Here is a 144,179-nt window from a genome sequence, read left to right as displayed (position 1 = left end):
CGATGGCCATAGTAAATAGATTTGCCGATAGTAGAAAACCTTGTTTTACTCCTCTTGACAGTTTAATATTTTCTGAGAAGTAGCCATTATTTACTATTTTACACCTAGGGTTACTATACATAACTTTAACCCATTGTATAAGAGATTCTCCAAAATTGAAATATTCCATGCATTTATATATAAATTCCAGTCGTACTTCATCAAAATCCTTTTCAAAGTAATCTATGAATACCAGGCCTGGTTTCCCAGATTGTTCTTAGTGTTCTATTGTTTACAGTACTTGTCTTATATTATCTCAAATCTATCATCCATGTAAAAAACCTGTCTGATTAGGATGAATAATATCCGACAATACCTTTTTAATTCTATGCACTATGCATTTTGCTCGAATTTTTGCATCACAACACTGAAGTGTAAGGGGCCTCCAATTTTTTTTTAAAGGACTGGATCTTTACATTTACCACTTAGGTCCTGTTTCAGTAATAATACAATGTCCTTGTTGAGTATCTGATAATCTACCATTTTTTTAGGATTGGTTCAAACATGCTAAAACAGTCCTCTGAGTACATCAAAAAAGTTGAGTGTCTGATTATCTACCATTTTTATAGGATTGGTTCAAACATGCTAAAACGGTCCTCTGAGTACATCAAAAAAGGTTTGGTATACCTCCACTGGTATCCAGCCTCAGAGTTTTCATGGACATAAAGACTTTAACCTCTATGGGATCGGTGTCCGGTATATGGGACGGTTGAGCTAACGTGCGCTAATGTGATTAGCATGACTGTTGTAAGTAACAGCAAACTTTCCAGGACATAGACATGTCTTATATGGGCAGAGAGCTTAAATTCTTGTTAATCTAACTGCACTGTCCAATTTACAGTAGCTATTACAGTGAAGAAATAACATGATATTGTTTGAGGAGAGTACACAACAACAAAAAACGTATCAGCGTTGTTGTTCACTAGTTTACTCCAATTGGGGAAGGGGTGGTGGGGTTGGAAAATAATGAAGGGAAATATAATTTTAAAAAGGATATGTGTGTGTGCATAGATGTACAGTGGGGAAAAAAAGTATTTAGTCAGCCACCAATTGTGCATGTTCTCCCACTTAAAAAGATGAGAGAGGCCTGTAATTTTCATCATAGGTAGACGTCAACTATGACAGACAAAATGAGAAAATAAATTCCAGAAAATCACATTGTAGGATTTTTAATGAATTTATTTGCAAATTATGGTGGAAAATAAGTATTTGGTCACCTACAAACAAGCAAGATTTCTGGCTCTCACAGACCTGTAAGTTCTTCTTTAAGAGGCTCCTCTGTCCTCCACTCGTTACCTGTATTAATGGCACCTGTTTGAACTTGTTATCAGTATAAAAGACAACTGTCCACAACCTCAAACAGTCACACTCCAAACTCCACTATGGCCAAGACCAAAGAGCTGTCAAAGGACACCAGAAACAAAATTGTAGACCTGCACCAGGCTGGGAAAACTGAATCTGCAATAGGTAAGCAGCTTGGTTTGAAGAAATCAACTGTGGGAACAATTATTAGGAAATGGAAGACATACAAGACCACTGATAATCTCCCTCGATCTGGGGCTCCACGCAAGATCTCACCCCGTGGGGTCAAAATGATCACAAGAACGGTGAGCAAAAATCCCAGAACCACACGGGGGGACCTAGTGAATGACCTGCAGAGAGCTGGGACCAAAGTAACAAAGCCTACCATCAGTAACACACTACGCCGCCAGGGACTCAAATCCTGCAGTGCAAGACGTGTCCCCCTGCTTAAGCCAGTACATGTCCAGGCCCGTCTGAAGTTTGCTAGAGTGCATTTGGATGATCCAGAAGAGGATTGGGAGAATGTCATATGGTCAAATGAAACCAAAATATAACTTTTTGGTAAAAACTCAACTCGTCGTGTTTGGAGGACAAAGAATGCTGAGTTGCATCCAAAGAACACCATACCTACTGTGAAGCATGGGGGTGGAAACATCATGCTTTGGGGCTGTTTTTCTGCAAAGGGACCAGGACGACTGATCCGTGTAAAGGAAAGAATGAATGGGGCCATGTATCGTGAGATTTTGAGTGAAAACCTCCTTCCATCAGCAAGGGCATTGAAGATGAAACGTGGCTGGGTCTTTCAGCATGACAATGATCCCAAACACACCGCCCGGGCAACGAAGGAGTGGCTTCGTAAGAGGCATTTCAAGGTCCTGGAGTGGCCTAGCCAGTCTCCAGATCTCAACCCCATAGAAAATCTTTGGAGGGAGTTGAAAGTCCGTGTTGCCCAGCGACAGCCCCAAAACATCACTGCTCTAGAGGAGATCTGCATGGAGGAATGGGCCAAAATACCAGCAACAGTGTGTGAAAACCTTGTGAAGAGTTACAGAAAACGTTTGACCTGTGTCATTGCCAACAAAGGGTATATAACAAAGTATTGAGAAACTTTTGTTATTGACCAAATACTTATTTTCCACCATAATCTGCAAATAAATTCATTAAAAATCCTACAATGTGATTTTCAGGATTTTTTTTTCTCATTTTGTCTGTCATAGTTGACGTGTACCTATGATGAAAATTACAGGCCTCTCTCATCTTTTTAAGTGGGAGAACTTGCACAATTGGTGGCTGACTAAATACTTTTTTTCCCCACTGTATGTATATATGTATGTATGTATATATGTGTGTGTGTGTGTAGGTATATATATAATTTTTTTTTTTTTTTTTTTTGCGAAAAACAATTACATTGATGGAAGTTACAATCTATCTGAAATATTAAAGCTGATCTACCCCCAAAAAAAAAATATATATATATATGTATCACAGCAACTGGTTTGATACATACACCTCTGAAGGTAAATAATGTACTTACATTCAGTAATCTTGCTCTGATTTGTCATCCTAAGGGTCCCAGAGATAAAATGTAGCATCATTTTTATATTCAGATGTAGGAACTGGGTTCTACAGTTTGAAACCCTCCTGTCTCTGGCTCCACACCCACCCCGCCCGGCCATCTAGATGTGTGAAAGTTAGTGTATAAGCTAATGATCCATCATGTATGACATTCCTGGGAGTGTGTAAACTTACATTTTGTATTACCATATCATGTTTGTATGTTCTCTATAGTTATGCACTTGAAAATGTATCAATTGACCAATTCGGCACATTTGGGCAGACTTGATACAAAATAGTCAAGTATTGCAATGCTTCACTGGATCAATCTGAAACTTTTCACACACACTGCTGCCATCTAGTGGCCACAATCTAAATTGCGCCTAAACTGCAATATTATATTGTGGCCTTTCTCTTGTATTTCAAAGATGATGGAACAAAAAAATGAAAACGCATGTTTTTTGTTTGTATTATCTTTTACCAGATCTAATGTACATATATATTCTCCTACATTAGTTTCACAAATTTCAAAGTGTTATCAAATGGTATCAATAGCATATCCTTACTTCAGATCCTGATCTACAGGCAGCTAGATTTGGGTATGTCATTTTAGGCCAAAATTGAAAAAAAGGGTCAGATCCTTAAGAGGTTAATTGCATCAAGAAGTTCCTCCTCTGTAATTTGGCCTTCACGTGAGTCTTTCTGTACAGCTGTTTATTTTACATTATTAATAGAAAAAAAATAATGACAATTAACTTTGGTTAGTGGAGAAGGAGGGACTGAAAAGAAAACATGTACTTAAAGTACTTTGCTTCCTCTTTCAAAATATCATTTGGTGAGTCATGGGTGACTCATCAGTGCATTTTTCCCCATATTCCATCCAGTTCGCTTTATTTTTTATAATACACTGCTCAAAAAAATAAAGGGAACACTAAAATAACACATCCTAGATCTGAATGAATGAAATAATCTAATTAAATACTTTTTTCTTTACTTAGTTGAATGTGCTGACAACAAAATCACACAAAAAGTATCAATGGAAATCAAATGTATCAACCCATGGAGGTCTGGATTTGGAGTCACCCTCAAAATTAAAGTGGAAAACCACACTACAGGCTGATCCAACTTTGATGTAATGTCCTTAAAACAAGTCAAAATGAGGCTCAGTAGTGTGTGTGGCCTCCACGTGCCTGTATGACCTCCCTACAATGACTGGGCATGCTCCTGATGAGGTGGCGGATAGTCTCCTGAGGGATCTCCTCCCAGACCTGGACTAAAGCATCCGCCAACTCCTGGACAGTCTGTGGTGCAACGTAGCATTGGTGGATGGAGCGAGACATGATGTCCCAGATGTGCTCAATTGGATTCAGGTCTGGGGAACGGGCGGGCCAGTCCATAGCATCAATGCCTTCCTCTTTCATGAACTGCTGACACACTCCAGCCACATGAGGTCTAGCATTGTCTTGCATTAGGAGGAACCCAGGGCCAACCGCACCAGCATATGGTCTCACAAGGGGTCTGAGGATCTCATCTCGGTACCTAATGGCAGTCAGGCTACCTCTGGCGAGCACATGGAGGGCTGTGCGGCTCCCCAAAGAAATGCCACCCCACACCATGACTGACCCACCGCCAAACCGGTCATGCTGGAGGATGTTGCAGGCAGCAGAATGTTCTCCACGGCGTCTCCAGACTCTGTCACGTCTGTCACGTGCTCAGTGTGAACCTGCTTTCATCTGTGAAGAGCACAGTGCGCCAGTTGTGAATTTGCCAATCTTGGTGTTCTCTGGCAAATGCCAAACGTCCTGCACGGTGTTGGGCTGTAAGCACAACCCCCACCTGTGGACGTCGGGCCCTCATACCACCCTCATGGAGTCTGTTTCTGACCGTTTGAGCAGACACATGCACATTTGTGGCCTGCTGGAGGTCATTTTGCAGGGCTCTGGCAGTGCTCCTCCTGCTCCTCCTTGCACAAAGGCGTAGGTAGCAGTCCTGCTGCTGGGTTGTTGCCCTCCTACGGCCTCCTCCACGTCTCCTGATGTACTGGCCTGTCTCCTGGTAGCGCCTCCATGCTCTGGACACTACGCTGACAGACACAGCAAACCTTCTTGCCACAGCTCGCATTGATGTGCCATCCTGGATGAGCTGCACTACCTGAGCCACTTGTGTGGGTTGTCGACTCCGTCTCATGCTAGCACTAGAGTGAAAGCACCGCCAGCATTCAAAAGTGACCAAAACATCAGCCAGGAAGCATAGGAACTGAGAAGTGGTCTGTGGTCACCACCTGCAAAACCAGTCTTTTATTGGGGGTGTCTTGCTAATTGCCTATAATTTCCACCTGTTGTCCATTCCATTTGCACAACAGCATGTGACATTTATTGTCAATCAGTGTTGCTTCCTAAGTGGACAGTTTGATTTCACAGAAGTGTGATTGACTTGGAGTTACATTGTGTTGTTTAAGTGTTCCCTTAATTTTTTTGAGCAGTGTATATTACACTTGATCTTTCTTGAATATGTTCCTCCATTTCTTTTAGTTTTTCCTCTAACTTATTCTGTGCCTCTATGGTACCGTTTTTATTGCTATCTATCTGTTATCTATCTGTAAATACCGATCTTCTTTTCTTATTATCTGCTAGCCATTACAATAATAACTGGCTATACTTATTTCACCATTTACCATAATGAGATACAAGTCTCAATTATATTTATCATAATATATGTTTGTAAACTTACCATTAAAAATGACCATAATGATTCAGTATCCATATAGCTGTACCATGATGTTTGCACTGCTGCTAAGTAAACCTTGTTGTTCTCCACTATTCCACCCGCTAAGACCTCCCCCCATCCCAAGTTGGGTTGTCCAATGACTATCAGACCACCCATGTCCACCTGGATCCTAGGGCCTTTGAGAGATTGGGACCCATCCTTTAAAAAGAGCACACAGTGCCACCCACAGAACAGAAGCAGATTAACTGCCAAAAGCATTTCCAACACCCTCACCTCGATTTTAATGGATACAGTTATTTAAAACAAATATACAAAAATTGTGCATATCTTAATTTATTTCCACAATTAACAAATCACATGCGTAATAATGTAGGCAGTTCATACGAAGGATTGTTACCTATAACCAGGATTGCCATTACAAAAATTACATTTTGGCAAGCAATTATTATTTTGGCATACAATTATTGTGATTCATCCTATATTGTCTCTAACATCTCTGACCGCGTTTATCTTTCTGTCTTGGCTGCTTATAGCCTTCTTGCAGTAGGCCTATAAAACAGATAAGGACTTCTTAGTGTATGGGTCGCTCAGGTGGGTGTGTAGGGTATAGGGTTGGGGACCGTTCCATCATGATAAGACAATAAATAAATAATATATTTATAATTTAGTTGAGAATGTATATCCCATATCTGCACAAAATTGAAAGCTCTCTCTGTCACAACTCCTGCTCGCAGACACACATGGGCTCTGGCATTTGCAACCATTTTCACTCACTTAACTCCACACTTTTCCAAACACACACCCCACCTTCCATCACAATACACAATACACCCGCACATTTTTATCCCCACCATGTTGATTCCTACCTCATTTTGGGCTTTTGAGTACTTTTGTTTTCCAGTTCCTTATATTTGAAGAAATATTATTTCAATAATAATCCTTTCTTCTATTGCTGTCTTTTATCTATTTATAAATACTATAATTAGAAAGTCTAATACAAATTATTTTACAACATTCCCTATCTTGAATTGTATAGTGTATTTGTAATTTATTTCTTTATCACATTTTTATTTGTTCCTGTTTTTTTTATTACAATCCCTACCATGGATAGTATTGGGTATTCCATTATTCGACTTCTCTATGGGAACTTTGTATTATTTAGAATAGCCATGGAGAACTCTTGGTGTCTCAGAACAGTTGGTTATCAATGTACAGTTTATCGACTATGAGAGTTACACGTTTCCCTTTCAGTCTATTCACCTTGAAGAGTGGGTACAGAACTTCGCGCCGTTCTGCAATTTCCTTCGGGAACTGATCATTCATGCCTATTTTGCCCAGGCTTTTAACCATTATTTTATCTTTAAAGAATGCAAATTTGGCAACGATTGGGCGCTCGTATCTCTGTCCTCTCTTCGAAACGGTGTACACGTTAGAGTTTGATTTTGTCGACAGCATCGCCTGGGATCTGTAGCGCTTTAAGAAATATTTATTTCAAGTTCCTTGGCGTACACATCACCGACAAACTGAAATGGTCCACCCACGCAGACAGTGCGGTGAAGAAGGCGCAACAGAGCCTCTTCAACCTCAGGAGGCTGAAGAAATTTGGCTTATCACCTAAATCCCTCACAAACTTTTACAGATGCACAATTGAGAGCATCCTGTCGGGCTGTATCACCGCCTGGTACGGCAACTGCACCGCCCACAACCGCAAGGCTCTCCAGAGGGTGGTGCGGTCTGCCGAACGCATTACCGGGGGCAAACTACCCGTCCTCCAAGACACATACAGCACCCAATGTCACAGGAAGGCCAAAAAGATCATCAAGGACATCAACCACCCGAGCCACTGCCTGTTCACCACGCTATCATCCAGAAGGTGAGGTCAGTACAGGTGCATCAAAGCTGGGACCGAGAGAATGAAAAACAGCTTCTATCTCAAGGCCATCAGACTGTTAAATAGCCATCACTAGCACATTAGAGGCTGCTGCTGCCTATTGAAATTATTGGCCACTTTAAGAAATGGAACACTAGTCACTTTAATAATGTTTACATATCTTGCACTACTCATCTCATATGTATATACTGCATTCTATTCTATAATATTCTACTGTATTTTAGTCCATGCCGCTCTGTCATTGCTTGTCCATATATGTATATATTCTTAAATCCCATTCCTTACTTTTTTGTTGTATTGGGTATATGTTGTGTAATTGTTAGATATTACTGCACTGTCGGAGCTAGAAGCACAAGCATTTCGCTACACCCGCTATAACATCTGCTAAACACGGGTATGTGACAAATAACATTTGATTTGATTTGACAGTATCAGGATCTTCACCCTCATTTTCTTTGATACCGGTAAGTACCAGATTTTCTCGCATAGATCTAGTCTGTATTTCAAGTGGGGCTTCTCTCAGAAACATGTTCTCCTTTTTAAGTTCTTTAACGTCTGTTTCAATAGTATTGACTGTTCCTTTTAGCTTGTTTGTTTCTTCATTGTCGCAGCTTTTTCATCACTGATCTCGAGACTCGCCTTCAACTCCTTTATGTCTTTACTGACTAGTTCAAGTATGCCCAATTTATAATTTAGCGACTTTAGCAAGTCGATTTCTACACATACCATTCCCGGTGGTGAAAAGCATAAATTGTCTGTATCCGTCAAGGAGTCTCGTTTTCTTTTGGGGATTGGTTCTCCATGCTTACTCTCCGACATGTTTGGGTGTTGATTGTATTGGTGATATTGGTCTATACCAGGGTTCTTCAATTCCGGTCCTGGAGGGCCGAAACACCTCTGTTTTTCATCCTCTCCTTCTAATCAGGGGCTAATTCAGACCTAGGACACCAGGTGAGTGCAATTAACTACCAGGTAGAAATAAAAAACAGAAGTGTTTCGGCCCTCCAGGACCAGAATTGAAGAACCCTGGTCTATACATTTCTCTAGTCTTATAATTTGTTTTGTGTTGTTATCCAGATTGAAGGTTATTGCCCATGAGAATGTGGAGTGAAGTGCTAATATTTAGTAAAATGTACAGACATTGAATCTTCTTGGGGCATTCTTGAGGCATTCTGGACCGCTGTCTTCAGTCCTCCATTTCCTTGCTGCTGTGCTGGGGAAGGCCCTTTCCTGTTTCAGCATGACAATACCCCCGTGCACCAAACTTTCAACACTTTGTATAGTCCATGCCCTGACGAATTGAGGCTGTTCTGAGGGCAAAAGGTGGTGCAACTCAATAATATTTTGGACACTCAGTGTACAGTGCTATGAATATGTATTTGCCCCTTTTCTAATTTTCTCTACTTTTGCATATTTGTGATACTGAATGTTATCAGATCTTCAACCAAAAGCTAATATTAGATAAAGGGAACATAAGTGAACAAATAACACAACAATTACATATTTATTTCATTTATGTCGTAAACAAAGTTATGCAACACCCAATTCCCCTGTGTGAAAAAGTAATTGCCCCCTTATACTCAATAACTGGTTGTGCCACCTTTAGCTGCAATGACTCCAACCAAATGCTTCCTGTAGTTGTTGTAGTTGTCAACATGAAGTTCATTACTGTTGTATCTTCATGTCTAAGAAATACTCAAGAAAACAACTGTTCTTTGAAACATAAATCCTTTATTCAAGTTAACCGGAGCTGTACAAGTATCGTGCATTGAGCTGAGATCTCCCGCTCTCCTACTCCTCTGCGCGGGCTGCGTGTCCCCTAAGTGATCACGTGGCCGCCGATACAATATACCACATCCCCCTTATCAAGATATGCCTTTTCCCTTATAAGATATAACAATTACAATAACAATTCTCTATAAATCCTGATGACTTATTTGCATAGTGAACACTGCATTTCCTCAATCAGCCTCTGAGGTGCTTTTGCTTCTCTACCTGACCGTCTCATTTCAACAGACTGCCCTGGTGGGTCTGACACAGGAGTGTCTGGGCTTGAAGTTGTCTGACCTGTAATGTCACTGTCGTATCGGATGAGTGGTGGCCAGTTATTGCTGTCAACAAAGAGTCCGTTTATGCTGCATCGTGTTAGAGGCTTTTATTAAAATCACGAGGTTACAGCATAAGTTACAGGTGACATGACACCCGGAGAGTGACGCCTCAGAATGGCTGCTCGTTCTGACTTTCTTCTTCGTTTTCCCCCCTATTTATAACAATGATGCTCCCTCTTCTGGCCAATCCCCAGTCTCCCCTGTCTACAACACACTTCCGGTCTGTGGTATGTGACGTTACACTAAAACATATACTAACATAAACAACATTCCATTTCTTCATGAAAAACATTTAACAAAGACATAATCTTCATATACGATATTCCCCTCTTCGAGACGAACAGTCTCGAAAACAAACAGAATAGGATTATGACTAGTAACAATTTATCTTATTGAGTAGGTTTAACATTAAACCAAAAACATTCTCCTCTAGAGTGTAAATACCTTTCTATGAAATATGAATAACTGTTTATGAAGTGTGAATACATCACTATCTTTATGAAGTGTGAATACATTACTATGAAACATGAACAAATCTCTATGGAGTGTAAGAGCGAAAAACTGTCCGGCAACCTTCCATCCATCAATCAAGACAGTAAAATTCTCTCACGGTCCCTCTGCCCCAGGCAACCACCTTCGGTACTCCAGATAAACTCATAAACCCTGTAAATGCATTTGAAACTATGATGCAATTAAATACACATGTAAGCCCCTGCAAACAAAATCCTATCCAAAAACATCCACTTGTAAGGCTGGTCAACCCATTGGACCGTACAGTGAAACTCTCCCTGCCTAAATTTCCTCTGTCCCTAAACATTCACGAAATAAACAAAAACATCTAAGATCCTCACATGTATTCAATAACATCAAACATCATTCTACAAAAATTAATCCCTAAGAATATGACACAGTTATGTATTACACATGTCTATATTTCATTGCAGACACTGGAATGTAGTCCACTACACTTCATCTCCCCGTAGTCTCCTCTTCCAATGGACTGTTGATGATGGAATCGGCCACACCCTCCTTGTTTCATCTCCTCCAGTCATATTGTCCCTTCATATTGTCTTTGTTTGAGTCACATGTTCCCCCAAATGCTTCTGGAAGAAAAGAAAAGAAACGACCAAACAGTATCTTTTGCAAAACAACCCTTTCAAATTAAACATCAATATCCACTAAGAATATAGAAATGATATATAAATGATGCATGAATCACATAAACCCATTCCCCCCTTTGATTCATAAATCATACCAACATCACCCCAATATTGAATTTTTTTTTGAAAAATGATCAAATAATCAAAAATGATATTTATCCATCAGTTCCACTTGTCCATCTTTATCCAGATCAGGAACAGTCAACACCGACATCTGAGTGTTGTCTCCAGGCCTCACTCTCCAACCTATCTCAATATCATAGCTTTCTCAAAGATCAGTAACAAATTACAAACATCACACAGTGTTATCAAAGTTGCCATTAAATGTAACCCATCACTGCCCCTACTGGCCTACCTGATCTTGCAACCAAATCTTCTCAGATCTCCCAAACACATCCCTTATATTCTTAAATGCATATATAACACTCGTGACATTATCGAACTATCTGGACTCAAAGTATACCTAATATTATCAATAGGATCTTTCCAAATGTTACACCATACCATGGAAAAAGTCCCCCCTTCTCCCTTAGATTTATCCTTCAATGATAGGCTTGAAGACTATGACATGTAGCCATGTCACCCTTTTAACCCTAGATTTAGCTGTGTCCGGTGTTATCCCTCTTATAATGGTAGAAACCTCATATGGAAGCTTCAACGTTGACATGTAACAACATCATGTCTATCCATAGTGTAAGAATATATATGCTTTATCACCACAAACCCTCTAAATATCTCTAAAATTCCCCATAGTCACATTGTCAGGCAAAAGCTAATCTTTTAACCATCAAAGTCCTGCTGTTCCTACTAACTGGTACATAAAAATTACATTATATTTGTCATCTCTAACCTTATGTTCATGCTTATCCAAAGTCATCATATAATCATCACACTCTGATATTCCCATAAACATACCCCTTACCTCATATGTTTTATTAGAACAAAAACAACTTTTAGCCCTCAATGGTTACACCTCAAATGCTTCAGTTACGCTGTTACCTGATTTTTCTTTACATCTAACAAATTCACACAAGTTAATTCACTTAATCCAATAACACCTAACCCTAGGCTTAAACAAATGTTTTGACAACGACATTATTTTATCTGTTACTAATTGTTGTTGATACCACAGTCATGACAACGCATAAGATTGACACACCCTTGATAAAGGTCGAACGACCGTCTCTAACATGTTTGTTGCTGGAATTCTCAACAGACATGGACCCTCAAGATTCCTCACTGATCTTAAAGAATGAGCTGCTGGAACCTGCCCATCTATCTCTAATTTTCACAACAGAAGAATCAAACCACTCCCTTTAGTTTCTCTCTCCCCTAACGAGCGGTACTGATCAGATACCTCTCTGTCACACCCTGGTTCTGGGACTCATTATTGTTGAGCCAGGGTGTGTGCAGTCTATGTGTTTTGGTTCTATGTTGGGTGTAGAGTGTTGTATTTCTATGTTTGGGCAATGACTCCCAATCGGAGGTAACGAGTGTCAGCTGTCGGCTCGTTATCTCTGATTGGGAGCCATATTTATCTGTATGTTTTCCTGTGGGGTTTGTGGGTTTTTGTTTCCTTGTTGCTGTCTGTATCAGTAGTGGAACTTCACGTATCGTATTTTGTTGTTTTCTTCGTGGTTGCTTTTATTAATAAAGTCATCATGTTTCTCGGAACACGCGCTGCGCGTTGGTCTCATCCTTCACACGATCGTGACAGAAAAACCCACCACAACAAGACCAAGCAGCGTGTGAAGCGGCAACAGGACCCAGCCATAAAGGATTCATGGACATGGGAGGAGATTCTGGATGGTAAGGGGCCTTGGGCACAACCGGGAGAGTATCGCCGTCCTCGTGAAGAGCTGGAGGCAGCTAAAGCCGAGAGGCGGCGATATGAGGAGGCAGCACGGAGGCAAGACTGGAAGCCTGTGGGTACTACCCAAGAATTTCTTGGGGGGGGGCTAAGAGGGAGTGTGGCGAAGTCAGGTAGGAGACCTGCGCCTACTCCCTGGACTGACCGTGGAGAGCGAGAGTACGGGCAGACACCGTGTTACGCAGTTGAGCGCATGGTGTCTCCTGTACGCAGGCATAGCCCGGTTCGGTACAGTCCAGCTCCACGTATCGGCCGGGCCAGATTGAGTGTTGAGCCGGATGTCATGAAGCCGGTCCCACGCATCAGACCACCAGTGCGTCTTCTCGGGCCGGCGTACATGGCACCAGCCTTACGCATGGTGTTCCCGGTTCGCCCACATAGGCCGGTGCGGGTTAGTCCACCTCCCCGTACTGGTCGGGCGACGGGGAGCATCAAGCCGGGTAAGGTTGGGCAGGCTCAGTGCTCAAGGGGGCCAGTACGCCTGCACGGTCCGGTGTTTCCGGCGCCACCTCCCCGCTCCAGCCCAGTACCACCAGTACCTACACCACGCACCAGGTTTCCAGTGCGTCTTCAGAGCCCTGTGTCTCCTCCACGCACTGGCTCTATGGTGCGTGTCTCCAGCCCTTTACCACCAGTGCAGACACCACGCACCAAGCCTCCTGTGTGTCCCCCGAGTCCTGTGCGTCCTGTTGTTGCTCTCCGCACTAGCCCTGAGATGCGTGTCCTCAGCCCGGTACCTCCAGTTCCGGCACCACGCATCAGGCCTACGGTGCGTCCCCAGGGCCAAGCATGCCCTGTTGCTTCTCCCCGCACTAGCCCTGTGATGCGTGTCCTCAGCCCGGTACCTCCAGTTCCGGCACCACGCAACAGGCCTACGGTGCGCCTCAGACGGCCAGAGTCTGCCGTCTGCCCAACGGGGCCTGAACTGTCCGTCTGCCCAACGGGGCCTGAACTGTCCGTCTGCCCAACGCCGTCTGAACTGTCCGTCTGCCCAACGCCGTCTGAACTGCCCGTCTGCCCAACGCCGTCTGAACTGCCCGTCTGCCCAACGCCGTCTGAACTGCCCGTCTGCCCAACGGCGCCTGAACTGCCTGTCGGCCCAACGCCGTCTGAACTGTCCGTCTGCCCAACGCCGTCTGAACTACCCGTCTGTACAGAGCCTACAAAGCCGCCCGTCTGCCATGAGCCTTCAGAGCCGTCCGCCAGATCGGAGCCGCTAGAGCTCTCCGCCAGACAGGATCAGCCAGAGCCTTCCGCCAGACAGGATCAGCCAGAGCCTTCCGCCAGACAGGATCAGCCAGAGCCTTCCGCCAGACAGGATCAGCCAGAGCCTTCCGCCAGACAGGATCAGCCAGAGCCTTCCGCCAGACAGGATCAGCCAGAGCCTTCCGCCAGACAGGAGCAGCCAGAGCCTTCCGTCAGACCGGATCAGCCAGAGCCTTCCGTCAGACCGGAGCAGCCAGAGCCTTCCGTCAGACCGGATCAGCCAGAGCCTTCCGCCAGACCGGATCAGCCAGAGCCTTCCGCCAGACAGGATCAGCCAGAGCCTTCGGCCAGACAGGATCAGCCAGATCCGTCGGCCAGCCATGAGCAGCCAGATCCGTCGGCCAGCCATGAGCAGCCAGATCCGTCGGCCAGCCATGAGCAGCCAGATCCGTCAGCCAGCCATGAGCAGCCAGATCCGCCAGCCAGCCATGAGCAGCCAGATCCTTCAGCCAGCCATGAGCCGTTCAGCCAGGATCCGCCAGAGCCAGCCGGCCAGGATCCGCCATTGAGTCAGGTACTGCCCCTTAGTCCGGTGCTGCCCCTTAGTCTGGTGCTGCCCCTTAGGCCGGTACTGCCCCTTAGTCCGGTACTGCCCCTTAGTCCGGTGCTGCCCCTTAGTCAGGTGCTGCCCCTTAGTCCGGTGCTGCCCCTTAGTCCGGTGCTGCCCCTTAGTCCGGTGCTGCCCCTTAGTCCGGTGCTGCCCCTTAGTCCGGTGCTGCCTCTTAGTCCGGTGCTGCCCCTTAAACCGGTGGGGGTCATGTGGAGGAGGCTAGGTAAGCGGGTAGGGACTATGGTGGGGTGGTGGTCTAGGCCGGAGCCAGAACCGCCACCGAGGAGGTATGCCCGCCCAGCCCTCCCCTGTTTGGGGGTTTTGAGGCGCGGTCGCAGTCCGCGCCTTTAGGGGGGGGTACTGTCACACCCTGGTTCTGGGACTCATTATTGTTGAGCCAGGGTGTGTGCAGTCTATGTGTTTTGGTTCTATGTTGGGTGTAGAGTGTTGTATTTCTATGTTTGGGCAATGACTCCCAATCGGAGGTAACGAGTGTCAGCTGTCGGCTCGTTATCTCTGATTGGGAGCCATATTTATCTGTATGTTTTCCTGTGGGGTTTGTGGGTTTTTGTTTCCTTGTTGCTGTCTGTATCAGTAGTGGAACTTCACGTATCGTATTTTGTTGTTTTCTTCGTGGTTGCTTTTATTAATAAAGTCATCATGTTTCTCGGAACACGCGCTGCGCGTTGGTCTCATCCTTCACACGATCGTGACACTCTCCTTGTCTGTCATTAAAATCAAAGACCTCATTCTGTCCTCCATGATAGTATCACTATTCTCTCTACTACTATCTGTTCTCCTATTTTAACCCTATTCGTCTTGCTACCCCCTTTAATTTCAGAAAAGTTGTTGTCAGTGTCATACTTCCTACGTTTGCTATTGCCATCGTATCATTAATCCCTTCCAAAGTTACCATTAAAGTAGTTGATGTATTAACCTTAATTACTTCTAGTGCGAAAGTTCCCGTTATCCTCTGTGTATTATCTACTGTTGGAGTGGCTACTGTAACCTACTCCTCCTGAACTCCCTCAATGACTGTGGAACTTCAACAGATTTCAAATCTTCCACCATAAGCGTTACTTTATGAATTACATAGCCTTTTAACCAATAATTCTTAACCAGAACAAATTCTAATGCTTGCACTAGATAAGTATACTTCTTCTCCATAATTATCTCTCCATGTGGGAGAAACGTCCCCATCCTAACCCTAAAAACAGCGTTCCCCTAAAATGGGTGCTGGAGCTATTGGTTCTCTTATAATCAAATGCGATATATTTATGGCTTTAATAACTATCAATGTTGAAAGAGTTAAATTGCTTCTCACTGTTGTTTTAATAGACTGAAGTGTCAATGTCCTTAGTTACTTCTAGTTTTCCCCAAAGAAAAGTTGTCTTTGCTTGTACTTCCATCTATCACCACTAGTGTCACTTTTTCCCCAAATCTCAGTCCTTTCTCTAATCCCTGACTTTCAAACTTTTGATTATAAAAAATACACCTATAATTACCTTGATCTTCCTACTCTAAAGTGTCATTCACCATTGTTCTCTCTCTTACTACTAACTTTGAAACTTAGCTTACTGTCTTAGAGTTCCTTCAACCTAGTTCTCCTAACTTATTTTAATCTAATGTTTTCCTCCTAACCTTTAAACTTTTTCCACTGATTTATTCACAACATCCCTTTACCACCAAATTTTTAGAATATGTGATTGGGAAAGTTCCCAACTGCCTTTGACTTCTTTACACACAGACTTGGCAAACTAAACACCTTTTAGCCTAGCCTGAAATCCCTTAGTGTAAGAATGTAACCCAGAATAAACAATGCATCTCTTTCCAATACTGCAATAACAGTATCTTCTAATATTAGTACCTTAAGAGTAATTAACTGTTTTACTACCTCAAATCCCTATCCTAATTAGTTATCAATTAGTGAGATGTTTAACCTCTTTAGGCTGAACCCAGATAAGTTTTTCCACTATTCACCATCACTTCTAATGGTCGGTTGTTTTTACTTCAATTGTTAGCTATTTTCTCTTCTTCTCTAATCGATGCTCTCAGCTGATACCCCCCTTCCGGATCTTCTAGGCACTAACAGGTGATCTTCACTTGCTCCTTTATCTTCCTCTGTTGTTTCCTCCTGACGCATTTTCATCACAGGTAAAGTACCCAATCTGTCCACAATTATAACAGTCTTCTGAAAGTTGCTGAAAGTGTAGCTGAAATCTTCCTCCTCCTTCTATTTCTTCTCATCCTCTTCCTCTCCAATTCTGTGTCTGTCCAGAAACTGGCTGTGGATATGGAACATTTGGTACCCCCCTTGGCTGGTACAATTGCATTTGATATTGTTCAGTTGAAGCTGTAGCAGTGATTGTTGATTTGGTTCACTCTGATTCTTCATAACCAAAGCTTCTCCTCTCCTTCTTCTTCTCCAATTCTTGGGAACCTTTTCTCAGCAGTTTCTCCTCTTCTGTATCTTCAGCGTCTCGAGCTGTTCCTCTAGCTCTCTTACCTCTCCCAAAGTCGTCGCTTCCTCCAGGCCTGATAAGCCTCGGTCTATATCTCCTTCTATTTCTTCTTTGCCAGTCATTGTAGGATAAAATCCTCTTGAACATAAAGCACCTTTACTCTCCAAATCTTCATCGCTTTCTTCATCTGAACTCGAATCTCTTGTATCCTTCTTCCTTCAACTTTCATCAGAGATCAAATCTCTAGTATCATTCTTCTTTCCTCTCTTGCCAACTTCCTTCTGATCACAGAGTCATCTCCACCCATGACCTCTTCATCATCACTCATCTTCATCATCCTCATCTTCTTTAAGTTCCATCCTCCTTAACCTCCCTCTTTTCTTCCCGACATCTCATTTTCTTCCTTCTGGAGTTTTGATTCATCTTCATCGTCGTTTCTGCTTGTCCTCTATCTATTATTCGTCTTCATCTCTGATGCAACAATCACCCTCCTGGATGATCACCGGAAAGCTGAGAATAAACATCCCTAAGCTCTACTCCTTGCTGAATCCGTATGTGAGAAAGGTGTACTAACTTCTGCCATTAGTTTTCCTAACACTACTTTAGTTAAAGAATTACTATTTTTCCCCTATATCAACCCTTTTATATTCCTTTATCGTGAATTATTTTATTTTAGCCTGTATAGCCTATGGCTTCCCCCCCTGTAATAATTAATATAAACCCAACAACTCCAAAAAAAAAAAAAAAAAAAAAAAAAAAAATCTTTTTCTTTTTTTAAATAAATCAATCAAAATATGAATATTAAAAAATTCAATTAAATGCCTTATTCAAAAACCATTTAATTAAAAATAAAAAACCAATTAAAAACTCAATTAAAAATTATGAATAATTTAAAACCAATTTTTTATTTCTATATTCTATGTCACCAATTTATCAATTAGTGTTGGCTATCTTACCACAACCCATCAAATGCAAGTAAGTTAGTCAACTTCAAAGCAATCCCCAAAAACAAAGCCTCTAACCCTTCAATACTACAATTCCCATAAACCCCCTTGCTCTATAGGCACCTAATTATCTTAAATTTACAGAATAATGTCAGTCCTTGATTCCCAACACAACTCCCATCAAACCCCAGTGATACAGAGCCTCCAAAATGCAATTTTTAATGAATCATTTGCCAAGCCTATGTAAAATTGTCATAACATCACATATTTTGTTAGGATGATTTTGTGAACTAGCCTGATATCTGATCCTCTGCCTCGTCACACCTTGTCACGTGACGCACGTCAGTCACACGTTAGCCCCTCCTCTCTCCTGTCGTATCGTATTGCTCCTCTCATATGACAGAAAAACAGAGACACAGAATCACATTTTAGTAGTTAATGCAATCACTGAGTTATTTCAACCATATTCAATATTCCTTCGTTCACCCATTATTCACTCTAAGACTAACCTCAGAACTAAATAGATCGCTCAAAAACATTTTTATTTTATTTTAATCTGTCATTTAATTTAATTCATTATACTCCGTCAACATATATTTAATTTATAAATTCAATAGGTCACAAAACAAGTTTCATCTTTAACCAACCGCAGTTTAAACTAGAATACTCGTGTTAAAATCTCTCCTCTTTGTCTGTGTCCATTTCTCTGTCTCCCCCTGCAGCACCCAGATGGGACCTATGACCTTTACCCATAATGCAGTGTTTTGTAGGCTTAGCACAACCGCATGTCGTAGTTTTAGCTCCGTAAAATCATGCACATGCGCACCTCCATTTAACCCCTTAGCCTTTAGCTAACTGCGGCCTACTACACAAAGACATATCCTGCACTGCCCTTATTCCCTTTAAACATATTTATCCTACCGTTTTTTGCTACCGTGACTTAATGACCATTACACCGAGAAATCAGACCCAATCAGACATCCCGTCGGACGAAAGTCGAATCATAATCACAATCAGATAAACCTCATTAATCAGAGTTTTCCTTTTAAAAAACCCACCGTCTGCCCATTCTATCGTTCAAACGGATTTGCCGGCCCAACATCTAAAATGGCCCCCCCTGGAGGTCTTAAAGCGGTACAGTGCCCTAAAGATGAATGCGCATATCTGCCTTAATTGTACCCTTTCAATACTTAAATCCTACCGTTTAATGCTCTAAATTTCCCCATTGCCTGCCGTTACCAATGGAATATATTTTAACAGACTCTAGTCAACAGCAATAACGCCACCCGAGGCAAGGTCGTAATGGTACATCTCTCCAGTGTACACAAGTCGTATCCAATCTAACAAACTCCGAAGCGGTAAGAAAAACTCACCCTTGTTTGGCCATGCTTCAAAGCGAGTTAGCTTGGCGGTTGACTGAAACAAAGAAGAGGCGCAGACCGGTCCCATCTGGGGTGCCATTATGTCGTATCGGATGAGTGGTGGCCAGTTATTGCTGTCAACAAAGAGTCCGTTTATGCTGCATCGTGTTAGAGGCTTTTATTAAAATCACGAGGTTACAGCATAAGTTACAGGTGACATGACACCCGGAGAGTGACGCCTCAGAATGGCTGCTCGTTCTGACTTTCTTCTTCGTTTTCCCCCCTATTTATAACAATGATGCTCCCTCTTCTGGCCAATCCCCAGTCTCCCCTGTCTACAACACACTTCCGGTCTGTGGTATGTGACGTTACACTAAAACATATACTAACATAAACAACATTCCATTTCTTCATGAAAAACATTTAACAAAGACATAATCTTCATATACGATATCACTCTCTTGCCTGTCTGTTTGCTCACACTCAGGTACATGTAGCAAGTGTCTCCTATTTCTCCTGTATGTAACTCCCTCAGGTGTCATATGACCTGGTTGCCACTGTTTTCACCACATGGGCCTCAACGCTCCATGTTTTACCATCATGCATTTTCACCCTATCATTTGGACTGAGTGCACTGAGCACCTTGGACCCTTTGTCACAGTACCCTTTCTGTTCACTCTTTTCTCTCCATTTGTTAAGAATGACCTTGTCATCCTTCTCTGTTTCTACGAGTACTGGCAACCTAGTTTTGAGTTTCCTGTTGAACAACAGCTCTGCAGGAGACAGACCATGTTTTAGTGGAGTAGCCCTGTAGCTTAACAAAACTAGATATGGATCTGTCTTTGAGTCAAGAGCTTTCTTAAGCAGTAGTTTCACTGTTTTGACACTGTTCTCGACTAACTCATTAGACTGTGGGTACAGTGAGCTGGATGTGACATACTTGAACCCGTATGTACGGTTTAGCAAAATCACTGAAAGCTGAACAGCTGAACTACCTCTGCGACCCCATGATGCGCAAATAATGACTTAATGTGAGATATCACCTGACTAGCAGTAGTGTCCTTCAGTAAAGATACAGTTATGTTGTTCCACCATCTTTAATGACTTCACAACATAGTAACGAATTTGACATGATTGTTCTTTAAGTCCCCACCAACCATTTCCCACATACTTTTATGAGGGAATGTTGTTTCATTATCCACTTTGGATGTTGGAGTTTTGGCGGGAATACTTAATAAATAAATAAATAAATTGGTCATTTAGCAGACGCTCTTATCCAGAGCGACTTACAGGAGCAATTAGGGTTAAGTGCTCCTTTGATAACAAAGGGATCCTTTCTCCCAATACTTCATGGCAAGGAAGAGAAAGTCTCTACAAGGAATTTACAACCGGTCATAAAACTGGCCCCCAGGAAAGGGGGTGTTCAAACTTTTGCCTAGCAGGAATCTTTGATCCTCAGCCAATGAGGGCAAGTCGTGACATGTGTATGTTAGACCCTTCTTTGCAATAGTAACCAAAGGTTTATGATCTGTTTCGGCCCACACTGTTTTACCATAGATAAACACATGGAATTTCTCACATGCATATGAGAGTGCCAATGCCTCTTTCTCAATCTGAGCATAGTTACACTCAGAAGTTGTCAGTGCCCTGGAGGCATATGTGACTGGGCGCCATCTAGTGCCATATTGCTGTAACAACACTGCACCTAAAGCTGCTTTAGCGGCATCTGCTGAGATTTTGGTTTTGCGCTTTTTGTCATAGAACCTCCCTACTGGAGCATGCATGATTAATGCCTTGAGCTCCTCAAACTCTTTCTGGTGATTACTGTTCCAACACCACTCTGTAGTTTTACACAGTAGATTTCTCATCTGACTCGTGTGAGTTGCCAGATTAGGTACAAATTTGTCGACATAATTAACCATACCTAAGAACCTTTGTACACCCTCTTGATCAGTAGGCAGTGGCATGTTCTTGATGGCTGTCACTTTGCTCTGGTCTATCTGAACACCTTCACATGTTAGTTTTTCACCAAAGAAGGTTATTTCTGTCTTTCTTAATTTACATTTGTCTGAGTTTAGCTTTAGCCCATTAGCTCTGGCTAGATCAAGTGCTGCTTTCAACCTTGTGTCGTGCTAATCAAGAGTCTGACCCCATATTAGCACATCATCAATGGACACTTTTGTGCCTTGCACACTCTCAAATATCTGTTGGACTGTCCTATGAAAGACTTCTGGTGCTGAAGTGAGACCAAACGGGAGCCTTTTAAATGAGTACCTACCAAAAGGAGTATTTAAAGTACAAAGCCTTGTACTCTCCTTGTCTAGACTGATCTGCCAAAACCTTGAGGAGGCGTCTAGCTTTGAGAAGTATTTAGCCCCTGCTATGTCCCCGAATATCTACCCTCTAGTAGGCAGCTGAGTGTTCCCTTTTTACATACTTTAGCTCTTTTGGATCAATACACAGTCTGAGCGAGCCGTCTTTCTTCTCAACTATTACTAGTGAGTGGACCTATTCAGTAGGCTCTTCTACTTTGTCTAGGATATCTAAGGACTCTAGCCTCCGTAACTCTGCTTTTAGCTTGTGTCTTAGTGATAATGGTACCTTTCTAGGTGCATGGATCACTGGTCTATTTGGCTGCTCTAACTCGATTTTGTGCTGCACCTTGAGTTTTCCTATTCCCTGAAAAACATCAGCATATGCATCCTCAACATTTAGTCATTTCACCATTCCCTGTATGAACCCGTTTCACTAGACCCAGTAAGTTACATAACTTGAACCTCTTAAGGACCTGACCCTTTATTTCAATTTTCGCCTAAAATGACATACCCAAATCCAACTGCGTGTAGCTCAGGACCTGAAGCAAGGATATGTATATTCTTGAAACCATTTGAAAGGAAACACTTTGAAGTTTGTGGAAATGTGAAATTAATTTAGGAGAATATAACACATTAGATCTGGTAAAAGATAATACAAACAAGAAAACATGCATTTTCAACAAAAAAAATGGTTCCATCATCTTTGAAATGCAAGAGAAAGGCCACAATATAATATTGCAGTTTAGGGGCAATTTAGATTTTGGCCACGAGATGGCAGCAGTATGTGTGCAAAGTTTCAGATTGATCCAGTGAAGCATTGCAATACTGGACTACTTTGTATCAAGTCTGCCCAAATGTGCCGAATTGGTCAATTGATACATTTTCAAGTACATAACTATAGAGAACATACAAAAATGATATGGTAATACAAAATGTAAGTTTACACACTCCCAGGAATGTCATACATGATGGATCATTAGCTTATACACTAACTTTTCACACATCTAGATGGCCGGGCGGGGTGGGTGTGGAGCCAGAGACAGCAAGGGTTTGAATATTTGAATATAAGAATGGATTTATCAAACAAAACTATGCTACATTTTATCTCTGGGACCCCCAGGATGACAAATCAGAGCAAGATTACTGAATGTAAGTACATTATTTACCTTCAGCGGTGAATGTATCAAACCAGTTGCCGTGATAGGTTTTTTATTGTTGTGCACTCTCCTCAAACAATAGCATGGTATTTTGTCACTGTAATAGCTACTGTAAATTGGACAGTGCAGTTAGATTAACAAGTATTTCAGCTTTCTGCCCATATAAGACATGTCTATGTCCTGGAAAGTTTGCTGTTACTTACAACAGAACCTTGTGAGATTTATCATCTACCTCCAGCACCAATGTGCATGTCCCTGAAGTGACGATTGCTTCACCACTGTAAGCTTTCAGTCTTATCCTTTGTTTTGTGTTCACCACTGGTTTTACCTGTAACCGTAACAATTCAGTCTCTGGAAGGATGTTGACCTGTGCTCCAGTGTCAAGTTTGAACACAATGTCAGTTCCATGAGTCTTGTAGGTAGCAGTCCAGTCCTCGTCTGGTCCTGCAAATGCGACTGTTCCCACAAAGAGGTCACCCAAAGACACCTCACTGTACTCGTTGTCACTGCTGTTGTCCTGGTCCTCGTTGACACAGTGTACTGTATTTTGTTGTGAAGTGGTTCTTTGTTGCGAAGTGGTTCTTCATGCCACAGTTGTAACACTCTTTTCTTTATGCTGGGCACCGGTGAGGTCTGTGCTCTCCTCCGCAGTGGCCGCACGAGCGCTGGTTCATTCTGACATCTACTGTTGAAAACATACCTCTCACATATCTAATTTCTTCTGGGGGTACAAAAATACTGACATTTGGCTAATACCAGTTCATAATCTGCTTGCTCTTCATCCGTTAGCTGACAGCTGTTGTAGACATCAATGGCGCCCGAGCCAGCTACTGTGAGAAACAGTGCGACCTTTTGTGCGTTGTCTTTTTCAGCCTCTCCTATCGCCTTCAGCTAGAGGGTGAGACGCTGCTTGAACCGCTTCCATTGCTCTTCAATGTTGCCGTTAAGTTTCAGTTCTTTTGGAGGCTTTAGCTGCTTCATGTCGTTAGCCAGCTTGCACTGCAAAATGACTAGCCACATGCACTGCACGCTCTGTTAGCTCCTGCGTGGTTATTTTCACCTCAGTATCGTTAGCCCAGTGGTTACTTAGCTAACGTTAGCTAGTTGACATGAAGCCTCTTGGCGCCGTTCAGCATTTTCGACCAAAGCCTGATGATGGATGAGTCAAAGGCGAGTTCTGTCACTCATGGTACCTTGTTGTATCTTCTGGTCTAAGAAATACTAAAGAAAACAACTGTTCTTTGAAACATAAGTCCTTCTTTATTCAAGTTAACCAGAGCTGTACAAGTATCGTGCATTGAGCTGAGATCTCCCGCTCTCCACTCCTCTGTGTGGGCTGCACGTCCCCTAAGTGGTCACGTGGCCTCCGATACACTATCCCACAATTACTGACTTCTCACCAGTGATGTAACATCATGACTAGTCAACTTTTCCACTCTTCCACTCTTGTGAAACCAGTCATGGAAGCAAACTGAAAAGCATATCAATATGACAAGCATTTCCTCTCCTTTCTCACAGTGAAGTATACAACGCTGTGACCTTATTCAACATTTTAATTTTATGGCCTTTTAACTTGCAATGATGAAACTTGGAGACGCAAGCACAATGGGTAGGCTACTGCAGCCTGTGATGACAATGCAAAGCATTGGGCAATGACAGTCCTACCAAATTTTACCTTTTGGCACTCTCTAATGTTTTAATTATATGCCCAACTTTCTCTGTTTCTTACTAAGTTCAATATTAGCCAATATCAACTGTCAGTAATAACCGCACATATTTTTTAATTAACCCTTATTTTACCAGGTAAGTTGACTGAGAACACATTCTTATTTCCAGCAACACCTTGGGGAATAGTTACAGGGGAAGAGGAGGGGGGATAAATGAGCCAATTGGAAGCTGGGGATGATTAGGTGACCATGATGGTATGAGGGCCAGATTGGGAATTTAGCCAGGACACCAGGGTTAACACCCCTACTCTTACGATAAGTGCCATGGGATTTTTTGTGACCACAGAGAGTCAGGACACTTGTTTAACGTCCCATCCAAAAGACAGCACCCTACACAGGGCAATGTTCCCAATCACTGCCCTGGGGCATTGGGATATTTTTCTTTAGACAAGAGGAAAGAGTACCTCTTACTGGACCTCCAACACCATCTGGTCTCCCATCCAGGGACCGACCAGGACCAATGCTGCTTAGCTTCAGAGGCAAGCCAGCAGTGAGATTTACATTTACATTGTTAGTCATTTAGCAGACATTTTCATACTGGCCCCCCGTGGGAAATGAACCCACAACCCTGGCATTGCAAGCACCATGCTCTACCAACTGAGCTACAGGGGACTATGCAGGGTGGTATGCTGCTTGCATATTTAACTGCCAATTTACTTTTTTTTTATATATATATATTTTTTTTTATTAATCCTCTTCGGAGGACACATATCTTTTTTGTTTTTACAGCTTTTTTGCTACATATACATACATTTCCCATTTACATTTTCCATATACATATTCCATACATGGTACTTTTATATACAGCAATCACATAACAATTATACATTACTGAACATAAACTCTTAATCCCACCCCTCAGCCACTCTCAGCCCATCCCACCTATCACCATAGACCACCCTCGTTTGGTTTCCATGTGCCATATATTTTTCAATTCTGCTGTGATGTTTTACATGAATTTGGAACCTTTCTAAATGCATAGTATCCACAGATTGTGAGCTAAAGATGAAAACCTTTCCTTCGAGTTTTATTATATTATTGCCTGATTGACTATGGCATTCCAAATTGCCCAACACTGCTATTTGTAAGGTTCATTTTAAGTGAATGTTGTGATTTGTTTACCATTCCTGAACCTGTGACCAGAAACAAGCTACATAGGGGCAATACCAGAATCAATTATCTAGTGATTCTGTCTCTTCGCAGCAAAATCTACAGAGCTGAGATTGTGGTATGCCCGATATAGCATTCTGTTGGAGGTAAGAATTTTGTATAATAATTTACATTGAAAAACTCAGTGTTGAATCAATTGTTGTTTTTTGTATCAGTTCATATACCATGTGCTATGGAATCAGTACATCAAAAATTTCTTCACATTTATTTTGCAACCTGTATGGAGCAGCTGTCAACATTTTTGTCATGAAATGAAACTGGTATATTTTTATATTTATACCGATCCTTGTATCTTTAATATATGGCAGACAAACAAGTTCCCTACTTTCTCCCTCTTCCACTTGCCTCCTCCATATTTGTGGTAATGCAGCAATCAGTTGGTTGTAAGTTTGGATTGAGCAGACATTCCCATACAGTGCATTCAGGAAGTATTCAGACCACTTCCCTTTTTCCACATTTTGTTACGTTACAGCCTTATTCTAAAATTGATTAAATAATTGTTTTCCCTCATCAATCTACACACAATACCCCATAATGACAGTGAAAACAGGTTTGTAGAAATGTTTGCACATTTATTAAATATAAAAAACAGAAATACCTTCTTTACATAAGTATTAAGACCCTTTGCTCGAAATTGAACTCAGGTGGACCCTGTTTCCATTGATCATCCATGAGATGTTTCTACAACTTGATTGGAGTCCACCTGTGGTAAATTCAATTGATTATTGTCTCATAGCAAAGAGTCTGAATACTTATGTCACGACTTCCGCGGAGGCTGCCCGCCCCCCCTCCTGGTTCGGGCAGGCTTCGGCGTTCTCATCACCGGAGTACTAGCTACTGCCGATCCCATTCTCATCACTCCACTTGTCATGTCTTGTCAATCACACACACCTGGTGCTCATTCCCTTAATTAGTACGTGTATAAGTGCTCCCTCTGTTCCCCTTGTCTTTGTGAGTGATTGTTTGTTGTGAGAGTGTGTAGCTCGGTTGAGCTACTATTCGCAGTGTTTATGCAAAGGTGGATGTTTTCCCCTGTTAGTTTCGTTTTGACGCTTGGAGTGTTTGATTTATGTAAACGGAATAAACTCTGGACTTCGGTATTTAACCTCATGCGCCTAACTCCTTCCTTCACAACTTATGTAAATAAGGTATTTCTGATGATTAAGTGTCCATATAGCTGTACCATAATATTTGCAATGTTAAGCATACTGTAGCTGCAACTGTGTAAACCTACAATTGTCCTAATATTCCACCCACTCAAAGCTCCCCCTACATCTAGGTCTGTTGTCACTAAGACCATCTCCCTGACTCATGACGCACCTGTGCGTCCTAAGGCAAACCCTTGGCCGCCATAGGCGTGGGTCAGCGGGAAATATGGGCAGTCCCATGATAACATAATTAAATATTGCCACCCTTCACTCACACATTCAAACCCCCATAGGTCTATTGCATATCTATGAGGGTGCTTTTTAAGAGAACTAACCAAATAACATGGAAAACAATAAAAATAATAACAATAATATTAATAGAAATAATAACAGCACAATATTATAGATTCATTAAGAAAGCAAAGGCTATAAGCATCTCAGCCCAGCCTGCTCAGTTCATTGGATCTAATTGTTCGAAAAAATGATAAAACATTAAGAGAAAAATACCTATAAATATCGGAAGACCAGTTCTTTATGTCCATTTCATGCACGCTGCATATCGGCAGAGAGACATATTTCATATCCTGTTATATTCCTGTTATATTCCGACAATAAGGAAGAAAGAAAAAGGATTTTAATAGCTGCTAAAAACTACTTCTAAAGCTATTTACAATCGACAGCCATGGCACAATAGGGATACCTAGTCAGTCTTCCGCATTTAATCCAAGAGGTGCGGGGGGATGCCTTTATCGACATACACGTCATTCGCGCCCAGGGAACAGTGGGTTATCTGCTTTGCTAAGGGTTGAACGACAGATTTTCTGGCCCAACGCTCCTACCCGCCAGGTTACCTGCGGCCATCAAAGAAGACATGCAATACTGACAATCTATAGCGAGTAAACCTGTAAAACCAACCCTCTCTCCACCCACTGTCGTAGTAAATATTAAAATGTTATAGCTTGGTCTGACTAAAATCATGTGCATGACCCATTTTAATGTTAGGAGCTTGTTTTCAATCAATGCTGTTCCTATGCAAGAACAATGGACAGAGCCAATATCTTCTCAAGGACAACACCCACGCCACAGGCCACAATCTGGTTGCTCCCCACGAGTCTTTCCTTTGAGAACATACACACATTCACACACACATCTCCATGCATACGCACACTCATCCTCATGCCTCACGAGTTACGCACACACACAAACTGCACTTCTTTCTACTGGTCGGGTGCCTAGGGCAGAGGACTCTGCCGTGCACAAAATGGGGCTTCTACTCTGGACAGAGCAGACCCGCCTCCTACGCCTCGGGAACCAATCAAGGGACTAGAAGAAGGACCCCTTCCTTTGTGTTGCATTGTATAAAGTAATGCTGAAAACTCTGTTTTTGATCCCTTTTCAACTGTCTCCATAAGAGGCAACTGAATGGGTCCATGCATGTAGCTTGAGCAGTACCAGCTATCTCTGTTGTTTAATAAACTGCCTTTTGCTTAAGCATATTCCTCTCTGTCTAGCGTCGTTGGTTTGTACTTCCTCTCCTTATGGTTCCACCAACACCACCCACATTTTGTTTTTATTCCAGGGTCGTTGCGCTATCACCTCGGCGGTTTTACACAGGCCTATATCATTAGGATCAAGAATACAAGGGTAGCGTATGTAGTTCATGTAAAAATACAATATACTTCTCGCTAAGAGAAGTGCTGCCATAGGCCAGTTATTGTGTTGGCTCTGCCAAATTTTAATCGGTTTAACCCAGTGTTTACCAGCCAGCCGCACACTAATAGAGACAACAACCCTGTTGACAATACCCAATCAATTTGAGATTTATTTTAAATGTAAAATGATAATGACACGAATTATTTTAGGATCGTATAGGCCTACTCCAGTAGAGAACCTAGACAGGTTTTTAATTATGTAATCCTTTATCCTAGCCCTACATTAGATCTATTCATATTTATTTCGTTTTCTCTTAAATTCTATTAGTTCAGATTCACATCCGCCATATTAACTGGGTGGTTTGAGCCCTGAATGCTGATAGGCTGACAGCCGTATATCAGACCATATACCATGGATATGACAAAACATTTATTTTTACTGCTCTAATTATACTGAATAAAAATATAAATGCAACATGCAACAATTTGAAAGATTTTACTGAGTTACAGTTTATATAAGGAAATCAGTCAATTTAAATAAATACATTTGGCCCTAATCTATGGATTTCACATGACTGTGCACGGGTGCAGCCATGGATGGGCCTGGGAGGGCACAGACCCACCCACCATATGTGGGCAGCATGTCAACACAATACTACAAAGCATTCAACTCCACATTAAAATCCTGGGCTCTGATTTAAAGTTGCATTGTTGACAATGGCTGACATCCGCAGCGTTTACCGTGTGTGATCTCTGCGAATGTCAGGGAAATTGCCATTGAAAGTCACATTTTCAACAGTGCAGTGCACTTGTCCTTTAATTGAATCCCAGCCATGGCACTAAAAGTAAGACGCAAACTGAGATATTTCTTTAAAATCATATTTATTTCAAATTTGTTCTCATACCTTAAAGCATCTGTACAAAGTACAGTTCCCATAGGGGTGTAAAAATCTCTTCCCTTAGATGTTGGACAGGTAGGGTGAATTATAAGCAGATATATTTTTGTGCATTTTTCATCCTTAATGTATTCTCTTAAACAATAATCTTAAATGACAGCTATTCATTATTTCTTAGTTTGATTTCTTACAGCATTCAGACATAGTGAGCTAAAGACAGAAACAGTGTTTATAGCCATCAAGTATGTACATACAGAAACAACACATCACACACAGCAGACTGCACAGCACTACGGGAGACCACATCAACTCAATGCTCCAAATACAGCTATATACAAGTCCCTACTATGGCACGATGTCAATACATCACCACTGACTATAATGGAGGGGGGGGGGGGGGGGGGGCAGGGAGGTGGAGGAGTCAGTGACATATGATATGGGATGGGGATTTAAAAACGAATATAAGGAGCACACCACCATGTTACCATAGCTTCCCCTGATCCACCCTTTCCAGTAGCCAAGGGGGAAGGGCCTGGTCCTGGCCGGATGGAAGGGGGAAGTGGATTGAGGAGGACGGTTCATTGGAGTTGGGTGAGGGCATTGATTACACACAAAGACGGCATTGTGCAGCTCTGGTGGTTTTCCTGAACCACTACTCGACCACTTTGACCCTGAATGTGACGCGCCCCAGGAACTTGTCGCGGTCGTCACTGTTCCGCAGGTCCGAGCCCTCAATCTTACACTCAATGGTCAGCTCGTTGTTGTAGTCCTCCTTGGTCAGCAGAAGCTTGACCGCGACCAGGGGCTGAACGTAGGTTGACTGATAAACACACAGGGAGAGATGGAGGGAGACCACTGTTAATTCACATATGCACAGACGTGCGCACATCCACACACATAACAGTGGTTGTCATGACAATACACTGGCATTCATTTTGCACTCAATGCCTCAGGTGAATATAGTCCACCCCCATACTGTACATTTCCCAGCATTCTCATCTCCCTAGACTGCCTTGACAATAGTAACATTTTCTATCTGTAATTACAATTAAATTATTCTGCATTCTATCTCATGAACAGTTTCCTTCTCAATATAAATATGTAGCGTAATGTACTTACATGCAAATTCTTCCCATAATAAGGGAAGTACATCTTATCGAACCGCCCCTCAGATGGGAAGTACTGCATCTGCAGGTGGCTTTCTCTCTGTAGGTGGATGAGGAGGAAGAGGTGGAGGAAGAGGAAGGAGTGGGGTGAGGTGAGGAAGAAGAGGAGGAGGAGGTGTGAGATCACAGAACTAAACATATGAATGCACTGGGAACGTACGAAGCTGCCGCCACCGACTCTCAGAACAACAATCTGACTAACTCTGTACACAATGACATACAACAACCCTGGAGTCTACAAACACACACACTGTAGCTTTACACATGTGCACACGGCACAGACCACACGACAGGTGTAAACCACCACACACTCTCACAGTACACCACATAGTTACCACGCATGCACAAACAATATAGTTACCATCCACTCACACATACCCGTATACACACGCGCGCACACACACAATCCGCCACCAGATGGTTCTCTATGGTTATCAGAATGGTTTACGGTGGAGAGGAGAAATTCAAATGAATTCAGAGAGAAAGAGAGGAGGACAGATGGAGGGGAGTTAAAAGAGCCAGTCTATCTTTTGCTGAACGGCAGAATACAGCATCAGTGTTTCTCTGTAAACCTTCAAACATTTACAAACAGGTCACAAAGGTCAGAGTTGACAGTCTCGGTGAGGGAGGGATGGAACCCAGAGCGCGTGCGCTCGAGAGAGAGTGACATTGTTAGAATGTCAGAGCCAGAGGAAAACCATGGAAACACAGTTAGTGGGAGCCATGGCGCAGCGGAGCAGGGTTCTAAAATCAACGGAAGGAACCTTTTCAGGTTCCAATACCTTACCATACAGATACATACACCAACTGCAGTTATATACAGTCAGTGACAGTAATTACCAAAAAGATCAACACTTTTGACATATTGACTACTCCTCGGTCTATATTGTCTCTGAGGTGATTAGTTATAGGGGTTAGATTAGAAAGCTCTAAAACATGAACACCATGAATGCTGTTTAAAGCAGCAGAGGACAAAGCGCCACATCACAGAGGTGGACAGAAGCAGCGCCGAAAGTTAATGGAGAAAGGCTAGGGCTAGGACCATGGGGAAACATAGGGGGGCTAGGACCCCATTTCTTACCCACCAGTGAACTGCTGGCCCTACAGGCAGCATGGAGAGAAATCAAATACAGACACGTGTGAAAACACAGACAGAAACATACATGTGCATACCTACATAATGCACGCACACACACAAACATAGACATGATAGGGAGTACAAAACCTGTCTCTAAAAGTCCTAGCACACAAAAACATAACCCGGAGCATACAAACACACACACAATTCATTGTTACACCCAAAATAAAAACAGTTTCTTTGCTTTACCTTAGCAGTGCAGTTAATGTAGGGGTCCCCACGCGGTTTCAGTCCAATGATCTACAGGAGTGAGAAGAATATCATAAAGACTATTATAGCAACCTTTTGTGAGTTCAACAGTTCTTTCTGGTGTTTCTTACCCATTCCTCAAGCTTGTTTATATGTAAAAATGATCAAGACACAGCAGCTTTCAGAATGGTCCAAAAAATGGAAGCACTGATTTGAGTTAAAAGATGTTGAGAAGTAGCTCAGTTAGTGACACAAGGAGGTGATTTGGTTTGAGCTGGCCGTATAGGGACCAGTCAGTAGATCGGGCACATGTGTGCTGCCTGCTTATTGAAGGGCCAGGGACTTGTACTGTCACAAACATAGCTGTCTCAGAGATGCCTAAGAATCTTCTTAATTGCCCCTGATAGGATAGTTAAGTTGGATTGAATTGAATTGAATACCAATCAGGCTACACAGAGGCCAATCAATGCACTCTGACCTCTATCCCTGCAAACAGAGATGCTGACACAGAATGCCCTGTCAGCACAGAGGATATTCCAAATAGTGATTAAGAAACAAGTACAGTGGAAAGGACACAGAATAAGCATTTTTCAATATGAATGCTTCTGCATGAAGACAGAGAGGATACACTGAAAATCTGTAGTGCAAAGGCAATGGATCTAAGATAAGGAGGTACTCGTGTAGGGGAGGTAGTTCAATGAACCACGCTTGTGTGATGAGTGACCTTGCCTGAGACCTGAAGACTTGTGATAGCTCCCAGAGATAATGGCTTACTTAGGCTTTAAGGTTTTAAGCTCCAGTCTTTAGGCTTTAGTTCAATGGGCTAACGCTGTCTTATTAGTTCTAAGAAGAGCAGAACCGACGATCCCTAGTCGGGGCACTCACCCTGTTCATCTTGACGAGGACGCAGGGTTCGCCCTCGGCGTAGCCAAAGGTGGTGTCAGACAGGCCGGAGCACTGCCGGAGCAGACTGCGCTTGAACTGACACACCTTCTTCTCCTCCTGATCATCCTGCTCATAGTACTCTCCCACCATACACAGTTCGTTCTTCTCCTGCACAATGTCGTTGTATTCTGAGGGGACCCAACATAGGGCACAGACTCAAGTTCCACTGTATTTGACAGCCTGCTATTTACCTGGTACAGACAGTATTCACCTAAATATTACATGTCAAAATTGTAGCTAATAATTATGTCACAGTAACGTATTCATTACTTGTTTGTTTCTTTGGAATACATATTACATAATCAGTTAGCCAGTTTTGTGTTGAATATAAAACGTAGATAGTATGCATACGCATATTCCAGCGCCACTGCCAAGGATTACAGTGCCCTTTCAAGCCAGGTAGAATACTCTCCTTAGTCATGTACTGTATACAAAGTGTAATCAACTGCAACTACTTAAACTCTAATTTCCTTTACCATGGTGACCCAACACTAAAACTGTATTTCGCCATAGAAGTCATATGTACACATTTTTTAGAAAAAACTAAATGGGACTGAAAGAGGGGTTCTATCACTCACTCTGAAGGAAGTTCTCCAGATGCTGGACATACTGGCCGTACTTGTTTGGGTCGGTGCGGTTGAAGACGATGTCCAAGGACCGGGGCCTGATCACCAAACCTGAGGACAGGTAGGGGGAAACATGTCACGTCAACTGTCTGCACCTACTTATGTTATGGAGATGGTCCAGTGAACCGTGCTCACGTGACGAGTATCCTTGCCTGAGGGCTGTTACGGTGACCGTTTTACTGCCACACAGGTGGTCACGAGTCATGTCGGTAGTCAAATTCCATGTGACCGTTTAGTCATGGTAATTAGGCTTCTCCAATCTGATGCTGCTGATGGTCATTAGTAGTCTACCAAACTTGCTAACTGCCTTGTACTTAGCACTCTGACATCAATGCAAATCTAATCGAAAATCTAATCAAACACTTCATGAGAGCCCATGAGCTCATGTTGCACACCATATCCATAGGCTATGCAATTGCGTGAGAAAACAGAGTGATGGCCTCAATTAAAAAGAGGAAGATCCCATCAGATTTCTATAGGCTAGGCCTACTATATTTATTTCTCAACTTTCCTAATATTAAGCAAATTGCTTCTCTTTACAACAGGAGTGTCACGACTTCCTCCGAAGCTGCCACCTCTCCTGGTTCAGGCAAGCTTCGGCGTTCGTCACCGGCCTTCTAGCCACTGCCACTCCTCATCTCATCGTTCCATTTGTTTTGTCTTGTCTATTACACACACCTGGTTCATATCCCCTCATTAGTACGTGTATAAGTGTTCCCTCTGCCCCCTTGTCCTCGTGGGTGATTTTTTATTGTGAGGAGAGTGTAGCTCGGTTGAGCTCTGTGTATTTTGTATTGCCGGGGTATATTTTTCCCCGTGTGCCTGTTTGGTTCCAGGGCGCCTGTTTTGCACACTGGACTGTTTGATGCATTTCTGCGTAACTCTGTATTCTGGAATAAACTCTGTATTCTGTGATTTACCCTCCTGCGCCTGACTCCTTCAAAATCACCCATCACAAGGAGTATAGCCTACCTGTCTGGCATGAAATTGAACCACGGGAAAAGCGTCCTCCATTCGCTATTTAAGTGCATAGATGACCAGTTGAGACAGGTGCATGAGAATGGTCCATTCTAAATCCAAACTAATTTCACACATATATTATTTGTATTTATTTATTTATTTCACCTTTATTTAACCAGGTAAGCCAGTTGAGAACAAGTTCTCATTTACAACTGCGACCTGGCCAAGATAAAGCAAAGCAGTGCGATAAAAACAACAACAACACAGAGTTACACATGGGATAAACAAAACGTACAGTCAATAACACAATAGAAAATCTATATACAGTGTGTGTAAATGTAGTAAGTTATGGAGGTAAGGCAATAAATAGGCCATAGTGCAAAATAATTACAATTTAGTATTAACACTGGAGTGATAGATGTGCAGAAGATGATGTGCAATTAGAGATACTGGGGTGCAAATGAGCAAAATAAATAACAATATGGGGATGAGGTAGTTGGGTGGGCTAATTACAGATGGGCTGTGTACAGGTGCAGTGATCGGTAAGCTGCTCTGACAACTGATGCTTAAAGTTAGTAAGGGAGATAAGAGTCTCCAGCTTCAGAGATTTTTGCAGTTCGTTCCAGTCATTGGCAGCAGAGAACTGGAAGGAATGGCGGCCAAAGGAGGTCTTGGCTTTGGGGATGACCAGTGAGAAATACCTGCTGGAGCGCATACTATGGGTGGGTGTTGCTATGGTGACCAATGAGCTAAGATAAGGCGGGGATTTGACTAGCAGTGATTTATAGATGACCTGGAGCCAGTGGGTTTGGCGACGAATATGTAGTGAGGGCCAGCCACCGAGAGCGTACAGGTCACAATGGTGGGTAGTATATGGGGCTTTGGTGACAAAACGGATGGCACTGTGATAGACTACATCCAATTTGCTGAGAAGAGTGTTGGAGGCTATTTTGTAAATTACATTGCCGAAGTCAAGGATCAGTAGGATAGTCCGTTTTACGAGGGCATGTTTGGCAGCATGAGTGAAGGAGGCTTTGTTGCGAAATTGGAAGCCGATTCTAGATTTAACTTTGGATTGGAGATGCTTAATGTGAGTCTGGAAGGAGAGTTTACGGTCTAACCAGACACCTAGGTATTTGTAGTTGTCCACATATTCTAAGTCAGACCGGCCAAGAGTAGTGATTCTAGTCGGGCAGGCGGGTGCAAGCAGCGTTCGATTGAAGAGCATGCATTTAGTTTTACTAGCGTTTAAGAGCAGTTGGAGGCTACGGAAGGAGTGTTGTATGGCATTGAAGCTCGTTTGGAGGTTTGTTAACACAGTGTCCAATGAAGGGCCAGATGTATACAAAATGGTGTCGTCTGCGTAGAGCTGGATCTGAGAGTCACCAGCAGCAAGAGCGACATCATTGATATACACAGAGAATAGAGTCAGCCCGAGAATTGAACCCTGTGGCACCCCCATAGAGACTGCCAGAGGTCCAGACAACAGGCCCTCCGATTTGACACATTGAACTCTATCTGAGAAGTAGTTGGTGAACCAGGCCAAGCAGTCATTTGAAAAACCAAGGCTATTTAGTCTGCCAATATGAATGCGGTGATTGACAGAGTCGAAAGCCTTGGCCAGGTCGATGAAGACGGCTGCACAGTACTGTCTATTATCGATCGCGGTTATAATATCGTTTAGGACCTTGAGCGTGGCTGAGGTGCACCCATGACCAGCTCGGTAACCAGATTGCATAGCGGAGAAGGTACGGTGGGATTAGAAATGGTCGGTGATCTGTTTGTTAACTTGGCTTTCAAATACTTTCGAAAGGCAGGGAGCATACACTACCGTTCAAAAGTTTTAGAACACCTACTCATTCAAGGGTTTTTCTTTATTTTTACTATTTTCTACATTGTAGAATAATAGTGAAGACATCAAAACTATGAAATAACACATATGGAATCATGTAGTAACCAAAAAAGTGTTTAACAAATCAAAATATATTTTATATTTGAGATTCTTCAAATAGCCACCCTTTGCCTTGATGAAAGCTTTGCACACTCTTGAATGAGTAGGTGTTCTAAAACATTTGTAAAGACAAGATTAGATCAAGAATAGTCTGATGGGTCACAATATTAGCCTATCACTTGTGAATGATATATTATCACTTGTGAATAATGCCCAGCTTGTGTGCAGTAAGGCCAGAAACAGAGCATGCCTTTTTTTGCAACTTTTTCAAATCGTAGTCACACACCTCATGTAGCCTAGCCCATAGGCCTATATGTTTTGATACGGTTTGTATCACAACTAAAGTGGCCAAATAACTTCTTAAAATTAAGCACATTAATCCGCTTTACAATGGGTGTAGAGCCTAACTGGCATACATTCTATAATAAAACCATAGATGCATAATTGCATTTGCGGTCACTTTTGAGAATGGTGTTTTCCCACTAATTGATTGCATTTTGGAATATTTGCACTCATAGCCTACTGACGTGTGCGCATTGCTGTACTTATAATGTGAAGAAATAGCCTAATAGTTTAACAACCTTTTAAGCGAAGCGTTCTGATATGTTGCGTCAGCCTCATTGTTTCAAAAAGTTGTTTTTTTTAATGCTAGTGGTTGTATTAATTTGGGATCTATCGCATCCCACAACTATCCCAGACTATGTTTGGAATATTTATTTCTCGCACAGAATAGAATAGTTCAACTTTCGTACTATGGGGGATAGTACATTGACATAGGCTAGTGCTTTTGGTGTTCGTTAGGCATACTCATCTTGTTGGCTGACAAAAATTAAATGTGAACAGTTCTTCAAATAACTTCAACATGCGCAGTTGCGTCCCCGATGTGTCTGTCTTCACTTGTAGACTGTGAGAAAGACCCATTCATGTGACGGCATTGGATAATAAGAATTTAGCTATCTGAGAGAGCCATGTGAGTGAGAGGTGCTTTGGAGCATGCAGCTGGGAGAAGGAAATTATTATTAGTATATTCAGCCGAAGGGCACAATGGCCACTGGCTGCTAAAGGCATGGATTTTTTTAGGGGGCATTAAGGCCACACAAAGGGGATGCTGCCTGGAAATTCGAGGCATTATCAAGTGCTTGTCAAATTGTGAATGAGAGACTGATGAAGTGTGTGGAGCCTGTGCAAAAAAACAAAGCAGAGCTCATGCCTTTCATGCAACTTTTTTCAAATCATCATTAGAGTCACATCATGCAGCCTTGAATTGAAACATTTTGCCCAACGTTTGTATCACAACTAAAGTTACATAAATAAGGAGGAACTGTTTCTTTGTTAACCGCTCAACATAGAATAGCTGCATGTGCGCACTCCCTCAAATCGTTTGGTGAAAATATCCTTTCTATTTTATTAATGTTCAATTGTATTCTTCATACTATAAAATAATATAAAATAATGTCACGGAATTCTAAGCAAATCTTGTCTGCTAAATTAACTAGTGTAGCCCACAGCCATATGGCATAGCCAGTTCAGGGCCTAACATAAATACAACTCATTGTAAGCTATTCTGATGTTCTGAAATAGACTTCATTTTCTTCATATCATGTTTCTTTAGACATGTCTAAAATAAATAGATTTATTGTGATGGTGTAGGCTATATTACATGGATTTATTAGACTTTTTAAAATGTAGATGTTCTGAAAGGTCTGCATCAGTGTCTTGTAGGCTATGTGTGGAAGCTAGGAGATGCTAAATGTGTTTATGTTAATTAACGGTCAATTACCGTGAGACAGGCAGTTATTTGCTTGACAATCACCAGCTGACAAAATATCATGAACCGCCACAGCCCTACCTGAGACCTGAAGATTTGTATTAGCTCCCCAATCTGATGCCTGGACTTTAGCTCAGCAGACTAACTCAATTATGGTGGCACGCAGATCACCCCAGTTCAAATCCAGTCGGTCACACTAATAATCATATTATTGTTATCAAAATCTTATACTACAATCAACCACATGTATTGCCTGACAGCCATATATTGTAATACTGTATCTGTTGTTCAAATGGGTTGCGGAGAGACTTTAATAGCTAAGACAAGTTTTCACAACAGCCAATGTTATTAACACTCGCCAGATGAAACCCTGCTGGCAAAGAGGGTCAGCTGTGACCGACCGTCAAAATGGGCTGCATCCCAAATGGCACCCTATTCCCTATATAGTGCACTACTCATGACCAGAGCCCTATGGGCCTTGGTCAAAAGTACTCCATTATGTAGGAAAAGGGTGCCATTTGGGACTCAGCCAAGCCGTCTGCAAACTGCGAGGTCGAGGAAGCCTTATTATCAGGACGCTACGATGGAATTTGACTAGTGGCTGATTCAGATGAGTACGTCTTAGTTGTGACCTCAAGGCGTCAACACCCAGGACTCCATTAGAAAGTGCGTGGGGTGGCAGACGACACAATGGAAGGACTCCAAAAGAGGGGCCAATGGGAGAGGACACAGAGTGAGAGAAGAGGAGAGAGGATGACAGGAGACTGTGGGTGGAATAAATTGTCATGAGAGTGTGTGTGTGTGTGTGTGAAAGAGCGAGAGAAAGAGAGAAGCTTGCTATACTATACCTGCATTCTACACATTTTTTGCCGAACCCCAAAAAGCAGCTAGTCAGAAGGTTTGCATTTTAGCGGCAACTCTGCAGGTTCTGCTACACCGCCTTAGAAACTTGGCATACAGCACATTTTACAAGAGCAGGAAGAGTCAAAAGATAGAATCCCATTCGAGAAGGTTGGCTGCAGATGGCGGAGGTCATAAATGTGCAGTATGGCTCAATTGGTAGAGCATGGTGCCTGCAACGTCAATACCGAGGGTTCGATTCCTGCTAAATGGCATATGTTATTATTATTATTATTATTATTATTATTATTATTATATACAGTATTAGGATTTGTAGGCGTAAAGGAGGGGAGTTAGTTTTCATGATGGCCTCTGTCAGGGCCATGGAGATGGCGATAGGCTGTGGGGACAGAACAGATGGGTGCTGTACTGGTGGACCAGCAGGAGGATGCCTGCACAGCCTGGGAGACAGACTCTCTCACTCCTACACACACACACACAACTCTGCTCCATAATTCACAGGATCACATTTCTAACGCTTCTCTTTTTTTTTTACACTGACACAGTATTAATTAACGGGTTCTGAGACTCGGTAGGTAGTTTTTCATTTGTAAAATGACAATATCGGTCAGTCAGTGTTTGACTGATCTGTTAATTCCCTGAGTGCTTGCGTGTTTTGGCAGTGGCAGCCAGCTCCTCTGTCACGCCAGTAAGGGCTTCAGTGGGACATGGCAGCAGAGTCCGAGACACTGTGCAGGCCAGGCCAGGCACTAGCAGAGACAGCTCTGGCGTTAGTGAGTGAGCTCACCAGCCAACCAGCAGGCTCCCATTCTGCAGCAGTGTCAAGAAAATAAACGACAATGTCCGTTAGAAATAATGACATGTTTGAGAGAGGGTGGACATATTCGTATTGTATGTGTGTGTGTGTGTGTGTTCGTGAGTGTGAGAGAGAGAGAGAGGGAGAGAGCAACAGAAAGGAAGACAGCGAGAGAGAGAGAGAGAGAGAGAGAGAGAGAGAGAGAGAGAGAGAGAGAGAGAGAGAGGGCAACAGAAAGGAAGACAGCGAGAGAGAGAGAGAGAGAGAGAGAGAGAGAGAGAGAGAGAGCAAGAGAGTGAGTGAAAGAGCGAGAGAGAAAGAAAGAGTAAGTGAATGGGTGAAGTTCAATTTGAGCACTGTTCTGTTTAGGTTGAGTGTCTGTTTCGCTGCAGCGTAATAAGTCACCTGGACTGGCCACTCGGTCGCGGTACGTAGGAATGTTGTCGTCCAGGGTCTGCAGCATGACCCACATAGTGAGCGTGAACATCCCCGCCAGGAAGCCATAGAAGACCAGGTAGAAAAGCAATATCAGGGCTGAGGAGAGAGAGAGAGAGAGAGAGAGAGAGAGAGAGAGAGAGAGAGAGAGAGAGAGAGAGAGAGAGAGAGAGAGAGAGAGAGAGAGAGAGAGAGAGAGAGAGAGAGAGAGAGAGAGAGAGAGAGAGAGAGAGAGAGAGAGAGAGAGAGAAATTATTCTCAGGTTAATCACACAATCTTGGCTCAACAGATCAAAAGCATTCTTCCCATCAGTGTAAGTCACATTACTTGATTCTTTGTCCCCATAATTATTTTGGCAGTTTGACAGTGTGTGTGCGCATGTTTTACTATACTTGTGAGGACACTTTGCCGGTCCTCACTTGTAAAAAGGGTATTTTAGGGTTAAGGTTAGGGTTATGGTTAGAATTAGGGTTAGGTTGAACCTTTTACTGCAGTGGGCTAAATCAGGGTCACAGGGTGTTTCTTGGTAGTCTTTAACAAATCTACTTTGAAACAAAAGTATACACCTCACAGAAGACACCTGTACCATGTAAGATATAGAGTTGAAATGTATTACATTTTGAGTTTGCGTCACAATATTACCTTTACATACATCACAGAAGACTGAAATATAACAAAACCGTTTGACATAAAATCACCGGATTTTCGGCAGGTTTTTATAAATAATATTTATTAATGATAAAATTAGGAAAAATATTAATAACATTCCACCCATGAGGGTGATTTGGTCATTTGACTGCAGGAAAGGGTTGTAACTACGGTAGGGGCTAAGGGTTAGGATTAGGGTAAAATCGGATTTTGAATGGGAATCTCCAGCACACAGGTATTCTTACATGCGCCACAATACAAACCAAATGTATATTTTAATTTAAACCAGTCGACAAAGTTGTTTTAAGATCCATTACATTTATTCTCGAGCATACAGTCGTGGTCCAACGTTGAGAATGACACAAATTGTGACACTCTGGCTCCGGGACTTTTGTATTTGAGCCAGGGTGTATTTTGTTATGTTTGGTTGGGTGTTTCTAAGTGTTGTATTTCTAGGTTTGGTCAATGACTCCCAATCGGAGGTAACGAGTGTCAGCTGTCGGCTCGTTATCTCTGATTGGGAGCCATATTTATTTCTGTATGTTTTCCTGTGGGGTTTGTGGGTTTTTGTTCCTGTTTAGTCAGAGTCACTATTGGACTTCACTGTCGTCTTTTGTTTTGTATTGACGTGCTTTACAAATTAAAGTCATCATGTTCACTCAACGCGCTGCGCCTTGGTCTCCTGTTTTAGACGATCGTGACAGAAAAACCCACCGTAAAAGGACCAAGCAGCGTGTCAAGCGGCAACAGGACCTACCTACACAGGATTTATGGACGCCTCCAAAGGATTCTTGGACATGGGAGGAGATACGGGCTGGAAAGGGTCCTTGGGCACAACCGGGAGAATATCGCCGCCCTCGTGAAGAGCTGGAGGCAGCTAAAGCCGAGAGGAGGTGGTATGAGGAGGCAGCACGGAGTCGAGGCTGGAAGCCCGTGGGTACTACCCAAAAATTTCTTGGGGGGGGGCTAAAAGGGAGTGTGGCGAAGTCAGGTAGGAGACCTGCGCCTACTCCCTGGACTGACCGTGGAGAGCGAGAGTACGGGCAGACACCGTGTTACGCAGTAGAGCGCATGGTGTCTCCTGTACGCAGGCATAGCCCGGTTCGGTACATTCCAGCTCCACGTATCGGCCGGGCTAGATTGAGCATTGAGCCGGATGTCATGAAGCCGGCCCAACGCATCAGGCCACCAGTGCGTCTCCTCGGGCCGGCTTACATGGCACCAGCCTTACGCATGGTGTCCCCGGTTCGCCTACATAGCCCGGTGCGGGTTATTCCTCCTTCCCGTACTGGTCGGGCGATGGGGAGTATACAACCAGGTAAGGTTGGGCAGGCTCAGTGCTCAAGGGAGCCAGTACGCCTGCACGGTCCGGTATTTCCGGCGCCACCTCCCCGCTCCAGTCCAGTACCACCAGTGCCTACACCACGCACCAGGCCTCCTGTGTGTCCCCAGAGTCCTGTGCGTCCTGTTGCTGCTCCCCGCACTAGCCCTGAGATGCGTGTCCTCAGCCCGGGACCACCAGTTCCGGCACCACGCACTAGGCCTTATGTGCGTCCCCAGGGTCCAGCATGCCCTGTTGCTACTCCCCGCACTAGCCCTGAGATGCGTGTCCTCAGCCCGGGACCACCAGTTCCGGCACCACGCACTAGGCCTTATGTGCGTCTCGGCCGGCCAGAGTCTGCCGTCTGCCCAACGGCGCCTGAACTGCCCGTCTGCCCAACGGCGCCTGAACTGCCCGTCTGCCCAACGGCGCCTGAACTGCCCGTCTGCCCAACGGCGCTTGAACTGCCCGTCTGCCCAACGGCGCCTGAACTGCCTGTCTGCCCAACGCCGTCTGAACTGTCCGTCTGCCAAGCGCTGCATAAGCCGCCCGTCTGCCATGAGCCTTCAGAGCCGTCCGCCAGACCGGAGCCGCTAGAGCCTTCCGCCAGACAGGATCAGCCAGAGCCTTCCGCCAGACAGGATCAGCCAGAGCCTTCCGCCAGACAGGAGCCGCTAGAGCCTTCCGCCAGACAGGATCAGCCAGAGCCTTCCGCCAGACAGGAGCAGCCAGATCCGTCGGCCAGCCATGAGCAGCCAGATCCGTCGGCCAGCCATGAGCAGCCAGATCCGTCGGCCAGCCATGAGCAGCCAGATCCGTCAGCCAGCCATGAGCAGCCAGATCCGTCGGCCAGCCATGAGCAGCCAGATCCGTCGGCCAGCCATGAGCAGCCAGATCCGTCAGCCAGCCATGAGCAGCCAGATCCGTCGGCCAGCCATGAGCAGCCAGATCCGTCGGCCAGCCATGAGCAGCCAGATCCGTCGGCCAGCCATGAGCAGCCAGATCCGTCGGCCAGCCATGAGCAGCCAGATCCGTCAGCCAGCCATGAGCAGCCAGATCCTTCAGCCAGCCATGAGCCGTTCAGCCAGGATCCGCCAGAGCCGTCCAGCCAGGATCCGCCAGAGCCAGCCAGCCAGGATCCGCCATTGAGTCCGGTGCTGTCCCTTAGCCCGGTGCTGCCCCTTATCCTGGTGCTGCCCCTTAGTCCGGTACTGCCCCTTAGTCCGGTGCTGCCCCTTAGTCCGGTGCTGCCCTTTAGTCCGGTGCCGCCCCTTAATCCAGTGGGGTTTAGTTGGGGGGTGGTCATGTGGAGGAGGCTACGGAAGCGGATAGTGACTAAGGTGGGGTGGGGACCACGACCAGGGCCAGAACCGCCACCGTGGACAGACGCCCACCCAGACCCTCCCCTAGACTGGATGCTGGTGCGCCCGGAGTTCGCACCTTTAGGGGGGGGTACTGTGACACTCTGGCTCCGGGACTTTTGTATTTGAGCCAGGGTGTATTTTGTTATGTTTGGTTGGGTGTTTCTAAGTGTTGTATTTCTAGGTTTGGTCAATGACTCCCAATCGGAGGTAACGAGTGTCAGCTGTCGGCTCGTTATCTCTGATTGGGAGCCATATTTATTTCTGTATGTTTTCCTGTGGGGTTTGTGGGTTTTTGTTCCTGTTTAGTCAGAGTCACTATTGGACTTCACTGTCGTCTTTTGTTTTGTATTGACGTGCTTTACAAATTAAAGTCATCATGTTCACTCAACGCGCTGCGCCTTGGTCTCCTGTTTTAGACGATCGTGACACAAATACACATTTTCACAAAGTCTGCTGCCTCAGTTTTGATGATGGCAATTTGCATATACTCCAGAATGTCATGAAGAGTGATCAGATTAATTGCAAAGTCCCTCTTTGCCATGAAAATGAACTTAATCCCCAAAAAACATTTCCACTGCATTTCAGCCCTGCCACAAAAGGACCAGCTGCCATCATGTCAGTGATTTTCTCGTTAACACAGGTGAGAGTGTTGACGAGGACAAGGCTGGAGATCACTCTGTCATGCTGATTGAGTTAGAATAACAGACTGGAAGCTTTAAAAGGAGGGTGGTGCTTGAAATCATTGTTCTTCCTCTGTTAACCATGGTTAACTGCAAGGAAACACGTGCCGTCATCATTGCTTTGCACAAAAAGGGCTTCACAGGCAAGGATATTGCTGCTAGTAAGATTGCACCTAAATCAACCATTTATCAGATCATCAAGAACTTCAAGGAGAGAGGTTCAATTCTTGTGAAGAAGGCATCAGGGCACCCAAGAAAGTCCAGCAAGCACCAGGACCATCTCCTAAAGTTGATTCAGCTGCGGAATCGTGGCACCACCAGTGCAGAGCTTGCTCAGGAATGGCATTAGGCAGGTGTGAGTGCATCTGCACGCACAGTGAGGCGAAGACTTTTGGAGGATGGCCTGGTGTCAAGAAGGGCAGCAAAGAAGTTACTTCTCTCCAGGAAAAAACATCAGGGATAGACTGATATTCTGCAAAAGGTACAGGGATTGGACTGCTGAGGACTGGGGTAAAGTCATTTTCTCTGATGAATCCCCTTTCCGATTGTTTGGGGCATCCGGAAAACACCTTGTCCGGAGAAGACAAGGTAAGCGCTACCATCAGTCCTGTGTCATGCCAAAAGTAAAGCATCCTGAGACCATTCATGTGTGGGGTTGCTTCTCAGCCAAGGGAGTGGGCTCACTCACATTTTTGCCTAAGAACACAGCAATGAATAATGAATGGTACCAACACATCCTTCGAGAGCAACTTCTCCCAACCATCCAAGAACAGTTTGGTGACGACCAATGCCTTTTCCAGCATGATGGAGCACCTTGCCATAAGGCAAAAGTGATAACTAAGTGGCTCGGGGAACAAAACATCGACATTTTGGGTCCATGGCCAGGAAACTCCACAGACCTTAATCCCATTTTGAACTTGAGGTCGATCCTCAAGAGGCGGGTGGACAAACAAAAACCCACAAACTCCAAGGATTGATTATGCAAGAATGGGCTGCCATCAGTCAGGATGTGGGACAGAAGTTAATTGACAGTATGCCAGGGCAGATTGCAAAGGTCTTGAAAAATGGATATCCCTGGTGTCTAATGGATGAAGAATAGAGAGCTTAGAGATACAGTACATATATAAACTGTATACAGTGCATTTGGAAAGTATTCAGACCCCTTGACTTTTTCCACATTTTGTTACGTTACAGCCTTATTCTAAAATGTATTAAATAAAATGTTTTCCTCATCAATCTACACACAATACCCCATAATGACAAACCAAAAACAGAAATACCTTATTTACATGAGTATTCAGACCCTTTGCTATGAGACTCGAAATTGAGCTCAGGTGCATCCTGTTTCCATTGATCATCCTTGAGATGTTTCTACAACTTGATTGAAGTCAACCTGTGGTAAATTCAATTAATTGAACATGATTTGGAAAGGCACACACCTGTCTATATAAGGTCCCACAGTTGACAGTGCATGTCAGAGAAAAAGCAAGCCATGAGGTGGAACGAATTGTCCGTAGAGCTCAGAGACAGGATTGTGTCGAGGCACAAAACATTTCTGCAGCATTGAAGATCACCAAGAACACACTGGCCTCCATCATTCTTAAATGGAAGAAGTTTGGAACAACCAAGACTCTTCCTATAGCTGTCCACCCGGCCAAACTGAGCAATCGGGGGAGAAGGGCCTTGGTCAGGGAGGTGACCAAGAACCCGATGGTCACTCTGACAGAGCTCCAGAGTTCCTCTGTAGAGATGGGAGAACCTTCCAGAAGGACAACCATCTCTGCAGCACTCCACCAATCTGGCCTTTATGGTAGAGTGGCCAGACGGAAGCCACTCAGTAAAAAGGCACATGACAGCCCGTTTGGAGTTTGCCAAAAGGCACCTAAAGGACTCTCAGACCATGAGAAACAAGATTCTCTGGTCTGATGAAACCAAGATTGAACTCTTTGGCCTGAATGCCAAGCGTCACATCTGGAGGAAACCTGGCACCTTCCCGACAGTGCATCATGCTGTGGAGATTCTATCAGGGGCAGGGACTGGGAGACTAGTCAGGATCGAAGGAAAGATGAATGGAGCAAAGTACAGAGAGATCCTTGATGAAAACCTGCTCCAGAGCGCTCAGGACCTCAGACTGGGGTGAAGGTTCACCTTCCAACAGGACAACGACCCTAAGCACACAGCCAAGACAATGCAGGAGTGGCTTCGGGACAAGTCTCTGAATGTCCTTGAGTGGCCCAGCCAGAGCCCGGACTTCAACCCGATCGAACATCTCTGGAGAGACCTGAAAATAGCTGTGCAGCAACGATCCCCATCCAACCTGACAGAGCTTGAGAGGATCTGCAGAGAAGAATGGGAGAAACTCCCCAAATACAGGTGTGCCAAGCTTGTAGCGTCATACCCAAGAAGACTCGAGGCTGTAATCGCTGCCTAAGGTGCTTCAACAAAGTACTGAGTAAAGGGTCTGAATACTTATGTAAATGTGATATTTCAGTTATTTATTTATACATTTGCAAAAAATTGTTTTTGCTTAATCATTATGGGGTATTGTGTGTAGATTGATGAGTGGGGAAAAAAACTATTTAATCCATTTTAGAATAAGGCTGTAACGTAACAAAATGTGGAAAAAGTAAAGGGGTCTGAATACTTTCCAATTGCACTGTATACCAGATCTCTATGGTAGGGAGTGACTATTACACAACCATGCATGGTACCGCTACAGAAACACTGAGGCTCAGGGAAGAGCCCACTCACAGCAATAGAGTTACACATAGAGAAAGAGAGGGGAATACAAAGAAAGGGGAGCGAGAGAGAGATACAAAATTAAAGAGAAAAAGGTTAAAATAGGGGGGTGAGAAAGGCACAAAATGGTTGAATGAGCTACAGAGAGATCTTCAGAAGGATGTGAAAGGATACAGTGCTACACAGCACAGAGAGAGAGATGTATCCTAGATAGACAAAAAACACATGTAAATACATATGAAGAGATATTGTATAAAGAGAAGACAGGATGATCGAGATGGTGTGTGAGAGAAAAAGATAGAGAGAGCTTCAGTTTAATTATAGATGCATTGCTTCTTTCCTGAAGTCTCTGAGGTAAGCTGTGCGTTTATAAATAGAATGTGGGGGAGGACAGATAAGTGATGGCACATCACTGGCCTGAGGAAGAGAAGAGCTGGGTAGGGAGCGTCAGATGGATCAGAGCTACACACAAACACACACACGGATATGGACACACACACGCACACACACATACATAATCAAATCCTCATCTATCACAGCGTTAGTGCAAGACTGACAAACGCACGCATACATGAACGCACGCACGCACACACAGCTTTAGATGGCAGGCTCATGTAAAATCAATGTAGAATCCACCCTGATTAAATCAGATAGACCTCTCTTTTTTAATGTCTTAACAAAACGCCGGAAATCCATTCGACCACTTTTGATGCTATACAGTGGCTTGTGAAAGTATTCACCCCCCTTGGCATTTTTCCAATTTTGTTGCTTTACAACCTGGAATTAAAATGGATTCTTTGGGGGGTTTGTATCATTTGATTTACACAACATAACTACCACTTTGAAGATGCAAAATATTTTTTCTTGTGAAACAAACAAGAAATAAGACAATAAAACAGAAAACTTGAGCGTGCATACCCATTCACCCCCCCAAAGTCAATACTTTGTAGAGCCACCTTTTGCTGCAATTACAGTTGCAAGTCTCTTGGGGGTATGTCTCTATAAGCTTGGCACATCTAGCCACTGGGATTTCTGCCCATTCTTCAAGGCAAAACTGCTCCAGTTCCTTCAAGTTGGATGGGTTCCGCTGGTGTACAGCAATCTTTAAGTCATACCACAGATTCTCAATTGGATTGAGGTCTGGGCTTTGACTAGGCCATTCCAAGACATTTAAATGTTGCCCCTTAAACATTTACATTTTTACATTTACATTTACGTCATTTAGCAGACGCTCTTATCCAGAGTGACTTACAAATTGGTGCATTCACCTTATAGCCAGTGGGATAACCACTTTACAATGTTTTTATTTATTTATTTATTTATTTTTTTGGGGGGTGGGGTAAGGGGGGGGTAGAAGGATTACTTTATCCTATCCCAAGTATTCCTTAAAGAGGTGGGGTTTCAAGTGTCTCCGGAAGGTGGTGAGTGACTCCGCTGTCCTGGCGTCGGTTCCACCATTGGGGTGCCAGAGCAGCGAACAGTTTTGACTGGGTAAACCACTCGAGTGTTGCTTTAGCAGTGGGCTTAGGGTCATTGTCCTTCTGGAAGGTGAACCTCCGTCCCAGTCTCAAATCTCTGGAAGACTGAAACAGGTTTCCCTCAAGAATTTCCCTGTATTTAGCGCCATCCATCATTCCTTCACTTCTGACCAGTTTCCCGGTCCCTGCCGATGAAAAACATCCACACAGCATGATGCTGCCACCACCATGCTTCACTGTGGGGATGGTGTTCTCGGGGTGATGTGAGATGTTGGGTTTGCACCAGACATAGCGTTTTCCTTGATGGCCAAAAAGCTCAATTTTAGTCTCATCTGACCAGAGTACCTTCTTCCATTTGTTTGGGGAGTCTCCCACATGGGATTAGCAAACATCAAACGTGTTTGCTTATTTTTTTCTTTAAGCAATGGCTTTTTTCTGGCCACTCTTCCGTAAAGCCCAGCTCTGTGGAGTGTATGGCTTAAAGTGGTCCTATGGACAGATACTCCAATCTACGCTGTGGAGCTTTGCAGCTCCTTCAGGGTTATCTTTGGTCTCTTTGTTGCCTCTGAATAATGCCTTTCTTGCCTGGTCCGTGAGTTTTGGTGGGCAGCCTTCTATTGGCAGGTTTGTTGTGGTGTCATGTTCTTTCCATTTTTTTAATAATGGATTTAATGGTGCTCCGTGGGATGTTCAAAGTTTCTGATATTATTTTATAACCCAACCCTGATCTGTGCTTGTCCACAACTTTGTCCCTGACCTGTTTGGAGAGCTCCTAGGTCTTCATGGTGCCGCTTGCTTGGTGGTGCCCCTTGCTTAGTGGTGTTGCAGACTCTGGGGCGTTTCAGAACAGGTGCATATATACTGAGATCATGTGACAGATCATGTGACACTTAGATTGCACACAAGTAGACTTTATATAACTAATTATGTGACTTCTGAAGGTAATTGGTTGCACCAGATCTTATTTAGGAGCTTCCTAGCAAAGGGGGTGAATACATCCGCACGCACCACTTTTCCGATATTTATTTTGTATAATTTTTTGAAACAAGTATTTTTTTTTATTTCACTTCACCAATTTGGACTATTTTGTGCATGTCCATAACATGAAATCTAAATAAAATCCATTTAAATTACAGGTTGTAATGCAACAAAATAGGAAGAACGCCAAGGGGGATGAATACTTTTGCAAGACACTGTAACTGGAATTGGGATTGACACTCCAACACATCCTCTTGGAGTATCCAGTCACACCACTCCCCCAAAAAAACAGCCAGCATTAGAAAGCCATATCCATCGGAAAGCCATTGGTAATTAGGACTGAGAAGCAGTACTGGGATGCCAAGTGCTTTTATCTCCTCAGAATAGCAGAGTGTGACCTTTCAGGAAGCCTCCGTCCCAAATGGCACCCAATTCCCTATATAGTGCACTATTTTTCGACCAGAGCCTGAACCCTGGTGAAAAGTAGTGCACTATATATACACAGTGCATTCGGAAAGTATTCAGACCCCTTGACTTTTTCCACATTTTGTTACATTACAGCCTTATTCTAAAATTGATTAAATAGATTTCCCCACTCATCAATGTACACACAATACCCCACAATGACAAAACAAAAACAGTTTTTTTTTATGTTTGCAAAAAAACGAATACTTTACTGAAATATCACATTTACATAAGTATTCAGACCCTTTACTCAGTACTTTGTTGAAGCACCTTTGGCAGTGATTACTGCCTCTAGTATTTTGGGTATGACGCTACAAGCTTGGCACACCTGTATTTGGGGAGTTTCTTCCATTCTTCTCTGCAGATCCTCTCAAGCTCTGTCAGGTTGGATGGGGAGCATTGCTGCACAGCTATTTCCAGGTCCCTCCAGAGATGTTAGATTGGGTTCAAGTCCGGGCTCTGGCTGGGCCACTCCAGGACTTTCAGAGACTTGTCCCGAAGCCATTCCTGCGTTGTCTTGGCTGTGTGCTTAGAGTCGTTGTCCTGTTGGAAGGTGAACTTTGCCCCAGTCTGAGGTCCTGAGCGCGCTGGAGCAGGTTTTCATCAAGGATCTCTCTGTACTTTGCTCTGTTCATCTTTCCCTCAATCCTGACTAGTCTCCCAGTCCCTGCCGCTGAAAATCAAGTTGTAGGAACATCTCAAGGATGATCAATGGAAACAGGATGCACCTGAGCTCAATTTCAAATCTCATAGCAAAGTGTCTGAATACTTATGTAAATAAGGTATTTCTGTTTTTATTTTTTTAATCAATTTGCACAATTTTCTAAAAACCAGTTTTCGCTTTGTCATTTTGGGTTATTGTGTGTAGATTGATGAGGACTTTAAAAAATGTAATCTATTTTAGAATAAGGCTGTAACATAAAACAAAATGTGGAAAAAGTCAAGGGGTCTGTATACTTTCCGAATTTTTCTGAATATTCCCTCTGTCCCTGTCTCAAAGTTATCCCACTCCTCCTCACTACACTCACACTTATTCACCTTGCAGCAAACTGCACCACTATCAATTAACTTCCTCCGCTCCCAGTCTCTCCTCCTCACCCCCCTACTCTCTCACACATAATCCTGCTCCCCTCACCCTGACAGCCTCTCCTCACCCCCCAACTCTCTTACACAGTCTCCTTTGTCCCGACTCCCCATTAACACCATCTGACATTGGGAGCACAACTGCACTCATTCATGAATCACTGCCTTCTAGGGTTGAATGGCGGGGACCCGATTACCGTTATTTACCGCCCAAAACCACTCCCTTTTCCCGGGATAAATAACTGAGAGAAACCGTTAAATTATAATAAATTATTTAAATGAACAGCATTGCGTGAAATCAAACTGTTAAATTATATGCTATGTCTAAATCAGGCTCCTCTACTGCATGATGAATCATCGCTTAGGGTGGAGACAGACAGCCCATTTCCATCTGGCTTTCGGAGTCACCTTGTTTTTAATTGTAAAGATTTTTATTTTTAATTTTTTACAGCCTATCACTCGAATATCGTTGCATTAAATCAGTGCACGTGCGAGAACTCTCTCGCAGTCTTTTCTCTCTCTCCATCAACTCCATTCAAATTGCATCCAAAATAGATAATCCTGTTCTAGATTGATATATAACCCTATACAGTGGGGGAAAAAAGTATTTAGTCAGCCACCAATTGTGCATGTTCTCCCACTTAAAAAGATGAGAGAGGCCTGTAATTTTCATCATAGGTACACGTCAACTATGACAGACAAATTGAGGAAAAAAAATCCAGAAAATCACATTGTAGGATTTTTTATGAATTTATTTGCAAATTATGGTGGAAAATAAGTATTTGGTCACCTACAAACAAGCAAGATTTCTGGCTCTCACAGACCTGTAACTTCTTCTTTAAGAGGCTCCTCTGTCCTCCACTCGTTACCTGTATTAATGGCACCTGTTTGAACTTGTTATCAGTATAAAAGACACCTGTCCACAACCTCAAACAGTCACACTCCAAACTCCACTATGGCCAAGACCAAAGAGCTGTCAAAGGACACCAGAAACAAAATTGTAGACCTGCACCAGGCTGGGAAGACTGAATCTGCAATAGGTAAGCAGCTTGGTTTGAAGAAATCAACTGTGGGAGCAATTATTAGGAAATGGAAGACATACAAGACCACTGATAATCTCCCTCGATCTGGGGCTCCACGCAAGATCTCACCCCGTGGGGTCAAAATGATCCCAGAACCACACGGGGGGACCTAGTGAATGACCTGCAGAGAGCTGGGACCAAAGTAACAAAGCCTACCATCAGTAACACACTACGCCGCCAGGGACTCAAATCCTGCAGTGCCAGACGTGTCCCCCTGCTTAAGCCAGTACATGTCCAGGCCCGTCTGAAGTTTGCTAGAGTGCATTTGGATGATCCAGAAGAGGATTGGAAGAATGTCATATGGTCAGATGAAACCAAAATATAACTTTTTGGTAAAAACTAAACTCGTCGTGTTTGGAGGACAAAGAATGCTGAGTTGCATCCAAAGAACGCCATACCTACTGTGAAGCATGGGGGTGGAAACATCATGCTTTGGGGCTGTTTTTCTGCAAAGGGACCAGGACGACTGATCCGTGTAAAGGAAAGAATGAATAGGGCCACGTATCGTGAGATTTTGAGTGAAAACCTCCTTCTATCAGCAAGGGCATTGAAGATGAAACGTGGCTGGGTCTTTCAGCATGACAATGATTCCAAACACACCGCCCGGGCAACGAAGGAGTGGCTTCGTAAGAAGCATTTCAAGGTCCTGGAGTGGCCTAGCCAGTCTCCAGATCTCAACCCCATAGAAAATCTTTGGAGGGAGTTGAAAATCCGTGTTGCCCAGCGACAGCCCCAAAACATCACTGCTCTAGAGGAGATCTGCATGGAGGAATGGGCCAAAATACCAGCAACAGTGTGTGAAAACCTTGTGAAGACTTACAGAAAACGTTTGACCTGTGTCATTGCCAACAAAGGGTATATAACAAAGTATTGAGAAACGTTTGTTATTGACCAAATACTTATTTTCCACCATAATTTGCAAATAAATTCATAAAAAATCCTACAATGTGATTTTCTGGATTTTTTCTCCTCATTTTGTCTGTCATAGTTGACGTGTACCTATGATGAAAATGACAGGTCTCTCTCATCTTTTTAAGTGGGAGAACTTGCACAATTGGTGGCTGACTTAAATACTTTTTTCCCCCACTGTATATAGATGTCCTAGCCTACTTCTTTCAGATAATACATTAAATGCAGTATTAGCCTTATATTTAGCTAATTAATGATGGGTTATGCATAATAAGTTTCTAACTTATAGCCTCTGTCTCTTGTGCAATACGCAAACACCTGCACTCCACTGGCCTTTCCTTCAAAAACGCTCCTTAGCTCTTGGAGTCTCATGCAGGAAAAGCTAGACTAGAATAGCTTGATGGACATAATTCTTTTTGAAAGATGAGCGAACGCGCGATGGCGGTAGGCTATAACAGTTATTTATTCAGAACCATAACCATTCAATCTTCATGAAGAGAAGTGAAAGCCTATATTATTCAAGGATGTCATTACAATGATGAAGATAAGGACAATGAAACGTATTTCATTTAACTGTTGAAAGCGAGAAAGGAATGAAACAACAATAGCGAGAGAAAGAGGAGGTAGGCTAATAACAATAGGGAAAATATTATTAAAGGTGCTGTATATACAGTATGTGTCAGCCTACTAATTATACAAATATATTATATTTCAAAATTAAAATCGCTAGCCTATACTTGCATGTTCTCTTCTGCTTTATCATGGCTTGAAAGATGTGCATAATTCCAGTCCATATAATACAATACAGTAATACAGTTCACACTCAAAACAATTAACATACTGGAGCTAGTTTAATATATTTATCCAAGAGAGCATATACAGTCGTGGCCAAAAGTTGTGAGAATGACAATAGTATTGGTATTGGTCTTCACAAGGTTTGCTGCTTCAGTGTTTTTAGATATTTTTGTCAGATGTTAGTATGGTATGCTGAGGTATAATTACAAGCATTCCATATGTGTCAAAGGCTTTTATTGACAATTACATTAAGTTTATGCAAAGAGTCAATATTTGCAGTGTTGACCCTTCTTTTTCAAGACCACTGCAATCTGCCCTGGCATGCTATCAATTAACTTCTGGCCCACATCCTGACTGATGGCAGCCCATTCTTGCATAATCAATGCTTGGAGTTTGTCAGAATTTGTGGGGTTTTGTTTGTCCATCCGCCTCTTGAGGATCGACCACAAGTTCTCAATGGGATTAAGGTCTGGGGAGTTTCCTGGCCATGGACCCAAAATGTCCATGTTTTGTTCCCCGAGCCACTTAGTTATCACTTTTGCCTTATAGCAAGGTGCTCCATCATGCTGGAAAAGGCATTGGTTGTCACCAAACTGTTCTTGGATGGTTGGGAGAAATTGCTCTCGGAAGATGTGTTGGTACCATTCTTTATTCATGGCTGCGTTCTTGTGAGTGAGCCCACTCCCTTGGCTGAGAAGCAACCCCACACATGAATGGTCTCAGGATGCTTTACTGTTGGCATGACACAGGACTGATGGTAGCGATCACCTTGTCTTCTCCGGACAAGGTGTTTTCCGGATGCCCCAAACAATCGGAAAGGGGATTCATCAGAGAAAATGACTTTACCCCAGTCCTCAGCAGTCCAATCCCTGTACCTTTTGCAGAATATCAGTCTGTCCCTGATGATTTTCCTGGAGAGAAGTGGCTTCCTCACTGCCCTTCTTGACACCAGGCCATCCTCCAAAAGTCTTCGCCTCACTGTGCGTGCAGATGCAATCACACCTGCCTGCTGCCATTCCTGAGCAAGCTCTGCACTGGTGGTGCCCCAATCCCGCAGCCGAATCAACTTTAGGAGACGGTCCTGGTGATTGCTGGACTTTCTTGGGCGCCCTGAAGCCTTCTTCACAACAATTGAACCTCTCTCCTTGAAGTTCTTGATGATCCGATAAATGGTTCATTTAGGTGCAACCTTACTAGCAGCAATATCCTTGCCTGTGAAGCCCTTTTTGTGCAAAGTAATGATGACGGCACGTGTTTCCTTGCAGGTAACCATGGTTAACAGAGGAAGAACAATGATTTCAAGCACCACCCTCCTTTTAAAGCTTCCAGTCTGTTATTCTAACTCAATCAGCATGATTGAGTGATCTCCAGCCTTGTCCTCGTCAACACTCTCACCTGTGTTAACGATAGAATCACTGACATGATGTCAGCTGGTCCTTTTGTGGCAGGGCTGAAATGCAGTGGAAATTTTTTGGGGGGATTAAGTTAATTTTCATAGGAAAGAGGGACTTTGCAATTAATTGCAATTCATCTGATCACTCTTCATAACATTCTGGAGTACATGCACATTTCCATCATAAAAACTGAGGCAGCAGAATTTGTGAAAATTTATATTTGTGTCATTCTCAAAAAACTTTTGGACCATGACTGTACAGTTGAAGTTGGAAGTTTACGTACACTTAGGTTGGAGTCATTATAACTAGTTTTTCAACCACTCCACAAATGTCTTGTTAACAAACTATCGTTTTGGCAAGTCGGTTAGGCCATCTACTTTGTGCATGATACAAGTAATTTTTCCAACAATTGTTTACAGACAGTTTATTTCACTTATAATTCACTGTATCACAATTCCAGTGGGTCAGAAGTTTACATACGCTAAATTGACTGTGCCTTTAAACAGCTTGGAAAATTCCAGAAAATGATGTCATGGCTATAGAAGCTTCTGATAGGCTAATTGACATAATTTGAGTCAAGTGGAGGTGTACCTGTGGATATATTTCAAGGCCTACCTTCAAACTCAGTGCCTCTTTGCTTGACATCAGGGGAAAAATCAAAAGAAATCTGCCAAGACCTCCACAAGTTTGTAGACCTCCACAAGTCTGGTTCATCCTTGAGAGCAATTTCCAAACGCCTGAAGGTACCACGTTCATCTGTACAAACAATAGTACGCAAGTATAAACACCATGGGACCACGCAGCCGTCATACCGCTCAGGAAGGAGACGCGTTCTGTCTCCTAGAGATGAACGTACTTTGGTGCGAAAAGTGCAAATCAATCCCAGAACAAAAGCAAAGGACCTTGTGAAGATGCTGGAGGAAACAGGTACAAAATTATCTATATCCACAGTAAAACAAGTAATATATCGACATAACCTGAAAGGCCGCTCAACAAGGAAGAAGCCACTGCTCCAAAACCACCATAAAAAAGCCAGACTACGGTTTGCAACTGCACATGGGGACAAAGATCTTACTTTTTGGAGAAATGTCCTCTGGTCTGATGAAACAAAAATAGAACTGTTTGTCCATAATGATCATCGTTATGTTTGGAGGAAAAAGGGGGTTGCTTGCAAGCCGAAGAACACCATTCCAACCATGAAGCACAGGGGTGGCAGCATCATGCTGTGGGGGTGCTTTGCTGCAGGAGGGACTGGTGCACTTCACAAAATAGATGGCATCATGAGGAAGGAATATTATGTGGATATATTGAAGCAACATCTCAAGACATCAGTCAGGAAGTTAAAGCTTGGTCGCAAATGGGTCTTCCAAATGGACAATGACCCCAAGCATACTTCCAAAGTTGTGGCAAAATGGCTTAAGGACAACAAAGTCAAGGTATTGGAGTGGCCATCACAAAGCCCTGACCTCAATCCTATAGAAAATGTTTGGGCAGAACTGAAAAAGCATGTGCGAGCAAGGAGGCCTACAAACCTGACTCAGTTACACCAGCTCTGTCAGGAGGAATGGGCCAAAATTCACCAAACTTATTGTGGGAAGCTTGTGGAAGGCTACCCGAAACGTTTGACCCAAGTTAAACAATTTAAAGGCAATGCTACCAAATACTAATTGAGTGTATGTAAACTTCTGACCAATTGGGAATGTGATTAAATAAATAAAAGCTGAAATAAATCATTCTCTCTACTATTATTCTGACATTTCACATTCTTAAAATAAAGTGGTGATCCTAACTGACCTAAGACAGGGAATTTTTTACTAGGATTACATTTCAGACGGAGTTTAAATGTATTTGGCTAAGGTGTATGTACATTTCCTACTTCAACTGTAGCTAGCTACATCTATGGGCTTTTACGTTTTTTCTTTCGTGCATAATGTGCAGTATCCTATATCATATATGTATTAGAAATGGCACAATCATTTGGGATTTTTTGGGCTTGTGCTCATTAAATGTCATTAATGTAGGGCTCATAACATGTATTTAACGTAAGGCTCATCAGGCTCAGGTAGCATCAGGTTTGAATTTTCATGCTGATCAAAGCTCTAAGACATATTTATATGCTTTATAATGCTTTTGAATGACACCGGTTTTGGCAGGAAATACCGGGTTACCCGGGAGAAAAGTGATTTATTCTCGGGATGGAACATTTGTAAAATACCGGGAAAATATTCAACCCTACTGCCATCCTTAGGCCACATTACTTCAGACAGACTTTTTGTATTTCGTAAAAAAACGGATAGAGCCTTTTGCTTTTCTATATTGATGGATGATGGGCTATCTGTAATTTGTCTGACATTTCATACATGTCAAAAGTTGAAATTAGTGTATTTTTTATGTTTAATTCATCTTTGTCCGGGCCAGTGGGTCCAGACCCTTCCACTCATCTTTTCCACTGCTCACGTTCTTTACTTGGTCGCCAGTAACTGAACCTTGTCAACCACATACTTCAATGATGGGCCGTGGGGGTTATTAATACCCAAAGGAGGACTAGGGGTGTGGGTGTCCCAGGGAATGGTGGATGTCCAAGAAAAAGTGAAGACTAAGGGTGGGGTGTGTGTGTGTGTGTGTGTGTCAGGAGGAGTGAGGATCAGGTGTGTGTGTGTGTGCGGGTGTGGTCTAGGGGTGCGTTGTGTGAATGTGTCCCTGGGGTAGTGTGGACCAGCGGTGTGGAGGTGTACATTACAGAGCCCAAGGAATGCCAAGAACATGTGGTGGGCAATCAGATAGCTCTTTGGGAAAGTTTTTAAACTTCTGTACAGTGACATGCATGAGTGCATGGTCTCTCCACAGGCCTTGGTGCTATCCTTACTTTTTCCACGCACCCATGTCAACATAAACACGCACATAGAGGAACACAAATATGCAATTACACACACACCACGTCTCTCACACACCAGCCCGGTTCGTGCAACATAGGTAATTTATTTCCATGTTCATACCAGGCCCGTGACTCAAACCAACCCTTACCCTTTAACCTTAAACCTAATCCCAGTCCAAGACAGAGTCACACTCGCCGACCACCACGGACAAGCTCACTCTCCCTGCTTGTCTCATTACACTATGATCAGAGCCGGCTGCAGACAATGATCAGCTAGGGGGAAATCAGATTTTCATTTTTATTCTATTTTCATAATTATATAAAATATATGCAACAAATGTTCCACCAACAGCTTTCTGTGCCAATGCACATCACTAAACCAATAACAACGTATAAGTGCATACCGATTGCTGACTTCGAGTGCTTATCATTATGGTTTGCGTTTTCAACACCACAATCAAGTATGTAAATCTCGACAAACAGAAAATACACCCCTCCCTACTTAGTATGAAAGGCTTGGCTCCGAATGTCATTATACCTTCTGGTGTTTCGTAACAGATGTCTATTTCCATTAATCGAATGGCTGTTGCACAGTTTGGATGCTGGAATTATATTGGAGTGGATGAACATGCACAGGTAGCCTACAGGAGACTTTTGAATTAGCCTAATCAGATTACAACATTGTGACTAGTTGTGTTTATGCCACACAATAGAAGGTAATACATTTTAAAAGTTAAATGACAAATATTTAGGAACATAGGCATATGTGGCCACATAGGACGACTTGGGAGAATGATGATTGGCAACAGACAGTGCATCAGTATTAGAAGTAAAAATACAACCAGACTATCATGCTACTGTGCCTTTCTATAATCCTTCGAGAGTAGACCTACAACTGATCCAAATGGAATGAAACGTTCAAATAATAGGTTTTTTGCGCCATTATTCAAATGTCATTTTCACTGCAGTTTACAGCCTAGAGTAGAATTGTACTCAATTGCATTCACTTGAAAACAATAATACAATTATTAACTGGATTGTGGTGTTATAGGCTAGTCTACGTAGAATAATTGTATTGTCCCTAAACAAGATCAATACGGGAGCTTTTTGAGCTGTGTGTCTTCACTGTTCTTTCATGCGTAATGACGCACCTGGCCTCTCCGCTGCCTATCAGCTATTCCTCTATATTGTGGATTTATATTGAAAATTTGAGCATTTGAAGAAGTTTGAATAACTGTCCACATGTAGTTTCTCAGCCAACAAGCAAAATCACTAGTCTATGTCACGTGTCAAACTGATTCCACGGAGGGGCCGAGTGTCTGTGGGTTTTCGCTCCACCCTTGTACTTGATTGATGAAGTAAGGCCACTAATTAGTAAGGACATCCCCTCACCTGGTTGTATAAGTCTTAATTGAAAGTAGAAACCAAAAACCCGCAGACACTTGGCCCTCAGTGGAAGGAGTTTGACACCCCTGGTCTATATCAATCTACTATTCCCCATGGTAGAAAGGTTTTCCTATTCTATAGGTCAGCTTGTCGTTCTGTGCGAGAAAGAAATAGCCTGTTCCAAACTGACTCTGGGACAGTTGTGGGACGATAGATCCCAAATTCATACAACCAGTAGGCCTAGGCTACATAAAAAAATAAATAATAATAAGCAATGAGGCTTATGAAAAAGATCAGAACGTTTCGCTTAAAATGTTGATAAACTATTATTTCTGCACATTGCGCACAAGGCATTAGGCTACGAGCAAATGTTTGTTCCATAAAGCAATTAGTGGCAAAACACCATTGTCAAAAGCACGCTGCACATGCAAGCGGTTTCATGAGACAGATGAAAATATCCATTAGAAATGTAAAAAGAGGGGGAGATCTAAAAATGCAACAACTAACATGGGTTGCTAATATGACTAGGATTGTGCCTTTTGGCTACTGGACAATGAAAGAAAGTTGATTTGAAAACCAATACAACATGAAAGAAATAGGCTACTGGTTTCAATGGCATATGGAAGTCTTTATAAAATAATTGCCTCCACGTTTGGTCGTATTTTGCCTGGGCTACTTTGAAGCAAGCCTCATAATGCCTCATAATATGTAGTAAAAATGTTCAGGTTTCAAACAATTAAGTTTATGTTTTCAAAATGCATACTGCCTGCAGCTCATGTGCTGAAGCCTGCCCACTGTTATATGCACTTGAATGGCAAATGGGAAGTGCACTTCAATTACCAGTTGAGAAATAAAATAGCTATTTTTAATTGTGGCTATCAAAACAGTTAACACGTGATTTCATTTAGAATTGTTGCGCAATGATTGGGCTTATAAAAGCACGTTTCACTCCAACAGCAAGCTGTAGCAGCAGCTCTTGCGCTGTCTGACAGCTTTTCTGCTTAAACTAGGCTCATTTCTGTATGCTGTACATGTGTGATAAAATAAGAATCATAACAACTAACGAAAATACTAGGAGTGTGCCGACATGGCCATAGGTATTCGTAATCGTATCCGTACATTGACAGTTGACAGTCGGATCGGATGATACTCGTGATCTGAAAAAACTGAAGTGTTTTAATATGCTTAAGTAGATGTGTGGAAAATACCTCCCTGCACGTTCTCACTGCAAAAAAGCTGCAGATTAGGAGCAACACGCAGAGGGTGTGTGAGTGTCTCTGTGTGTCCTCAACTTGCAGCGGGCAGCCATGTTTGCTGTCACTCAGTCAGAATGCGCATCAGCGTTTCATCTTTTTTCCCTACTCTTGTGCCGCTTGTTAGATATTATGCACATTGACAGGTTGATAGCAAACGCCCTTGCCATGTGATTTATCATAGTAGCAGGCAGCAGCAATCTAAATGATCCTACTATAAACATGCAAGGAAATTATGAAGCGAGTGGATGGAGAAATACAGCTTCACTCTATCCAATCAAAGCAGAAGGATCAACGTGCAGCCCGCCCTTCTCTTTAAAGACAGCCAGTTGAGTTATTTAGACCACGTAGAACCTTGCACATGACTAACTAACATGCGAAAGATGCGTGCTGGCACCCCAAAAAAATGATAATTCCGATCAAGGATAACTACAAAAAATTTCTGGATCCAGAAAATTGCCCATATCCGCTACGATACCCCTAGAAAATACACAAGCGCCAATTTAATTCCACTAAATTATGCAAATTACTCATATACCGATAAGCATGACCTGTCAAATGTATTTACATCAACTGATATTTTCATCAATGAATAGGCTAAAAAGCTTTATTTTGCAATGGAATTGTTTTATTCTCCCGGACAATTGGCCTGCAACAATTGTATTGATGCTTTTAATTTTTTTTTGGGGGGGGGGGGGGGGGGGGGGGGGGGGGGCAAAAGCCGGCTATTACCGGCAAACAGAAACCCTGCACTATTTTCACTATAGATAGAGGGCAAGATAGAAAGTTGACCGGTAGACTATATTGACCTGTGTTATAGTAAGTGAGCGGAGAAGCGTAGTGCATAAGGGAAGTACACCTTGATAGGGGAGGTAATCCTTCTAACAGTAATCCTTCTAACCACCCTAACCACCTAGCATCTGCTAAATTGCTTAAATGTTAAATGGGAGGTGAATGCAAGTAGATGAGGACATTAGGCCTATATAGTAAAACCTGCAAATGTATGAGGGGAAAAAACGCACTACCCTCCCCTGTGCCCAATAAAAAACACACTACCCTCCCCTGTGCCCAATAAAATAACACACTACCCTCCCCTGTGCCCAATAAAAAAACACACTACCCTCCCCAAAGCAAAAAAAAGTTACACAACCCTCCCCTATTTGGGACCAGACCCCCTACCCCAGTAAATTTCAAACTGTCCCTTAGACAAAATAAATGAAACAAAGTTGGGCAAATAAATTAAAACATGCAATCCATAAGCCTACTAATATATGAATGAATAAATTAAAAACGTGCACATATAAATAAATGTTATTTCAACCTCATAATTAGTTTTCTTTCAATTTTCTGTATAGAATCTAATTATCAATATAATAAAACTAGGCCTATGATATTTCCTTAAATAGGCCTAGCCTACTCAAACATCATAATTGGTTTAGCGAGGGCTGTGCTGATTCATTCATTCAAGGAGTTGTTTTGGATTCATTTTCAGCACATTATGATTTTTTTGTTTTTAGAATAGACTAATTAATAGAGATTCGGCACCACTGTTTGTTGGCAGCACAAAAAATATTTCCATCGATTGGAGGATTATTAGGCTATAGTGATTGGCACCAATAGCCTATGTAAAGTTTGTATCAATAAGCTACCAGTTGAATTTTTTCGATATGAAAAGGAGGGAAATATGACTGAGATGCACTGCACATAGGAAAGTGTCCAGACGACTGTGAGCTGATTGACCAGTAGGCTAGGTGTGAATGTTCTGAAAGCTTAATCATCTGAATACGAAACCCAACAACCCCTTATGGGCCATCAATGGGAAGTGCCTTCACAACTTGACGTATTCCACATCTTATTTACATACAGTACCAGTCAAAAGTTTGGACACACCTACTCATTCAAGGGTTTTTCTTTATTTTTTACATTGTAGAATAATAGTGAAGACATCAAAACTATGAAATAACACATATGGAATCATCTAGTAACCAAAAAAGTGTTAATCAAATCAAAATATATTTTATATTTGAGATTCTTCAAATAGCCACCCTTTGCCTTGATGACAGCTTTGCACACTCTTGGCATTCTCTCAACCAGCTTCACCTGGAATGCTTTTCCAACAGTCTTGAAGGAGTTCCCAAATATGCTGAGCACTTGTTGGCTGATTTTCCTTCACTCTGCGGTCCAACTAATCCCAAACCATCTCAATTGGGTTGAGGTCAGGTGATTGTGGAGGCCAGGTCATCTGATGCAGCACTCCATCACTTTGCTTCTTGGTTTAACACTTTTTTGGTTACTACATGATTCCATATGTGTTATTTCATAGTTTTGATGTCTTCACTATTATTCTACAATGTAAAAAAATAGTAAAAGTAAAGAAAAAACCCTTGAATGAGTAGGTGTGTCTACACTATTGACTGGTACTGTAAGTATTCACACCCCTGAGTCCATACATGTTAGAATCACCTTTGGCAGCGATTACAGCTGTGAGTCTTTCTGAGTAAGTCTCTAAGAGCTTTGCACACCTGGATTGTACAATATTTGATTTTATTAATTCTTCAAGCTCTGTCAAGTTGGTTGTTAGTCATTGCTAGACAGCCATTTTCAAGTTTTGCCATAGCTTTTCAAGCTGATTTAAGTGAAAACTTTAACTATGCCACTAAGGACATTTAATGTCGTCTTCGTAAGCAACTCCAGTGTGTATTTGACCTTGTGTTTTAGGTTATTGTTCTGCTGAAAGGTGAATTTGTCTCCCAGTGTCTGTTGGAAAGCAGACTGAACACCGGGTTCTCCTCTAGGATTTTGCATGCGCTTAACTCTATTCTGTTTCTTTTTAAAGAAAACAACGAGTCCTTGCCGATGACAAGCATACCCATAAAATGATGCAGCCACAACCATGCTTGAAAATCTATAGAGTGGTACTCAGCGATGTGTTGTGTTTGCTCCAAAAATAATGTTTTGTATTCAGGACATTCAGTTCTTTGCCACGTTTTTTTTTAAAGTTTTTTTTTGTGCCTTATTGCAAACAGGATGCATGTTTTGGAATATTTGTATTCTGTGCAGGCTTCCTTCTTTTCACTCTTTCATTTAGGTTAGTATTCTGGAGTAACTACAATGTTGTTGATCCATCCTCAGCTTTCTCCTGTCACAGCCATTAAACTCTGTTTTATTGTCACCATTGACCTCATGGTGAAATCACTGAGCGGTTTCCTTCTTCTCCAGCAAGAGTTAGGAAGGACGCCTGTATCTTTGTAGTGACTGGGTGTATTGATACACCATCCAAAGTGTAATTAATAACTTCACCATGCTCAATGGGATATTCAATGTCTGCTTTTTTTTTTTTTTTTATCCATCTAGGCATCTACCAATAGGTGCCCTTCTTAGGAGAAGCATTGGAAAACCTCCCTGGTCTTTGTGGTTGCATCTGTGTTTGAAATTCACTGCTCGACTGAGGGACCTTACAGATAATTGTATGTGTGGGGAACAAAAATCATGTTAAACACTATTATTGCAGATTATTGAGTCCATGCAATTTATTAAGCACATTTTTACTTCTGGATTTATTTAGGTTTGCCATAACAAAGGGGTTGATTACTTATTGGCTCAAGACATTTCAGCTTTCCATTTTATTAGTAATTTGTAAACATTTCTAAAAACATATTTCCACTTTGACATTATGTGTATTGTGTGTAAACCAGTGACACAAAATCTAAATTTTATCCATTTTAATTCAAGCTGTAACACAACAAAATGTGGAAAAAGTCAAGGGGTATGAATAGTTTCTGAAGGCACAGTATGCGATTGTGTGTTACTAATGGCAGCACCGCTTTATCAAATGTTCATATTGATATTTTAGGCTACGCCGTGAAAACAGATTTCATGGGACAGAAATCCCAAATGATGTATGCAATTACAAAATTGATATATCACACCCTGCAAAAACAGCTAGTGCGGGAAAACGGTGTTCGGAATAATGTCCAGAATATTTTGATGTCTCATTCGTTGCACCAGTGAAGACAGTTGTGATCCACATTGGATCCAATCCGATACCCCTACATTTATGTTGATTATCTGCCATTGTCTGCTTGATTTACAGCAGGGTCTAGAAGATTTAACAGAAAAAGCATCAAGGTAATCAGTTAATGTTTTCATATGTTTCTGTGCGTCGGATTGGAAACTGAGTCTAGGCTACTGTGTGCAATTGTGTAGGATAGCCTAGGCTATTGTGCCAACAACCAAAGTATTTTCCGTTCTATTATTCAGGACATTTAATGACAACAAATGAGTAGACTAGTGGGCTTATAAACAAAATGTAGGCAGCGTAGTACCTTCCACAAAACGTTTTGCTCAACAAAAAGGCACGTAAGCGATGATCAGGGCTTTATTTAGGAACGTTTCTTGGGCAACTTTGATGTGTAAAGTGGACGAAATGCGCAGTCTGTGTTCGACTTTGTTGAATCGGAGATGTCGGAGTTTAACTTCATGGAGAAACTTGTTGCTCAAACGTATGATGGCACTGCTATAATGGAATGTATCTGCTATTTGTATTTACAGTTAAGTACCCTCCTGTTCCCTGATTAAGAGGTGATGACCACTCCACTCCACTACCAGTGTCAACTCTCCTGTCATGAACTGAAGCCATGTCTCATGTGCCCTAATCCACTGGCACATTGAATGTTTCCTCTCCAAGCACTGTGACTAGCCCTGTCAATTTTCTCTCATTACTGTATGTAGAGTCAATCACATACACAAAAACACACTTTTTGAAAATGTTGGTAAGATTTTTTAATTTCAATTTTAAACAATACAAAACATACACATACAAACAACAACATCACACAAACATCAACTACATCACACCTGCCCAGACCTACATGCTCACACCCCCATCTCCAGTGCTCGCATCACTCTCCGCCACATGGCCTCAAACTGCACCATTTTGTTTCTCTCCGTCGCCCACGCACTTTCAACATTTAAATAATAAAGCATTTTATCATTCCGTTGTGTTAACAACAGAGGATTGGTTGATTTCCAGTTTTTTCAAGATGATTGACGAGAAAAGTATCATCCAACTCATTGGGTATCTCACTGCACCCTCATATGCCATGTCTCGAAATATGCAGACAGACAGATTTAAAATTTACTTCTGATAGCCAACTTTCTAATTCCGCCCATAACTTTTGGACTTTATAACATTCCCAGAAGGCACAGATTATTGAGTCATTGTTAGTTTTACACTTAAGACATGACTCTGCTGTTGTGCTGTAGAATTTGTGAATTTTGTCTCTTGTATAATACATTCTATACATTAGTTTACTGGATTAAGTGTACATGTACATTTAGTTAACTGTAATTTTGTTAGTTACGTTCCAATATTTCCTCCATCTTGTGCCAATATCAGTTATTTTTGTGCAAATTGTTTATATTTTTTTTCTAAGAGATTGTCAGTTGGATAGGCTCTCTGCAATGTTTTTTATAGCTAACCTGTCATATGAAGATCCTTTTCTGACTCAAATAGAATTCCCTCAAGATTGCTCTGATGTCCAAAAGATTTACAATCTAAAATTAGTGATATAAAACTGAAAACCTCAACCCCTGTCCTGCAATGAAGTCAAGCCTCTGATCACCTCAAGTCATGCCTCATACCCTAATTCAATCACTGCTGTGATCCCTTCCCAACACTGAGTAAGTAGCCCTCTCATTCCCATTCCCCATAATATGTTACTGTCTTTATGAAATGTTTTAGGTTAAAATAATTTGTCTTTGACGATTTTTTTAAACGCTTTGTCGTCTTCATGTGGTTCACGCCTACACCGTTGGTCTCCCATCAACCAAAACAAAAAATGTCAAGTCACCAGCCTCCACTGGTGTAGATATAGGAGAGGAGACAAAGCAAGAATGTCACTTTAGACTATTGAGATGTCCCCATGTGGAGACCCCATGTCTCCTCTAGCTCCCTCGGAAAACCTTAATATAGACATGGAAAGCACATCTCCCTCTAAGACTCCAATGATCACTGGGACAGAAGAGATGTTTGTTTAAATCAGCGGTGTCAAACTCATTTTGCCCCAGGGCCTCATTCAGTCTTCAATGAGGTCTGGAGGGCCACATAGAACATTTGTTGCATTTCCTCGCCGTCAAAATGTACAAACAATTTCTTTTCAGTGATTATTAGCGAGCTGGACACAGTCAAGAAACCATATGAATGTAGGTCATGTATCATTTCTACACAGTTTAGATTTGACTTGAGTCATTTTAAAGTATATTGAGTTTGTCCCCCTCCCCCCAAATAACTTTTATTTAAAAAAAGGCCTATATCAGTGGTCACCAACCGGTAGATCGCGATCGACTGGTCGATCTCCAAGGCATCCCTAGTCGATTGCCAAACATTTCTGTAAAAAAAACAATGATAAAGCCTTGCGTTCCTTTTTTCTTTTTCTTCATGAATACAGCAATGAATACGGCTGTTTTTTTGAGTGAGTTCATGTTTAAGTTCTTACTCAGCACTGTCAACACTTTGTATTCAACACTTTTAGAAGCCATAAAATGTGTGTTTTTCCTACTTCCACTCATGCTACAACCAGCACTGCAACTGTAATGAATGAGTAGGAAAGTGTATCGATTGGCTTGCATAGTTATTATTAGCGGCTTGGGTCCTTTTTAATATTGGCTAATATTTCACTTTCACTTTTCACAGGAGTAACATGAATTTGTACATGAGGCAGAAATAATGCGCTGGAAGACGGTGTCCCTTTTTGGTCAGTGTCAGTGGAGGAAAGGGAGAGTGGAGGGATGTTGAGAGGCGGACCCTCAGTCTGCTGCTCTCTCCCTCCACTGAGACTGACCATCAGATGCAGGCTCCATCAGCCAAAATAAAAATAAAAAGTAAATTATTGAAATGTATGCTCAGTCAGCTGTGCCTCACAAGTAATACAACAACTGATCTATTACCAGTGTGATCCAATTGCCTACCTCCAATTATTATATATATATATATATTTTTTTTTTTTTTAATGGTCCGAACAACAATGCATTGGCAGGGCAATTCAAGCGAAGTCAATATGCGGTGATAACGTATTGGGCCTATAGCATACTGCACAAACCTCATTGCTACAGTACTGTCTTTAATAGTTTAATGTTGCATAGGCTTACGCTTATGTAATGTTCCAAAAAAATCTGAACGGTAGATCTCTGCTTGCATTTTGACTCAGAAAGTGATCTTGACTCAGAAAAGGTTGGTGACCACTGGCCTATATGAAGTTGGTAGAATCTAGCATGTCTAGCCTTTGTCCAGTTGGGGTAGCAGGAGTAAACCAAATGCTACTGTCAACCTGTAATAAAAGAGTGGACAGACAGAGGACACGTGAATATTTATACACTCATGGGAGAAACTATGGATGCATTTCATTCCAGTAAGACGCTGCCACCCATCTGCCCTTCTTCTCTCCCTGTCACAGATCTGACAGGACTGGAAATGTGAATGAAGGCAATCCTAGGTGGAGCTATTGGTTGCCTTGCTTACACCTACCCAGTATGTTGTCTCAGATCCTTGAAGCAGAGTGAACAAGGGCACAGGGAATGGAACATCTTCCCAGAATGAAACCCAACCAAGATCAACCCACAGAGGTAATGAGATAACCAGACACTACTACTTTTAGTGGTACTGATTGAATAATCTCTGGTTGGTAAACCTTTGAAGCTGGTCTAAGTGTCAATTACAGTAACACTACTGAAAGGGTAAGTGGTCAAATACAGCTAGGCAATCATTCTAAGGTCGAAGGTTTCATTCCAGGAAGATGCCCTCATTCAGTCCCCTTCATTAATCTGATAGGTGGCGCCTACGGAGATTGGCGCCTCTTCCCCCTCAGGAGGCTGAAAAGATTTGGCAATGGCCCTCGCATCCTCAAAAAGTTACAGCTGCACCATCGAGAGCATTTGACTGGCTGCATCACAGCTTGGTATTGGAAATGCACTGCCCTTGACCGCAAAGTGCTACAGAGGGTGGTGCGGACAGCCCAGGGCCAAGATCCCTGCCATCCAGGACCACTATATCAGGCAGTGTCAGAGGAAGGACTGAAAAATTGCCAAAGACTCCAGCCACCAAAGCCATAGACTGTTCACTCTGCTACCGTCCGGCAAACGGTATGGGAGCATCGGCTCTCGGAACAACAGGCTCAGAGACTGCTTCTATCCCCAAGCCATAAAACTGCTAAATAGGCAGACTGCTAAATAGTCAATTAATGGTACCAAACAATCTGCACTGACCCTATGCACACTCACTAGACTAGTATGAAAATGTATGCACTCACTAACAGTAAGTCGCTCTGGATAAGAGCGTCTGCTAAAATGACTAAAATGTAACTATATATGCAACCATACATACACTTAATCACACACACACTACAGTGGCTTGCAAACGTATTCACCCCCCTTGGCATTTTTCCTATTTTGTTGCCTTACAACCTGGAATTAAAATGGATTATTTGGGGGTTTGTATCATTTGATTTACACAACATGCCTACCACTTTGAAGATGCAAAATATTGTTTGGGGTGAAACAAACAAGAAATAAGACCCAAAAAAAAAGAAAACTTGAGTGTGCATAACTCATAACTATTTTCTGACTTTGAGACATACTCAGTTCGCACTGAAATCTCTCAATGATTATTTTCTGAGGGACCCCTTTGCCGGTGCACTCATTTATGCACATGGCATTTGTCACAATAGTGCCCTTTGAGGTATACAGACACACACTGGCCTCAGCACATACGTTTGTGTTGACCAATTGTGTGTGTTTAAGGTATGTGTGTGTCTCAGACCTGTGTTCAAATACTATTTAGGGTATTTAAATTACTTAAGACATTTCAAAGTAACTATTTGGCTAGTTTGTCTTTGAAAATACAAGTAGTAGAATATTGGAATGTATTTGGAAATACACTTAAAGTATTGGCATGTATTTGAATGTATTTTCAAAAACAAATATTTACTCAATGCATTGAACTCAGGTCTGTTTGTTCCTAGGGGTATTTGAAACAATACATTTGGAAATAAGTATTTTTGAAAATAAGTTTCAAATACTTAAAATAGAAGTAGCTGATTTGGCCAAATACTGAAATACACAGAAAATAATAATTTAAATAATAAATACTTGTATTGTGTTCTGTGTGCATGTGTGTTTGTGTATGTGTTTGTCAGTAATAAGCATGAGAGAAAATAAGCTACAATAGCAGCCAATTTACCCACCCAAGGCAGGCCTAGGGCCAGAGTCAATCCAATTGCGTTTTGTCTGCTATGCACGTTTTAAAGGCAATGTTCCCGCATTCGCGGAGACCACATTCACGGTAAAGGCTGCCAGAGTGGAAGAGGGCTGACTCCACCCCCAAATCTTGTCCCCGCGAAAAAAAAGCGATTAAGGAGGTTTGTTGTATGGATTCTTTGTATGGCGGTCAACATAGAATTCAATGGCTAATTTGCTACGTAAAGCCTATTTGAGCGAATAGAAGTTTCGTAATGCTTAGGTTGTTGCGCATGTACTGATATTAAGTGGACGCACTTTGAGAAAAATTATTTTATATCGGAGAAGTGCCTGTTGTTAACATGCATATCTGCAATCTCACTGGAATGTTCCCGCCTGCTCCAGGCTCCTCCCGCCTGCCTTCCGCCTTTGCTGACATTTCTTTCAGAGGTGTTGGTTTAAAGCAGAAGTCAAATTTTGACGAATAATCTTAATTTATTCCCATTGTTAGAACGGAGAGTCCCGTATCTTGTCAGTATATAGACAATCTTTGACGCTGCATATGTCGGCTCAATCGGAAATTACCTTTACATTTCAATCGCACTATAACGTGGATCTTCCGTGATCTGGATTGAGTTTAAGCCCTAATCCACAGGGACATAAACCAGAGAGTTCTGCAGACTGAGAGGAATGAGAGAGAGCAAGACAGCCAAGACCTGTCCATTAAAGGGATACTTTGGGATTTTGGCAATGATCCCAAAATAACTAGCGTTAGCGCAATGACTGGAAGTCTATGGGTATCTGCTAGCATTGGCTCGTAAAACTACCTCTAACTTCCTTCATGGATATCTACTAGCATGCTAGCAGATACCCATAGACTTCCAGTCACTGCGCTAACGCTAGTTATTTTGGGATCATTGCCAAAATCCCAAAGTATCCCTTTAATGGACAGGTCTTGGCTGTCTTGCTCTCTCTCATTCATCTCAGTCTGCAGAACTCTCTGGTTTATGTCCCTGTGGATTAGGGCCTAGACTCAATCCAGACTAACCCTAACCCTAACCCTAGCAAAACTACCTGTAACTTCCTTAATACTGGACACAGATACATACAAGTGGTATCCACGAGTTTATCTGACTCTGGGGAAGTAGATAAAAGGCTGCATTGACAAAATCCCAAAGTATCCCTTTAACTCGAGTCCAATCCTTTTATCTCTTCAATAACAATCCCCCTCTCTCCCCATCAGTGGTGTAAAGTACTTAAGTAAAAATACTTTAAAAGTACTACTTAAGTAGTTCTTTGTGGTATCTGTACTGTACTTTACTATTTATATTTTTGACAACTTTTACTTTTACTCCACTACATTCCTAAAGAAAATAATGTACTTTTTACTCCATACATTTTCCCTGACACCCAAAAGTACTCGTTACATTTCGAATGCTTAGCAGGACAGGAAAATGGTCGAATTCACACACTTATCAAGAGAACATCCCTGGTCCTCCCTACTGCCTCTTATCTGGCAGGCTCACTAAACACAAATGCTTCATTTGTAAATGATGTCTGAGTTGTTGGAGTGGGCACTTGGCTATCCACAAATTTTAAAAAACTAGAAAATCGTGCCGTTTGGTTTGCTTAATATAATGAATGTGAAATGATTTATACTTTTACTTTTAATACTTAAGTATATTTTAGCAATTACATTTACTTTTGATACTTAATTATATTTTAAAACAAATACTTTTAGACTTTTACTCAAGTAGTATTTTACTGGGTGATTTTCACTTTTACTATTAAGGTATCTTTACTTTTACTCAAGTATGACAATTGGGTACTTTTTCCACCACTGCTCCCAATCTCAGCTCTTCCTTCCACCAGGGAAGAGGATGTGAAGATGATGACAGACGTTTATTTTACGAACACCAGGGTTATTCTTATTGGTCCGGCTAGTCCCTCCCTGTTTGAGTCCGTTTTCTCCGGTTTGGTGCCAAATTAACACGACCCTGATCTGCAACATGACATCCCTCCCTGTTTGTCTGCTTAGAATGACAGCTCAGGCATTACTATTTGCCCTACATGGGTCTTATTTCTTTAGATTCTGATGAAAACTTAAAGTTCTGTGTCAATGTTTTTACCAGGACGGACACATTCACTAGACACAGAGTGTCTGCATCATTGGCCTTTTGCTCTGGTTGAGCCTTTAACTCGATCACTGCCAGCCTCAGCTGTGATGTGTGTGTGTGTGTGTGTGTGTGTTGGTGTCATTGCACAATCAACTGTTGAGCTATTTTAAGACTGATTAATGAGCATTGACTATTAAGGTCTTCAGGAACAAAGTTGCAAAGCCTTGTCCACGGTTCTTCCACATCCATTTGTCATGTTCAATTAAAATCAAATAGTATTTGTCACATGCTTCGTAAACAACGGGTGTAGACTAACAGTGAAATGCTTACTTACGAGTCCTTTTCCAATAATGTAAATAAATACACAGTGAATAACAATAATTAGTGAAAAATAACATTCCACTGGGAACACACTGGTGGAATCAACTTTGTAGCTGTTGGTAGAGCATGGCGCTAGCAACGCCAGGGTTGTGGGTTCGATTCCCTCGGGGGGCCAGTATGAAAGATGTATGCACTCTAACTGTAAGTCGCTCTGGATAAGAGCGTCTGCTAAATGACTAAAATGTAAAATGTTGACTGTGCCTTTAAACAGCTTGGAAAATTCCAGAAAATGATGTCATGGCTTTAGAAGCTTCTGATAGGCTAATTGACATCATTTGAGTCAATTGGAGGTGTACCTGTGGATGTATTTCAAGGCCTACCTTCAAACTCAGTGCCTCTTTGCTTGACATCATGGGAAAATCAAAAGAAATCAGCCAAGACCTCAGAAAAAAAATGGTTCATCCTTGGGAGCAATTTCCAAATGCCTGAAGGTACCATATTCATCTGTACAAACAATAGTACGCAAGTATAAACACCATGGGACCACGCAGCCGTCATACATTTACATTTACGTCGTTTAGCAGACGCTCTTATCCAGAGCGACTTACAAATTGGTGCATTCACCTTATAGCCAGTGGGATAACCACTTTACAATATGTTTTTTTTTCTTTCTTTGGGGGGGTAGAAGGATTACGTTATCCTATCCCAGGTATTCCTTAAAGAGGTGGGGTTTCAAGTGTCTCCGGAAGGTGGTGAGTGACTCCGCTGTCCTGGCGTCGTGAGGGACCTTGTTCCACCATTTGGGTGCCAGAGCAGCGAAGGAGACGCGTTCTGTCTGAATGAACGTACTTTGGTGTGGAAAGTGCAAATCAATCCCAGAACAACAGCAAAGGAACTTGTGAAGATGCTGGAGGAAACAGGTACAAAAATATCTATATCCACAGTAAAACAAGTCCTATATCGACATAACCGGAAAGGCCACTCAGCAAGGAAGAAGCCACTGCTCCAAAACCGCCATAAAAAAGCCAGACTACGGTTTGCAACTGCACATGGGGACAAAGATCGTACTTTTTGGAGAAATGTCCTCTGGTCTGATGAAACAAAAATAGAACTGTTTGGCCATAATGACCATTGTTATGTTTGGAGGAAAAAGAGGGTTGCTTGCAAGCCGAAGAACACCATCCCAACCATGAAGCACAGGGGTGGCAGCATCATGCTGTGGGGGTGCTTTGCTGTAGGAGGGACTGGTGCACTTCACAAAATAGATGGCATCCTGAGGAAGGAAAATTATGTGGATATATTGAAGCAACATCTCAAGACATCAATCAGGAAGTTAAAGCTTGATCGCAAATGGGTCTTCCAAATGGACAATGACCCCAAGCATACTTCCAAAGTTGTGGCAAAATGGCTTAAGGACAACAAAGTCAAGGTATTGGAGTGGCCATCACAAAGCCCTGACCTCAATCCTATAGAAAATGTGTGGGCAGAACTGAAAAAGCGTGTGCGAGCAAGGAGGCCTACAAACCTTACTCAGTTACACCAGCTCTGTCTGGAGGAATGGGCCAAAATTCACCCAACTTATTGTGGGAAGCTTGTGGAAGGCTAACCAAAACGTTTGACCCAAGTTAAACCAGTTAAAGGCAATGCTACCAAATACTAATTGAGTGTATGTAAACTTCTGACCTAAGACAGTGAATATTTACTAGGATTAAATGTCAGGAATTGTGAAAAACTGAGTTTAAATGTATTTGGCTAAGGTGTATGTAAACTTCCGACTTCAACTGTATGTGTGTGTGGGGTTGTCAGTGTAAGTATGTGTGAGTGTGTGGGTAGAGTCCAGTGTGTGTGCATAAAGTCAGTGCAAGAGAGCAAAAAATGATAAATGCAGGCATTCCGGGTAGCCATTTGATTAGCTATATAGCAGTCTTGCTTAGCAGTCATATGGCTTCGGGGTAGAAGCTGTTCAGGGTCCTGTTGGTTCCAGACTTGGTGCACTGATACCGCTTGCTGTGTGGTAGCAGAGAGAACAGTCTACAGCTTGGGTGGCTGGAGTATTTGACAATTCTTTAGGCCTTCCTCTGACACCGCCTGGTATAGAGGTCCTGGATGGCAGGTGTTGACTGAAGCCTAGTGTCATTGCTCCTGTTCCTCAATGTCAGACACTTGGTAGAAGACCATGGGAGTTTCCTATCTCTACCTCCCCCACAGCATCAGTAAGCTTACCATTATGCCATGTTTGTAGCCAACTAGAGTATAAACCGTATTCAAGGGCATGTGTTGAGAAGGAATTAACTGAGCACAATTATGCCACAGTTAACTTGCACAATTACAATCACGCACAGATGCCCACCAACACATGCACACACACAGTCTTCAGCTTTAAAACCGAGCTACGGCAGGTCTGCATTTAAGGGCCCTACATTTCTCTCAAATCTAAAATGGATTTATGCTCCCTGCAACTCAAGACTGGCGGAGAGAGAAAAAACCCACATTATTTCTCATTGACAATAGGCTACAAGTTGTGTGCCTGCTGTGCAATCTGAGAGAGAACTGTTTTGACCTTGAGAGGGAGAGAGAGAGAGAGAGAGCTTGATAGTAACATCATGCAAAGACTGTTAGTACATGACAACATGACTGCAGAATTTGTGATGGGGCTAAGACTGTCAATCAATGAGCCTGTATTGCCATAACAGAACATGAACTGGTAGGCCTTGGCCTACACTATTCCCACAGACAGTAGCTTGGCAACTATGGTACGATTTCTAGGCCTATAGAACATTGGGTTCGATTATTATTTAATTTTTTCATGGATACTAAAATCAATACATTTTGTACCCTAGTATAAACCTATTGTATGCATTTATTGTAGGCCCTATGCAAATTTGACCAACCAACATCCCAATTCCGTTCTAAATCACTGGAATTTGAGGAGGATAGGACGTAGAACTCTATGAAAGATGAATTAAATGTTACATTTAAATGTAATGTCTTATAGAGTTACTGACTACACGCGAGTAGTGGCCAGGAAATAGTTTCGCGCTATCATTGTATTGCAAAAACAAAGTGTCACTAACTGTAACCTATCGACATTTTTGGCAACATAGTTTCAAATGAACCGCTTGCGTGCTTGCATGAATATGCTATTAATTATATAATTCAGTGCCTTCAGAAACTCAATGAGGCGTCCAGATTCCGAAGACCCACTAAATTTCACAGTTCTGTGTGTCACAATCCTTTCCAACAGTTTGTAGAATTAGGCCACACGAAATCTGCCTAGACATACTATGAATGAAATAAGAAGGGTGATATGACAGGAGGAAACACTGTATGCATGGCCCATACCCCTTGCCAGCCTGGCGCAAGACTGCTTCTCAAGACGATACAACGTGCTTTATCGGTTATTCTAAGAACAGTTTCGTTACACTGATTAGGGAGACGAAATTGGGGAAGTGTTGGTAAAGCTACAGGCCGATTAATCCCAGTTTATGTTAATCCCATTGCGATTTATTCCAATACATATTAGCCTACTGACCTGGTTAAGGCAGACTAGATTCGGCCTGTTAGACTCAGTCATGATTTTCTTATGAAAAATGTAACCCCCCCTACACTAGTGAACTAATAGCTAATAACTTGCAATCCCCTGGGCAAAAAAAAAAAGCCTATTTCGAGCCATTTGTGGAAATATTGAGAGAGAAAAAATTATGAATGGATGTAGCCTAAAATGTTTATTCCAATATTTTAAGTGCGGGTACATAAGGCAACCATCTATTCTAGGCTATAGCCATTGCAGTTGATGAGTAAAATAAATTCAGTAGATCAGTGACGGTAAGGAATAGACTGTAGCAGAAGGGATATGAGGTTATAACGGGGAAGGCGCCTATAGAGGGTAAAAAACAATTCCGATACCGTTAGATCAGCTTTGATTGGCTGTTGCCATTATTGGGGCGAAAATCACGATGAACAAACATCTCCGTTATGTAGGCCTATTCTAAAAAAACAGGCTATTTATTGAATTATCAAAATTAATATGCACATTTGTATCCTAGGCTGCATTCACATTGATCACCGATTAAAGCCGGTCATTGAGACTTTGTATGGCTATGAATTGTCACATCAATGGGAAATGTCATTGTTTTAATATGCAAACCCGATCAGATCTCGCCCCAAACCGGTTTCTTACCCCAGCTTTTAGCGGTTCGGCCAATAAACTCTCCTGTTCGTGGGTTGTAGATAGAATCTTTCCAGGAGGACGTCTGCGGTTTATCTCCGTCGGCGGCGGGTGTCTCCTCCTTGGTCGACATGGTTGGCTTTGGGTTGTTCAAAATGATGACCGTAGATGGTTAGGAATGTTATAATGCCCAAACGGTCTATAAACGATGGATTGCCTCTGTTTTATATATATTTTTTAATCGAGTGTTATTTCCGACCCAATATAGCCTAGTCCCTTCCGGTTACCCTCACCACGCGACTACAGTACTGCAGCAACTGAGCTGGAGGAGAATTCGCGATTGAAGCATCTCAGCGCAAGCGCACTTTCAGCATTCAGGCTCCAGAAGCGGCATTCAAAACTCAGAGGACTGGTTAATTTGATTTGTGATTCATCATCTTAAACTTTTAAGGATCGGACCCTTTTCTTCAATTTTCGCCTAAAATGACATACCCAAATCTAACTGCCTGTAGCTCAGGACCTGAAGCAAGGATATGCATATTCTGGATACCATTTGAAAGGAAACACTTTGAAGCTTGTGAAAATGTGAAATTAATGTAGGAGAATATAACACATTAGATCTGGTAAAAGATAATACAAACAACAAAAAACATGAGGTAAAAAAAAAATTTTTTTGAAATGCAAGAGAAAGCCCACAATATAATATTGCAGTTTAGGCGCAATTTAGATTTTGGCCACTAGATGGCAGCATGCAAAGTTTCAGATTGATCCAGTGAAGCATTGCAATACTGCACTATTTTGTATCAAGTCTGCCCAAATGTGCCGAATTGGTCAGTTGATACATTTTCAAGTACATAACTATAGAGAACATACAAAAATGATATGGTAATACAAAATGTAATTTTACACACTCCCAGGAATGTCATACATGATGGATCATTAGCTTATACACTAACTTTCACACATCTAGATGGCCAGGCGTGGTGGGTGTGGAGCCAGAGACAGCAGGGGTTCAAACTGTTGTTGTGCACTCTCCTCAAACAATAGCATGGTATTTTTTCACTGTAATAGCTACTGTAAATTGGACAGTGCAGTTAGATTAACAAGAATTTAAGCTTTCTGCCTATATAAGACATGTCTATGTCCTGGAATATTTGCTGTTACTTACAACAGTCATGCTAATTACATTAGCGCATGTTAGCTCAACCGTCCCGTCTATGGGACACCGATCCCGTAGAGGTTTTTCGCAGCTGCAGGAAATACAGGGGCAGCAGCCATGAAGACATTTATAAAAAATAACTACAAGAAAGAAATTAAGAGAGAAACAGAGATATAAATGCTTCTAAAACATCATATCATAGACCTGAATGCCTATTTCCTGTATAACTGGCCATATCCCCAGAGAACGTCCATTCCCCCTGTGAACAGTGTAGGAGACGAGAGTCCTGTCCCAGAGAGAGAGAGAGGTACGGTGCATCACTGATGCCTGGCTGGCTGTCTGTCCGTCAGTCACTCTGGGGAAGAGGGTTCGTTGTCATCATCGTCATTGTCCTCCTCTTCCTCGTCGAAGGAGCTGGGCATCTGGCCTTGAGACTCGGAGTGGGCGGTGCTACTGTGGCTGTAGCTACGCCTTCCATTCAAAGAGGCAAAGTCCAGGTCACCTGGGAAAGAGCTGAACTACGACAACCCACACCACCGGGGTCAGTTACTTCAGTTCTCAAATTAAAATCAATCATGCCACCTTAAGTCATTTATATTTCTATGATCCCTGTGTGGCTTGAGCTTTTCTGTTATCAGTAAGGTGTGTAACCTTACATCCCAAATGGCACCCTATTCCCTATATAGTGCACTACTTTTGAACAGAGCCACACAGGGATCATAGAAATATCACTCTTCATGTGTAGTGTGGTCCCGTGTAGCTCAGTTGGTAGAGCATGGCGCTTGCAACGCCAGGGTTGTGGGTTCGATTTCCACGGGGGGCCAGTATGAAAAATGTATGCACTCACTAACTGTAAGTCGCTCTGGATAAGAATGTCTGCTAAATGAGTAAAATGTAAAAATGTAAAATGTAGTGTTCCTGTTTGGTAGTGGATTGTGTTCAAATCACAGTTTTGATTGAAAAGTTATGAGAGGTAATCTATCTTGTTTGACTAGTGCCTCTGGCCATGCCTGTGGGAGGGGAGATGAGGACAGATTGAAATGACAGAAATGGCCTGTTTCCACACGCACACACATGGCAAAAATGCTTGTCAATGAATGCCATTTTCCCACTCTCACCTATGACATAGGTCTCCAGGGACCTGGGGATGAGGGACTTGGCCAGGATGAGATTGTCTGCGCTGCACTTCCCACTCTCCAGGCCCAGGGACATCCCCATGTGCTTCAGAATCTCTATGTTGTCATGGATCTCAAAGGTGTTGTCAAAGTTGAAAAGGTATTCGCATCTACAGTAGGGACGTCAAACGTTCAGCCTGCTGTACAGACCCTATGGACGCTCTAGTTTAGAGCGACTGGTTAAATTGTGCTTAGGAGTATTTTTAAACTCTCTCCATGGATAAAGTAGGACGAAATAGAAATAGTGTGCCACATTTACTATCATCATATATAAAAATATTGAATTATGTTATATTACGCTAATTTCTCTATGGTGGACAGAACGTGTTACTACATTACACAGACTAAAGTTTTCACCACACAATATTACAGGAAATACACATCCTTTTTACCTCAGAATGCTGATGTTAGTATTAAAGTTTATAGTCATCACGATCTCACAAAATCGATTGCTTAAAACAGATTGATATCTTTGGTTTAGTACCGGTATTTTTTGTCATACGCGCCAGTCCGTAGTGGGACTTAGAATGCAACTGTCATTTTCAGACCACGGTGGCTAAGAAAATAATTGGCCGCTCCTCCCATGAATGTGTCTGGCCTGACATGAATTCATGGATTTGAGGGTTACGCTATCATTCAAACGAAAGCCAACCCCTGTCGCTATTTAGAAACCGATGTGAGGTGGTGATTTCTTGAAATTATCCCGTAAAAAAAGTGTTTCCTTTTCCATATTGGCCATCTACGAAAATAATTTTCTCAGAGATACAGTGCATTCGGAAAGTATTCAGACCCCTTGACTTTTTCCACATTTTGTTACGTTACAGCCTTATTCTAAAAATGGATTAAATTAATGTTTTTCCTCAAATCTACACACAATACCTGTCACGCCCTGGCTCTGGGGACTCTGAAATGTTGAGCCAGGGTGTGTAGTTTCTGTGTTATATTTTCTATGTTGATGTGCTAGATCGTTTAGATCTATGTTGGCCAGGGTGGTTCCCAATCAGAGGCAGCTGTATCTCGTTTTCTCTGATTGGGGACCATACTTAGGCAGCCTGTTTGGCACTAGTCGGTGTGGGATCTTGTTCCGTAAAGGTTTGTTTTGTGTAACCTAGGACTTCACGTATCGTTTGTTTGTTGTTTTGTGTCGTGTTAAGTACTTAATAAAATGTACGCTTATCACGCTGCGCCTTGGTCTGTATCTTCCGTTAACGATCGTGACAATACCCCATAATGACAAAGCAAAAACTGGTTTTTAGAAAATTTTGAAAAAAAATTAAAATAGAAAACAGAAATAACTTTTACATAAGTATTCAGACCCTTTGCTATGAAACTCGAAATTTAGCTCAGGTGCATCCTGTTTCCACTGATCATCCTTGAGATGTTTCTACAACTTGATTGGAGTCCACCTGTGGTAAAGTCAATTGATTGGACATGATTTGAAAAGGCACACACCTGTCTATATAAGGTCCCACAGTTGACAGTGCATGTCAGAGCAAAAACCAAGCCCTGAGGTCGAAGGAATTATCCGTAGATCTGAGACAGGATTGTGTCGAGGCACAGATCTGGGGAAGGGTACCAAAAAATTGTAGGCAGCATTGAAGGTCCCGAAGAACACAGTGGCCTTCATCATTCTTAAATGGAAGAAGTTTGGAACCAACAAGACTCTTCCTAGAGCTGGCCGCCCGGCCAAACTGAGCAATCGGGGGAGAAGGGCCTTGGTCAGGGAGGTGACCAAGAACCCAATGGTCACTCTGACAGAGCTCCAGAGTTCCTCTGTGGAGATGGGAGAAACTTCCAGAAGGACCACCATCTCTTCGGCACTCTCTACGGCACATCTCTTCGGCACTTTATGGTAGAGTGGCCAGACGGAAGCCACTCCTTAGTAAAAGGCACATGACAGCCCTCTTGGAGTTTGCCAAAAGGCACCTAAATGACTTTCAGACCATGAGAAACAAGATTCTCTGGTCTGATGAAACCAAGACTGAACTCTTTGGCCTGAATGCCAAGCCTCATGTCTGGAGGAAACTTGGCACCATCCCTACGGTGAAGCATGGTGGTGGCAGCATCATGCTGTGGGGATGTTTTTCAGCGGCAGGGACTGGGAGACTAGTCAGGATGGAGGGAAAGATGAACGGAGCAAAGTACAGAGAGATCCTTGATGAAAACCTGCTCCAGAGCGCTCAGGACCTCAGACTGGGGCGAAGGGTCACCTTCCAACAGAACAAAGACCCTAAGCACACAGCCAAGACAACGCAGGAGTGTCTTTGGGACTCTGAATGTCCTTGAGTGGCCCAGCCAGAGCCTGGACTTGAACCCGATCGAACATCTCTGGAGAGACCTGAAAATAGCTGTGCAGCGACGCTCCCCATCCAATCTGACAGAGCTTGAGAGGATCTGCAGAGAAGAATGGGAGAAACTCCCCAAATACAGGTGTGCCAAGCTTGTAGCGTCACACCCAAGAAGACTCAAGGCTGTAATTGCTGCCAAAGGTGCTTCAACAAAGTACTGAGTAAAGGGTCTGAATACTTATGTAAATGTGATATTTCAGTTTTTTTTTTTCTAAAAACCTGTTTTTGCTTTGTCATTATGGGGTATTGTGTGTAGATTGATGAGGGGGGAAAACTATTTAATCAATTTCAGAACAAGGCTGTAACGTAACAAAATGTGGAAAAGGTCAAGGGGTCTGAACACTTTGCGAATGCACTGTATAGACAAAACTGTATGAACATCTGCTCTTTCCATGACATAGACTGACTGACCAGGTGAAAGCTATGATCCCTTATTGATGTCACTTGTTAAATCCACTTCAATCAGTGTAGATGAAGGGGAGGAAATAATTGAGACATGGATTGTGTATGTGTGCCATTCAGAGCGTGAATGGGGTATGGTAGTAGGTTCCAGGCGCACCGGTTTGCGTGAAGAACTGCAACGCTGCTGGGTTTTTCATGATTAACAGTTTCCCGTGTTGAGTGTGAAGCGAATCAATTCCAGTCGAGTGACCGCTTGGTAAATATTAGTGCGTGTGCAGTTTATAAATCATTAATTTAGCAAAATACAAGTAATCTGTAAACAAGTTTCACACGTGTGTGTTGGAAGTAACCTTTATGTATTGCTCTTCAAAATATAACGACTTATTTCAGTATGTTAATTATGTATTTGGACATTAATCAAAAAGCCATGACAACAGGAAGCAGCAACATATGTATTTTTCAATCTATGTTTTATGAATATAAATGTTACTTTTAACATTATTTTTCAACAGGATTCTACTTTATCAGGTAAAAACCACTGAATGAGCCCAAAAACTTGCTATGACTTATAAATATGTTTGTCCTGGCTACCTAAAGAGAGTCGGGGGATTACTGTGGTAGCCATCCGTATAAATCACATGTAAAGATATATTTTAATCACGGTAAAAACCTTGTGATCCTAACTGAATTTGCTCTTAGCACTATAGGAGAAGTGTTGGCATTTTAAGGATAAAGGCGCAATGAGCATGTGTGTTATACTATTGTGGCAATTGGATTAGCGATTCAGTAGTGAGTGACCTAGAGTTGTCTTTGCAATAGGCATTACGGTGAAGAAGTTGCGGTGACACATACTTGTCGCTGGAGATGGAGCAGTCGGTGACGGTGCGTACGTCTGTGTTGAGGATGATGAAGGGGAGATGGATGACAGAGCTGGAAGGGGGAGGGGCCAGGGAGGAAGCCTCACTGGCTTTGTTTCTCTGCACTAGGTTCTTAAAAGAGATTTGCTGTTTGAGGAGAGACGAGCAATGTTTAGAAACACATTTTAGGTGCATTTGATTTAGTTCGCCTGGCTACGGTATTCCATCAATCTTCCATTGGTCCTAAAGTGCAAACTTTCAAACACACCTATCCACACAGACACTTTTAAATACATTGTTACTACAGCTACAGCTAATCTTATCGATACATACTTCAAAAACATGTATCCCCAAACTACACAAACACACATTGTCAATCTCTGAAGGTTGAGCGTGTATGGTTAATGAGTGGAACTACATCATACGTCACGCATGGGGCCACAAGTCTTTCCTGGTCAGGTTATGTGGCCAGGAAAAACACCTGGCCCTACCATATAGTGGCTAAATCGATTCTGAGGGAAAACCTCAGAGGAATCGGTGCTTAGACTGAAGCTTAAATCTAGCTTTAGAGTGAGTTACCTTCACCAGGGCAGAGCAAAAGGTAGCTAACATACCATCAGTCGGAGATGCAAAGAATGACAACTATCCATGGTGCGGTACATTTCAAGAAACAGACTGTGAATACATTTCGGTGATCGCCGAGTCCTTCTCACAGGGAGAAGTAATCAATTAAGAGATATCCGACCACGGCCACATCCACACCCTCTGGCCTCCTGGGAACTCCACGGGGTCACACAAAAGTTCCCTTTCATATGCTATTGAGATGCTAACGATAGGCTGGTGTTTTTCAATGGATGTATAGATGGACAGCTGCCTAGCTCATCCCTCATGACCAAGATATCTGACTTTCCGCTCTCTCCCTCGCACACAAGCACACGCACAAAGAGATAAGCGTGTGCGCACACACACACCAGGGACTGCTCCGTACCTGCAGTATGAGTTCTTCCAGCTGAGTTCTCTTCTGCCTGATCCTCTTCAGGCTTTTCTGTTTCTCCACCTGATTAGGGAAACCGTTTATTAAGCATTTTAGAAAGGACTGGCATAACATAACTGTCTAATAGTACACCATATAAAGCATCTCAAAGCACTTGTAAAGCAAAACAAACAAGCAATTAAAAAAGAAATATACAACAGTAGCTAGATCAGCATATGGAGTTATTTTTGAGTGCTTCTTGAAGCCTCCAATGGGCAGCCACGGTCATAACTAGTAGATAACTAGAAGTAGATGGTCAGCGGTGGTGGTGGTCAGTGTACAGTCTGTGTCCCTCCTCCATTCAACCTCCACTCCACCTTAACCCTGTGCTCCAACAGAACCCTACCCATATCTCACCACTCAGACAGTTAGTATCGTTCTTTAAGTAACTGACCAGACTAAAGCAAGACAATGACTACTTGTATTGTCAGACAGTAGATGGCATGCTAAAAAGCTCTGCTGTCAAAACAGGCCAGCTGTAGGAGTACTCCACTCTCCGTCTCCCCGCTCCCTCCCTTACTCCCTGTCACCATCATGCCCTCCACCAGAATGGGTCACTGTGTGTGTGTGTGTCTTCGTGTGTTTATCGTGACAGATCTATATTCTGCAGGAAGTAGACACATGATACAGAAGAGGACTGAAAGGGTCTTTCGTTTATCTTCCCCTTTCCTTTGTCTGTGCTCCCCTCACTCCCTTTCCCTCCGTCCGCAAGTCCCTCTTTTCCTGAGGTGAGTGACAGATGTCATGGAGTGGCTGTCAAGGCTCACTTTCAGCTCCCAGAGAGAGTTATGCTGGTTTAAAGTGTGTGTGTGTGTGTGTGTAAGATCACCTCCAGGTTTTGACACTCCTGGGCAGAGTTGTTGGGCAGGCCAATCCAGCGGATCTCCTTCTTCTCCTTGGAGATGATATTCATGGCCATCAGCACGTTGAGGGCGTCATACACGCGCCTGCGGATGTTCTTCTGGTCATACACCTGCTGGGGAAGGAGGGGGATAGAGAGAAAATAGTGAGGAAAGAGAAAAGAAAAGAGAACAAATAAGAGAAGAGCAAGGAAACAGAGAATAGCAGAGAAGAGGTTATGATTCTAGGCTTGTCTTGAGGGGTCAAGGGGCATTACATTGACATTTTAGTCATTTAGCAGACACTCTTATCCAGAGAGACTTACAGTTAGTGAGTGCATACATTTGAATACTGGCCCCCTGTGGGAAACGAACCCACAACCCTCGCGTTGCAAGCGCCTGTCACGAATTCTGCCGAGACTGCTCCTCCTCCTTGCTCGGGCAGGCTTCGGCGTTCGTCGTCCCCGGAGTACTAGCTGCCACCGTTGAATGTTTCGATGTGCGTTTGGTTTGGTCTGTCTGTTACACCTGTGTCCGTTTGAGTCTGATTATGTGCCCTATAAGTTTCCTGTGTTGTTTTCGTTAGTTTGTGTGTTATTGTCCGCCTGTCCGTTGGTGTAACCTGTGCAGTAATCTGGACTTTGTTTATTGTTACGCACTGTGTTGCGTTGTCGCTCGCCTCCTTTGTTGAGGCCCTTTAATTTTGGTACTGTTTTACAGTTAGTAAAGTCTCGTTTGACTCAGCCTATGCGTCCTGCATCTGACTCCTCAACCGCATCCACATCAACACTGACAGCGCCATGCTCTACCAACTGAGCTACACGGGGTATCTCATTAGTAACTGTCCCATGGTGTGTGCCCCTGGCCCGGACTACCTACTACCCCTCCGGAGGTGCACTGACTGCTAGCCTAGCCCTCATGGTTAATCTGTTTTTAATTAATGATACTTTTTAACATTCCACAGGAAGTAAGCAGATTAGGTCTGGGGCCAAGCTATTTTTAAGTGGCCGTGTCATTATTAATACCGGAAAGTATTCAGAGGTTGGCCTCCTCCCCACTATTAAAACAGCCTAACTTTCAGTCAGACTCCTCCAACACAATGCTTTGGGACGCAAGGGAACCGTTTGCAACATAAACAACATTCCATAGTCTCTACGAGCTCAAATCTGTCATTCGTTAATTGATTTTCTTGAACAGTTTATGAATGGAAAAACAAACGTATCTAACAAGAAAATTTTGCTGCAAAAATGCATCGCCGTTTTGCTGTCTCATGTTAAATTGGACCTATTTTATTTATTTATTCAGGTTAGCCCAATTGAGACCAGGGTCTCATTCCCAATGGTCTCCTGAGTACAACAATTTTCTCACAAACAGGAAGAAAAATGTACATCACAAATAAAACAATAATAAAAAAATAACCACGTGTTGAGTGTTATCCACTAGCCTGTTGACCAGATCAGTTTATTCTTTAGTTGTGCATGAAAGGTGATGTTAGAGGCATTGGCTAAAGTATAGTCAGATATGGCCACCAGGCTAGATCCTCTCAACAAACCCCTGCAATACTTTATCATTCTACTGACACAATGGGTTAGAGGACCACGGTGCTGGCAACACCAAGGCTGTGTTCATTAGGGCATGCAATGGGCAATATAACCGAAGACAAGCCCCGTTTCTCATTGCACAAGTCCAGGTAGTCCCTCCCTGTTTCATTCCATTTTCTTCCGTTTGGTGCCTAATGAACACAACCCAGGCTTGTGGGTTTGACTCCTGCATGGGCCACATACACTGACTGTGTCGCTGTCAACCGTAAGTGGTTTTGGATGAAAGTGTCTAAGTGACCATAGTATTTACGGACTCACCGAGTCTGTGGCCATGACGGTGGTGGAGTGGGTGAACTCAGCCACCAGTTCGTCAGCCACCTCGTTGTAGGAAGTGGCGCCTTTCTTCTGCACCTTCTCACACACCTTCATGGAGAAATGCCTCAGGCCCTTCCCCGTTCTTTTCGGCCTTATTCAGCCACTTGCTGTGGTGGAGAGATCACAAAGAAGCAACTGACACATAAATGACCAGACGGTCACAACATCTACGGCTAGCATGCACAGGATACAGTAGGTGTAAACAGTACAGTGAAATGCTAACCAAGATGACACACACACACACACACACACACACACACTACACCTCCAACTCTACACTTACTTGTCAAACCTCACCTCACACACATAGGCATATAAAAATCTAAACAATATAACACGCAATGGACTCAGTGGATCAGACAATACAATGTATACAATCATTAAAAACTAATGTAAAACAATGAGTTTCTCTCCAACAATGGCACAAGCAAAAGCACACTTGTGAAAACCATGATACATTAACATAAGCATGATGGAGCTTGGCATGTATGTGAAGACCATAGATTGTGCACCCGCTGACACTTTGACACTCGCCTTCAATGTGCGGTCACAGAATCACGTGACGTGCGCTCATTAGACGCACCGCTCATTGATGCTTCAAATTAGTGTATGGCTTTATACTCAGTACACATGCAGAGCAAATGTGTCAAAGCGTACTCATAATATTTAATGACTCCCCAATATCAGTGTATTTGAAACTATACTAAAGGCTGAATGTTAATATCACTATTGGGGATATACTATAGTAATGGGTTGCGTTCCAAATGGCACTCTATTCCCTATATAAGTGCACTACCCCATAAGGCTCTGGTCAAAAGTAGTGCACTAGGTAGGGAATAGGGTGCCATTTGAGACGCATACATGGTTGTGGTTGGAGCAGCATTTTCTACCCCTACACTCAGAAAATTTATCTGGGTTGCTTCGAGAACCACCACTCTTGACATATTTTTAACCTCCCATGAGACATTCATATCAAATGAGTGCAGTTTTAAAGGCTGAATCTCAATTCTTGAGAATGTGTGTGTGTGTGTCTCTGGGAATCACACACCTTGCTACTAGCTAGTTCTTTCCATTGAGGTAATGCAGGGTCTATTTGTGCTTATATCCCCGGCCATTCAGAACAGTACAAAAATCAAAGCACTGCCTGTCGAATCCTGACATGCTTTATCGTATGTCAGGAGTCATGGCATGCTGCCACACAAGTCCTCTTGCATTTGCTGTGTTGCAGGCACACATGTCCTCCTTTTCACAATGGCTCCAGTGTAACATAGTTCCTCTAGCACCCTGTAGGGCTACCCCCAGGGAGAGGGGAAGGGAGGAGAGAGGGATTCTCGCATTTCATTACGAGTCACCGCCTCCACATGTAGCTGAAGCACTAGCGTTCATCATTTCACGAGGATCAGATGTGTATGTGTGTACAAATAGTACAAAAATCCCATTCTCAAATCAGCAGAAACAGGGGAACTTTGGGCGAACGTGAATACAAATGGGAGAAAATGATCTGTGATGAACCGTTAGGCTACACGTGATGCGCCGCCCACACAGCAGTGATACAATCACTTGCTCATTCAGGGGCTTGTTCTCTGTGATTTACGCACCAAGAGAAACCGAGAGGGGGGGGGGGGGGTAGTTGGGCATGGAGAAAAAAAAAAGAGGAATCAGGCTAAAAAGAGATATCGGAGCAAAGAAAAGAGAGAGAAAGAGAGGAAGAGAGAGGGGGGTATCAACGGAGCAGGGGGAGTTTTATAGACAGACATATTGCGTGTGTGTGTATGTGTGTTCAGGTGAGCGGATTATTTAACCATCATTAGGGTTGTTAGACAGTCGTGGAGCACACAACACAGATGTAACACATTTGGCGACGTGCAATTGGCTAAACGCACTGTGATGTAGAAAATGATGTCACATGCCAAGGGGCGCAGGCAGAATGTGCATATGCATGAGGGCATTTATGTGTGAGAGAAAGAGAACAGTGAGAGACAGGAACAGAGAGATGGGGGAGAGCGAGACAACAGAGATAGAGACTATGCAAGTAGACAGGACAGAGACATGTAAAGACCAGCGCACACACGCAGCCGAGTGAGAAATCAAGTGTCCATTCACAAACATCCCCACCCTCGCACTACACGAACATACGCACTCTCTCCCACACAGCACAGTTCACTCTAACACGCAGTACAGTAGAGAGTAGGAGACCACTGCAGAGCCGCTCGTTACATAACTGGCTCTCTGTGGAGCACACACACGTGCAGAGGGGAAGACCGTGTGTGTAGTGTATGAGGTAGGAGGTGGGGATGGCAAGGCGCTGCGTGGTGGAAGCTTAGGGTTGCAGTTGTCAGGACAAATTAGTTCCAGACCCCCAGCTAGCTAGTGAAATGTGTGGGGGAGGGGGGGGAGTGACAAGACAAGAAACAGGCTGGAGAAATGGTGGTGAATGTGCCATAACGGGTAGAGGGATTGTAATCAGTCGTGTGAGGAAAAACACACACACACACACTCAGTTCCGCAGAAACGACAGAGGGACTTTTTCTCCTTAGCAACAGAGGTGTCGCTCTGCACCCCGGCCGGTGCTGTAGTGGGAGTCTGAGGAGTGTTTATTGGCAGTGTGTCTGCAGAGTGGATCAGTGGATCAGTGGGGGAGAGGGATGACCTTTCACTGAACAGCACAGAGCAGAGCCAACACATCCGGGGGCTGGGCCCTGAGAAGAGCTCCTCTCACCTGGTGCTTGTGAGTGGGGAGAGGGAAGAATAAATTATAGACGACAGAAGAGATGGACAGAACGGAGAGAGAGAGAAACCAGAGATCTGAGCTTACGAGGACCAAACATGACGGAGAGAATCCTCAGTCTTGCGCAGTGTAGGTGAGAAGGAGCGGGTATCAGAGGGAGAGAGTTGTGAGTTTGAAAACAACAGAGGTAGAAGGAGTGAAGGAGCATGAGTGGCTGTGCGATTGAATGTGTGTTTGAGAGAGAGAGATTGGTTTCATCGGTCTTACTATGTGTTGAATTAATTATTCACTGCTGAGAACGTGGCCTGCAGGAAGCACAGACTCTCACAGGCCTTTAATATTTGAGTGCATGCTGCTCAAGGAACCATTTCCACACACACTCTAGGGCTACACGATCTGGACAAAATATCTCATTGCAATTCTTTCGCCAGATATTGGAATTGCGATTATGAATTGCAATTTTCAAACACTTGGGTGGAAAACATGGTAATTCCATCAGACATGGTTAAAACAACTGTCAAGGTAGAGAACGTCACTTCTAAAATGAGATCATATGAATGAACACATACTGTAGCTAGCTAACTGAATATAAAATCAAAAGAAACAAATATTTTCCAACATTGTTATAGGTTACATATGATAATACAGTGTATTCGGAAAGTATTCAGACCCCTTGACTTTTTCCACATTTTGTTATTATAAAATGGATTTTTAAAAACTTTTCCTCATCAATCTACACACAATACCCCATAATGACAAAGCAAAAACTGATTTTTAGAAATGTTTGCTAATTTCTTAAAAATATAAAACTGAAATATCACATTTCCATAAGTATTCAGACCCTTTACACAGTACTTGGTAGCGATTACAGCCTCGAGTCTTCTTGGGTATAATGCTACAAGCTTGGCACACCTGTATTTGGGGAGTTTCTCCCATTCTTCTCTGAAGATCCTCTCAAGCTCTGTCAGGTTGGATGGGGAGCGTCGCTGCACAGGTCTCTCCAGAGATGTTAGATCGGGCTCTAGCTAGGCCACTCAAGGACTTGTTCTGAAGCCACTCCTGCATTGTCTTGGCTGTGTGCTTAAGGTCATTGTCCTGTTGGAAAGTGAACCTTCGCCCCAGTCTGAGGTCTGGAGCACCTGGAGCAGGTTTTCATCAAGGATCTCTCAGTACTTTGCTATGTTCATCTTTCCCTCGATCCTGACTAGTCTCCCAGTCCCTGCTGCTGAAAAACATCCCCACAGCATGATGCTGCCACCACCATACTTCACCGTAGGGATGGTGCCAGGTTTCCTCCAGACGTGACGCTTGGCATTCAGGCCAAAGAGTTCAATCTTGTTTCATCAGACCAGAGAATTTCTCATGGTCTGAGAGTCTTTAGGTGCCTTTTGGCAAACTCCAAGTGGGCTGTCATGTGCCTTTTTACTGAGGAGTGGCTTCCGTCTGGCCACTCTACCATAAAGGCCTGAATGGTGGAGCGCTGCAGAGATGGTTGTCCTTCTGCTGTAGTGAGCCAGCAGTGACCTGATCTCTCAGGGGGGAGTGTGTGCGTGTATATGTATGTGTGTGTGTCAGACTGAGATGCACTCTGGACAAAAAAAAAAAAAAAAGCCAGAGATTGCAGCCGAGCTCTTAAGCAGCCCTCCCCCCTCTTCCTACACATGCTCCGCACACATGCACATCACCTCAATCTACATTTTGCTGATCCTGGCCGTTACCTGGCTGAAGAGTCTCCTGAGCACAGCCCATCCCTGCACAGCAACCACAGACAGAGAAATCGTTAGTTTGTTTACTGTTTAAGATGAATTCAATATTCAAAACTATGTTAAGTGTGTGTATGTGTGTCAGTGGTCAGTCCTCCTAGATTAAAACCCATTCCATTGCCTAATGAACTGGTTTGCTTTGGAAATAATGTGACGCTTCAGCTCAATGAGATGCTGTGAGAGAATGACCAAAAGCATTTTTTCTCTCCCTCTCTCGATCCGTTTCTCTCGCCCTCTCTCGCGCCCTCTGTCGCCAAAACTCCTTCTCCCTCTATCCCTCTTTCTATCGTTATATCGGTCTCCATCTGCGACTTGTTTGACTGGATAATCCTCCTGCACTGTTCCTGTCATTTATTTATTCATACACTGCTCCAAAAAATAAAGGGAACACTTAAACAACACAATGTAACTCCAAGTCATTCACACTTCTGTGAAATCAAACTGTCCACTTAGGAAGCAACACTGATTGACAATACATTTCACATGCTGTTGTGCAAATGGAATAGACAACAGGTGGAAATTATAGGCAATTAGCAAGACACCCCCAATAAAGGAATGGTTCTGCAGTTGGTGACCACAGACCACTTCTCAGTTCCTATGCTTCCTGGCTGATGTTTTGGTCACTTTTGAATGCTGGCGGTGCTTTCACTCTAGTGGTAGCATGAGACGGAGTCTACAACCCACACAAGTGGCTCAGGTAGTGCAGCTCATCCAGGATGGCACATCAATGCGAGCTGTGGCAAGAAGGTTTGCTGTGTCTGTCAGCGTAGTGTCCAGAGCATGGAGGCGCTACCAGGAGACAGGCCAGTACATCAGGAGACGTGGAGGAGAACGTAGGAGGGCAACAACCCAGCAGCAGGACCGCTACCTCCGCCTTTGTGCAAGGAGGAGCAGGAGGAGCACTGACAAAGCCCTGCAAAATGACCTCCAGCAGGCCACAAATGTGCATGTGTCTGCTCAAACGGTCAGAAACAGACTACATGAGGGTGGCATGAGGGCCCGACGTCCACAGGTGGGGGTTGTGCTTACAGCCCAACACCGTGCAGGACGTTTGGCATTTGCCAGAGAACACCAAGATTGGCAAATTCGCTACTGGCACCCTGTGCTCTTCACAGATGAAAGCAGGTTCACACTGAGCACGTGACAGACGTGACAGAGTCTGGAGACGCCGTGGAGAACGTTCTGCTGCCTGCAACATCCTCCAGCATGACCGGTTTGGCGGTGGGTCAGTCATGGTGTGGGGTGGCATTTCTTTGGGGGGCCGCACAGCCCTCCATGTGCTCGCCAGAGGTAGCCTGACTGCCATTAGGTACCGAGATGAGATCCTCAGACCCCTTGTGAGACCATATGCTGGTGCGGTTGGCCCTGGGTTTGCAAGACAATGCTAGACCTCATGTGGCTGGAGTGTGTCAGCAGTTCCTGCAAGAGGAAGGCATTTATGCTATGAACTGGCCCGCCCGTTCCCCAGACCTGAATCCAATTGAGCACATCTGGGACATCATGTCTCGCTCCATACACCAACGCCACGTTGCACCACAGACTGTCCAGGAGTTGGCGGATGCTTTAGTCCAGGTCTGGGAGGAGATCCCTCAGGAGACCATCCGCCACCTCATCAGGAGCATGCCCAGGCGTTGTAGGGAGGTCATACAGGCACGTGGAGGCCACACACACTACTGAGCCTCATTTTGACTTGTTTTAAGGACATTACATCAAAGTTGGATCAGCCTGTAGTGTGGTTTTCCACTTTAATTTTGAGGGTGACTCCAAATCCAGACCTCCATGGGTTGATACATTTGATTTCCATTGATAATTTCTGTGTGATTTTGTTGTCAGCACATTCAACTATGTAAAGAAAAAAGTATTTAATAAGATTATTTCATTCATTCAGATCTAGGATGTATTGTTTAAGTGTTCCCTTTATTTTTTTGAGCAGTGTATTTAAGCAATAAGGCCCGAGGAGGTGTGGTATATGGCCAATATACCACGGCTAAGGACTGTTCTTAGGCACGACGCTGTCAGCCAATCAGCATTCGTGGCTCGAACCACCTGGTTTAATCCTCTATATCAGTCCTCTATATATTATCCTCTATACAGTATATCATTCCTACATATATTATCTGTCAATCCATAGGCTAACAGGCCACAATAAATACATTACATTGGAAATCTCTACCTTGCAATCCCTGCCTGGGGTGTGTGTGTGTGTGTGTGTGTGTGTGTGTGTGTGGTGTCTGCATTAACAACAATAGTAGTCAGAATAGCAGAATCAACCCACCGGTCAGAAAAATATGAGTCAATGAAATCATGCGTTCGTTTCTTGGCCTTGGAAATTAAAATGAAAAAGGGATGCTAGTTAATAAAAAAGAAATACAGTGGATCCTCCTTTACTTAAATTATTATGTTCTGGAAACAGATCAGCAAAGATAAGACCACTTTACAACAACCACAACATATGATTATAGTGTGCAACAAAACAAGGCAGGGGTATGTGTGTATGCGCGCACTCGAGCAAACAAGCAAGAAGTGTACTTGAGCAAATGAAAAAAAGTGTGTGTAGCAGCTCACCCTGGGGTCCACTTGTTGGCGTCCTGCGTGTGTCCCTGGGCGACCATGGTGGGCGTGTGTGTAAAGGAGCTACCTATGAGAATATTCCCTGTGTGTGAAACTCTCTGTGCCGTGCTGATAATCTACACACACACAAAATAAATAAGAAACATCAGAGGGGTGCATCAGATCGCAGGGTTGTGTTCATTTGGGCACACCGACGTAAAACGCAACGGACATGATTGAACGGATGCAAGGATGTCAGGTGATACAAAGAATATTGGTAGCCAGGGTCCTGTTCATTAGGCACCAAATAAAAAAATAAAAAGGGAAGGGCAACCTGAAGCGCTCATTTTTGTTTTCAGTTTCAAAACATATTCCGTTTGACGCTCTAATGAACACCGCCCAGGTGAGTCATTGAGAACAGATTCTGTGCCAAGAAGTGGGTGATTCTCTGTGTGGTGACTGAGCACTGAGCAGGATCAGGTTGGGTGTAATATTTGAGAGGCCTGCTATGCAGAAGTGTCTCGAAGCCGGAGCCCAACAAAAGAGACAAGATCAGCAGGACGCAGCAGAGTGCTAATAATAACCCCAGCTAATTATAGCATGCTACAGTCAGTCTGCAGTCCCCCACACGCTATTCCTTCTCCTCCGAGCCAGACCTTTCTTTTACACTACCACACTGGAAGAGGATGGGAGATCTGGGGTGTATTCATTAGCACACACCATAGCAAAACACTTCGCAAAGGAAGACGTTTTGTAACGAAAACGAGAATTTGTTATTGGACAAATTCAGACATTCGGAGCGTATGCTTTCATTTGGTACCTGGTGAATACACCTCTGATCATCGACTCGACTCTTAACTCTTATTGACAGAATCCCAACAGATGGCTTTCATGAAGAAAAAAAAACCTGCAGCAGTGGCTGTATTTCCGTGAACGTAACATTATAGCCAATCAATTAGAAAAAAGCCAATTTACTAGCCTAATCGCTCAACTCAATCACACTCTTTTATGCTAATTGCATACATTGAAATTGTCACACTGTCTGTTTCACACTATATAGCAGTGTTGCCATGCCTCTGCTATCAACCCATCACAGTCCAGGGGACTCCTTCTTTCCTCCAATCAAATCAAATGTTATTTGTCACATGCTTCGTAAACAACAGGCGTAGACTAACAGTGAAATGCTTACTTACGGGCCCTTCCCAACAACGCAGAGAGAGAAACATCGAGAAATAATAGAAAAGTAAAACACTTAATAATAAAAGTAATACTAAATACAAAATGAGTAACAATAACAGGATAGATGGGAGGTGTTGAATGGAATTGAAGGATGGGACTAATAACAACTAACAACAAATAATAACAAGATAACTAATAATGTAAGCATACTGTGTCCATAATAAGTATATAGGTTGTAGGTTGGGAGCTTTTGTGAAAGAGCACAGTTAGAAAGATATGGCATATAGAAGCAAACCGGATGGACATCATGAAAATGATCGGCGAGGTTGAGAGTAGAGGAAGTTCAGGAGAAATAAAAAACAAACAAAATATAATTATTGTAAAATTGACTGTCTCCATAAAATGTAGATAGTAGTTATAAGCTGGAAGTAGAGGCCTAAGCATTGTTGTTCACTAGTTTACTCCAAGTAGGGAAAGGGTGGTGGGGTTGGAAAGGGGAATATATATATATATTTTTAAGGGTTATGTATGTGTATGTATATGTGTATGTATGTATGTATGTATGTACAGTGAGGGAAAAAAGTATTTGATCCCCTGCTGATTTTGTTTGCCCACTGACAAAGACAGGATTTCAGTCCTTCACGGCGTAGTGTGTTACCAATTGTTTTCTTGGTGACTATGGTCCCAGCTGCTTTGAGATCATTGACAAGATCCTCCCGTGTAGTTCTGGGCTGATTCCTCACCGTTCTCATGATCATTGCAACTCCACGAGGTGAGATCTTGCATGGAGCCCCAGGCCGAGGGAGATTGACAGTTATTCTGTGTTTCTTCCATTTGCGAATAATCGCACCAACTGTTGTCACCTTCTCACCAAGCTGCTTGGCGATGGTCTTGTAGCCCATTCCAGCCTTGTGTAGGTCTACAATCTTGTCCCTGACATCCTTGGAGAGCTGTTTGGTCTTGGCCATGGTGGAGAGTTTGGAATCTGATTGATTGATTGCTTCTGTGGACAGGTGTCTTTTATACAGGTAACAAACTGAGATTAGGAGCACTCCCTTTAAGAGTGTGCTCCTAATCTCAGCTCGTTACCTGTATAAAAGACACCTGGTAGCCAGAAATCTTTCTGATTGAGAGGGGGTCAAATACTTATTTCCCTCATTAAAATGCAAATCAATTTATAACATTTTTGACATGCGTTTTTCTGGATTTTTTTGTTATTCTGTCTCTCACTGTTCAAATAAACCTACCATTAAAATTATAGACTGATCATTTCTTTGTCAGTGGGCAAACGTACAAAATCAGCAGGGGATCAAATACTTTTTTCCCTCACTGTAGGTGTTCCTCTTGTCCAGGTGGGAGAGGGCAGTGTGTGGTGCAATAGAGATTGCATCATCTGTTGATCTGTTGGGCGATATGCGAATTGGAGTGGGTCCAGGATGTCTGGGATGATGGTGTTGTGAGCAATGACCAGCCTTTCAAAGCATTTCATGGCTACAGATGTGAGTGTTACGGGTTAAAGGGTTACCTTGGCGTTCTTGGGCACAGGGATTATGGTGGTCTGCTTGAAACATGTAGGTATTACAGACTGGGTTAGTGAGTGGTTGAAAATGTCAGTGAAGACACTTGCCTGCTGGTCAGCGCATGCTCTTAGTACGCGTCCTGGTAATCCGTCTGGCCCTGTAGCCTTGTGAATGTTAACCTGTTTAAAGGTCTTACTCACATCGGCTACGGAGAGCATGATCACACAGTCATCCGGAACAGCTGGTGCTCTTTTACATGGTTCAGTATTGCTTGCCTCAAAGCGAGCATAAGAGGCATTTAGCGTGTCAGGTAGGCTAGCGTCACTGGGCAGCTAGTGGCTGGGTTTCCATTAGTAATCCGTGATACTTTGCAAGCCACACTTTCTTTTCAATGGGCATTGCGTATACTCAGTTATTAATCCCTTCTGACAGGCCCACCCAATCAGATTGATGTGGTTTAAGCATTGTTGTGGACTTGAACCGTCAAATGTGTACTTTTTCTATAAAAAATAAGTGTGATTTTGAGAGTGAGAATCAGTAAAAAAAAATATTTAAACATAGGATTTTTCACAGGTGCCTTTCCTTCGCTGGGCGGGCCATTTGGGAACTTTTTGGCAAAATTAGAGTATACCCACTTCTCCAGGCACCACTGCACCACTGTATAGGGCCAATGGAAAGACAGCAGTCACACACAGCATTATGTTAAAGGATAAGCATTCCATAAACTCTGACATAATAAGACAGTAGGTCCCAATCATAAGAATACAAAAACACAACCATTAAGCATTTCCCAATCAAAATGTACAGCTATTACTTCCCATTGCAAAAAGCATTTCATATTTAGCACACAAAGTAACCAGTGACCTAAAGTTTAAAGTGGAACTGACAGCATTTTAACTACTTTGCAGATATGAAACAGACAATCATAACATCAGTCAAAAATATAATATTACCAGTTTATGCTACAAAACCAACTTTAAGAGGTTGACTCAACGTTCCATGACGTACACTAAGGCATAGTTTGCAGAATAGATGGATGCAGTTCAATGCATGATTAATATAATTCACCAATACATTTCTTGGTAGTCCAAAAACTATTGCTATCAGGTTGTAAATCACAGCTGGCCTGGTACATTGTTTGCTGCCTCTATTCGGGATGCACTGTTTCAGTTTCAATGACGCAATATTCTGGACAAAAACGTTTGAATGTAACTAACGCTGTGAATGTCAATACAATCAAACTAGCAAGGGCAATGATCACAAGTCAGTCATAACGTGGCTAATAGGCTAGCATATCTATTTATGTAGCGAGCTAAAAACATTCCATTGGAGGAGTGGGTGAGTGACTGACTTTTCCCCCTCATATTGTTTTTCGGTGGCTATACACAGCTAGAGTTCCAGGTGTCATTTGGTTAGCTAGCAATAACCTGAACAACTTATCCAGTTGGCATATCTCTTGCGTTTTCAAATTCACTCTGACTATCTACTCCGATTTCAGAGCACTCTCGTCCGAGTGTGCCAGAGCGCAGAACTGATGAATTTACGAACATGCAACACCCACTGAATATGACCGGTGTCAATAAACGTAGGCAAAAAAAGTAATAGTTAGTCAAGAACGCTCTAGATAACATGTAAACAGCCTAACCAGCTCTGCTACTATGAGTAAAATGGTCAGAGTGAGATGTTCTCTCATTTGTGTCTGGAAGTAGCTAGCTAGCAAACTAGCCAACTTTAGCCAGTTAGCGTGGGTGCTTGGTTGGGACAAGCATGCATTGGCAGGCAAGCTGCAGAAGGACCAGGAGGCTACAATTCCCCATCGTTTATCAGTGCAATTTTGACGGCCAACTAGCTGAAAAAGTTTGAGAGGGTTTATCTAATGTTCCTTCATTATATTTTAGCTCATCATGCTCTGGCGAGCATTAGTTGTTGATCTTGTTGTTGTTGATGTTCATAACTGAGGGAGAGAGAGCCTACCTTTTCATGGTTGTTTGATCAATAGGACTGTAAAATTCTCAAATGTAAGAGGACTCCTGTTGTGTTTACATATTTGCAGAAATCCATTAAGGTGTATTTTGTGGCTTTTGGCGAATGCGTTCTAATGATGTAAAGTCACACTGTTGCAACTGCCTGTAAACACACAGTAAGGTTAAAAGTGAATGATGGCAGGGCCGTGTGGCAAATGGCTTGTTTGTACAAAGGCCTACTGTAGCTCTGATTGGCTATAGCGCACTGGTCTGTGTAGACTTCTGTCCTGGACAAGACAGTTGTTTTTATTCGTGTTTTTTTTACTGCAGTGTCTATTAATTGTCCAAACACATGGCCACTTTCCCACTCTATATTGCTATAGAATTTTCACAAATGCCTTAGTATACATAATTCACAAACATTCTAAGAATTTATGAAAATGTGAAAATGACCATATCTAAGTGATTGCTTGTAAGAATTTTTTTTTTTTTTTAATGTAATTCTTCCTGGGGGTGTTTATGAACAGATTTTAAAACAATTTCATGTTGCTAAAATGCTGTCAGTTCCACTTTAAATGGAAAAATGTTTCACACACATAAGTTATTTTCAAAGAGATGGCTAACAGCAGCAAGCGAGCTGCAACAAAAAACACAGTTCAACTCACCAGATGATGATCATTTGAAACTTAACTTCTTGATGAAAGTTATTCTTGAAAATGGAGAAGCTAACAAATTAGCAACAACATCCTCTTTGACAACACCTGCTGCAGACGCTGCAAACTAGCCGACAACAAAAGCTAGCTAGCTAGACCATGGAAAAACTATTGCTCACAATTGCGCAGTGACCTGTTGGCCTTCAAAAGGTCATAATGTGATTCCACTGTCACTCCAAAATGTTTCCCTAATACAGTTGAATGGCAGATGGTCCTCTGTAGCTCAATTGGTAGAGCATGGCGCTTGTAATGCCAGGGTAGTGGGTTTGATCCCCGGGACCACCCATACGTAAAAAAAAAATATGCACGCATCACTGTAAGTCGCTTTGGAAAAACGCGTCTGCTAAATGGCTTATTATTATTATCTAGCTTCTGATGGCCTAGCCAATGGCTGATTTAGCTAGCTAGATTTATCTCTCCAGAGACCAGCAAAATAAAATCCTAATTGGATATTTTTTTATCTTCAGTGTTAACCCTTTCCAACAGAAACTGAAGAGATTAAATCAAAACATCATTGAAAATAATAATATAATTATCATCATTATTATTATATTTTTATAATAATTATTATATAAATCCTTTGCCCTTCTCTGAAGGCGTAGAAGGCCCATTGTTCCCCACTGTATTTGGGTTAGTAATAATTTGTAGAGTGGCTCTATTTTCCTTCAGCATGCATTTTTTTCACTATTCTGAATGTCTAAAGAATCCATATGTTGTTCTGAAATATGAACACAGAAAAACTGGACGTTTTGAACTCTTATTATGGTGGTGATTTGACAAAATTACAATCACGCTCTTGAATTGGACTTGCATTTTTCTGGTCTCGGTCTTGACTCTCTCAGACCCCTTGTCCCCCTCCAGGTCTTGGTCTTGGATCAGTCTCGCTTAAGGTGGTCTCGAATGCAACACTGGTCAGAGACCTGGCAGTGTGTTGCCAGGACAACAACCTCTACCTCAACGTCAGCAAGATAAAGGAGCTGATCGTGGACTACAGGAAACGGAGGGCCAAGCACACCCCCATTCACATTGACGGGGCTGTAGTGGAGCGGGTCGAGAGCTTCAATTACCTCTGTGTCCACATGCCTAAGGATCTACCATGGTCCACACCCACCAACACAGTCGTGAAGAGGGCACGACAACGCCTCTTGACTGGCTGCATCACCGCTTGATATGGCAACGGCATCCGAACTCAAGACGCTACAGAGGGTAGTGTGCATGGCCCATTCCATCACTGGGGCCGAGCTCCCTGCCATCCAAGACCTCTATACCAGCCAGTGTCAGAGGAAGGCCCTAAAAATGTTTTACGGCTCCAGCCACCCAAGTCAGACTGTTTGTGCTGCTACCGCATAGCAAGTGGTACTGATGCACCCAAGTCTGGAACCAACAGGAGCCTGAACAGATTCTACCCCCAAGCCATAAGGCTGCTAAATAGTTAGTCTGGGTAGCTATTTGGTTACCTATTTAACTATCTGCATTTACCATTTTTGCACTAACTTTGACTTATCACACACCTGTTGCTACGGTTTATTATCTATCCTGTTGCCTAGTCACTTTATTCCTAGTTAAATGTACATATCTACCTCAATTACCTCATACCCCTGCACATCGACTCAGCGTGTATTCAGCCAAGCTTTCATTACTCATTGTGTATTTATTATTACTTTTCTATTATTTCTCTATTTTCATTCTCTCTGCATTGTTGCGAAGGGGTAAGTAACAATTCCACTGTTAGTCTACACCTGCTGTTAACGAAGCATGTGATGAATACAATTTTATTTGATCTGACTATCTGAACAATCAATCAGCCTGGGTTGTGTTCATAACCATGAGTGTACAAGAGGCACCAAAACGGTTTTAGGCACCAAAACGGACTGAAACCGGGAGAGAGAGGGACCACCTGGACGCCCAATAAGAAATGTTCATTTTCTTACATGTTTAATTCAGCATTCTTATTGGACATGTCCCCATCCCCCCTAAACCCTGGAGAGTGTGTGCGTGTCTAAGTGAATCACTCACTGAAACACAAAGGCTGTGTCTCAAATGCCACCCTATTTCCTATATTGTGCTCAATATATGCAGAACTTCTGGCCTATATGCAGAATATTTAGCATCACCACAGTGCACAGCCTTTTGTTAGGCTGCCACCATGTGGCCCCTGGTGTAAGTGAGACACACCTGCTTGCCTGCGATGGTATAGTAAAGCAGGTTGGACCACTAAAAGCAGAAGTTAAGGTGTGCCTGCATCTCAATAGCCTGACATGGACTGCATTCCTCATCTTCTCTCCTTCAAGGGCAGATGAACCAGTGTCAGGTTATTTCACATCAGTTTAGATGAACGAAAGGAGTTGAAGAAAGGAAGCACCTTTAGACTACATGCACATGAAGATTCACCTGAAGTCTTCTGAAAAGTTAGCTGTTATCTACCTGTGTGTCTGGACCTGAGATGTAGTAGCATACAAGAGAGCCTTGACCAGCTAGCTATCTGGTCCTTATTAAAGGGATACAACACTCCAAAATCCAAGTTTGTCAGATATTGGGAGTGTCCTACAGTCAGGCTGTCCCACAGCACTAATCCCAAAAGTTCCATACCATTCCATATAAACCTCAGGAGTCCCTTTAAGATCATTAAAGAGGGGTTCTTATTTACAGTGCATTCGGAAAGTATTCAGACCCTTTCTCCAAGTTTTCCCCCTCATCCATCTACACACAATACCCCATAATGACAATAACGAAAACAGGTTTTTAGACATTTTGCAAATTTAATAAATATAAAAAACAGAAATACCTTACTTAAAGACGTATTCAGACCCTTTGCTATAAGAATCAAAATTGAGCTCAGGTGCATCCTGTTTCCATTGATCATACTTGAGATGTTTCTACAACTTGATTGGAGTCCAAATGTGGTACATTCAATTGATTGGACATGATTTGGAAAGGCACACAACTGTCTATATAAGGTCCTACAGTTGACAGTGCATGTCAGAGCAAAAACCAAGCCATGAGGTCGAAGGCATTATCCGTAGAGCTCCGAGACAGGATTGTGTCAAGGCACAGATCTGGGGAAGGATACCAAAACATTTCTGCAGCATTGAAGGTCCCCAAGAACACAGTGGCACTCCATCATTCTTAAATGGAAGAAGTTTGGAACCACCAAGACTCTTCTTAGAGCTGACCACCCAGCCAAACTGAGCAATCGGGGGAGAAGGGCCTTGGTCAGGGAGGTGATCGAGAACCTGATGGTCACTCTGACAGAGCTCCTCTGTGGAGATGGGAGAACCTTCCAGAAGAACAACCATCTCTGCAGCACTCCACCAATCAGGCCTTTATGGTTGAGTGGCCAGACAGAAGCCACTCCTCATTAAACGGCACATGACAGCCCACTTGGAGTTTGCCAAAAGACACCCAAAGGACTCTCAGACAATGAGAATCAATCATGGTCTCATGAAACCAAGTTTGAACTCTTTGGCGTGAATGCCAAGTGACACTTCTGGAGGAAACCTAGCACCATCCTTACGGTGAAGCATGGTGGTGGCAGCATCATGCTGTGGGGATGTTTTTCAGCAGGCAGGGACTGGGAGACTAGTCAGTATCAAGGGAAAGATGAATGGAGCAAAGTACAGAGAGATCCTTGATGAAAACCTGCTCCAGAGAGCTCAGGACCTCAGACTGGGGTGAAGGTTCACCTTCCAACAGGACAACGACCCTCTGAATGTCCTTGAGTGGCCCAGCCAGAGCCCGGACTTGAGCCCGTCGAACATCTCTGGAGAGACCTGAAAATAGCTGGGCAGCGACGCTCCCCATCCAACCTGACAGAGCTTGAGAGGAACTGTAGAGAATAATGTGAGAAACTCCCCAAATACAGGTTTGCCAAGCTTGGAGCGTCATACCTTAGAAGACTCGAGGCTGTAATCGCTGCCAAAGGTGCTTCAACAAAGTACTGAGTAAAGGGTCTGAATACTTATGTAAATGTAATATTTCCGTTTTTTATTTATAATACATTTGCAAACATTTCTAAAAACCTATTTTTGCTTTGTCATTATTGGGTATTGTTGAGGGGAAAATATATATTTAATACATTTTAGAATAAGGCTGTAACGTAACAATGTGGAAAATGTCAAGGGGTCTGAATACATTCCGAATGCACTGTAAATACCTTGCTGGAATTACAACAGTCGTACCTTATCATAATAAAAAACTAAGGACATAGTGAATTTCTTCATAGTTCATCATTGGTTAAAAAAAATATATAGCGCACGCTTGCTAAAATGACATGCTGTAAAGATAGCATACATCTGATACAAGACAGCAGACTAACAAAACAGTAGTCTACAAAGGTCACTGTTCAAAACAATACCTGAACTGAAACCAGGCAAACTGTGGAAGTAATAGCCTATGTAAACTACACAATATTTATTCATTGAAATGAATCATACTGTGCACATTTCCAAAGGTGTATTTCCACATTGTGTGGACAATAAAGTTTTTACAATTATATGTTTTTATTCTAACCCTTCAGTAGCCAATCAGAGCATGTACACACACTAGCTTCAAATCTACACAATGCACATCCCTCTTATAATCAAGTACAGTAGGACCTTAGATTTATGTAAATGTTATATTTCAGTTTTTTTTATTTGTATAAATGTGAAAAAAAAAAAAAAAAAGGATTTGCTTGTCATTATGGGGTATTGTGTGTAGCTTGATGAGGGAAAAATCAATGTTAGAATGAATGCACTGTATACATTTTACATATGCCTTCTAGGGAGTTTTTCCTAGCCACTGTGCTTCTGCCTCTGCATTGCTTGAACTTTCAGGTTTTAGGCTGGGTACATTTAAAGCACTGCTGATGTAAAAAGAGCTTAATAAAATAAATTTGATTGATAGATACATTTGTACAAAACACTCACCATCTGGCTCCCCACATTGGCATTGACTGCTCCTAGTGTGATCTTTGTTACTGGGCTGTAGTTAGATGATGTCATAAGTGATATATTGCCTGAAAAACAGGGTAAAGGGAAAAACTATTTGAAATGTTCCTCATTGGGCAAAACAAATCCAATGTCTCCCTAGACAAATGTACAGTGGGGAGAACAAGTATTTGATACACTGCCGATTTTGCAGGTTTTCCTACTTACAAAGAATCCAGAAAATCACATTGTATGATTTTTAAGTAATTAATTTGCATTTTATTGCATGACATAAGTATTTGATCACCTACCAACCAGTAAGAATTCCGGCTCTCACAGACCTGTTAGTTTTTCTTTAAGAAGCCCTCCTGTTCTCCACTCATTACCTGTATTAACTGCACCTGTTTGAACTCGTTACCTGTATAAAAGACACCTGTCCACACACTCAATGAAACAGACTCCAACCTCTCCACAATGGCCAAGACCAGAGAGCTGTCTAAGGACATCAGGGATAAAATTGTAGACCTGCACAAGGCTGGGATGGGCTACAGGACAATAGGCAAGCAGCTTGGTGAGAAGGCAACAGCTGTTGGCGCAATTATTAGAAAATGGAAGAAGTTCAAGATGACGGTCAATCACCCTCGGTCTGGGGCTCCATGCAAGATCTCACCTCGTGGGGCATCAATGATCATGAGGAAGGTGAGGGATCAGCCCAGAACTACACGGCAGGAACTGGTCAATGACCTGAAGAGAGCTGGGACCACAGTCTCAAAGAAAACCATTAGTAACACACTGGCCGTCATGGATTAAAATCCTGCAGCGCACGCAAGGTCCCCCTGCTCAAGCCAGCGCATGTCCAGGCCCGTCTGAAGTTTGCCAATGACCATCTGGATGATCCAGAGGAGGAATGGGAGAAGGTCATGTGGTCTGATGAGACAAAAATAGAGCTTTTTGGTCTAAACTCCACTCGCCGTGTTTGGAGGAAGAAGAAGAATGAGTACAACCCCAAGAACACCATCCCAACCGTGCACCGTATTGAGGGGAGGATGGATGGGGCCATGTATTGCGAGATCTTGGCCAACAACCTCCTTCCCTCAGTAAGAGCATTGAAGATGGGTCGTGGCTGGGTCTTCCAGCATGACAACGACCCGAAACACACAGCCAGGGCAACTAAGGAGTGGCTCTGTAAGAAGCATCTCAAGGTCCTGGAGTGGCCTATCCAGTCTCCAGACCTGAAGCCAATAGAAAATCTTTGGAGGGAGCTGAAAGTCTGTATTGCCCAGCGACAGCCCCGAAACTTGAAGGATCTGGAGAAGGTCTGTATGGAGGAGTGGGCCAAAATCCCTGCTGCAGTGTGTGCAAACCTGGTCAAGACCTACAGGAAACGTATGATCTCTGTAATTGCAAACAAAGGTTTCTGTACCAAATATTAAGTTCTGCTTTTCTGATGTATCAAATACTTATGTCATGCAATAAAATGCAAATTAATTACTTAAAAATCATACAATTTGATTTTCTGGATTTTTGTTTTAGATTCCGTCTCTCACAGTTGAAGTGTACCTATGATAAAAATTACAGACCTCTACATGCTTTGTAAGTAGGAAAACCTGCTAAATCGGCAGTGTATCAAATACTTGTTCTCCCCACTGTATGTTTTACCAATTGCTAAGAAAGATTTTACCAATTGATTTACCAAGGTTTTAACAATAAAGAAGCATTTTTAAATGCCTGGGGTGTGGGATCGATTCCTGCTGAGAGCACTCATATGAAAAATGCACGCATGACTAAGTTGCTTTGGATAAAAGCGTCAGCTAAATGGCATATGATATTATATCGATATCAGCAAGGCATATTGTGATATCGGTTTCCTTCCTGTTAACCTACAACATTATGTAAAAACACATACATGACTGTCCCTGCTAGCACAAACCCTCTCCCAGGCTCTCAACTTAGTATACTTCAAGCTGCAATATGTAACTTTTTGGGTGATCTGACCAAATTCACATAGAAATGTGTATATAAATCTGTCACTCATTGAAAGCAAGTCTAAGAAGCGGTAGATCTGTTCTATGTGCATTCTTTCTATGCTTCCCGTTCTTAGTTTCATGTTTGCGTCTTAATTTTCGGTTTTGTACACCAGCTTTAAACTGCTGAAAATTAAATATTTTTGGTAATGAAAAATATATTTCACAGAAGTTTAAATGGTACAATGATTCTCTACACTATCCTTGCTTGTCGATTTCTACATAGTGTATCTTTAATTGCATGCTGATAGTCCTTTAACCGTGGATGGCTGCCACTTTCCATTGCAATTACATTGAAACTGGTTTGGTAGGTTTCATTCACACCTGGCCCAATGGGCAATCAACAAGCAGTTGTCTTGAACGCCAGAGCTGTGGAAGTGAACAGAAGAGTGAACATTCACACAGTTGTTGTTGTTCCTAACCATGTGACCTGATCTGCATTTTAGGGATTTTTTTAAATATATTTTTCCTTAGGGCAGTGATTTGAATGAACATTTTAATAACTTAGAGCGTGATGTATGTAAATGTACACAAAGGCTGTACTGATGACACAGTGAAGAAAGATGAACACACACACTACTGTCTCCTCAACGTCAGATCATTTTTTGGGGCAGGATGTGGATGAACCCCCTCCCAATTCATACGACTCCTACACAGGGCACACAGACACACACACACAAACAATCCTCAACTAGCGTAAGCCGTGAACTCCCCACCACATACAGCCTCCCATTGTTAGAAGTGGGGCTAACATTACAGCCTAATACTTTTGAGCTGTTCTGTGTTTCTGGGATATCTAGCCTACTCACTGGCAGCATGGCCTGATTCTTTGGGCTGGGAGTTTTTCCTGACCAAGTGACTGACTAAGCTCGGGACCCTGGGTCTGAACCCCGCCCTGTGCATCTGGGTCCTGGACTTCCTGACTTGCCGACCCCAGGTGGTGAAGATAGGTAACAACACCTCCGCTACGCTGATCTCTAACTCAATCATCAAGTTTGCAGACACAACAGTGGTAGGCCTGATTACCAACAATGACGAGACAGCCTACAGGGAGGAGGTGAGGGCCCTAGCAGAGTGGTGCCAGGAAAATAACCTTGCCCTCAATGCTCCTGGACCCCAGGAAGGGTAGCTGCTGCCTTGGCAGCAGCTAATGGGGATCCATAATAAATACAAATACAACAAAACGAAGGAGCTGATCGTGGACTTCAGCTTGGCCCCTAAGACCCTTACAAACTTCTACAGATGCACCATTGAAAGTCGGGTTGTATCACCGCCTGATACAGCAATTGCACTTTCTGCAACCGCAGGGCTCTCCAGAGGGTGGAGCAGTCAGCTCAACGCATCACCGGGGGCACACTGTCTGCCCTCCAGGACATCTACAGCACCCGGTGTCACAGAAAGGTCACACTGTCCATAATGTCTATATACACCATCATATACATATTTATATATTCCGGACTCTGACATTGCTTGTTCTAATATTTATATATTTCTTAATTATTTTTGGATTTGCGTGTATTGTTTTCTATTGTTAGGTATTACTGCACTGTTGGAGCTAGAAACATAAGCATTTCAGTACACCAGCGATAACATCTGCAAAATATATGTACGCAGCAAAGAACATTTTATTTGACCACCTGACAAGGAAAAACTCTGTGCCCTGGTTTTAGGCCATTATATTAACTAGGGCCTAGAAACACCCCAGGCCCTACTAGCTTCATCCAGTGAGGTCCAGGATGGAGACGGGCTGGCCCAGACTGTGTCGTCCCCTCCTCAGGCCCAACAGAAAGGAGGGCCCCTATCTCTCTCTCCCTGCACTGGAATGTGGCCGCCACTCTCTCCTTTAAGGTGCAACAATAAGGAAGGGCTCCCTCATTAGAATACAGCTGAGTAGCTGTCGCTCCCTCTCTCCCTCTTTCTGACTCAAAAAGATAAGGCACAAACATACACACAGGCTCTGTAATTAAAAACATGAGTTTTCATGAACTGCTTTAGAATTAATACAAAAACAGATTGAGGTGGTGCTTGGAGGGAAAGGTGTGAGAGACTGTACAACCACACCACAAATATGCACTGATGGATTATACTGTGCACTCATTCATATTACTAAACTTCCTTAACCATCAAAGACAGGCTATAACGGAGTTGACCACTGTAGAGAAACATCAATCCTAAGCATAGTATAAAGACCTGAAAAGGTGCTTCCAGGTAGAAACCAAGGTCCTTCTAAGAATTATATGTAGAGGAGAGTTATCTTTGGACCTTGGACTTAAATCTCAAATGCACAAACACCACTTTCCTGAGGCTTTTTAAATCAATCATCTCATGCTTGTCATCAATAATATTGACCTTCCTGCTGGTGCATTGTCCCTTATCCTGTGATACTTCATTCAATTGTTTCAGTTGTTGGCCAAAGTGCAGCGCACGTTGGAGCAAAACAAGTCAATAAAAGAGAGGTGTTTTGACCAGTCGTCATGTTCCCTGCCTGCAGCATTTGGACAGCACCCCGCCTTCTCAATGAATCCTGATACTCGACAGAAAACTGCTGTTGCAGGCTAAACCACTATGAAAACAAATGCACCCACTTTGGGCAACTACATTCAAGAAAACCCTAGAGGGCAACAAAACATAAAACATCACATTTAGTGCCCGGGAATCAGAGATTCTGAAACAACCTCAATGAGCGCAATCAAACCATTAAGGAACTATGACAAGTCAACACATCTTTCTTTCATTCAGAAATGAACACAGCCTAACCATACAGGCAGAACTAGCAACCTACAACATCCTTGTATAAAAGTCCAGACTAACAATTGGGAGAACCAGAGTCAAGTGCGTTAAGTCATTAAAAGTTGCTAAAATCGTCTTTTCATCTATCGTTGGAACCAACAGCTCTTGTTTACCTGTCGCTCTACAGAGGGGAACCAGCAGGACCTCCATGGCTCCCTCTCCTTCTCTCTCCGTCCCTCTCCCAGTTTCTCTGTCCCAGTGAGCCGACAACGCTTCCCTTCCCCCCACAGGCATTAATCTAGCGAGCAACTTCCTGTCGGATGGAGAGGAGAGCAGAGGAGGGGGAGGTAGAGAGTCTCTTTACTGGCCCCCCAGAACAGCCTCCCGCCCTCCCCTTCCTCTGTTCTCGGCGAGTTTGCTACACACAACCAATCCCATTACGACTAGACAAGACACAGAGAGTAGAGAAGGAAAAAAGCACATTAATTTACTTGAAGTGAAGAGCATATGCCTCTCAGCAGCTCGTGCAGCCTGGGATCCACTGCCCCCCCTCACACACTCGCTCTCCCACTCACTATTTTGTTACCAGTCAATGGAAACTTCAGAGCCCCTGCTAGGCATCGCCGGGCGAGTGCAGAGGAAGTCCACCCACCTTGCTCTCCAGACAGTGTGGGAACAACACAATGACCCTTTTCACTGAGAGAATGCCTGGCTACACACACACACACACACACACACACACACACACACACACACACACACACACACACACACACACACACACACACACACACACACACACACACACACACACACACAAACACACACACACACACAAAGGCATGACCATGTAGGGCTGCTCTCTGGCTGACAGGGAGAAAAAACACCTTGGCTTAAGGCCACAGATTAAGATTTCCAGTCATTTCAATCAATGATATAGGCCTATAGGCTGGACTACACTTGTTTTTCATGAATATGATTTATACAGTGCATTCGGAAAGAATTCAGACCCCTTGACTTTTCCCACATTGTTACGTTAAAGCCTTATTCTAAAATTGATTAAATTATTTTTTTTACACACAATACCCCATAACGACAAAGCGAAAACAGGTTTTTATAAATTTTTGCAAATGTATAAAAAATAAAACACAGAAATACATTATTTACATAAGTATTCATACCCTTTGCTATGAGACTCAGAATTGAGCTCAGGTGCATCCTGTTACCATTGATCATCCTTGAGATGTTTCTACAACTTGATTGGAGTCCACCTGCGGTAAATTCAATTGATTGGACATGATTTGGAAAGGCCCACACCTGTCTATATAAGGTCCCACAGTTGACAGTGCATGTCAGAGCAAAAACCAAGCCATGAGGTCGAAGGAATTGTCCGTAGAGCGCCGGCCAAACTAAGCCAATGAGAATGAGAAACAAGATTCTCTGGTGTTATGAATGCCAAGCGTCACTTCTGGAGGAAACCATCCATCCCTACGGTGAAGCATGGTGGTGGCAGCATCATGCTGTGGGGATGTTTTTCAGCATCAGCGACTGGGAGACTAGTCAAGATCAAGGGAAAGATGAACGGAGCAAAGTACAGAGAGATCCTTGATGAAAACCTGCTCCAGAGAGCTCAGGTCCTCAGACTGGGGTGAATGTTCACCTTCCAACAGAACAACAACCCTAAGCACACAGACCAGACAACACAGGAGTGGCTTCAAGGACAAGTCTCTGAATGTCCTTGAGTGACCCAGCCAGAGCCCGGACTTGAACCCAATCAAACATCTCTGGAGAGAACTGAAAATAGCTGTGCAGCGACGCTCCCCATCCAACCTGACAGAGCTTGAGAGGATCTGCAGAGAAGAATGGGAGAAACTCCTCAAATACAGGTGTGCCAAGCTTGGAGCGTCATACCCAAGAAGACTCTAGGCTGTAATCGCTGCCAAAGGTGCTTCAACAAAGTACTGAGTAAAGGGTCTGAATACTTATGTATATTTCCGTTTTTTATTTATAATAAAAAATAAATAAAAACTATTTTTGCTTTGTCATTATGGGGTATTGTGTGTAGATTGATGAGGGAAACAAATCTATGTAATACATTTTAGAATAAGGCTGTAACGTAACAATGTGGAAAATGTCAAGGGGTCTGAATACATTCCGAATGCACTGTAAATACCTTGCTGGAATTACAACAGTCGTACCTTATCATAATAAAAAACTAAGGACATAGTGAATTTCTTCATAGTTCATCATTGGTAAAAAAAATATATATAGCGCACGCTTGCTAAAATGACATGCTATAAAGATAGCATACATCTGATACAAGACAGCAGAGTAACAAAACAGTAGTCTACAAAGGTCACTGTTCAAAACAACACCTGAACTGAAACCAGGCAAACTGTGGAAGTAATAGCCTATGTAAACTACACAATATTTATTCATTGAAATGAATCATACTGTGCACATTTCCACAGGTGTATTTCCACATTGTGTGGCCAATACATTTTTTACAATTAGATGTTTTTATTACAACCCTTCAGTAGCCAATCAGAGCATGTACACACACTAGCTTCACATCTACACAATGCACATCCCTCTTATAATCATGTAGAGTAGGACCTCAGATTCGAACAAGTCCTGAATAGAGGTCGTTCAGAATACTGAAAAATGTGTGACTTTGAAATGGGTTTTAAAAAACGTATCAAACCTAAGCAGAAAATATAAATTGCAAAATTAACCCGTATTACACCTGTAATCTAACATTTTGCCAGGAGTGTATTACTCACTAGGAACCAAACAAAAGCAAACGGGACGAAATGTGTAGGGACCCACCTGAATTTGTCTAATAAGAAAGTGTAGTTATCATTGCAAAGTGTTCTGTTCCAAAACTTTTTGCTACGGGTTACACTAAAGAATGCACCGCTGATGTTTTTAGCACATGAAAGCAACATTAACAGTTGCCTGTAGCTAGTCTCGCGTTGCCATACCTCCAAAATCATGATCGTTGTCACGCCTCCCTTAGAGGTCTGGAGAATTTTGTATTGTACTGTTTTCCGACAGGGTAGGACACATTTTGTAGAAAGTTGTTCCGTATGCTAGCTAGTTTGCAACATTGCAGAAATGGAAGATAAGATGTAGGAAAAATGCAATTCTGTTTTGCCAGAAGTGTGCTCTATACACAAAATCGAGTCGACGAAGGCATTACAACTACTCTGCTTGAACACTCTACTAAAGAGACGTTTCGGTGTGTCTACCTACAGGCTATGGTAAAAGTTTAGTGTAGCAAGTGTGGCCGACTGTCTGCGATTTATTGAAACTGAAAGTGGAGTAATTGATGATAATAGTAGTTTCTCCTCTGATGTCAATAATCGAGGATCAGGTGCGTGTTCTGAACTGAAGGAATCGCCGCCGCATACGCAGGGTAAAGTGAGATAGAGGACGAGAAAATTGCCAAGGGTGAATACACGATTGTACGGAAGAGTATTAGGGCCAAGTGAAGAGAATGAAAAAATATAGCAACAGTGTCACGATCGTCGGGAACAGAGGACCAATGCGCAGCGTTGAATGCAAACATATTTATTAACACTGAAGGAAACACGAACAAAAACGATAACGTGACAGTCAACGGTCTAACACAAACCAACTAGAACAAGAACCCACAAACACAACGGGAAAAACAGACAGTTTAAATATGGCTCCCAATCAGAGACAACCAGCTGACAGCTGACACTCGTTGCCTCTGATTGGGAGTCACTCAGGCCAACATAGAAATAAGCAAACTAGAACTCCCAACATAGAAATAGAATACATAGATCTACACACCCTGGCTCAACATAACAGTGTCCCCAGAGCCAGGGCGTGACAGTACCCCCCCCTAAAGGCGCGGACTCCGACCGCGCCAACTAAATACCACAGGGGAGGGACCGGGTGGGCACTCCGCCTTGGCGGCGGATCCGGCTCCGGGCCTGATCCCCACTCCCTCTACAACCCCCCAAAGTACCCCTGGTCCGGTCTGGCCCCGCTGGCCGGAGCTGGACTGCACACTGATGGAGCGGATTGCTCTAGCTCCGGCGTAACGCATCTGACCGGTGCCGGACCAGGCACCAGTGGAACAGGCACGGGCCGTGCCGGACTGACGACGCCCACCACTGGCTTGGTGTGGAGAACAGGCACGGGCCGTGCTGGACTGACGACGCACACCACTGGCTTGGTGTGAGGAGCAGGAGCGGGCCGAACCGGGCTGGCGACGCGCACCATTGGCTTGGTGCGGGAAGCAGGAGCGGACCGGACCGGGCTGACGATGCGCACCCCTGGCTTGGTGCGTGGAGCCGCAACGGGCCGGACCGGGCTGACGATACGCACCCCTGGCTTGGAGCGTGGAGCAGGAACGGGCTGGACCGGGCTGACGACTCGCACCCCTGGCTTGGTGCGAGTGGCAGGAACAGGCCGGACCGGGCTGGCGACGCGCACCATAGGCTTGGTGCGGGGAGCAGGAACAGGCCGGGCCGGGCTGGCGAATCGCACCATAGGCTTGGTGCGAGGAGCAGGAACAGGCCGGGCCGAGCTGGCGACGCGCACCGCAGGCTTGGTGCGAGGGGCAGGAGCAGGCCGGGCCGGGCTGGCGACGCGCACCGTAGGCTTGGTGCGAGGGGCAGGAGCAGGCCGGGCCGGGCTGGCGACGCGCACCGTAGGCTTGGTGCGAGGGGCAGGAACAGGCCGGGCTGGGCTGGCGACGCGCACCTTACACTTGGTGCGGGGAGCAGGAACAGACCGGACCGTACTGGGGACACACACCACTGGCCCTACACCGGGATCTGGAACGGACCGGACCGGACTGGTAACACACCCCAGTACCTCTCGCCGTGCCTCTACACCTTCCATCCCCTCTTCGACCAGTGGCCCCCGTAACCTGGCGGCCTCCTCTGCCAACCCGCTGGACCGCTCTATCGCGGCCTCCTGCTGCCCCAACGTCGTGAGCCCCCCCCTAAAAAATTTCTGGGGTTCTCTCCTCCCCGTGGGCCAGGCCTCTATAATTCTCGCCCAACTCTCGCTCTTCTGTTTCCAACTCCCGCCATTCAGCTCCTCATTGGGCTTGACCCAGTCGAAGCTCTTCCTCCACTGTTCCCAAGTCCACCCTCTCTGCTCCTCACTAGGCTTGACCCAGTCGAGGTTGCCACGGAGATCTGCTAGCGATGGCTCCTGGACACGCTGCTTGGTCCAGTTTTGGTGGGTTCTTCTGTCACGATCGTCGGGAACAGAGGACCAATGCGCAGCGTTGAATGCAAACATATTTATTAACACTGAAGGAAACACGAACAAAAACGATAACGTGACAGTCAACGGTCTAACACAAACCAACTAGAACAAGAACCCACAAACACAACGGGAAAAACAGACAGTTTAAATATGGCTCCCAATCAGAGACAACCAGCTGACAGCTGACACTCGTTGCCTCTGATTGGGAGTCACTCAGGCCAACATAGAAATAAGCAAACTAGAACTCCCAACATAGAAATAGAATACATAGATCTACACACCCTGGCTCAACATAACAGTGTCCCCAGAGCCAGGGCGTGACAAACAGGTGATGGTACCTGGATTATTGTAGTTTTTTTGCACGATAGTTCTTTAAAATTGTGGCAATATTTTGAGAATAAACTCGAAATTAAATAGAGAATAAAAGTGGCAATATTTTTAGATTAAAGTGGCAATATTTCGAGAATAAACTAGACATTTTATTTCAAGAATAAAGTCGCAATTATAGTTGAAGATTAAAGTAGAGGATTTGGTTAACTGCATGTCTCCCTGGCTCCCTGTTGCTCTGCGTGCCACTACAGTATTATTTAGTCCTTTATTATGACAACTAATGCACAGGGGAAGGAGGATGCTTTTCGGAAGTGGTGTGGAAAGGTTGGTGAGCTGCGGTCAGTCCTACCAGTTCCTGTATTGGCCGTCACATCTAAAGCTTCCAAGGCAACAAGGGAGAGCATAATGAAGCACCTGGGCATGCAGCAATGTGTTGAGGTGATGAAAAGTCCTGACAGGGACAACACCAGACTGGCAGAAATGAAGGAGTCATCTGACCCTGTAGAGACATTTTCATGGTTGCTCACAGAGGCAAAGGGGCCTGAGACCCCAAGAGAATTGAAGACTGTTCTTTTCTGTACACTGTTTTTCAGCATTTTCTTGGGGAGAAATCTGTGCATCCAGCAGGAGCAGAAGACACACTGGAAAACAGGCTTTTTGACATGTACCCCTCAGAGACACCCGAGCACATGAAACTGCACATCATTGCAGCCTTGAAAGAGTTGTGATGACTACTTCAGCACTGGGAATGGGGGTGGACTTTAAGAATGTCCATCATGTAGTCAACTATGGACCACCTCAAGACTTTGAGTCCTACATGCAGGCATATGGATGAGTGGGGAGGGACGGCACAAGCTCACATTCACTTACCCTGTACAATGGAAGACAGCTTGATGAAGTTTCAGATAAAATGAGACTGTGTCAAACAGTACCACCTGCTGGCTCTTTGATATTGAGGTCACGCAACCAATATCACCCAAACATGACTGCTGTGACAATTGTGCTACCTCATAAAACTGCAAGGACGTACAGTGCATTCGGAAAGTATTCAGACCCCTTAACTTTTTCCACATTTTGTTACGTTACAGCCTCATTCTAAAACGGATTAAATTGTTTTTTCCCCCCTCATCAATCTACACACAACACCCCATAATGACAAAGAAAAAACTGAAATATTACATTTACATAAGTATTCAGACCCTTTACTCAGTACTTTGTTGAAGCACCTTTGGCAGCGATTAAAGCCATGAGTCTTCTTGGTAATGACCCTACAAACTTGGCACACCTGTATTTGGGGAGTGTCTCCAATTCTTCTCTGCAGATCCTCTCAAGCTCTGTCAGGTTGGATGGGGAGCGTCGCTGCACAGCTATTATCAGGTCTCTCCAGAGATGTTTGATCGGGTTCACGTCGAGGCTCTGGCTGGGCCACTCAAGGACATTCAGAGACTTGTCCCGAAGTCACTCCTGCGTTGTCTTGGCTGTGTGCTTAGGGTCGTTGTCCTGTTGGAAGGTGAACCTTCGCCCCAGTCTGAGGTCCTGAGCAGGTTTTCATCAAGGATCTCTCTGTACTTTGCTCCATTCATTTTACCCTTGATCCTGACTAGTCTCCCAGTCCCTGCCTGCTGAAAAACATACCCACAGCATGATGCTACCACCACCATGCTTCACCATAGGGATGGTGCCAGGTTTCCTCCAGACGTGATACTTGGCATTCAGGCCAAAGGGTTCAATCTTGGTTTCATCAGACCAGAGAATCTTATTTCTCATGGTCTGAGAGTCCTTCAGGTGCCTTTTGGCAAACTCCAAGTGGGATGTCATGTGCCTTTTACTGAGGAGTGGCTTCCGTCTGGCCACTCTACCATAAAGGCCTGATTGGTGGAGTGCTGCAGAGATGGTTGTCCTTCTGGAAGGTTCTCCAATCTCCACAGAGGAACTCTGGAGCTCGGTCGGAGTGACCATCGGGTTCTTGGTCACTCCGACACAGCTTCTCCCCCGATTGCTCAGTTTGGGTGGGCAGCCAGCTCTAGGAAGTGTCTTGGTGGTTCCAAACTTCTTCCATTAAGAATGATGGAGGCCACTGTGTTCTTGGGGACCTTCCATGCTGCAGACATTTTTTGGTACCCTTCCCCAGATCTGTGCCTTTGACACATTTCTGTCTCTGAGCTCTACGGACAATTCCTTCGACCGAATGACTTTTTGCTCTGACATGCACTGTCATCTGTGGGACCTTATATAGACAGGTGAGTGCATTTCCAAATCATGTCTAATCAATTGAATTTACCATAGGTGGACTCCAATCAAGTTGTAGGAACATCAAGGATGATCAATGGAAACAGGATGCACCTGAGCTCAATTTCGAGTCTCATAGCAAAGGCTCTGAATACGTATGTAAATAAGGTATTTATGTTTTTTTACTTTTAATAAATGTGCAAAAATTTCTACAAACCTGTTTTCACTTTGTCATTATGGGGTATTGTGTGTAGATTGATGAGGGGAGAATTTTTTTTAATCCATTTTAGAATAAGGCTGTAACGTAACAAAATGTGGAAAAAGGGAAGGGGTCTAAATACTTTCCGAATGCACTGTATGGTTGATGTCCTCGGATCTACTTTCCAGACTCTGGCTTCAGCTCACATTCTTTATCAAATCGCTGCATGAGGTCTGTCTGCTCTCCAATGGTTCTGATGACTTTCTGTGCAATGTCAAACTGGACAAGGGCCCCTTGATGGTCTTTTTTGAGGCACACATGGTGTTCGCAATTCTTGCATCAAATACTTTGGTATTGCTCTGGGCTGATTACCTTGAAGACTAACCAATTATTTCCAAAGGACCTGTAAGTATCTGTGACTTTGTACAAGAAGTAGTTGCAACAGTGACCTTAAATACAAGTAAAATAAGATTTTAATATCTGAAAGTGTCGTCATGCATTATGCAACACATTTGCAATGATACACTTTGTGTATGTGGCACATAAAATGGGCTTTATCAGTTACTTCATTGTCAAGGGAAAAAAATTAATCAACTGAATATATTATTAAACGTCTGAGGGTCGTGACAGCCGGCACATATTTTCTTTCTAACTCCAGAATTTGCTCTTTCCCCTCACAAAACATTAGATTCTTTCCACATCATTGGCACTTATTTTAAATTTGACTAGAAGGTGTGAAAGGAGCAACATGCTGCTTTTGAAAACCCATCACTCAGCTTCTAAGACCAGTGTGTAGTCTGGTCGCAATAAACATGATTTACCTTGAATAATGTTATGTTTGTTCCTGTTACAGTTGTACGGTTCACCACAAACACAGCATACATCAACATATTTGGATGGGATTTAAAAAATCGTTGATTTCATGGCTGTCCTCACGCACTGTTGCACATACGACCTTAATCTAGTGAGCACCTCCGCACAAGTAAGGTTTGACGTGTTGCTGATTTTGTGCCATAGACTTGCACAGGCTTCCGTTTTTTTGGGATTCGATATTGCCCTTTCGGTTGAACGGTCAGTCCATAAGTTGGAGGTTAATTTCTTTGAGGTTCTACTGTACAAAAAAAAACAGACAATATCTAGTGGGTCCCACACACCAGTAAGGTTGTCAAACATTTGCTTGCCGAGAGTACTTAGCACCTCTGAACAGTGTCGGCAGTCAACCTCTTTTGTGTTCACACCGCACATACTTTAAAGCCTTTGGCCTTGTGAAAATACTCCAAACCAGAAGGTGGCAGTAGCATTGCATTCTTAAGTTTAGTTTAACAATGCTAGTCCCTTTTAATTTTGCTATTGTTGTATAAAGCCCTTGTTGATACTAGCCAGATGGCCACAGCTAGATAACTAGCTAGCAAGATGACAAAGAAACAATGTAATTCACTCTCCATAATCCCATAGTCAATTTTCTTGACAGCTAGCTAATGTTAGATAAACCGTTAGCATGTCATTCCCTAGCTAGCACAACATATTTTTTCCTTTTTGTTGTCACTCCTGTCAGCTCTCCCACATGGAGGTTTGTGCTCTCTGATTGGCTCAAAGTCAAGTTGTAGGCCACTGAGGAGCTTTGCGATTCTACAAGTAGAAACAGCAGGTTCGTCGGTACCAGGTCAGTGCGCAGCAGGTACGTATTTTGTTCTAGCAAGAGAAGGAACAGCCTCCTACTGTGATCAGTACCTATCGGCTGTGTTTCATGCTTAAGGACTCCTACCTTTAGGTAGGTTTTGGTTGTTGCTTAGAAAGGCAGAAAGAGTGGCAGAGCCAACCTAGGAGATGGAGAGAGTAGCCAAACAGAGACACAGGTCAGACAAGTGCAACCGATGCAAAGTGAAGAAGACCCATCACACACACCTCACTGACAGCCTGTCACAAGTCCATTCAGAAGTGTTTAAAAACCCTTTACTGGCTATTTTTTACTGGACTTCACGTGCATTAATGAGTGTAGTTTGCTGTTTTCAAAACATATGTGAAAACAGTTAGGCCTCAACAGTCCATGTCACCTCATCCAGATGTGACACTTAACACAACAATAAAATACACAGGGTGACACAGGTTATTTTGGAAGGTGCAGCATATTTATAAATGCAAACTACCAAAATATATGCATGCATGCATAAACAGATGTATTTTCATCTCTTCGAATAAGACGTTGTGGACAGACAAAGGCACAGGCCCAGAGAGAAAGAGAAAATGACATATGTGTTTGGAGCCTCCATCAGTGAGCCTCATGTGACCTCATGTATAATAAAGAGTGCACGAATCAACCAAGAGTGCACGAATCAACCTGCAACAAACAGCGCCAACATTCAGACTCACGCGCACGCACACAGTGACAGCAGTACTCACTGTGTTGGCCATCATATTGCAGGTGATGGACAGACACCTCCCCTCTCCAGACAGCACTCCCTTTGGCTTCTCTGAGCACACAGAATACCTGCAAGCAAAAAACATACACCCAGTTGTGTTTAGGGCTGTGCAACCAACCGTAGACTAAACACGGTATGCACACCACAAGCACGCACACACACAAGCACACATACACTGGCACTGTGGGGATTCAGTCAGGTTAGGTACTATGAGGCAGTGTTTTCCATTAGCACCGGCAGTCCGCTAATCAGCCGGTTACAGACTTATTTTCAGCCGGTTACTTTTTTCCAATTCATATTAACTAGGCTACTTTTCATTTAAAATGTAAAATACGCTAGTCCGTCGAGCCCCCTCCCGCTAAAATGAACAATATGCATCTTCTAGCACGCGATTGATAGGATAGGCGCCTGTTCACAAGCGATGACAGGGAAACGCAGTCTGCGGTCTGTCCCGCCTCCCGGTGAAATTTGTGTGCGCTGTGGTTGATTGCAGTCTACTTTCTTTACACGGAGGAGGGAGAGAGCATGATGCTTGTGAATTCGCACGTCCCATTTAATGTAAGTGGTAACAATGAGTAGAAATCCCCTTAGCCAACCTAATTATGGTTCTGGCACATTTATTTATTTTCTTTCACGTTTCCTATAGCCAGCCACGCAGAGTCGTGGCGCATAGGCTATTTACTGTGCTTTGATACACAACTGAACAGCAAGTGTTGACTAGTTTAAAAAAGGTGTCGGACTGACTGAATAAAGTTGATCTCCTATATCCCTTTGCCATTCATATATCATGCAAAGTGGATATGTCCATGGTATCGCGTTGGGACAAGTAAACCAAAGGATTTCCTAGGTTTCCTTTCCAAGGATGTCTGGGCTTGCCAGACAGTGAAACTAAAGTGAGTGACTGGTCTCGTCAGTCAGTCAGTGTAGTCTACCGAATTACATCGGCGAGAGAGACATTCATTTGGCTCCCTAATTTGCATATGCTACTGGTAGGCCTAGGCCTTTTGGCGATTGTCTGCAGATAAATTCTGAAAACATTTGATTTAAGACTGTGAATCATCACTGCAGGAACAATAGGTAGTGGAGAGCCTCATTCTGGTCCAAATATGATCATTAAGGCCCTCGCGGAATCCAGGCATTAAAACGGAATTCAACAATGTAAAAAATGTATCAACCTTAGTAGTGAATCAACTAAATGTATTAAATTAATTCATTTGTTTATAAGACATGAACAGAATGTGTCTGTGATAAATATTTCCTGCAACTTTCTGAAGAGGCAACGAGAATGCCGATCTGTGTGTGTGCGGTGCAGGCATCCACCACTTTGTGTTGCCATTAGGGGTGATGCTAATGAAAACAGTCTTCTGGTAAATGGAAAGGCTTTCCCAAAAACCTTCTCAATTAAATGTTAACAACAAAGTAGCCTATGCTTACCTGGTAGAATGATATCATGATTACTTTCATCAATTTAGTGGGTATTTGTTTTGCAAACTCTAACATCACATGTGCGCTACAAAAACACAGCTAAACAACAGCTTCTTGCTAGGTTACTACATCCAAAAATCAATCTCTCCGATTTTTCCCATACTCAAAAGTGGTCTCCTGATGTGGTTTAGTATTGTTGTGGACTTAAACTACAAAATTGGATGTTCTTTCTATATACAAAAGTGTGATTTTTGAGGGCGAAAACCTGAAAACTGGGAAAAATGCAAACCTGAAATAAAAGAAATGGAGAAAACAGAATTTGGGAAAGAACAAAATGGAATCAGGCAAAAAATAAAACTGATTTTATAGGGCCCTACCTAATTATAGATTTTTGTATTAATTTAAGCTATGTAAAATCAGAAGGATATAAACTCAGCAAAAAAAGAAATGTCCTCTCACTCTCAACTGCGTTTATTTTTAGCAAACTTAACGTGTAAATATTTGTATGAACATAACAAGATTCAACAACTGAGACATAAACTGAACAGGTTCCACAGACATGTAACTAACAGAAATTGAATAATGTGTCCCTGAACAAAGTGGGGGTCAAAATCAAAAGTAACAGTCAGTATCTGGTGTGGCCACCAGCTGCATTAAGTACTGCAGTGCATCTCCTCCTCATCTACTGCACCAGATTTGCTAGTTCTTGCTGTGAGATGTTACCCCACTCTTCCACCAAGGTACCTGCAAGTTCCCAGACATTTCTGGGTGGAATGGCCCTAGCCCTCACCCTCCGATCCAACAGGTCCCAGACGTGCTCAATGGGATTGAGATCCGGGCTCTTCGCTGGCCATGGCAGAACACTGACATTACTGTCTTGCAGGAAATCACACACAGAATGATCAGTATGGCTGGTGGCATTGTCATGCTGGAGGATCATGTCAGGATGAGCCTGCAGGAAGGGTACCACATGAGGGAGGAGGACGTCGTCCATGTAACGCACAACGTTGAGATTGCCTGCAATGACAACAAGCTCAGTCCGATGATGCTGTGACACACCGCCCCAGACCATGACGGACCCTCCACCTCCAAATCGATCCCGCTCCAGAGTACAGGCCTCGGTGTAACGCTCATTCCTTCGACGATAAAGGCGAATCCGACCATCACCCCTGGTGAGACAAATCCGCGACTCGTCAGTGAAGAGCACTTTTTGCCAGTCCTGTGTGGTTCAGCAATGGTGGGTTTGTGCCCATAGGCGATGTTATTGCCGGTGATGTCTGGTGAGGACCTGCCTTACAACAGGCCTACAAGCCCTCAGTCCAGCCTCTCTCAGCCTATTGCGGACAGTCTGAGCACTGATGGAGGGATTGTGCGTTCCTGGTGTAACTCAGGCAGTTGTTGTTGCTAATCCTGTACCTGTCCCGCAGGTGTTATGTTCGGATGTACCGATCCATGCAGGTGTTGTTACACGTGGTCTGCCACTGCGAGGACGATCAGCTGTCCGTCCTGTCTCCCTGTAGCGCTGTCTTTTGCGTCTCACAGTACGGACATTGCAATTTATTGCCCTGGCCACATCTGCAGTCCTCATGCCTCATTGCAGCATGCCTAAGGCACATTCACGCAGATGAGCAGGGACCCTGGGTATCTTACTTTTGTTGTTTTTCCGTCAGTAGAAAGGCCTCTTTAGTGTCATAAATTTGCATAACTGTGACCTTAATTGCCTACCATCTGTAAGCTGTTAGTGTCTTAACGACCGTTCCACAGGTACATGTTCATTAATTGTTTATGGTTCATTGAACAAGCATGGGAAACAGTGTTTAAACCCTTTACAATGAAGATCTGTGAAGTTATTTGGATTTTTACTAATTATCATTGAAAGACAGGATCCTGAGAAAGGGACATTTTCTTTTTTTGCAGAGTTTAATACTTAAGACTGATAACCCTTTAATTTTTTTGTAACTTTTTATTTTATTTTTCAAGTTATTGTTAGCTATTTACTCAAATCAAATCAAATGTATTTGCCACATGCGCCGAATACAACAGGTGTAGACATTACCGTGAAATGGTTACTTACAGCCCTTAACCAACAATGCATTTATTTCTTAATAAAAAAAGTAAAATAAAACAACAACAACAAAAAAGTGTTGAGAAATAAAGAGCAGAAGTTAAATAAAATAACAGTAGGGAGGCTATATACAGGGGGGTACCGGTGCAGAGTCAATGTGCGGGGGAACTGGCTAGTTGAGGTAGTTGAGGTAATAGGTACATGTGGGTAGAATTAAAGTGACAATGCATAAATAATAAACAGAGCAGCAGCAGTGTAAAAAGATGGGGTGGGGGTGCAAATAGTCCGGGTAGCCATGATTAGCTGTTCAGGAATCTTATGGCTTGGGGGTAGAAGCTGTTGAGAAGCCTTTTGGACCTAGACTTGGCGCTCCGGTACCGCTTGCCGTGCGGTAGCAGAGAGAACAGTCTATGACTAGGGTGGCTGGAGTCTTTGACAATTTTGAGGGCCTTCCTCTGACACCGCCTGGTATAGAGGTCCTGAATGGCAGGAAGCTTGTCCCCAGTGATGTACTGGGCCGTAATCACTACCCTCTGTAGTGCCTTGCAGTCGGAGGCCGAGCAGTTGCCATACCAGGCGGTGATGCAACCAGTCAGGATGCTCTCGATGGTGCAGCTGTAGAACTTTTTGAGGATCTGAGGACCCATGCCAAATCTTTTCAGTCTCCTGAGGGGGAATAGGCTTTGTCGTGCCCTCTTCACGACTGTCTTGGTGTGTTTGGACCATGATAGTTCGTTGGTGATGTGGACACCAAGGAACTTGAAGCTCTCAACCTGTTCCACTACAGCCCCGTCGATGAGAATGGGGGCGTGCTCAGTCCTCTTTTTTTTCCTGTAGTCCACAATCATCTCCTTTGTCTTGGTCATGTTGAGGGAGAGGTTGTTGTCCTGGCACCACACGGCCAGGTCTCTGACCTCCTCCCTATAGGCTGTCTCATTGTTGTGGGTGATCAGGCCTACCACTGTTGTGTCGTCGGCAAACTTAATGATGGTGTTGGAGTCGTGCCTGGCCATGCAGTCATGGGTGAACAGGGAGTACAGGAGGGGACTGAGCACGCACCCCTGAGGGGCCCCGTGTTGAGGATCAGCGTGGCAGATGTATTGTTACCTACCCTTACCACCTGGGGGCGGCCCGTCAGGAAGTCCAGGATCCAGTTGCAGAGGGAGGTGTTTAGTCCCAGGATCCTTAGCTTATTGATGAGCTTTGAGGGCACTATGGTGTTGAACGCTGAGCTGTAGTCAATGAATAGCATTCTCATGTAGGTGTTCCTCTTGTTCAGGTGGGAAAGGGCAGTGTGGAGTGCAATAGAGTTGCGTCATCTGTGGATCTGTTGGGGTGGTATGCAAATTGGAGTGGGTCTAGTGTTTCTGGGATAATGGTGTTGATGTGAGCCATGACCAGCCTTTCAAAGCACTTCATGGCTACAGACGTCAGTGCTACGGGTCAGTAGTCATTTAGGCAGGTTATCTTAGTGTCCTTGGGCACGGGGACTATGGTGGTCTGCTTGAAACATGTTGGTATTACAGACTCAGTCAGGGACATGTTGAAATTATCGGTGAAGACACTTGCCAGTTGGTCAGCACATGCTCGGAGTACACGTCCTGGTTATCCGTCTGGCCCTGCGGCCTTGTGAATGTTGACCTGCTTAAAAGTCTTACTCACATCGGCTACGGAGAGCGTGATCAGATAGTCATCCGGAACAGCTGGTGCTCTCATGTGTTGCTTGCCTCGAAGCGAGCATAGAAGTGGTTTAACTCGTCTGGTAGGCTTGTGTCACTGGGCAGCTCGCGGCTGTGCTTCCCTTTGTAGTCTGTAATAGTTTTCAAGCCCTGCCACATCCGACGAGCATCTGGATGAGCATTTTCCTGTTTAGTTATGGCCTTATACAGCTCATTGAGTGCAATCTTAATGCCAGCATTGTTTTGTGGTGGTAAATAGACAGCTACGAAAAATATAGATGAAAACTCTCTTGGTAAATAGTGTGGTCTACAGCTTATCATGAGATACTCTACCTCAGGCGAGCAAAACCTAGAGACTTCCTTAGTATTTGATTTTGTGCACCAGCTGTTGTTTACAAATATACACAGACCGCCACCCCTTGTCTTACCGGAGTCAGCCGTTCTATCCTGCTGATGTAGCGTATAGCCGCTAGCTGTATGTTGTCCATGTCGTCGTTCAGCCACGACTCGGTGAAACATAAGCTATTACAGTTGTAATGTCCCGTTGGTAGGATAAGCGTAATCGTAGGTAATCTAATTTATTTTCCAATGATTGAGGATTGGCTAACTGAATTTCTATTTTAATAAAATACATAATTTGAAGAACAAACATCATTGTGGCAATTCATATCTTGCAGTAAAACCGTAAACGGCAAGCGGTTCCAGAGCACCAAGTCTAGGTCCAAAAGGCTTCTCAACAGCTCCTACCCCCAAGCCATAAGACTCCTGAACAGCTAATCATGGCTACCCGGACTATTTGCACCCCCACCCCCACCCCCACCCCCACCCCCACCCCATCCCCCTCTTTTACGCTGCTGCTACTCTGTTTATTATTTATGCATAGTCACTTTAACTCTACCCACATGTACATATTACCTCAATTACCTCGACTAGCCGGTGCCCCTGCACATTGACTCTGCACCGTTACCCCCCTGTATATAGCCTCCCTACTGTTATTTTACTGCTGCTCTTTAGTTATTTGCTTTTATTCTTTAAAAAAATAATTTAAAAAAAGGCATTGTTGGTTAAGGGCTTGTAAGTAAGCATTTCACTGTAATGTCTACACCTGTTGTATTCGGCGCATGTGGCAAATAAAATTAGATTTGATTTAAACAAGACTTTAATCTCAAGAGACAATGCATTCGTAAATGTTCAGTCATTTAAATTGTAAAGTCACGTCTTTCTTGCTACACAATATCACAACACATTTTTCCAATCTGTGAGATAACCTCGATTAAGTATTCCATAATTTTGCTGGCTGGCTACTTTTTCATTTGGCTGGCTACTCTATGTACTTGTGGAAAACACAGTATGAGGCAAAGGAAGGATGGTGAAGATGGATAGGACAGGGGTAGAGAGGAAAGATAGAGGAGAGAGTGTGCTGAAATAGCAGTGGGCCGGATTCAAACCCATGCTGCAGCGGTAGGCAAAGTGTGATCTGTAGGCAGCGGCTAAGACCGCTTGACCACCCTAGGCCATGAGAGAGAGCCATGTTGAATACACCAGACATGAGGGCTCAGGGAACAAGTAGGCCCTGTTCTGAAATTGATCCTTCCCTCCTCTCCTCCTTTAGGTAGGCTATTCTGAAATGGTTGGATAGGGTACATCAATTTAACAGGATCCTTGCTGTCACCTATGCAGCCATGTCAAGCCAATGATTAGGCTTACTTCAAGGAAAGGAAGGAAGGATGCATTTTGCAGCCATCCGAACAGGACCTTGAGCTGCTTGGAAAGAGACTGGAGGAGAATTCCCACCCCAGCACCGAGTCACCTCTCTGGTAGAGGAGCGTGGTAAACTCATCCTGCTCATCCTCACACAGCACAGGTCAGCGCAGTCCACTCTCTATCTCTGTCACACAGACACGGAGTGATGGAAAGCTGACAACACCTATTTCTTGGCATTCAAAGACATTGTCAAATAGACAAATTGTTTTGGCTACATCAGACTCACATCCCACTAGCTTCCTGTGTCAACGCCACCACTAACTCATCCCTATCCCACTGCACTTGTGGGGCACACCTCTCTCTTAACTTTCTTGTCTGTATCCTACACCCCCTCCCAAAAAACACTAGAACTCGGCTATTACCCTGAAAATATGCTACACTGAACGTTTCACGTGTCCATAAAAAAAGAAAAAACATCTGTCAGTCGCAGTTGAAACGATCAATGAAACATGCTACATCGGCCGCAGAAACCGCACGTTAGTGAAGCGAGCCTTGCGTTACTTCATATTTTTTATCTTTATGTCTAGCCTATTTCCTATTTATCAGTTGTTGCGAAGCTAAACAACTGATAAAGTAGTTTATAGGCTTGGGAAGTATACCGTAATAAAGGGTATTTTGAAATACCCATGGTATGATTTAATACCCCAAAATAAGTTATTGAATATTTGTTCTTTTTAAAGAAATACCTGCAGTCAACTTGTGCAATAGGTTAAGGGATAAAGCAGATTGTGTTCTTCAAACTATTTGCAGGACAGACATCCCAGCTCATAAGTTATACAAGTAATTCAAAAATGCTACTCAGTTTGCTGTATGCACAAAACACATATTAGACAGCAAGGCTCTTGGTCCAGGAGGAGATTCTCTGCTGTTACCAAGAGGAGCTTGAATGCAAGATGCTAACCACGCAACACGGGGTCCCCACAAGGGTTCACACTTAGCCCATCCTGTACCCTCTGTTCACTCGACTGCGTGGCCACGCACGTCTTCAACTCAACCATCAAGTTTGCAAACAACAACTGTAGCTAAGAAAGTAATACTAAGTGTATGTTGTGTAGTAAGCTGTTAGTAGCCCATGTGTCTCACCCTAATCATTTGGTCCCTGTCCACCTCATAACTTAGCCTACTGTTCTAACTTGGTGGTGCACATGTAGCCTATAGCCTGTTTTAGAGAAATGTAATCATCGAATATTGTAAGAGCTTTCATTGTCTGCTTATATGCCCCCTTTATTTATCCTATGGTTCTGACTTGGTGTACAGGGAGAATACTGTAAGAACGGTCCATGTTGTGAATTCTGTCGCTGTACATTTAAAAAGTGCTGAACAAATAGTTATATTGACTACGTCCGTCTTAGCTCGCTCATTAATGTCTTCATCGAAATTACAGATTGCCTCTTATCCGCTCATCGTTCCCTTATGCCGTAGTTTGTGCATCTCAATTGTCAGTAGAAACCACATTTGTTTAAGCAAGTCAGCCATATCAGCTATGTTTTTTCAAAAGGCAGTAAATGAGGCTGAATGAACTGTTTCGCTGCCAGACAAGGCTCCGCTGATAGCCAGGTGTAGCGGTGGTGAGGATTCACTCCATGGTGCTTAAAAGAAAGCTCTGCTGTTGAGGACAGCTTTATGTAGGCCCTAACAGTTTGTGGGCACCGTTTGAGTGCAATGAATGTGTTGTTTATTGTTGTGTAGTGGCTTAGCTGGCAAAGTTTGCCCCACCAACATTTACATGCTAAAATCGCCGCTGCCGGGTAGGCTACTCCGTTTTTATAGCGGAGCATGTGCTTAATATGAGCAGCTGAGAAATACATTTTGAAGCAGATGAGATCCTCCTCTTTTCAGTGGCAACCATCAAAACTCTGCTTTCACACGGGATTGCGTATAGAAATGTCTGGGTTTATAAGAACACTTATTTCACTCCATCTACCTCTGTTTGAGGAGCATGCAGCCTCTCGCTGCGTGACAGGTGATATTCCGCCCAAACTCCATATGCCATGGCCTCTCCAACCCTGTTTTTGCAGCTACCCGGTGCTTAATTTGGGAAACCAAGTGAAATCTGTTCGGGAACATCGAAAGTAACATGTTTTCACAACTAAACATATTTCATTAAAAACTGTTGACAGCCCCTCTCGGTGCGCTTGAGAAAGGAAAGAAGGAGAGAAAAAGAGATGGAAACGCATGGTGGGTGAGATATTCTGTAGCTGAAGGTAATGTGTCCGCCTATTAATTATGAAAATAAAAAAAATTCACTTTTACTGGGCTATTCAAAATCAAATACAAATTCACAAATGATTGTAGGGCAACTCTGTAAGCCGCCCTGCACAATCAATGAACCAACAGCATGGCCTATACGTTCTCTCCCAGACTCACGGAAAGAAAGTTTGAAGCTTAGCATAAGGTAACCAGTCCATCCAGTATGCATAATAATACAGTCCACACTAAAAAGCGATATCTAGAATTTGTTTAATTTTGGAGTATAGGCTAGACCAATTGTGTACCAAACATGAATCTTAAAAAAAAAAAAAAAGTATTCTGCCTTGCGTAATATGCAGTAGGCTGTGTATTGTATAAAAGGCACAATCATTATTTGAATTTAGTTTTTTTTAGGGGGGAGCTTCGGCTCTTATATACAGTGCATTCGGAAAGTATTCAGACCCCTTGAGTTTTTCCACATCTTGTTCCATTACAGCCTTATTCTAAAATGGATGTAAAAAAATGTTTTACTCAATCTAATGAAATGTATTAAAAATAAAAAAACAGAAATACATTATTTACACAAGTATTCAGACCCTTTGATATGAGACTCGAAATTGAGCTCAGGTGCAACCTGTTTGGATTTGGAAAGACACACACCTGTCTACAGTGGGGAGAACAAGTTTTTGATACACTGCCGATTTTGCAGGTTTTCCTACTTACAAAGCATGTAGAGGTCTGTAATTTGTATCATAGGTACACTTCAACTGTGAGAGACGGAATCTAAAACAAAAATCCAGAAAATCACATTGTATGATTTTTAAGTAATTAATTTGCATTTTATTGCATGACATAAGTATTTGATCACCTACCAACCAGTAAGAATTCCGGCTCTCACAGACCTGTAAGTTTTTCTTTAAGAAGCCCTCCTGTTCTCCACTCATTACCTGTATTAACTGCACCTGTTTTAACTTGTTACCTGTATAAAAGTCACCTGTCCACACACTCAATCAAACAGACTCCAACCTCTCCACAATGGCCAAGACCAGAGAGCTGTGTAAGGACATCAGGGATAAAATTGTAGACCTGCACAAGGCTGGGATGGGCTACAGGACAATAGGCAAGCAGCTTGGTGAGAAGGCAACAACTGTTGGCGCAATTATTAGAAAATGGAAGAAGTTCAAGATGACGGTCAATCAGCCTCGGTCTGGGGCTCCATGCAAGATCTCACCTCGTGGGGCATCAATGATCATGAGGAAGGTGAGGGATCAGCCCAGAACTACACGGCAGGACCTGGTCAATGACCTGAAGAGAGCTGGGACCACAGTCTCAAAGAAAACCATTAGTAACACACTACGCCGTCATGGATTAAAATCCTGCAGCGCACGCAAGGTCCCCCTGCTCAAGCCAGTGCATGTCCAGGCCCGTCTGAAGTTTGCCAATGACCATCTGGATGATCCAGAGGAGGAATGGGAGAAGGTCATGTGGTCTGATGAGACAAAAATAGAGCTTTTTAGTCTAAACTCCACTCGCCGTGTTTGGAGGAAGAAGAAGGATGAGTACAACCCCAAGAACACCATCCCAACCGTGAAGCATGGAGGTGGAAACATCATTCTTTGGGGAAGCTTTTCTGCAAAGGGGACAGGACGACTGCACCGTATTGAGGGTAGGATGGATGGGGCCATGTATCGCGAGATCTTGGCCAACAACCTCCTTCCCTCAGTAAGAGCATTGAAGATGGGTCGTGGCTGGGTCTTCCAGTATGACAACGACCCAAAACACACAGCCAGGGCAACTAAGGAGTGGCTCCGTAAGAAGCATCTCAAGGTCCTGGAGTGGCCTAGCCAGTCTCCAGACCTGAACCCAATAGAAAATCTTTGGAGGGAGCTGAAGGTCCGTATTGCCCAGTGACAGCCCCGAAACCTGAAGGATCTGGAGAAGGTCTGTATGGAGGAGTGGGCCAAAATCCCTGCTGCAGTGTGTGCAAACCTGGTCAAGACCTACAGGAAACGTATGATCTCTGTAATTGCAAACAAAGGTTTCTGTACCAAATATTAAGTTCTGCTTTTCTGATGTATCAAATACTTATGTCATGCAATAAAATGCAAATTAATTACTAAAAAATCATACAATTTTGTTTTAGATTCCGTCTCTCACAGTTGAAGTGTACCTATGATAAAAATGACAGACCTCTACATGCTTTGTAAGTAGGAAAACCTGCAAATTGGCAGTGTATCAAATACTTGTTCTCCCCACTGTATATAAGGTCCCACAGTTGACAGTGCATGTCAGAGCAAAACCAAGCCAAGAGGTCGAAACAATTGTCCGTAGAGCTCCGAGACAGGATTGTGTCAAGGCACAGAGCTGGGGAAGGGTACCAAAACATTTCTGCAGCATTGAAGGTCCCCAAGAACACACTGGCCTCCATCCTTCTTAAATGGAAGAAGTTCAGAACCACCAAGACTTTCTAGAGCTGGCCGACCTGCCAAACTGAGCAATCGGGGGAGAAGGGCCTTGGTCAGGGAGGTGACCAAGAACCAGATGTTCACTCTGACAGAGCTCCAAAGTTCCTCTGTAGAGATGAGAGAACCTTCCAGAAGGACAACCAACTCTGCAGCACACCACCAATCAGGCCTTTATGGTAGAGCGGCCAGACGGAAGCAACTCCTCCGTAAAAGGCACGACAGCCCGCTTGGAGTTTACCAAAAGGCACCTAAAGGACTCTCAGACCATGAGAATCAAGATTCTCTGGTCTGATGAAACCAATATTGAACTCTTTGGCCTGAATTCCAAGCGTCACGTCTGGAGGAAACCTGGCACCATCACTACGGTGAAGCATGTTGGTGGCAGCATCATGCAGTGGGGATGATTTCAGAGACAGGGACTGGGAGACTAGTCAGGATCGAGGGAAAGATCAACGGAGCAAAGTACAGAAAGATCCTTGATGAAAACCACCTTCCAACAGGACAACGACCCTAAGCACACAGCCAAGACCACGCAGGAGTGACTTCAGGACAAGTCTCAATGTCCTTGAGTGGCTCAGCCAGAGCTCGGACTTGAACCCGATTGAACATCTCTGGAAAGACCTGAAAATAGATGTGCAGCAACGCTCCCTATCGAACCTGACAGCTTGAGAGGATCTGCAGAGAAGAATGGGAGAAACTCCCCAAATACAGCTGTGCCAAGCTTGTAGCGTCATACCCAAGACGACTCAAGGATGTAATTGCTGCCAAACGTGCTTCAACAAAGTACTGAGTAAAGGGTCTGAATACTTATGTAAATGTGATATTTCCATTTTGTAATTTTTATACATTTGCTAGAAATTCTAAAAACCTGTTTTGGCTTTGTCATTATGGGAGATTGTGTGTAGATTGATAAGGGGGAAAAACGATTTAATCAATTTTAGAATAAGACTGTAACGTAACAAAATGTGGAGAAAGTCAAGCGGTCTGAATACTTTCCGAATACACTGTACATATACAGTACCAGTCAAAAGTTTGGACACACCTACTCATTCAAAGGTTTTTATTTTTACTATTTTCTATATTGTAGAATAATAGTGAAGACATCAAATCTATGAAATAACACATATGGAATCATGTAGTAACCAAAAGATTGTTAAACAAATCAAAATATATTTGAGATTTGAGATTCTTCAAATAGCCACCCTTTGCCTTGATGCCAGCTTTGCACACGCTTGGCATTCTCTCAACCAGCTTCATGAGGAATGCTTTTCCAACAGTCTTGAAGGAGTTCCCACAAATGCTTAGCACTTGTTGGCTGCTTTTCCTTCACTCTGTGGTCCAACTCATCCCAAACCATCTCAATTGTTTGAGGTCGGGTGATTGTGAAGGCCAGGTCATCTGATGCAGCACTCCATCACTCTCCTTCTTGGTCAAATAGCCCTTACATAGCCTGGAGGTGTGTTTTGGGTCATTGTCCTGTTGAATAACAAATGAGCACAAACCAGATGGGATGGTGTATCGCTGCAGAATGCTGTGGTAGCCATGCTGATGAAGTGTGCCTTGAATTCTAAATAAATCACTGACAGTGTCACCAGCAAAGCACCCCAACACCATCACACCTCCTCCTCCATGCTTCACGGTGGGAACCACACATGCGTAGATCATCCATTCACCTACTCTGCGTCTCACAAAGACACAGCGGTTGCAACCAAAAATCTCAAATTTGGACTCCAGACAAAAGGACAGATTTCCACCGGTCTAATGTCCATTGCTCGTGTTTCTTGGCCCAAGTAAGTCTCTTCTTCTTATTGGTGTCCTTTAGTGGTGGTTTATTTGCAGTAATTCGACCATGGTGGCCTGATTCACGCAGTCTCCTCTGAACAGTTGATTTTGTGTCTGTTACTTGAACTCTGTGAAGCATTTATTTGGGCTGCATTATCTGAGGCCGGTAACTCTAATGAACTTATCCTCCCCAGTTCTTGAAATGTTCCGTATTGACTGACCTTCATGTCTTAAAGTAATGATGGACTGTCGTTTCTCTTTGCTTATTTGAACTGTTCTTGCCATAATAAAGGAGGGGGGTTGGATTAGCGTGTATTGTTTTGTATTGTTAGGTATTGCTGCAATTTTGGAGCTAGGAACATAAGCATTTCGGTTCCCCCGATATATAACATCTGCAAAATACTGTATGTGTACGCAACCAATTAAAATGTATTTGATTTAGTAGCTACAAAGTTAACAAACCAAATGCACAACTGCAGAGCATTTAGCACATTTTTGACCGTTAACTTGATAGTTAAGATATCTAGCTGGCAAACATTCAGTTGTGAATTCAATTCTGTAACTATACTGAACAAAAATATAAACGCAACATGCAACAATTTCAAAGATTTTACTGAGTTACAGTTCATATAAAGGAAATCAGTCAATTGAAATAATAAATTAGGCCCTAGTCGATGGATTTCACATGATGGGCAGGCACGCCGCTATGGGTCGTCCTGGGAGGGCATAGGCCCACCCACTCACTGGCAAGCCAGGCCCAGCCAATCAGAATGAGTTTTTCCCCACAAAAGGGCTTTATTACAGACATAAATACTCCTTAGTTTCATCAGCTGTCTGGGTGGCTGGTCTCAGACGATCCCACAGGTGAAGAAGCCAGATGTGGAGGTCCTGGGCTGGCGTGGTTACACGTGGTCTGCGGTTGTGAGGCCGGTTTTTACATACTGCCACATTTTCTAAAACGACTTCGTAGGCTGCTTATGGTAGAGAAATTGACATTAAATTATCTGGCAACAGCTCTGGTGCACATTTCTGAAGTCAGCATGCCAATTGCACGCTCCGTCAAATATTAGACTTGAAATTCACTACTGTTTGCCAGCTAAATATCTTATAACTAACTATAAGTTTGACTATTTAAGATGTGCCAAATGCATGCTCTCCATCTCAGGGCTCCAGATATGCATTTGGTTTGCTAACTTGCTAGCGGCTAGCTTGCAAGATCAAGCTTCTTGGTTGCAGTTAGTTTATGTTCGCCTGTGTTCGTTAGCATTTAGCTAGCATCCACTATGGTAATTCGCTAGTAATTGGTAAGCATTTGTTAGCCTTTTTCTATTTTTTTTTTTACATTCTGAAAGCAATAGCGGCCCCTTGTGTGCACTGCCAGTAATATCGTATATCCCGGTATGGTACAGGAACAGTAGGAAGGTATGAACATCTGGATACCGCTTATGCTTGGTATTTCTGCATCCATGTCGTGTAGAGGGAGAGAGTGATGGAGACCTGTCTGAGTCAGCATTATTATCCACTTTCATAGGGCTTTGGTCAAAAGTAGTGCACTAGCCTAGATGGACTGGTTCCATTTTGGATGCACCCTACCTAGCTAGGTGTCATTAACACAGGCGTTACAGTATCATTTCCAGTCGAGATGTGCGCGCCAGGCGTTGTTGTTAAAGGCCCTCGGAGTGTAGCGAGACTGCTTCAGCATTTGTGGTCAGAGCCTGTAAAGAAGCGGACAGCTGGTGAGCCTAGAAGGGCCGGAGAGGCAGGCGCCATTCAAAGGATCACTAGTAGAGAGAAGGGTGGTGCCGCCCACATCCCAGCTCCACAATAGCTCCCCTGTGGGCCCCAAGCGGCACTCCACATAATTGGCTTTTGTCTAACATGGGGAAAGCCTATACAGGAACCAGAGAAGCTTCAAAGTGGCTGGATGTCTCTCCCTCTCTCTGTATCCCTCAACTCTCCATCTCTCTCTCTCACCTCTCCCGCCCTCTGATGAGATCATGGAAACTTAACACTTTAACACCTGATGTTAAACACCTGGTAACGTGTCTGTGCGTGATGAAAATATAAAATTACACCACTCTTCTAGATGAGATCCTAATAAACACTTTTGACACCATCTAGTGGCCGATCTTTGTAATTACCAAACCTGAAATCGTCACTAAATGGCACGCCTCTGCAGCTTGTCAACACAGAAGCTCTACTCCACCGAAAAAGTATTGTACGTTTTTAAAAAGGTGCATTTCTGAAATTCAATGCATGCAAAATGCTCATTAGATGTCCAGAGATGCCTGAGTAAATTTGATAAGAAATATATTATAGCCACTCGAAAAATTCAGGTTGCATGTATTTAACTTCGGGTGTTAATGATGAAAACCACACATTTTTATGATGCTTTATATACAATGACGTTGTTTATACATTATGTCAAATAATGAAAACTTACAGAGTCTGGATCTCTTTATTAAACATACACTGAACAAAAATATAAAACGTAACATGCAACAATTTCAAAGACTTTACTGAGTTACAGTTCATATAAGGAAATCGGTCAACTGAAAATGTATTAGGCCCTAATCTATGGATTTCACATGACTGTTGGTCACAGATAACTTAAAATAAGGTAGGGGCTTGGATCAGAAAAAAGTCTGAATCTGGTGTGACCACTATTTTCCTCATGCAGCACGACATCTCCTTCACATAGAGTTGATCAGGCTGTTGACTGTGGCCTGTGGAATGTTGTCCTACTCCTCTTCAATGGCTGTGCGAAGTTGCTGTCGTACACGTCGTTCCAGAGCATCCCAAACATGCTCAATGGGTGACATGTCTGCCCGGTACAGTTGAAACCGGTATTCATCCGTGAAGAGCACACTTCTCCAGTGTGCCAGTGGCCATCGAAGGTGAGCGTTTGCCCACTGATCTGCAGTCAGGTCAAGACCATGGTGAGGTCAATGAGCACGCAGATAAGCTTCCCTGAGACTGTTGGACAGTTTGTGCAGAAATTATTTGGCTGCGCAAACCCACAGTTTCATCAGCTGTCCGGGTGGCTGGTCTCAGACGATCCCGCATGTGCAAAAAAGTAAGCAAACTGCCCATCTTAACTGTAATATATCTAATATATACCAATTAGTCTGAATACTGCAGCTAGCGTTTACATGATATGCAATGTGTTTGCATGATATGCATTTTTTTTTTAATGTTTACTTTTTGAAAATAAACGATTAAATGGGCCAAAATACCAACAAATCTCAAAATTGATAGGTAGATGCAAAAATACAATTTCAGCCTGTGGTGCCAGGCCTCAATTTGCATGCAAGGAAAACTGGGTCCGGGTTTCTAAGGGTTAAGAGGCTAACATATGTAAGGTCAATCAAGGTACTCAACATCCCCAAATTAGTGACAAATTCATTGTCAAGGTGGAAAGGAAGACCCTCACATCAAACCCTGAACCCCAGGAAAGGGAAATGTTTATACTCAAATACTGAGGGTATTAGGCAGATCAGAGACCATTTGAGTTACTGACAACAATACAGGGTGGCAGGTAGTCCAGCGGTTAGAGTGTTGGGCCAGTGACCAAGATGTTGCTAGTTCGTATCCTGGAGCCAACAAAATGAAAAATCTGCCGATGTGCTCTTGAGCAAGGCACTTAACCCTAATTGCTCCAGGGTCGCCGTTGTTAATGGCAGACCCTGGCCGTGACCCAACTCTCCGAGGGTGTCTCAGTGAGAGTTGGGATATGCAACAACAAAAAACATTTCCAATTCACACATGCATATTTATACACACTTGTACATGTGTGAAATAGGACAGATAAGCACCCACCATCAGAAGAATCAGATAGGCTACTTGTTTTCTATTTTAGCAGCTCGATTGAACTTGCGCAATGAAACCAAAGGAATAATCCCAAAAGTGCAAACCAGACCCATCTGTCACTCCAGGGCAGGCTCAATCATCTGACATAAGGCCATTCACCAGTGACATCCTTAAAGATTTGGCAGAATTCAGTTGCTAGGCTAGCCTATAGTCTAAGTTCACTGATAAAATTGAATTAGTTGAGATCGATCTTATGTCAAGCATGCATGCAGCAGACACACAAGGCAAATTACTTTTAACAAAGCCCCACCTCCCAAACAGCCCCAACTCAAGAATGAAGGCCTGGAATCTGTGGTTCCGGACAAGCCTGAGCCTGACACAGCACAGACAGAGATAAATGCTGGCAGTGGGGGTGGAGAAGAGTGGAATGGAGGCAGTGGACTGACAAGATGAGTCGTACTTGACACTAAACTGTGACCCCGCCATATGTCACCATCTCCATTATCCCCCTGCCTACCCCCATTTGGACAACAAGGTCAAACTCTCTCATGCTTGAATATGATTGGGAACAGCCTAGTTATGAACATAGCGTGGGTGAAAATACTTTTTTACAAACACACATTAAAAAACAGAATTTGTAGCCTAGTTCACGCCAATTGAATGGTGCATTTTAAAGTGCTTGCATAAATATGTTTTTTTCAATGCTTAGGGTAAGTGTACCTATTAAGCCCACCAAAATTAAAGTTCAGACATAAAATTGAGTAAATTATATTTTCCCCCTCATCAATCTACACACAATACCCCATAATGACAAAGCAAAAACTGGTTCTGATATTTTTGCTAGTTTATACAAAATAAAAATAAATGAAATATCACATTTACGTAAGTATTCAGACCCTTTACTCAGTACTTTCTTGAAGCACCTTTGGCAGCGATTACAACCTTGAGTCTTCTTGGGTATGACGCTACAAGCTTGGCAAACCTGTATTTGGGAATTTCTCCCATTCTTCTCTGCAGATTATCTCAAGCTCTGTCAGGTTGGATGGGGAGCGTTGCTGGACAGCTATTTTCAGGTCTCTCCAAAGATGTTTGATCGGGTTCAAGTCCTGGCTCTGGCTGGGCCACTCAGGGACATTCAGAGACTTGTCCCGAAGTCACTCCTGCGTTGTCTTGGCTGTCTGCTCATTGGCCTGTTGGAAGGTGAACCTTCACCCCCAGTCTGAGGTCCTGAGCGCTCTGGAGCAGGTTGTCATCAAGGATCTCTGTATTTTGCTCCGTTCATCTTTGCCTTGATCCTGAGTAGTCTCCCTTAGTACCTGCCGCTGAAAAACATCCCCACAGTATGATGCTGCCACCACCATGCTTCACCATAGGGATGGTGCCAGGTTTCCTCCAGACGTGACGCTTGGCATTCAGGCCAAAGAGTTCAATCTTGGTTTCATCAGACCAAAGAATCTTGTTTCTCATGGTCTGAGAGTCTTTAGCTGCCTTTTGGCAAACTCCAAGCGGGCTGTCATGTGCCTTTTACTGAGGAGTGGCTTCCGTCTGGTCACTCTCCCTTAAAGGCCTGATTGATGGAGTTTTGCAGAGATGGTTGTCCTTCTGGAATGTTCTCCCATCTCCACAGAGGAACTCTGGAGCTCTGTCAGAGTGACCATCGGGTTCTTGGTCACCTCCCTGACCAAGGCCCTTCTCCCCAGATTGCTCAGTTTGGCCGGGCGGCCAGCTCTAGGAACAGTCTTGGTGGTTCCAAACTTCTTCCATTTAAGAATGGAGGAGGCCAGTGTGTTCTTGTGGACCTTCAATGCTGCAGACGTTTTTTGGTACCCTTCCCCAGATCTGTGCCTCGACACAATCCTGTCTCGGAGCTCTACAGACAATTCGTTCCACCTCATGGCTTGGTTTTTGCTCTGACATGCACTGTCAACTGTGGGACCTTTATATAGACGTGTGTGCCTTTCCAAATCATGTCCAATCAATTGAATTTACCACAGGTTGACTCCAATCAAGTTGTAGAAACATCTCAAGGATGATCAATGGAAACAGGATTCACCTGAGCTCAATTTTGAGTCTCATAGCAAAGGGTCTGAATACTAATATAAATAAGGTATCCATTTTTAATAAATTAGCAAAAATGTATAGATCTGTTTTCACTTTGTCATTATGGGGTATTGTGTGTAGATTGCTGAGGATTTTTATTAATTTAATCAATTTTAGAATAAGGCTGTAACGTAACAAAATGTTGAAAAAGTCAAGGGGTCTGAGTACTACTTTTCTGTAAGAAAAGCAGAGATAAATTAAAGATTAATTTCTCAAATTTTTTCTCAAATTTTTTAATAAGACAGACTGGGCTTAATGGGTACCGAATGTACCCTTTAAGCCCATGGGTGTTCCAAATAAGCCCACCTCTTAAATAATCTATTTTAATTCATTTTCAAATGTTCAAAACTTTCAAACTGACATTTCTTATGTAAAATGTGATTATATTAATCTCCCCTAAAATTATTTAAATAAACAGATCATTACTACTCATCGGGGGGGTCCAATCGTATCCACAGAGATGATGTGGACTTAGCCTTTTGTTCTTGCCAACCAGTAATTATTTGTTGAATCAGGTGTTTTATTGCTTAGTTATAAAAATATATATAAAACTGCACACACACTGGCCCTCTGTGGATAAGAAGCCATGCACAAAGACCATAACACACACAACTTTCGATGAATTATCTGTAAGCTGATTCACATTTACTGTACTGCTACTCTTAATTATTTCAACTTGTCTTCCTAAAGCCTATTTGAAGACAGTTTCAAATCTCTCTCTCTACTGTAGTATTACAAAGGTACAGGTGGTGGGCCAAAAAACTGAATCATCTAGATGAATGAAGGACAACAATACAACAATGCCCCCACCCAAAAGTGTAGGAGTAGTCGCCTAATAGTCTTCTTGCCTCTCATGTTTGCATTTTTGTCAACCACTTGATGGTCTTCCAGATATACCTCAACCCAGATCTTATTCTTCTCTCTCTCTGCATCAACTACCTGTCCACTCCAAACGTCTTGGAGAGAGTACAGAGGTCTCTAATTGTTCCTAATCTTGGTAAAGACACCATGGCTAGATGCGTAATATGCATAACTGTAGTTTTTGTGTGTTTTAATCAACTTAAATCTGAACAAAACTATTTATGCTCATGTTCATTGAATATTAGGGATATCCCACTATCCCCATGTGTTTCAATGCAAACCAGGCTTAATAGGAGCATACTGGGCTTAATTGGAACAACAGTAATTTACGGTGAAAAAGAAGGAATAGCAAAGTCTACTCATAAAACATTTGAAAACCAATGGTTTGGGGTATAAAGACTACAATATTATGCAAAGTTAGTATTGATCATATTGAACAATATGTATTTATTGCCATTTACATTCTGTATAGAGGGAGTGCTTTTTGTGCTACTGTACGTGAGATAAATTACATATTTGAAAATTGTAATCTATGTATAACAATGCAAGGTTCATTTAACAGTAAAATATGTGTCACACCCTGGCTCTGGGACTCTATATGTTGAGCCAGGGTGTGTTCATTCTATGTGTTTAATTCTATGTTGGTAATTCTGTTGTGTTTATTTCTATGTTGGCTAGAGTGACTCCCAATCAGAGGCAACGAGTGTCAGCTGTCGTTGGTTGTCTCTGATTGGGAGCCATATTTATACTGTCTATTTTCCCTTTGTGTTTGTGGGTTCTTGTTCCGTGTTCGGTCATTGTTACCGTGGACTTCACGAGTCGTTTCTTGTTTTGTTGATTGTGTCTATTATCACTAAAGATAATAAAGTTAAACATGTTCGTTCATCACGCTGCGCCTTGGTCTGTTCAATACGACGATCGTGACAGAAGAACCCACCATGCAACGACCAAGCAGCGTGTCCAGGGGCAGCTCTTGGGCTGGACATGGGAGGAAGCGCCGGGAGAAGAGACGGTGGAGGCGCGCCGTAGAGAGGAGCAGGCAGCCTGGACATGGGAGGAGATATTGGACGGTAAAGGGTCCTGGACTTGGGAGGAAATCCTGGCCGGGATGGATCGCCGGCCATGGAGTGAGACAGTGGAGAGGCGACGGAGAGAGGAGCAACGGCGTGATCAGGGTCGTCGTCGGACGGTCGAGAGGCAACCCCAGAAAGTTTTTAGGGGGGGGCACACGGCATGGACGACGGGGCTGACGGAGGCAGAAAAGGGGCGAGGCCACCAGGTTACGGATACACCGCCCTGTACGTCCTGTGCGGATGCCTCACACAGAGTGTGTGAGGGTAGGCATTCAGCCAGGACGGGTTGTGGCCGCTCTTCACTCCAGGTCTCCTATCCGTCTCCACAGCCCGGTTCGGCCTGTCCCTGCTCCACGCACCAAGCCTACGGTGTGCGTCGCCAGCCCGGTTCGGCCTGTCCCTGCTCCACGCACCAAGCCTACGGTGTGCGTCGCCAGCCCAGTCCGGCCTGTCCCTGCTCCACGCACCAAGCCTACGGTGTGCGTCGCCAGCCCAGCCCGGCCTGTCCCTGCTCTACGCACCAAGCCTACGGTGTGCGTCGCCAGCCCGGCCCGGCCTGTTCCTGCCACTCGCACCAAGCCTACGGTGTGCGTCGCCAGCCCGGTCCGGCCTGTCCCTGCTCCACGCACCAAGCCTACGGTGTGCGTCGCCAGCCCAGCCCGGCCTGTCCCTGCTCTACGCACCAAGCCTACGGTGTGCGTCGCCAGCCCAGTCCGGCCTGTCCCTGCTCCACGCACCAAGCCTACGGTGTGCGTCGCCAGCCCGGCCCGGCCTGTTCCTGCCACTCGCACCAAGTCTACGGTGCGCGTCGCCAGCCCGGCCCGGCCTGTTCCTGCCACTCGCACCAAGTCTACGGTGCGTGTCGCCAGCCCGGCCCGGCCTGTTCCTGCTACTCGCACTAAGCCAGGGGTGCGAGACGTCAGCCTGGTAAGGCCTGTTCCTGCTACTCGCACTAAGCCAGGGGTGCGAGACGTCAGCCTGGTAAGGCCCGTCCCTCCTCCACGCACCAAGCCAGGGGTGCGAGTCGTCAGCCTGGTAAGGCCTGTTCCTCCTCCACGCACTAAGCTAGGGGTGCGAGTCGTCAGCCTGGTAAGGCCCGTTCCTCCTCCACGCACTAAGCCAGGGGTGCGAGTCGTCAGCCTGGTAAGGCCCGTTCCTCCTCCACGCACCAAGCCAGGTGTGCGCGTCGTCAGTCCAGCACAACCCGTGCCTGGGTCACCGGTGCCTGGTAAGGTACCGGTCAACTGCTCCACTATGGAGCTGAAGCTAACCGCTCCTGCTAAGTCCAGTTCAGCTCCAGCCGGCGGGGCCAGACTGGACCAGGGGCGCTGTGGGGGGTTTATTGGAGGGTGGTGGTCAAGGCCGGAGCCAGAACCGCCGCCGAGGAGGTATGCCCGCCCAGCCCTCCCCTGTTTTGTTCAAGTTGAGGCGCGGTCGCAGTCCGCGCCTTTAGGGGGGGGTACTGTCACACCCTGGCTCTGGGACTCTATATGTTGAGCCAGGGTGTGTTCATTCTATGTGTTTAATTCTATGTTGGTAATTCTGTTGTGTTTATTTCTATGTTGGCTAGAGTGACTCCCAATCAGAGGCAACGAGTGTCAGCTGTCGTTGGTTGTCTCTGATTGGGAGCCATATTTATACTGTCTATTTTCCCTTTGTGCTTGTGGGTTCTTGTTCCGTGTTCGGTCATTGTTACCGTGGACTTCACGAGTCGTTTCTTGTTTTGTTGATTGTGTCTATTATCACTAAAGATAATAAAGTTAAACATGTTCGTTCATCACGCTGCGCCTTGGTCTGTTCAATACGACGATCGTGACAATATGACAAAATACATTTCAAAATGTAAACTGTGAATGTCTGAAATCTATTATCTTGTTGTAATTCACCAAGTTATGTTGCTACAGTGTGACTGACATGCACGACTGCAAGCATGAAAAACACATTTTCAAGCGGCAAGAAATAGTAATGAATGCCCATGAAATATGCTATCATTTTCATGTATAAGTACATGAATCTCTTAATTTTACATAAAGTATGATCACTTTTCTGAGAAGGTACAAAAAATATAAAAAATGTGTTTATCTGAGGGTTGCCTCAACACTAGGGTTGTTACGGTGACCGTATTACCGCCACACCGGCGGTTACGAGTCATAAAGGCAGTCAAATTCCACGTGACCGTTTAGTCACGTAATTAGTCTTCTCCAAGCTCTGATGCTGCTGATGGTCATTAGTAGCTTACCAAACTTGCTCGTCAGTCTATTCTTGTTCTGAGAAATGAAGGCTATTCCATGCGAGAAATTGCCAAGAAACTGAAGATCTCTTACAACGCTGTGTACTACTCCCTTCACAGAACAGCGCAAACTGGCTCTAACCAGAATGGAAAGAGGAGTGGGAGGCCCCGGTGCACAACTGAGCAAGAGGACAAATACATTAGAGTGTCTAGTTTGAGAAACAGACGCCTCACAGGTCCTCAACTGGCAGCTTCATTAAATAGTACCCGCAAAACACCAGTCTCAACGTCAACAGTGAAGAGGCGACTCCGGGATGCTGACTTTCTAGGCAGAGTTGCAAAAAAAAAGCCATATCTCAGACTGCCCATCTTAATCTTTTCTTTTTATTGGCCAGTCTGAGATATGGCTTTTTCTTTGCAACTCTGCCTAGAAGGTCAGCATCCCGGAGTCGCCAGTTCACTGTTGACGAGTTTCAGAAGAAAGTTATTTGTTTCTGGCCATTTTGAGCCTGTAATCGAACCCACAATTGCTGATGCTCCAGATACTCAACTAGTCTCGAAGGCCAGTTTTATTGCTTCTTTAATCAGCACAACAGTTTTCAGCTGTGCTAACATAATTGCTAAAGGGTTTTCTAATGATCAATTAGCCTTTTAAAATGATAAACTTGGATTAGCAAACACAATGTGCCATTGGAACACAGGACTGATGGTTGCTGATAATGGGCCTCTGTACGCCTATGTATTCCATAAAAAATCAGCCATTTCCAGCTACAATAGCCATTTACAACATTAACAATGTCTACACTGTATTTCTGATCAATTTGATGTTATTTTAATGGACTTCTTTTTTTATTTTCTTTCGAAAAAAATGACATTTCTAATTGACCCCAAACTTTTCAATGGTAGTATATATTTTCTTAATTTTGAGCCACTTAAAGTCTATCATAGCCCATCTAATTAATTAGCCAGTAACCACACACTCCAGCAATGATGTACAGTGCCTTCAGAAAGTATTCATGCCCTTTGACTTATCCACATTTTGTTGTTACAGCCTGAATTCAAAATGGATTTTATATTTTTTTCACCCATCTACGCATAATACCTAATGACAACATTTTTGCAAATGTAATGAAAATGAACTACAGAAATATCTCATTTACATACGTTGTCACACCCCTGAGTCAATAGGTAGTTTTCAATAAAACGTCACAATAAGGTGTAGAACGTTCGATTTGCTTGCTGCAGGGCAAGGAAACCCACAGCTCCATTAAAACCATTGATAACTGCATGGCATTTCCAAGGGATTGTTGAATAAATGTTAACTATTTGGTTGTAATATCATGACCTCTTGAAAAGCATAGTCAGACCTACACATTTCCGATTATTCCATGCAAAACAATTGCGCACATTTAGATCTATCATCAGAGTTATACAGCAAGTAACTGCATGCTTTTCATGATCAGTAAACATCAATTGATCATGTAGGGCAGGGTCGCGACTTTCTATCTAACACCAACTGGGTCTATACTGTAGAAGCAGCTTTGGCAGTGATTACAGCTGTGAGTCTTACTGGGTAAAAGGCGCTGCATTGTCAATCTGCCGTCTGCATTGGGCATGCAGCATTTATGGTGATATGGCCTCTCCAGATGTCAGGGCACTCAGCACATTCGATGCTGGGGCATGCTGAGGGACAGTTTTTGGGAAGGCGTTTTCTGCAGCAAGCGGGTCAGTGCTGGGGTGCACTGTCTGTGTTCATCCTAATAAAACGTGATTATTTCATGGGAAATCAGTGTCCTAGACTGTTTCGGTGGCCTTACAGGTTCGTTACAAATTGGTGACAGCAATAGGATTAGCACCTCAACTAGCTAACAGTAACTCGCAAGCTTGGCTAACTTTAGCTGGTTAGCTGCCTGGGAAAATGGAGGGAGAAGTCGAACAACCCAGGAACAGCAATCAACAACCACTGACCGACCGACAGCCAGTGGTGGATCAGCCGGGTGCCATAACAGCCAGTGGTGGATCAGCCGGGTGCCATGGACAGGCGGATTGACCGGCGGGTGTTGATGCCAGAATCTT

General features: G+C 43.3%; 2 protein-coding genes across 2 annotated transcripts; both read right to left on the bottom strand.

The window, feature by feature from the left end:
* Positions 1 to 29,275: 29,275 nt before the first annotated feature.
* LOC311101426 (sodium/potassium-transporting ATPase subunit beta-3-like) lies at positions 29,276 to 76,736 on the bottom strand. The gene is made up of 7 exons (XM_084142571.1): positions 76,434 to 76,736; positions 40,105 to 40,233; positions 33,316 to 33,414; positions 32,678 to 32,865; positions 31,793 to 31,843; positions 30,419 to 30,505; positions 29,276 to 30,119 (listed from the first exon to the last, which is right to left on the bottom strand). Exons 1-7 carry the CDS (start codon positions 76,552 to 76,554, stop codon positions 29,952 to 29,954), a joined length of 843 nt encoding a protein of 280 aa, XP_083998697.1. The 5' UTR covers positions 76,555 to 76,736; the 3' UTR covers positions 29,276 to 29,951.
* A 297-nt stretch (positions 76,737 to 77,033) lies between these two features.
* Positions 77,034 to 118,654, bottom strand: LOC311101478 (transcription factor Dp-2-like; the record flags this gene model as incomplete). The annotated part of the gene is given in 14 exon segments (XM_084142633.1): positions 77,034 to 78,098; positions 78,699 to 78,865; positions 82,358 to 82,509; positions 83,351 to 83,419; positions 84,225 to 84,371; positions 86,094 to 86,228; positions 86,230 to 86,257; positions 90,597 to 90,629; positions 92,917 to 92,959; positions 92,962 to 92,963; positions 93,207 to 93,328; positions 103,475 to 103,563; positions 118,005 to 118,059; positions 118,640 to 118,654. Coding segments are annotated over 14 exon segments (1,077 nt in total). The 3' UTR covers positions 77,034 to 78,078.
* Positions 118,655 to 144,179: the final 25,525 nt, after the last annotated feature.

Source organism: Coregonus lavaretus, assembly GCF_964263955.1.
Source record: "Coregonus lavaretus genome assembly, chromosome: 26".
Lineage (NCBI taxonomy): Eukaryota > Metazoa > Chordata > Actinopteri > Salmoniformes > Salmonidae > Coregonus > Coregonus lavaretus.
Note: the sequence above shows the minus strand (reverse complement) of the source record. Positions and strands in the feature narration are given on the sequence as shown.

Excerpts from the sequence above, each read along its gene's own strand:
- LOC311101426 (XM_084142571.1), bottom strand. The coding sequence starts at position 76,554 with ATGTCGACCAAGGAGGAGACACCCGCCGCCGACGGAGATAAACCGCAG. Across the intron at positions 40,234-76,433 it reads CCGAACCGCTAAAAGCTGGG|CCCTGATATTGCTTTTCTAC; the intron begins GTAAGAAACCGG and ends CTCTCTCCTCAG. Across the intron at positions 30,120-30,418 it reads ATTATGGGAAGAATTTGCAT|TCAACCTACGTTCAGCCCCT; the intron begins GTAAGTACATTA and ends TGTGTTTATCAG.